We start from the raw sequence: 143,637 nt of genomic DNA, 5'->3' as shown, positions 1-143,637 counted from the left end.
GAAAGGTATGAGTACCAAGGTGGCAGAAAATGATGCTCCATGGGTTTTTTTTCAGTCGGGGAAAGGCAGAATCAGCTCTTCATCTCCCTTGTACTTGGGTCCAGACAGTTAAGCTGCTGTTATGATGGTGATGTGCTTTCAGAAGTGTTCATTAGGAAGTAGCAGGATGCTGATTTTACTCTACTTTCCTTTGTTATCAGGATTTTCACTTTAGGGATACAAAATCATGCTGAACCAGCTGTTTGATGAGGTCGTCATATTAGTGAGACAATTGTCTTCTGACATCCCTCTGACCAGAAAGTTGAACAAAGGGATTTAGAAGACTCAACTGCAATGCAGGGAGCAACTCGGCACTGGATCTTAAACCCATTTAGACTGAAGCTGCTGCAGGGGACAGTAGCTCATTTATAAACAATGCAGGAAGGCTAGCTGTAAGAATCAGATACTTCAGTCTTCTGTGAATTAGACTGTCTCCACTGAACATTCTTTTTGCGTTGTGGATTCCACAGAAAACTGGTTTAGCTATAACCTAATTCAAGAAGCATTGTTGACATGGAAGACTTTGCTGCTAGAACTTGACCAGATGTCAACTTATTGTTGTGAGATTTCACTGGATGAACTTCCGTTTAAAAACTAGTTCTAGCTGTCTGTGGGGTATTCAGATCTGTACAGCTGTCACACATGATGACAAGACAATCTAATGTGTAACTTGTTCCAGGGCCTATCCTGAAAGTAAAGCACATTAATTGAGAATCAGCTAAACTGGAACAGTAGCACTTAGTAAATCATAGAATCATTTAGGTTGGAAGACCTTTAGGATCGTTGAGTCCAACCATTAACCCGGGGCTGTCAAGTCCACCACTAAACACTAAGTGTCACATCTACACGTCTTATAAATACCTCCAGGGATGGTAGCTCATCCACTTCCCTGGACAGCCTGTTCCAGTGCTTGATAACCCTTTCAGTGAAGAAATTTTTCCTAATATCCAGTCTAAACCTCCTCTGGCACAGCTTGAGGCTGTTTCCTCTTGTTCTATCACTTGTATGTAGGAGAAGAGACTGACATCCACCTCACTACACCCTCCTTTCAGGTAGCGATAGAGAGCAATAAGGTCTCCCCTGAGGCTCCTTTTCTCCAGACTAAACACCCCCAGTTCCCTCAGCCACTTCTCATAAGACTTGTGCTCTAGACCCTTCACTGGCCTCCTTGGTCTTCTTTGGACACACTCCAGCACCTCAGTGTCTTACTTGTAGTGAGGGGCTTCATGGAGAATTGAGGACAATATAAAATAATTAGCCACCTTTTACTGTGTTTTTGCAACTTTTTTTGATAATGTCAGCTTTGTAGAACAGCTTTGTAGTCCATAGTTACGAACATTAATATACAGTCATGTTTTGGCATGTGAATTTATATCTCAATACATAGACTATCTTAATTTCCAGAAATTGGGAACTTTACTTAAAATAACTACAAATTTTACTATTTTATTGGTGCTTGAAACAGAGATTTGAGATTTATGACAAAAAGCCCCAAAAGGTGGCACAGGTTTGGTTTTTTTTTTGCGTATCTCATTACAGCTTCTCAGTGAACTCACATGGAGGAACAGTTCCATCATAGAATAAGTTATAATAGTTATTTTCTGTCACATTCAGCAAAAGAAGGATGTTACAGCTGGCCTTGTCCAGATACTCAAATAATTGCTGACCAGCTAATCAGAGACTTTGTTGGAAAGCCAAAGAAAGGAATTTGTTAGTTCTGAAATTTTAGTATTGCAATGACTTACCAGAGTTGAAAGTTTTAAATTAAGAAAAATTTTGCCAAGTCTTACTGCCATTGCTTTTTGAGTGCAGTAGTAGACTATCTCTTGACTGTGCATACAGCTTCCCCCATAGCATTTGGTATGGGGCAGAATTCCTGCTGTGGATGTGCATGATGGATTAAGTGTGTCCAGTTCTTCTCAGTCCAGTCCTTACCTTGTAATTGCCAAGATTTGTTCCTGTCCCTCTGGAATTATTGTTGAATCAGTACAAGGAGAATCTTAGACAGAAAATTACATTTAGCTTTGAATTAGAAAAACTATTCTTTTAGATTATGTAACAGTATGCAAAATAACTGCTTGTGTCTCTTTATGCTAGAGCTGAGCGCTTTTTTTGTTCAGACTAGTGATCTTGTTTTACAAATCGTGTTAAAACAGTAAAGAGATGCATGTTTAGAGCTCTAATAAATATTCTAGACAAGGTGTATAGTATTTCCATTTGTGGTGATGGAATAAGGCTGTTGCTTTTATAAATCTCACTATTCAGGAGTACATATGAATAATTCAGTCAGGAGGCTAAGATCTTCGTATATTGCCACCTGCTCATTATTCAGAAATTCTTGTTACAGTCTGCTGTTGCCCTAGCAACATTCTGAAAATTAGTGTTGGATCTATGAAAAAGCTTTTGTTTATCTAGGAAAGCCCACTATCCAATCTGTATTATTGCAGGATGCATCTCAAGTGGCGACTCCAGGTCCCAGCCCTAGTTATTTAAAACATAATAATCTCCTTTTATACAGCATTAATTAAAAATAATTATTTTTCCTTTTTCTTTTTCTTTTTTTTTTTAACGAGTCACAGATATTAAATATGCTGATTTTTCCTTAAAGTTCCTTTACGGTCTGGTAATGTCATTATACTATCTGAGATGAGATGCTTGACTGTACAGATATGTGAGAAAGTAAAAATCTCATGTTGACTCCTGGTGTTCTTAGGGTGCCTCTCTGACTCTCCTACTCATCTCTCTCCTCTCTTCTTTCTCCTTCCCCCTGTTGACTTAGACATGAGAAGTCAGTCCTGTTTAACCTTAAACACTCTGGGATTTAAAAAGATCTGTCTTTGTGCTTATGAAGTTGACATTAGCCAAATTTGGGGTGGGAGTAGGTGTAGTGTTAACAAAGTCCTTGAAACCGTGAATGCCACAGCTAACAAAAGTCTCTCACAACTTCAGCTCTCGCTGTTTTAAGTTGAACATATTTATCTCACAAGATATACCGACACCACTTATTTTTAGAACAAAATCAAGGGGTAAAGCTGATAGTCTGGATGACTTTTTTTTTTTCCAGAGAGAAAAATAAATTGAAAAACAACGTTAAAAATATCCAACTTCCCAAATCCTCTCCATTGTCATGAAGCAAGAGAAAAGCCGCAACCCTTTCCCTAGCCCCTCTTCTATAAGCTGTTCAGATCCTCCTTCCATGTTGTGTTGTCATTTGTTTGGTTCAACCCTACGGTTACCTTCCGCTTATACAGAAGGGAATAAGAGTAACACATACCTGCTCTGAGGAAACATATCACTCTTGTCTTACTTGACCTGTTGATTTTCTGATTCTGCGTTCTGGAGAGTGATAAAGACTTTTACTAGATTAGCAAGCTCTAGTGAAACTTCACTCCAGAAAAATACTGACTTGTCCAGACTCTTATGTCTCCCTTGGTTTAAACTAATGAATTCCTTAGTCTTTTGCCACTGAAGTACTTGAGGACTGGAACTGATGAGATGAGAGGTTTTGTGATTTCTTAGGGGTTTGCTTTGTGCTTGTTTCACAATGTGGAAACATGCTGGCAGCCATTGCTACCACTTTGTGATGTTTTAAGAGTATATGGAACTATAGAGAGAACACAGAATGAAAGGATTCCTGATAAAACACAGCATTTCCAGAAGGCTGGAGTAATACTGTTATTTTCAAGAACTGTCTGGTTTTGGCTTATAGTGATCTTAAGGGTGTTTAGGCACCTGATAACTAGTGACATAGAGAATGTTAAGTTGTGGGGAAGGACAAGGATCAACTGGTGAGAAATGGGGGATTACAACTGAATACTGCTCATAATGATTCCAGCTGAAGCCTCCCCATTTTCTGTCTTGCTTTTAGGCACCTGGGCTGAAGCCCTGTTCCCATGTTCAGAGTTGTTTAGAATTCTTTGGGAACATAACACAGTTTGTTGTGCTACCCAAACATGGAATTTTACAAACATGAGAGAAAGCTTATGGTCTGGGATTTTGTTATTTCAGGGGTAGATGTTATTATTTGGGAACTTCTATTTCAACTGTCCTTTTGCAGAAAATAACTCTGCTTCAGCAAAAATAATTTCTTACAGTTCTCTATTCTCATTTATGTGTTCACGAAGCTGCTGGTCATGTGACTTTTTTCTGGATTATACAAAAGCAGCTTTACTAGTTGCTCAATAGTGTCCTTACCAAAAAAAAAAAAAGTTGATTTCATACCCCCTAAACATTCCTCTTCCCTACCTAGTGTGACAGGTCTGTATGAATTGCTTGTGGGTTTTGGACAGCATGACTTCAAAATTTTAAAGAATTTTTATTTGCATATCCCCTACCTTGTGGAGACCAGGTTTTGTTGTGAAAGAAAAAAAATAATTGGGAGAAAAATATATCCAGTGAGACAACACAAGTTTGTTCTTAGTGTTGGTACTTAAAGCAAATACTGTGATTTTAAAAATTTTCTGTTCAGTATCTGGGATCTGCATATGCCTGGCCTACTATGTCAGTCCACTTACTGGGTTGCTTATGGGGAAGCCCAGAGGCAATTTATCAGAGATTTTATTTTTTGTTTGGACTGTTGCTTTTTCATTAAAAAAAGACAAACACAGCAAGCCTCATGCGGCTGAAAGGATATTACAGTTTTTGCTTTCAGGCAGTTAGGATGACCTTATACTCCAAGCTGCGAGTAGCTTAATTTTCTGCTTAGCTAATGGCATTTGGATGAGACTGTATGAAAGCGGAATGTCTAGAACAGTCTGAATTTAAACTACATTCAGGAAAAAGTTAATGTCAAGGCATGAATGCAAAACTAGACATAATGTGTTCGTTAGGTTTGCATGAATTTATCATCTTGAGACTAAATTTACAACTCCTTTAATTTTTTCCTTTAATTTTATTGACAGTGAAGTAGGTTAGCTAGGTCATTTGTGGAGAAAATTTGAAGATCTTGAAAGGGTTATAGACTTGTTTTTTAGAAGTAACAGTGAATGAGAGTGTTCAGTAATAGGAACATCTGAGGGTGGTAGGACAGATTACAGTGATAAAACATGTATCTGACAAAGCTAACTGATATCTGGCTTTGTGATATATTCACTCCTTTGTTTAGCATGAGGCATTTCTCAGTTGTTTGCTTAAACTGCAGAAGCCATACTTTGTTTAGTTTATTAAGCAGCAATATTTTCTCTAGATCTCAAAAATCAACGTGTGGTTGAATGTAATCCTAGAAGTTCTTAATTCAGATTATGGAGATAGACTAGAGCTGCTGCTGGTAGTCTGTCTTTTCTGCTTCTTGTGTAATACAGTTACCTAGCTGTCAGAAAATTAGAAATACGACCTCTTAAAATGTTTCCTGATGTGAAAAGAAAAAGGTTTGGGGTGTTTTTGAGGGTTCTTTTGCATCGCTAAGCATGACTTTAAGGACCATAATTAATGAAGTGAATGACTACCTCAGTAACTGTAGGATCATCTTCTACTAGAATTTGCTTTCTGTTAAGTCTTCCTCACTCCTTGAAATAAGCAAGTTGCCTGATTCAAGAGGGGAAGAATTGGGTGGAATATGTATTTTTTTCAGCTGCTTCTTTACCTGGTCCCCAAAACATCCTTCCACATTCTTAGTAATACCTTTTATTAACTTTGAGAGATGCCAGGTTTTGATTGGGTTTTTTTCTTTGAAAAGTCTAGTCATGTAAATGGTACTTTTATTTAATTATTTTGAATTTCTGTACGTTGCATAACTCCAAAAGTTTACTTATACCCATATATATTTTTGATATTTTTCTAGTAGATTGTTATAGTGAGTACTTAGAAAGAGATTTTTAGTCTTGAATTCTGTGAATGCTAGAAATATATTTTCAGCTTGGTTTTGATACTGTTGCTCTAGACTTTTTAATTTAGTCTTTCATCAGCAATCAATCCTACAGATGGACCCACCAGACAGATAACTTGCTCATTTGGTATCCATTGTCCAGAAGGCATTTGAAACATAATCGCTTTTAGCCTTTAAGTCTATCTTTGCATAATCAGTGATTTGGTATTGTTTAAATTTCAGTCTTTAACTTAAAGTCTGCTGTATTTAGACCTGGACAACAGTTTGACATTATCTAGCAACCATAGCTAATTGGTGACTAGTTTCTAAACTGCAGTAAATTTGTTTCATTTATGCTAGTAAGAATGAGAATGTATTTCACTTCTTGGAACAAATTGAAGCCACCAGAGAAAGATGTTTATTTTAGCTTCATCACTATGCTGTCTAAACTGTGCTTATGGTGCAAAGGAATTAAATTGTAATGCTTGAGGGTTTCTTGGCGGTGAGGGGTTTTTATAGGGAGAGTATATGAACTAAATACAGAATAGGCTTTCATGACGATTCTGAAATGATGTAATTTCTCTAAGGGTAGAGATAAAGATATTTCTGTTATCACATGTTTAAGACTTATTAGCAGTTCAGAAGAGACAAACTCAAAATCAGTCAAGTGGATGGATCTGTGTGATCGGAAGATGGCTTCATGTGGTACTTCTGTTAAGTTCATGTAGATAAGCCAAACATTACTTAACACTGTTAAGTGTCTCCCTTGCTCATGTATCTGAGAAAGTGCTTCATTTCCTTTAGGTTTTTAGATAAACTTCACTTTGGAGTTGTGGTAAGTAGTTTACTTAACAAAGTATCCCATTCTAGTCTTTTTTTAAGCTTTTTGTTTCTCAAGCTTTTTCTTAAATGTCTTTCCGTTGGTCCAAGCTTGCTTTTTAGTTTGTTCTTTATGAGTCTTCAAATCACTAAATTCCTTTCTCTTCCTTTATTCTTTCTTCTAAAAGGAAAGGCTGTTGTTAGTTAAAACATTTCAGTCTGTTAGCTGTGTGGTCCAGGAGTTTGTGTCCTGCCTTTTCTGCCCTGAAAATGCACAGTCCTGTGAATCTTACTGTGAGTTGTTTTGGGGAAATGTAGGGCCGTTGTGCCTCAAGTGGTTGGATGTTGCAGAGTCAGTAACACCTGCTTCCCAAGTATATCCTGTATAACAGAGAATGCTACTTTTCTGCATTTTAAATCAGTTTGGGTTTCTGTCTATGTCAATATTCTTGTTCAGGTTGTAAAGAAAATTTCATTCAGGGCAGTCCAGTCTGCTCTATTCTGTGAGTCAGAGGCTGGTTTGGAGGCACTTCAGTGGTGCACTTTGACCACTTACTCAGTTGTGTCATTTTGTTAGGAGTTGAAAAAAAAAAAAAAGTGAAGATATTGATTTCCACAATCACTACTTCTTATTGAGGTTTTCAGTACGACTATCATAGAGGGTATTGTTTTGTCAGGAAAATGGTTTTGAAGTGGCTGTGGCTGTGTTGCATATCTTCACTTTTTTTTTTTCGCAAGCCTAGAGAATCTTTCCTCTGAGCATCTGATTGCTTTTTAGACTGTTTTTATGTATCTCTTGAATATCTGTCTTGTATGCTTGATATGTGGTATTGGCTTGAAATTTAAATTTAATTGAAACTTTATATTTGCGTATCTGTTTCTGAGCTTATAATGCCCATTCTATTAGATAGCATTTTGGCAAATGTAATTGTGTGTGTTTGATAACGGAGGTACGATTTATGCATGTTCCGAGTTGAAGTTCAACTAAGGGTTGCTGATAAAATTGTAAACTAGCCCTGAGTGCTCCAACTTGTTTCCAGGATATATGTTTTTACTTATCTTAAGCACATTAATTGTGTCTTTTCTCATTTAAGAGCAACGTTAAGGCATTATTTTTACGATATTCAATTCAAATTATTTTCCTATTTCACATACATTAGTGTGTTACTTGTTTGTTCGTTTGCACAGTTGCATTTGGCATGATCTCTGTATAAAGGCGTTTATAGAGCTGTAGACACAACATCAAATGAGCATTTTTACAGTACATTTCCAAGGCATGAATATTTCAGGTAATACTTTCCTGTCAAAATCCTCTTTTCCTTTTTCATGTTAAGCACAGAAGCCCTGAAGACTATCTTAATATTAAGCTAAAAAATACTTCTCAACTCTTAAGGAAAACTTTTGTTGTTGTAGGCAGTGGTGGTTTTCTTGGGGTTTCAGTTTAGTGGCTGTGAAGAAAGCTTCCATGTGAAGGGATTGAAAGATTTGTCTAATGGTAATTATGTAGAAACTAGACCCACATTTTTGTATCCTCCACCTTAGATTTCCTCTTTTCTTCTTTTCCTTCCCCTCATTTTATCAGTCTTTTCCCTTTTCCCATTTAGTGAAATCCACCATGAGAACCCCCACCTTCCTGCACCAGTCTATATGGAACAGCACAACTGAAAGGAAGTTAACAACCTGATGGGAAGACTGTGCAGACTTCAGTAGAAAGAATTCAAATCCTCTCTTGCTACAACTATGGAGTAGAAAAAATCCTAAATCTTTGTAGCTTGCACTTAATTAATGTGGGTGTTAACACCTCCCTACACCCATTTCAAAACAAGAGGAAAAAAAATGTGGTTTTTATCTCCCCTTTTGTATTAGTTTGCATTCATAACATAATATGCAGGAGGCACCTTTTAGTGGAGTGCAGCTTGTGAAAGCTTAGTGCAGAAAGTTTCATTGAAGACGGTACTGTCAAATTTTACTAATAGTTTCATAGTATGCCTTAAAGTTGACATTTTCATTTCTGTTTAAAATTCTGCAGTTTTAAAGATGCAGACAATTTTATTACGTTGATTCCTCATATAAATTTTTTCACTTGACCATATGTCTTACCTATCTATGCTTTTACTCAAAAGAGCATCTGGTAATGATGGTAGTTAACAGACTTAATTGGCCATGGGTACAAAATGCACATATCTGTGGGTTGGTGGTTTGGCTGTTTTTTAAAGAATATTTTTATTAAATATTCTTCTCATTAAATATTCTTCTCATGAAGATTACAATTTATAGAATCTGTGAAGTGTTAAGATGAAGTTTATTCCATAGTTCTGACACACATTTGAAGTTACGAGAGGAGCCTGTAGTGCTAGTGCATATAGAGTATGACAGTATATACCAGCCTGCTTTGTTCTTAGCTTACAACTTCGCCTCTTTCCATATATATATATATTTTTAATAGCATTTTCCTCTGATCTCTAATTAGATATGTGGTCTGTTCTTTTCCAGGAGGGAAAGGTATTAGAGATTCTCTTCTACTGGAAATAGTGAGAAACAGTGAACTCCTGGAAAAAATGAATGCTATGTAATAGAACCTAGACATCTAGAAGGTGGGGATCATGGGGAAGTGCCTAATGGAATTCATTGGAGACTTCTTTAAGCTTCTGCTGAAGGATAATTTTCTAGCTGGGGAGGGGGGGGACATGACAGGACATAATGACTGCTATTCCCATTTTTAATCCATCAGTTAGAGCTGACGGATAAATTTGTGTAGGGGAGGAAAAAAGGTTATGCTTTGCTTATGAGAAAGTAAATGCAGACCAATCTATCCTCTCCTGTAGGATGCCTGTCTCCAGGATATGAGCTACAGAGGCTAATAAAAGCCGAAAAGGAAGTATTTGATATGTTCATGACGGTTTATAATGTGTGGGTGGTGTTAATTTTCCTAAAACTCTGAAAATTTTCTGAGGGGCAGTGCAGAGTATAACAGTAGTTCATTACCCAGTTCTTTTTTTCACTTGGGTGCTGTTTTATGTTTGGGGTTCACTGCACCTTGATGCTGATCTTACTGATTAAAAAAATACTCTTGAGTTTGTCTGCTGTGATGTGAATACCAAATCTGACTGTAACTGCAGTTAGATACACGCATGCACACAGACGTGTTTTCCTAGTGTTGTGTAAGGGGATTATTTAAAATATTATTATGACATTAATGTAATCTGTATATTGTGTCCAAAAATTAAAGACTGTTCTCTTTGGCAGCATTTAAGTACAGACCCTGCAATGAATGGCTTGTGCACATAGTTGTTCACCTATATGGAATTCATGACATGATTTAAAAAAACAAAACAAAACCAAAAAAAAACAAAAAAAAAACCCCACAACACCCAAATTATCTTCTATAACATCCTGCCAAAGAAGCCTTCACCATGATGAATAATGCTCCCATTGCAGGCCAGATGAGAGAGAAAAGGTGAAACCTCTGAAAATATCCAGGGCCTCCCAGAACTATGCCTTTTGTATGTATTTTCTTAGAGTTGTTATGGACTTGTCTGTTGGGACCTAATTGGGCATGTTGATGGGGCAACACCTGTGAGATGGTGCAGCGTTATCTAGATCAAAAGAATTGTTGTCTGCATACCTGAAGCCTTAGCCTGGAGTAGAACAGCAGAGATAGCTGGCTTGTGATCTAAGGAGGTAACTGTTGAGTAGAGAAAAGGGGTAGCCAGCAGTTACATTGAACCCGCCATGCACAAGAAAAATATAGGTATTCCAAGAGCTGCTATCTTCAGCTAAAGGAAAAAGGCTTCCTTTTTTTTTCTCTTTCTCATATGATCTTACCTGGTCAGGGATGGCAGCTGAGATGCATGGAGTGTGTGCCACTGCCATTTGCAGCCAGTAGGAGTGGAGACTTCAAAAATGCAGCACAGAGGTAGCAGAAAAGGGGAATAATGGGCATAGAGAGATTTAGACCTGTCACAGACTGCATCAGTCTCAATACCAAAAGATATTTTAATATATTTTTTGTTTATAAAAATGTCTTTTGGTATTGAGACTGTTGCAGTCTGTGACAGGTCTAATCTTCCTATGGTTGGCTTTTGTTATTTATTGTTTTCTATGCTTGTTACATTACAGAAATGTCTGTTTGTGTATGTATATATGTGTGTTTATATAGATACTTAACCTTGTCACTTAAAAATATAGGGTCATGATCTCCTGTTAGTCAGGAATTATAGCCTCCCAAGATTGCACCTCCCCTCTCTGGAGCCCCCACATTAAAAATACTGCTCCATTTGCCTTCCAGCCTTACTTGGTATGCAGGATCCTTCAGAGTGGTGGCTAGAGAAGCACAGAAGGGGGATTATCATTCTGCAGTAGTACTACTGAGCACTGGGGTAATGCTACAGATGGGGTAGTGATAGCAGTTTCTCATAGGCAGGAAAATTATAGGCCCCTGGTCTGGATACTGATTTTGGAAGTATGATAATTCACATGTCATAACTGCCTTTTTTTTTCTACCACTCTGTTCAGAAAATATTTTTCTTCCTTATTTGGGTTCTCATAGCGGTTATATGCCAGTCCAGAAAATTATCATGGCATTTATGCTGCCGATGACAACTGCGTTTATCTGCTGGCACTGTGAACTAACTTGCTGGTATTTTTTTAAGTTATGTTCACAAGGCCAGACTGAAGAAATAAAAATGTTTAGAAAGAAAATTAATATCTTTACAGTACAAGTGGATTTTGTCCTACTTCTGTGTCACATCGAAATTTCTTTGAGTATGGTATAAACTTGAATTTTGAGAGTAGTCTGACTGTTAATGGGGAAGTGATTAAAATCTGTACAGCCATTTTATAGAACATTCACAGCCTCAGAAGGCTTTTGCATCAGTTCTTGTGAATTGAGGAGCTCAGCGTAGGCTCTGCGCATTGTGGTGACTGGCTGGGTGTCACTGACAGCATGGTGCCCAGCTGTTGATTTTCTGTCGTCTCAGAGGCTTCAGCAAGTGCCTCAACAGACCGTTTCAGTGCGGACCTACGGACGCCAAGCGATCAGTTAAGCGTGTCTGTGCAGTCCGCTCTCTAAAGCAGAGCCTTGTATGAGATATTATGGAAAGCACGTCTTCAGTAACTGCATAATGAAGCAAAATGCCAATATGACACAGGTATGTGAGTTCTGAAATAAGGTATTTAAACAGTGTCTGAAAGGAGAAGAATAAAATGTCTGTAGACAAATTGCGTTTGCATTCGGTTTTCTTTTTTTTTTCCACAAAAGCCTTTTTATAGGCCTAATTGATTAACGGAGAACATCAGCATCCCTAAATCTCTCCTTTCTTTAAACATGGACTTTAAAAAGACTTTTTCTTGTATCATCTCATTTAATAATGGCATGCTTGCTAGTTCTTATTTACTGGATATTCTACCTGTGCTAGGATTGGAGAACCGTTATAAATATCTTCACTAAAGGAAGGTGGCAAAAGTGGGAGAGATTTTTTTTTTAGAGTGTTCCTGTTACCTCCATTCTAATGAGGAACTATAATTAAGATCAGATTTTTTTTCTGAAGATAAGTTTTGAACTGAAAAACAGACTTCAAATCAATATAGAAGACTGTTTACAGCAGGCTACATAAACAATGGTTTTTTCCTATGCAGGATATTGATGACTCTTTTCTATTGTGGACCAGTTCTCCTTTTCTTGAGATAACAGGTATTTTTGGGTGGCTATTAGAAGTCATGACACTTAAATGATGACTGATCATCACAGAATTAAATTTTTTTTTTTTCAGGCTTCTGCACTATCAAAGCAGACATCAAAACTGCTGTGGCTTTGTTATCAAACTGAGGAAGCATACACTCTCCTAAAGGATTAATGTTTGTTAGGTAGACAGTTTTAAAGTTCTGATTTGTTGTTACATGATTTTTATAATCAACAAATTTTTAAGCCACCAAATGATGTATGTATTTATCATGTTGATGTGATGTAGTATTTTGTGAAGCTATGGAAACAATTTTTAGGTGAGAGTATTGATAGTGCCCCATGGAAAGTTTTGTAACATTTCTCGTTTGGTGTGTTTTATCTTTATTTTACTTTATGCAGGGAGATACCATAATGGTATGGCAATTCACAATTAGTGATTCTTTTTATAAGGGGGAAAGAAGGTCCCAGTTGTATTTTAAGCTTTTGCTTCATAACTTTTTTTTTTTTAAACCAAGCCTCTTTCATAATTTTGAGTATCTAGGGCCCTAAACAGAATCTTTAATCTGGTCTGATAACTCTAGCAGTCTGTTTCTGCCATCCACAGTTGAAATCTCTGTGTCTGTCTTAGAGACCCTTTTTTTTCTGTTGCTGCTGTTGGAAATACAGAAAGAAAAATGTAAACTTTTGTATATATTCTAAGAATACAACCTGATTTCTGTATAAAAAACTGTTAGTTGCAGTGTGCAGTTCTGGATGCTGTTTTCTAAATGAAGTGAAGATTTGTATCCTTTAAGAAAGCTGCTATTTGGAGCACATCCACTGAAAATAGCCACAAGCAATGCTTTAGTTCATTTACTTAAAATAACTGGGGGGAAAAAAATCAAACTTTGACTATTTCGATGTTTTAATTTGCTACTGTATCTTCTGAGGGCATGTACATGGCATGTACTTTATTCAATGTTATGTGTTCTCTGCATGTACTTTTATTTGCTAAGTGTTTTCTGTTGAGTGTTTTGAGTAGCAAGATTTTTTTTACTGCATCTGAACTGCAAATATTTATGTACTCTTCTATCTTGTTTCTAATATACTAATATAACTGCTGAGCTGAAGAGACTCTTGAAGATGCCTTTGGTTAGTTTACAGTTTGGTAATCCAGAACAAGTTATTAATTTTAAAAAATTAAAAAATTTAAAGCAACCTTAAATAGCTCAGGCTATACTTCATTGTGCTATAAAATTTCTAGGACATTTAGTAAGCATTGATAACAGCATGAAGGGAAAACAAGAGGTTTTTTTCACAAGCTAATAATTTCCAACACAGAGAGGAAAAGCATGTTGTGACCTTTTCTATTCCATTTTAAGGCCTTAAAGCTAGAAATCTAGCTTCAGGGAATGATCTAATAACAGGCGATTCTTTATCAGGTTTTAGGAGTGGTTTTTAGTAAGACAATGGACTATTTCTATTTGATAGTTTAAAACAGGGTAGATGCTTTGGTTTTGGGTCCTTGATCTGAATGACTTTATGACCTAAAGGTATTAAATAGATACACAACAGTATTATATGGTGATGCAGAGTTTTGTGCTATGTGGTGTCACAGTGTCTTTCATGAAATGTTGGAGTCTTTCTAAATATGAGTGAAAATTTTATGGAATATTATGCAAGATAACGAAAAGAGTTGATAAAGGCTGATGGATGAGCGTGCATTATAAACAAAATAAGGATAGAATGGAAAGAGTTGGGTATTGCTTGAAAGGTGGAATAGCTTGAAGTTGGGGGAGGGTGCTGGTGGGGGGACACGAACACAGCACTGTACAGACACCTACCATAGAGCTCCCAGAGTAGAAATGGCTTAGGAGACAGGAGGAGTTTTTCTGCTGTCCATTAGGTTTCTCTGAATGATGTAAGCTAAGCCAACAAAATCTTCTGTCAGCATAGTTGTTTCTACAGAGCTTTTGCTGGTACAGCAATGTCATGTGAGAAGGGCATTCATTTTTCGCCTCCCAAGCCAACAGAACTATGCTAGCAAAAACTAAAGACACTAAAAACTAAAAACACAAAAACTAAAGTCATATTGTATTTCATAACCGTTTCTAAATAGTTCTTTCCTTATGCCTTTAGACAAAACATGGTTTTTGGAGGAGGAGGGACTTAGCCATTCAACATATATATTTTCCACTAACCTAATGCTTTGCTATTTCTGAGGTATATCATTTTTGAAAGGTTACTGCTATAATAGTGTTCAGGCTGAAATGGCTTTTGTCTTCCAATGTTTGTTACCCGGTGCAGATGCTTGCCAGTGAGACAATGATATAAAAAATAGCTTTGTTAACTGTTGTGAAGTCTCTTTCAAAAATTATTTTCTTTCCCTCTCTCTCTCTTCAGCACCCCCCCCCCCCCCCCCCCCCCCCGAGAACAGATCCTTATGGAGCTACAACTTTAAATAGCATATAAACCATTTAAGATTAATTTAGTTACCCTAATGAGAGTGGACTAGCCATAGAGTTGTGTTTTATAACAATATGCATATGCTAGCCAAATTGGTTGCCATCCAACAGATTGTTCAGTGCTAGAACTGTAATTTCACTGGAAACCCTGCATCTGTTGATACATGGGGATTGGGCATTCCTGGTCTATCAGGAGGACTTGCATTGTTCTTCATGTTGTGTAGTTCTCCTAGTCAAAAAAAGGATTCTAGTGGGGTGTTTTCCTTAAGTAGTATCCTAGTATACCAGTCCTTCCCTTTTCCTAAAATGGTTAAATTATCTGCATTTTTTTTCTTTTTAATTAAAAGTGCATATTTTGGCACCGAAGAAAAATACCTGAGGCCTGCTATGTTTAATAGTAAGCTGGAAGTACCTTAGCAGAACCCTTTTTCATGTTACGTTGCAGCAGGGGCTACATCTGGAGGACTGTTTCAACTGCCATGAGGAAACCAAAGTTGTTTGCTTTCTTTGATGTACTTTGCTCTGATTGTTCATATCCTAAAAGTCCAAAGTGAAGTCCAAGAAGAGAACTAATAAGAGAGTGACAGTGCTCTATGGAGTGGCTGACCCTCCTGAGGAGCCTGTGCTCCAGGTTACTCTGAAGAAGCCTGTTACAGTGCCAGTGTTTTGTCAACCTCTCAGTGTACGTTTAAAGTTTTCTAGGACAGAGTTTTTGAGTTTATGGCTAACAAATGCCAACAACAAAACTCCTGCTGATCTCCATAATACTGTATATAATTTATATAAATATATTAAAAATACTTTCATACTGTGTTTTTTTATCAATATGTAAAGATTGTTCTAGGCTTGCTGGTTGTTAAATTTCTTATTCGTATGTATGCAACTATATCCTGAAGGAGTTATCTTGTTCTTTGTCGCTGTTGGCTGAGCATTTCTATTGCATTCAGTAGTGGACTCGCAGAAGGCGAGGCAGGGTTTAAAGAGCCTTAGATTATTGCTCAGAAATTGAAATATAAAAAAGGGAGAGGAGTAGTTAAAAATAATACATTTTGGCTTCTCACATGCCTGTTACTGTGAAGGGTGTCCTCTTTAAAAGCCTGTCTGCTCCTTTTGAGCAATAGTAATGTCCTAGCTATTGTTTTAAATTCTTTGAGAGATTGTAGTACGAAAAACTTCTCTGTAAAGAAGAGGGAGATCTTTAAGCATAGTGGGCTACAAGACTAAGGGCAAATTTCAGTTTTTTAATTTTTATTTCTGATACACAGCATTAGTCTTGTGCAAATAATACAGTGCTTGTAACCTGTACCTATCTGAAGTGCATATAGGTTTGAAGTAGATGTTTGACAGATACGTTCTGGTGAATCTGGCTGCTGCGCTTTAAGGTAACATCTCCTTTTGTCTTCCCTTTCTCTCTCAAGGCTATTGACTTTGCACCGGAGTCAGTGGATGGGAAGGTGGTATGATGGTTCCTTGGTCACAAAAGTGCAAAGCCCCATGTCTTGGTGTGTGCAGTCAGTGAAGGTCTGTGTGAGCTTAGATGCCAGGCCCAGCTGCAGTGGTTGAGCTGTAAACAGCGTTCTCTTCTGCCAACTTCTGTTGTAGTAGTAGTACCTCTGATAGAGGGACAGGACAGATAAATAAGAGAACAGATTACTTTGTGTAAACAGTGCAGGAAGATGAACTAAAGCATAGCTATGAGAGTCTTTTATTGGGTTCACAATTGTGGGATTTTTCTTCTGTCTTCTGAATTTCCTTTAGAGGGAGTTTTTTAAACAAAGTCTGCAAATGTCTTCTGGTAAATTTGGTGCTATTTCTGTCCAGTTAATTTTATAATGATGTCTATACTCAGTAGTAGGACATAATTTTCGTAGACACTGGGACATGTTCAGTCCTTAATTTTGGAAGAGGTAGAGTAACTGCACATCATGCTTTTGTATTCCGATTTATCATCATACTGTTCCTTTGAAAAATCTGATTACTAAATAGCTTTGTAAATTGAATCAAATAAAAAGTATCTTCTAATGCTAATGAAGTAAATAGATTAATTTAATAACAACCGAATGCTATAACTTCAAAACCTGTGTAGATAGTATCATTGGGAAAAGTCTAAATCTTTTAAGTATATTTAAGGCAATGCAGTGTGGATTTATTTGTGCAGCATTTTCTAGTACATAAATATAAACAAGGTTAGGGATTTTTTTTATTATGCTTCAAAAATAGACAAATTTCTCATTTAAATGCTATGTTATTATTAAAATCAGACCCTCACAATATCATTGTCTAGTAGGGAGGCCGGGATTCTTTGTGCCTTAGTTGTTTAATGGGTTTAACTTCAGATGTAAGATAACATGCAGAAATTTCACATGTGCACAAAGCTATGTATGTGTTGGCTTTTTTGCAAAAAAAGGAACAGCTGCCTCTTCCTAATTCCAGTTTCTATCTCTCATAATTGTACAGAGCTGCTTTGAATTCTCTGTTAAATGAATGGTAATCTTAAGATCAGCTGCTACATTTTTATAGAAGCTGCATGGTAGATTTTGAAAGTCTTTGAATCCCTGGGAGAGTGAAACTTTCATTGCAGACCCTGACCTACAGCTATCAGAGCATCTGTGAGCATGGCTTGGTCTGTTCATCAGCAGAATTGTTCCCTCTGGGAATCCTCCCTTGCTCTCCAAGTCAGGATTTTTAAGGTTGTGTGGAGTTCTTGTTTTTACTTTTCCTTCTTCCTTCCTGTCCTTTATCACCTGAGGTAGTTTTCACCAGTCCTTTTCCTGCCTCTCTCCTAAAGAAAGTTTCCCAGAAGGGATTAATCTGTTCCAAATATAGGTGCCTAGCAGGTTGTCCCATCTTTTGTTTCAGGATTCATCTGCAAGCTCTCAGTTAATAGATGCTTATTTTTTTCCTAAAAAAAAACCCTATTAATCTGCACCTGCACATAGCTTTATTTTAATTAGGCTGGTGCTATTGAAGAGTGTCCTTAATTGACTGATGGGGCAGAGATGATATAAAAGTCACCACTGCGAAAAAGTGGGAGGTACAGCTATGTTTCTATCCCTCTTGTTGCTCACTTCATGCTGGCTGGCGCTCATAGAAACTTGCTGTGCACCACCATAGCTCAGCAGCCCAGCAAAATCTACCCTAGTAAAAGAGCTTTATGGTTCTTAGTCACTTTTTGTTGCATCCAACCATGAAAAGTTCGGCAAGCACCAGAGCTGATGTGAAGGTGGAGGTGGGACCATGCTTCAAGAGCATGGGACAGAGGCTACAGGGAGAAGGAGGAAGAAGCAAGACCTCCCTTTTCTGATGGAAGTGTGTTCTCTGTTGATTTAGTTGTCTGAGGCATTGCTCTAACTTGCTGAAATGAATTGTTTCTGAGAACTGTGTGTAGATGGTGGTCCTCAAGATGTAAGCAGTAGCTGGATGCAGTAATTCTTCTTTAGTTATACCAATACTTTTTGTTAACATAAGAATGAGATAATTTTGACTAATTTAAGGCATAAACATTTTCCCCTTTCATCCTAACAAAGAAACAATGTAAATTTTTGTCAGTGCTTTTGGTTGCTTGGGAGGGTTGGTGTTTATTCTAATCACAGGAACCCTGAGGTATGATGCTAATATAAATATGTTTATATTGTGTTTAAATATTTCCTAAGATAATTGAGGTGGGAAATAGCTGGAAAAGCTCTTGTTGTGGCCAGTCTTTTATTATAAGAGTCTTCAAAGATCTCTTTTCCTTTTTTTTTTCCCCTAGGGAAGGTCCTGACCTTTCTAAAAAAATAAAAAAAAGAAAAAAATTAGTGCTTCCACATCCAAGGAAGACTCGTATCGCCAGTATGCTAGGGGTGAGGCAAGACTCTGTTTCCAGAGACTTTGCTGTACGTATCAATCAGTTCTTCCACTTAAGCTGTTGAGGGAGTTGTTTTGCAAAGCTGCTTTGTAAGTTATGATAAGAGGCCAGTGTTTGTTGGTTTCAGATTTTTCCTCATGAAGCTACTTCTGTAACAGAATCTGAAATAAGATGAATCTTATACAAAGCTTAGGTCTCTCGGAGGGAAAACGGGTGAATTTGTAGATTCCCCTTAAATAGGCAGTAACAGCTTCTGATGAGGACAATCCTAGTCTAGCCTCTTTGTAGTAAAGGTAATTGTTGTTTAGTGCAGAACATCTTTTATGCATTTTTTCCCTTCCTGATACTTCTTCTCTAGGGAAGATTATCCTTATAATCCTGCTTCAAACAGAATATAAGTAATTAAACCCAACATTGATTCTTCTCAGTTTAATGGAATACAGCATAAATAGTACAGAAAATAATGTACCACTGTGATTCCTCTGGGCATGTGTACATGCATAAAGGAGTGTTTCTTCGAAACAGAGTGTCAGCTCTCTGACTCCAAGCTAGGAGAATTAAGAAATAAGATGTAGCGAAAGCAAAGCAACAGCAAAAATGTGTAATTGTAGATATCTTTTATTAGATCAATATAGTTTCTTCTCAACTCTGTCCCCACTGTTTTGAGCACATTCCCAGCCTCTTCACTTAATTTGATTGTGAAGACAGTTCTTGTAGTTGTGACTGGAGGATTCCTGATTGCTGGTCAGAAATCTTCTGTATTACATCCTGTGTTGATCTTCTCCTGGACTGCTTTTCTGAAAGTACATGGCAGACTTTGGAAGTCTGAAGTGCTTTAAGAAATGCTTGCAGAAAATCTAGAGGTACCAGAGAGAATCAGTTTCTGTCTATATCTATTCACACATTTAGCATATGGAAACTATGTAACAAATGTAACAACTAGACAATTTTTTCCCATGTATGTAAAAAGCTGGAGCATATACAAGACTTTGTTACTGCCTGTCACTGTGCCTTAATGTTTATTTCCCTCTACCTCCAGCTGCTCCTTGGTCCTGCATCTCACCTGTGTTACCTGTGGTTGCTGGCCTTCCGGTACTGGGATAAACAGTTCAACTACTGCTGCTTCCTGCTTTAAATTTTAACACATTGATTGGTTTTGCTTTCTTTTCTTTTAAGTCTAACATAGACATACAGTACCGCAAGTACGACTTTCTCTGTACTGTTTCACATAAACTTGGTCTCGTTTCAGGGAGAGTACAGACAGATAATTAAGTTCCAGCCTTTAGTGCTGAGATAATAAAACAACTTCTGAAGAGAAGTACAGCTTTTCATGTAACTAGAACAAATGTTGAGTATGGAGACAAGGCACTGAGACAGTCTGGAGATTTCTGAATGATTTGTGACAAGCCTCACTGGGAATTTATAGCACTGACTGATTTTGACTGTCAGGTTAGGGGGTGAACTACTTACAATTGTGATAAAAATGAGGTAGGTGGATATTGTCCACAACAAGGAATACTCTTTAGATATGTGAAAGAATTCTGTTGAAATATCTGAAGAGAAGCCCACTTAAGAATTTTCCTTTTACCTTTCCACTGACAGTGTGTCCTCTTTGCATGTTGAGTGTAGATTTTTTTTTCATCCCCACCCTCTAATCCAGTTTTCTGCTGTGAATTTGTTTGATACCAATTATTTTGACAGCTGTTCCTGGGGTCCTTCTGGCAACAATGATATCAATAATAGCTTTAACAAAGGAATTTTAACCAAAAAAATCACCTTCTGTCTTTTACTTAATTTTTTTTTTTTTTTATAAAAAGAATCCATTTCTTCTGTCACGGGCAGAGCAAAGCTTCCCATCTCCATCTACAAGGAGGAGATGGGAGTCTTGATGCCTGTTAGAGAAATTGGATTAAGTTGAGTAGATCCTGTTCCCAGAAATATCCTCACTCATTACAAGTCAGTTTAGCGGGTTTGCATATGATTATTTTCAAGTCAGAACCTGAAACAAAGGACCCAGTGGTTTTCCATGTATGATTCAGGAGGCTTCTGTCATAAAACTAAGCAATGGCTTTGCTTGATGTCTTCTCTCTTATCACTTGTCCTCTGGGCTGTGTGAAAGAAATCAATGAGAGCACAGCATTGACAGTTTTTATGATCTTCTGACTGAAAAGCATATGCCTACATAGTACTAGATATCCATTTCACAGCAGATAATAAAACAATTTTTCCCTCTGAAAAGGAGCTCACTCAGAATATGTGCCTAGACAAAGTGGTTGCCACTTTTCAGAAAGAGAACTAATAGAATTTAGGATGAATGGTAGTGGCATAGTGTTACCAATATGAAGGGGAAGAGCATATATTTGAACAGTAAGTATTTAGATGGGGACAGCAATCCTGAAGGTTAAAGAAGATAAATATGGCATGTTATCCACCACTCTTACATACAAACCCTTGTACTTCCTGCCTATTAAGGTAGGTTCCTATCGCCACCTATAAAAGACACTAAAATTGGAAGGCTTTTTTCATGAGACCTGTTGCTAGCCGTTTGAATTTTGAAGTGCAAAACCAGGTAATGTTCTACCCTAATATTCGGTCCTTTCAACGGTTTAGACCATTTTAAGACAGATATCATGTCCCTCTTAAAATCTGTTAACCTAAATTGGTCTATATGGTCATGCAGTCTATGGCCAATGTTGGATTTTGGTGTAAATTAACTTAATCAGTTTGGGGAACTGAAAGAAGTGGGATACATAAGAATGGATTGTCATCTGTTCTCCTACCTCAATCTGAAGCACTTAAAATTCCTTATATCTCTTTTAATCCAGTCCATGCAAGTTTAGGAACCATAACCAAATTATCTTAGCTATGAAAATTGTCTGAGTTAGAGGAAATTTCAGGATGGAATGTTTTCCAAGTACTAGAAACTCACTATTGTGGGTCACAAACACAAGGCTGCATTACCAATTTCAATTAATCTATGGCTGTTATTACTTAAATTTTTTTTTTTTTCAGGTAAGGAAAGATTCATCTTCCTATTGTACATGTTTTGCTGTTAATCTGAAGCACAGGGTTTGTCGTTTACATGTGGGTGTGCATATAGTGTGATTCCAGTTGACTCAAATGAGCTATATTGTATAAAACCAAAAAGTAGGTATTATTTCATGTGAAGTGAAACTACATGGCTTATCCTTGATTCTGTCCCTTCTACTGTAGGTTACATAACACAATCTGCAGGTTTTTTAATCTGTCTTCAGGTGAAAAATCTGTTCATAACAAGTTATAGTTGTGCAAATATTTTATGCTTTTTTCATCTGCATCAGTTTTCTGGATTGACATAGGCAAGAAAATGTCTCCGGCATGGGTTTTGTTAAGTGAATATGCTGATAGCCTTTTTATTTTTTTAATGGTGTTGCAAAGGGACAGAAGCTCGTAGTGAATTTGATAGAAATAGAGAAAAAAAAAACCCACGTTGATTACAGTTACTACATTTGTGACTTGTAGAGAGTAGTGATTAAATTATACTTAATTTTCAAGATTTGCAACTGGACATATATGGGTTTTTTCCTGTCTTCAGCCTGTAATCTTTTTTAACATTTCTGTGAATATAATACAAATCATATGTCAGTCGACAAACAGCATCTCTGTTTACAGTAAAGGTTGTTAATCTGAGCTGCTTCATAAATCTTAAATCGCCGTGTGGATTGTCTGGAAAAACTAACTGAACAACCAAACAGTAATGCATATCCTTTGTTACATTTCTGCAGCTTTTTATTTCCAATTTGTTCTTTAATCTGTAATCCTTTTCCCTCCATTAGATTCAGTGAATAGAGTCTTTTACAGGCCTGAATCACAGCCCATCTTTTATCTATATTTTCCATACTTCTTTACAGCAAGATTTATTAAGTCAGAATGTCTATAGTATCTCCTATCTCTTATCTAACTGTATGTTTCTTCAGATCTAGAGAGGTAATTGTAGCCAGGCTTTAATCTCACCTGCAAGAAAACCTGCAAGTCTGTGGCCATTGTGCTGCTGTTTCATACCATCGCAGTCTTCTCAGTTGTACCAATGGAGTAGTTTGGCATGGTGAGGTGTTCTCCTCAGAGCTGTAACTACATATGATGAATTGAGATATCATAGCACTTAAGGAAGAGGTGTTGAATGCTACAGACTGTTTAAATTATCTAAAATTCTTATTACCCAAATCCCTTTTGCAGGATTTGTTTGGCAGCAAGGGAGAAGTACATTATTCTTCATTCCTTGAGCGTATGTATCTTCTGAAGTGTTGCTTTCTGCTGCTTTCACAGTTGTTTTTCAGGAAGGAATTGAGATTGCAGTATCTTTATGTGTATGCAGAACGATTTGGATGCAAGCTGGTGATACTGTTGTGGAATGTAGAAAATACAAAGTATTTTGTTTTGTTGTAAATCCTGCTTCCCATCTTTGGTTCTGCAGGGTTTTTTTCAAGCAGGATATGTCTTTTCTTTCATGTAAAGTCAGTCTTCTGTTTAGCTAGTTTTCTGTTATGTTATTTTATATTGAGCTCTTGCTTATGACAGAACATTAAAACTGATAAAAGCCTGGGCGCTCTCACAACCTGACCTTGTAATTTAGATATTAATTGCTTTCTAGTGACCTCATACTGTAGAATGCTTAAATATTTTCAAATTCATCTAAAATGCAACTTATTGGAGACATTAAGATCTTGCATAACTCGTCTTTCCATCCTTTCTTCCTGCCTGTAGTATAACTCTTCATTTTGAAAGAGAAGTTTAGTGCAGGTTCTTCACCTACATTGATTAAAATCGTGTTTGTAACCATGGTGTAAAGTCTCATTTGTTTCTTAATTTCACTTTAAACAATTCTAATGTTTTTCACTTGTTGGTTTTCCTGAAATCATTCTAATTATCATGTTACGTGGAAATTAAGTAGCTCAGCTGAGGTGTTCTTGATGTTTATTATAATTTGTACTGGTTTTAATAAGGCCATGACTAGTCATGAGAGAAGTGTTTGGGGAATGCAATACAGAGATCATTTTCAGCTGTTCTATTTCAGTGTATCTTTCACAGGTTTGAAAGATAGTTATTTCTGTTCTTTCCTTTAGGATATTCTTGCTGTGTTCATAGGTTACATTTTGTTTGCTATTAGATGTCTGTTGTTGCCTACCACTTCAAATGCATGCCTCCTTGTGGGTGGTGATATTACTTATTTCTCAGAAAAGCAAACCTGAGAGGGAAGATGGAACGTTTGTAAATTTTGTGGGAATTTGTAAATCCTCATTCAAGGGCAGTTACTTTCTTGAATAAAATGAAATTGTCTTCTGTAATTCAGGTTCCTTAAAATACGGATTATGTATTGTGCTTGTAGATTATTAACTGTGACAAAGAGAAAAATACTGTTGTACTAAGAGGCATTTGAGTTTTTATGGCATATTCCTCCTCCACACCTGCTGGGCTGCTTATTTCAAACTGTCTTTTCAGACTCTTCTGAAAGATACCTACTTGTTTATAGAAACAGTCTCACTAGGAATCCCAACAAAATGTTTATTACTTGTTAACTCTGTAATACAGAAATATCATGGAAGTCTAAGGAAAAATATTATTACTGCTAGATAAAGTGAGTAGAGTGAATATATATGACAAATGCCAATCTCTTCAGTGCCTTTTTTCCTTGAAATTACTAAGTTTTGGGGTGCAATGTTCCCTTTCTCCTCTCACCCCAAATAAATGTATCATGTATTTCCTTTGATTTTTTAGGCATTCAAAAGGGATGTTCTTGCTGATTCAAGAAAACATAGTTCTGTCCAGGACTCTACACTGGGGATAAGGACATGGGACGACTCCTGCCGGATTCCAGATGGTTCATTACAACTGACATCTTGGTTGACAACTGTGAAAAGGAACTTTGGATTATTTTATTTTACTTTTGTGGGAGACCACAATCCCCAAACTGTAGGATATATCAGGTATTAAGTCACAAATACTTACTTAGACTTTTCCATAATGTTATTTGATTGTTATTTGTTTTCTATTAAGGACTTTAAGCATTCAGATCTTATTCTTCATTTCTTTTAAGAAATTGAAAATTTTTGTTTTCACGTCTTGCACTGTAGCTGAGTAATGACAAGAAGTTGTATTTCATATTTCTTAAGGAAAATCAGGGTGAATCTGTTATAGCTTTAATCATTAGAGTTATCTTTATGTAGGATTTTAAACTACTATAAATTATTATAAATTGTAATTACTGATAATGGTGGTTATTATGCTAATTACCAAAGGTTTATCTTTCTTTCTTATTTTATTGTTTTTGAGATAGTGCTTAATTTTATTAAGACTCCTTTCACTACATTTATTGTAGAATCATAGAACGGTTTGAGTTGGAAGGGACCTTAAACACCATCTAGTTCCAAATGCCCCTGCCATGGTCAGGGCCACCTTCCACTAGCCCAGGTTGCCCAAAGCCCCGTCCAACCTGGCCTTGGACACTGCCAGGGAGGGGGCAGCCACAGCTGCTCTGGGAAACCTGTGCCAGGGCCTCACCACCCTCACGGTGAAGAATCTCTTCCTTAAAGAGATTAGATGTCAGTTTAAAACAGTTACTCCTTGTCGTATCCCTACACCCCCTGATACAGAGTCCCTCCCCAGCTTTCCTGTAGCCCCTTTAAGTACTGGGAGGCTGCTGTTAAGGTCTCCCCAGAGCCTTCTCTTCTCCAGGCTGAACACCCCCAACTCTCTCAGCCTGTCCTCACAGGGGAGGTGCTCCAGCCCCCTCAGCATCTTTGTGGCCTCCTCGGGACCGGCTTGAGCAGGTCCTCCCTTCTTCTGTTGGGGGCCCCAGAGCTGAACGCAGTAGGTAACTGTGCTTTAACTACACTTAGTAGGTAAGACAGTTCCTGCATTCAGAACTTGTTTAGTTGTTACCTGACAATTAGGAAGCTTAAAAGCTTTAATGAAATTTATGAATGTTTGCACACTTAGTGCATTATTATTCATGTATTTACTTTCAACCCTTTTAAAATAAAACTATATGTAATTCTCCCTTTTAATAAGAAAACCTTCCCTTACTTCTGTTGGAGGCTAGTTTGATTTGGAGTATGAATGCTCAGGTGTTTTTTTTAAAATACAGAAGGGATAATCTGCAGGCATCTTATACTGTAGCTTAGTTCTCATTTCTGTAGATGTCTGTTATTATAAGCCTCTTGATAGAAGTGTTTAAAAAGAAAATGATCACTCTCTCTCCCTCTGATACAAGGTAGGAAAAAATGTCATAATAGGAGGGGGAGTCCTTTTTGCAGCAGTCATGTTTATTTTTGGTGGCTGTTTAGGTATGTAATCTTTAAAAATTAATATTACTCAGTGATCCACTTTTTCTTTGTCCTAAAGGTTCCATATTTCTTGTAGAATTTTAAAATAACCTTTTCTAATGAGGATGTCTGATATTCTTACTGTAAAAGATGAAACTGATGCAATGAAGGGTTCAGAAGCTGAATTTAAAGATACAGACCCAGTTGAAAACCTTATAAAATCAGGAAGTCAGGAGCAGATTCATGCGGAAAAGGATGAAAATTGTCCTGATAGCAAAAACAATATGCCGGTAAGAAGCTTTTAATTTTATTTTTCACTAGTATATCATGTTAAATACGTCTGTGTCTTGTTCTTCTCCCCTTCTCATGATCCTTTTATGTGTTTCTTTGGTGCACGTCAGGAAAACTTGGCCAGTGTTAGGGAAGCAAGTAGCATGATTATTGCTTCCTCTCTCCTCCTTTGCCTCACTTCTGTTTATATTCTTGTAACTACTAGAGTTGGTAATTTTTAACTGTTTGAAGTAGATAAGCAGTTTTCATGGGGACCAGACAGTTTGTCCATATTTGTGCTTTTCTGAGTGCACGTGTGAAGTTGTGTCTTTTCATTGTAGCAGAACAAGGAAAAACTTGGCACTCACCTGTCTCTTGCTGTTGCCGAATCCTGAATGAGTTTCAGAGACTGGGCTGTGTTAAGAAGATGCTATGCAGTAATAGTGTGGTTTGATCAAAACACTAAAATGTTGAGCACTGCTTGTATGAACAACACTACAGCACAGCTCAGCATGTCTGCCCTGGGTAGGGGTGACCAGTCTAGGCTTTTGAGCTGTGTGCAGCTTACAGGTGGCTCAGGTGTAACGTTTACAGCAGAACTGTAGAGCATAAGGCTACAGTAATCAGATGTAGGTAACCCAAATCCCCAGGTGTCAGAGGAATCAAGTCAGAAGAGCTCCTGAGGCCAGTAGGTCTGCATCCTGCTCTAGTCATCAGCAGAAGGTCCAGCCTCTTTCTCCCTACATCAGTGTTGGAGTGAGCTATCATCCCATCTTGGCTGCTAGTTGGTAGTCCCTGTACCTTCTCTTCTCTTCTGTTCTTCACTGCTTGACAATTTTGGTATGCGATTTATTAGGTAGGAAAGCTTGGGCAGTCCTCATGCGTATGCTGAAGAGCTGATGCCTATGAATGAAGTCTTTGCAAGGTGGGAGGGGTACCTATGAAGAAATTGTGACATCAAATTTCAAGTGAGAAGGAAGTGGGCAAAATAGTATGAAAATGTCTTGTCTTAAAGGAGAACACACCAATAAGGATGAGTTAAGAATTTATGGAATGGATTTAATACCTCTGAGATTTAGTTGTGCACTTACTGTTTATGCTCCAGAGTCCTGAACGGTAGGTCTCTTTCACATGGGACAAGCTAGATAGCTCCTAGCTGAGGCTGCTCACTTGGCCACTGAAGACTGGAAGTGTCTTAGATGAGGTGAGGAGTTAAGGAAAGCACCTGGAATTTTCTGGCATAAGCTAGAAAACAGGGCAAATTTCTGAGAGAAAACACAGAAGCTTGTGTTTGACAAAAGCTAGTTTTCTGTAGGAATTTTGTGTCTTTGGATTAATAATAAACAATTTTCTGATAAAAATCCTGACTGGGGTATGGGGTATGTTGATATTCTCTTGGGGGCTGCAAAAAAAGGACAGCAGCTTATTAGATTCTTGTTATTGAGAATTGAGTAAAAGGTTCTTTAGGGAGTAGTTTTGTTCCAGACTAACAATTCAGTATTCCACTGAGTGAACTAAGCTCTATCTGCTATGTTAAATTGTTCCCAAATAAATCTTGTAGACCACTGTAATAACAATACAGTCTTACACTCTAATATCTGCTGGCTTTATAAAGGCTGGCATCAGTGTAAATAGGTAATTTTATGGAAAAAATTAATCTTTAAAATGAAATATTTCTCCTGTAACATGAGAAATAACTGCTACTGAAGAGCTGGTAGATGTAATAGCTGAGCTGGTATTTTCTTTAATCAATTAATATCGTAGTAGTGAGCCTTAAAAATTAATTTACAGTTTGTTTATTACAGTTCAGTAACTTGGAAAAATTTCATTCACATTTTCTCATTCAACAAATATCATTCAGCAAATTTTAGTGTGGAAACTTCTATGAGACTCAAGTGGCAAATCTGCTTTCCTGCAAACAAATGTTGGTCTATAGTCAGACCTAGTCTAGAGAAATGAATCTTTGGTGCTGTCAGTGGCTGTAGGGGTTTTGGTGAGGGGGTTGTGCGTGGTTTTGTTCTTGTAGAGGCATAATAGCTGGTGGCTGAAATAATTATCTAGCATATGTGAGATGAACTGAACAACTGTGTAATGAAAGCTGTTTGATGGAGACAGCTTTACTGTCATCTTCATTTAGTGCGGATGTGAGTGCTGTGTCCAGGAGTCTCCCTCAAAATCACAACATTGCTGTTACACAAGTAGTGTGATTAAAAACTTGAGTTTGTAGGCTGAGGATCTTGATTTTCAGAGTGCTAGCAAGACGGTCAATTACCAACGGGAACCTTGCTAACTAACATAAGCCTTTTGCAACAATTGAAGTCAACGAAAATTAATATCACTTGTATTATGGTAGCTGTTAGTGCAAATATATATGATATATATTTGAGGCTTTTTCATTGAAAGCATGTTTTATGCTAAAATACAAAAAAATTTTGGCCTGTCCATAGTAAACAAAACTTCTGGGAACAGTAGAGTCGTCAGCAAGTTTTTGACTAGTGGATGATTAAATAGTTTGATTAGTGAAATTTCACTGGATGTACTACTTTTCATTAAGTTCAGGTTACATGTTACCATAGTGGTAGGGAAAAGAGCAAAGGATTTGCTGAGAAACGTTAGAGAAAATTATCAGAAGCTTATCTGAATTTGTGTACTAATTGAGTATAGCAGAAGATGGGTGGGGGGGTGGGAGTTTCATGGGGTTGAGTTTTGGCTTTCCTATCTAGTTAAGTGCTTAATAGGTTTTATACTTTTTGGCAAACTACAATAATATTCCCGAGTACAGTTATCACTCTGTTTCTAACTTCTTCACAGCCAAATAAGAAGCAGGTGATGAAATTTCCTTTGTCTAAACCTATCATGGTTTGAGTTCAGGTACTTTTCGGGATCTTCACAGTTCCATAAACTGGTGATTATATTTTGAAAAGTAACTCTGGCTCTAAATTCCAGATTATTTTGAGGTGTTATGCATCAGTAACCTATTTGTGTACACTGTCGGAGGTACAATGTGAATGAGAAAAATATCTTGCTAGAGTACATGGCTAGCATTCCCAAATTCTTTAAGCAGTGCTAGAGTAGTATAATTGATATAGAGATTATTAGGGAAGATCTTTTGAATTGTCAGATTTTGAAGTGACCATCAAGTAACATTTAAATGGGACTGGAAATAAGAGGCACTCATACAAAAAGTACTTTTACAGAAGTCATGTGCAGAATGCCATCACTAGTTTTTGTGATCAAAAAGGGTTTGCTTCACTAGTCACTGTTGTCTCCCATCTATTAATCTCATCCAGGTCAGGTGACAACGTACTAACTCTGAATTAGCTAGACTACAGGATCTGAAGCTTGTGGGTGGTGGGACAGGCCACACTTCATCCACTGTAAGGACTGCTGTTATAAAGTTAATGGGTCAGCCAGTATTGACAAAAAATTAAACAAACAGTCTGGATTTATTTCACAGGATTGTTCCTTTAATTGACTATTAGGAAGACTTTTTAGAGAAAAAAAAAAAAAGAAACCACAAAACCAAAAAAACCCCAAACCAACAAAACAAAATATATTTTATATCTCCATAACAATTCACATTGGTTTATGTATAATCCAGAAAAGGAGGTTTGTTATTATTCTATAATCCATGCATTATGGGGATTGGGGAAAGAAGAATATTAGTCTTAAATACTGTCATCTCTGCACTAAAAAATAATCGTTAATAAGTAGATACAAGATCCTTGATGGGGTGATGATTGCCAAGACAGTAAAAGACTGAGAGAAAGAAAGCTACATCACTCACTATGTATCAGGAAAAGCATTTGCAAGCTGTGGAGAGTAAAACTAAAATACCACCAACAAAAAAAGCCTCATGGAAGGATGGAGGCTGGTGCATGAGTACAGGAGTTGTACGCATTCAGCATGTGATATGGTCAAAGCAAATGTTGTAGTCACTGAGTATAATTCTGGTTTGGATTTATGCTAATTAAGCAGATATCCTTGTCCTTTAGAGGAATTACTTTTTTTTTTTTTTCCTTAACAACTAGACATCTCCCTTTCTACAAGTTTCTTCCTTCCATACTATCACAAACCTTTCTTTTCTATCTCTGTTCTACAGCCTGAGTTCTTTGAAGCCTTTCCTTGCCTCTCCTCCCCAGCTGTTTTGGTCTTTTCAGGATTTACCTGTCTTTGTCTCCAAAATACGTGATTTCATACTTCTTTAATAGATAAAAGATTGGGCAGATTCTGTTTAGTTACTTTTAAACTGTTGAAAATGCCTTTGTGTCCAATGGTGAAACTATTTTTCCATCAGTCATCCTCTACTGTGTCATGGAAAATTGCTGTCAGTACTCACTAATACAAGACAGCAAGTAACCATAGACCATGCTGTTCTTTGCTTCAGTATCACAAAGCTATCTGTGGTTCTTAGGATGGTAGGTAGCTCTTAACTGGATTTAAAATTGAGACCTAATTTAGAAGAAACATGAAAAACTGAATGCCCTTAGAACACTCTTTGTTCAGGTCTGTCATGTCATGCCTGTCCTCTGAAATGTCCAAACGGTACTTCAGAAATAGATATAGTACTTTCTCGCAAAACCTTTCACGCTTCTAAATTTGCCATCTTGTGCCTGACCTGTTTTTATCCAACTTGTTTAGACAGCATAGTGATGATAGAGGAAGGCATGTAACACCTCTGGGTCTTTGTATTTAATATATGTAATCTGTGGAGCTAATGAGGGAAAAATAAAATAGGCAAATGCTCCTACTGAAAGCCTGGATATATATGATTATATTTTTTTGGTAAAATCTACCTTAATTCCCTTTTTATTTTGTGATTGGAAATGAAGCATAGTAGTTGATCTTAAAATTGTTGGGGGTTTTTTTAAAGACAAAAACCTAATTGTTATTTTCATTATGCAGTTGTTTGGAATACTTGCTTTAAACACTGTCTTGAAATCATGCCCATAATGACTTTAAACGAGGCATAAATTTGTTTTTAATCTCGCTTTCATTAACACAGTGTTTTCTCCAGTCAGTACAAGTCTGAGAGCTGCAAATACAAAGAAATTGCTTAATTTGCACTCACTAAAGATTATATATTCTAAAGTAGCTATAAATTCTTTTTCACAAATGGGGAACATAAAGATGCTCTGTGGGAGCGAAACCTGGTAAATGCAAAGAAATTGGGACAGAACTAAAATTTGCAGACCTGAAAAGAGAGAAAATGTGTGTTAACAGCTACAACATACATTGATTACCTGCTGTCCTGGAATTGCAGTCAGAGTGTAGTTACCCTCAGTTGGTGTGGTTTTGCCCAAGAAAGAAACTGTGCCCAATAATCCTCAAGTTTTGTGAGTGCAGTTACTGTTGATATCATGGGACTCTGAGTTTTGTAATTCCAGGTGCAGACCTCACATCATAAGCCTTTTCTCACATCACCTGTCTCTGCAGTCCAGTAATCCCAGATTTATTCCAGTGGTTCTTGTCAAGTGTGTGGTGCTTATTCCTCACAGTTACAGCTGGATGTGGGGGCTTGTATTTCAGGTTTTAACATCCTTAAAGTTGTGGTGGAAAGCAAGGAATCCATGCCTATCAAAGGATTGGTTTACAAGGCAGTTGTTTCTAGATAACAATCCTTAGTATGATGGGTGAAACTTAAATGTATAACTTTGAGGTCTGAGTCATTCAGTCAAGGGAGAATCTCCCTTCTGTAGTGGCTCCCCAGTTCTCCCCAGTGTTATTGGTGTTCGGTTGGACCCTAAGAATTGTCAGGTGCTCATGAAATTGAGCACCATGGTATTCAAATACTTTAGTTTACTACCCTGAATATCCTATATTGCTTTGATTAACTTATTCCCCATAGGTTGCAAACACCCATCTTTATAAGAATCTTTAAGTGTCAGTTGGGTTGGCTTTCTAACCTGGAACCAGAACTGTAATTCTGCAATCAGACTGGAAGATGAGATACAACACACAAAAAACATTTAAAGGAATATACCATCAAACTTGTTTTATTGTAATTGAAATATAAAATCCACCCTGATTTTAAACATTCTTATAAAGAACTCAGATTTGATACTAGATCGTTTCAATTTCAGTATCTCAAACTTTGAAACATTTGTTTCACTTTTGACATGAACAAACATACTTAAGTTTTGGTTGCAGTGGATTTGTGAGACTTATCTAAGGTAAGGTGAGGAGGAGATATGTGCTTTGTACAGATCTATATCAAATCTAACCGTGATATGGTTCCTGCTTCCCAGCAACAATCTCTTCTCTCTCTTTTTTTTTTTTTTAATCGCTCTTAAGAATAACTGAAATATGTATGTCTTAACTAATTAGTGAGCAGTCACTTGTCTGTAAAGGTTTGGTTAACAGTATTAAAAATTCCATTTGGCTAGTTTAAAATGTCTTGTCCTGTATAACTAAGTTGATTTTTCTCTTTTTTTACCCCCTCTTCCTGCTCCCCTACATGATGAATCTGGGGTGTTTGATTCCCTATACTCTTTTCAGTTAGATACTGTCTTCAAAGCTTCCAAAATTTTGCAAAAGATAAACAGTTGCCAAAGTGTAGATTCTTTTGCCTGTTGCTTTGACAGGAAACTGAGGACCCCATTGGCAATGCTGATAGATTTTTAAGTTCACACTACTTGATTTGAACCCGCCTAAGATAATTGATACTGGAGTAATTGATACAAGGCTGGGAAATCATCCAGTTCCTGAAAGTCTAGAAGCTTGGTATTACAGAAACTTTGCCAGGGATATGCAGAGTGCCAGCTTTCAATATGCGATATATGCTTTCAGTATAGCTGATTGAAAGAAAAAAATATTTTGCAGGTAACAGCAAAATTCAAAGTCTCTGTATTGTTCCAGTTATGAGAACATTTGAACTGTCTTTGCTGCTCAAAATCTCAGCAAGTTTCCTTTAAAAAACTGATGATGAGTTCAGTTAGTTTTTAGTGCTGCTATTTAAAATCCTGTTATATAGTGAAATGAGCTCCCCTTCTGCTGCTCTTCAGCTAAGCTGGTGCAACATCCAAAAAAGACATTTGGGACTTGGGGAAAATGAGAGAAAGAGATTCTTCTGCCTTTACATGGTAGAACCATTTACTGTAGCTTAGTGTTCTTTTTAGCAACACGTATGTCCTGCTAAGAAATTAAGGCACTTGATAGACCTCTGCTCCTATGAGCCTAGGGCGAGGAAGGCTCCCTTCATGTAGTTTTCAAATGGAGTTTTTATTTAATTTCTTTCGGAAAGGATATCCCTTCCATAAAGGGGGAAATATTGTCTGTTAAACAATATTTTAAATTATATCACCAATATTCTTTTTCCTTACAAATATTAGGCCTGTGCTCAGTAAAAACAGTTCTGTTAAAGGCTTGTCTATTCATCAGTTTTAGTTGTAAAGTGGAACCAATACTTTTATGTTGTACCACTGTAAGTGCTTCTGTTCCTGTGTAACTGTTACAGAGGGTTGAGACAGTTTTAACCATGCAGTTAAGAAATTGTTATATACTTTTGTTGATTCAAATGTACCTTTCAGTCATGCATACTGTAGTAAAATTCTGGTAATGCTTTTTTTGTTTTGCTTTGAAAAAAGAAACAATAGTAATAGAAGAAGGGATCAGGGAGGGGTAAAGAGCCTGTTAATGCATAGTAAATTACTGAGTTAAAGAACAAGAAATTGGGAAAAAAATTAGCCCATTTTCAAGTCCTCTTTCATAGGTCCTAAGATGAAAAAAACCCCCACGTGTGTTAACCTGCTTATGATAGGGCCTCATCCGTTCCCCTTACAGAGGCAATGCTGTGAGGTTTTTTTCCCCCTTTTTGAGTTGGTTTTTTTTTTAATATCTTTTTTTTTTCCAGGTAGTTTTCACGAATAGGAAGAAAATTTATAAAACCCATGTCATGTTGCCAGGGAAATTAGGGCATGACAATTTAAAATGCAGGAGCTGGCTGAGAGAGTAGACTGCTTGGATTTTACTGAACAAGAGTAATGCTTGCTTCCTGTTAAATTCCTGTAATAGCTATTGTTGATACATGAAGAAAAGAAATCAAGAACAAGCATATATTGGGAGAGCATATAATCCTTCAGCCAAAAGCACCTGCTGTTCCTTTCACAGATTTGACCATGTCAGTAATAACTGTTAAAGCTTTCTGTTATACAGACTTTTGCGTTAATAAAATTGTACTGTTAAGTTTAATATAAACCTTTTCTGTTGTGCCTATCATTTAGCGGCCAGTGCAGTCTTTTGGACAGACAGCAAAAAGGTCGAAGGTACAGTAGACTTGTGTGCTGGCATGCTAAGGAAGCCCTTCATGCTTGATGAAGCTTTGTTACTTTGTGAAAAGTGCCTTTAGTTTTATTTTTTGGCATTGAAGCTTTGTTTTATTATGTTGGATTTTTGTCTTGCCTAGTTGTCTGCTTTTGTGGTTTGCCTTTATATTTTTGGTGGCTTTTTATTGTTATGGAGAGAAACACTTTCCCAAAGATTTTATTTACTTCTCATTAGATGTGCTCTATTGTGCTGACAGTGTCTTCAAAAGCTGCAATTGCTTGGGTATTTTCATCATAAAGGAAATTATTTGTTCTACTGAAAATATTAAAAATGCAGTTTTCAACCATTTTGTTTTACATAAAATGAATGGAAAAATAACGGCTTATGGTATATTTATATAATTTTTTTATAAGCCAGAGTTTTTAATTTTACATACTTTCCTTTAGTCAAACACAAAGTTAAAGTTAGTTCGGAGCCTTGCTGTATGTGAAGAATATCCACCACCTCCCACAGCTGAAATATCACGGGACCTCCAGGTAAAAATCACATTACTGAAGTTTCTGAAACAATTTGAGGTAACTTACTGTTCAAAAGAAAATCTTCTGGGTACTCTCTAAATATACAGACACCATATGATTTTAAATTTTTTTAAAAAATATGGCTTTAATAAAGGTGGTAATATCAGTCAAAGAATTTGCTGCTTTGTTTTTCTGAACTATAATGGTTGATGTCTGGGGAACAGGAAGAGAGGTTCTGTTAGTTCTTTTAACTTTCAAGTGTTCCAGTGCACTTGAGGCAGTCTTAAACTGCTGAAGTGCTGTCAGCCATCAGTAAGACAGAAAAATGATTATTAATATGCAGTATAATTTATCAGCTTTTTATATTTAGAAAGTTTAAACCGTTGTAAGTTCTGGTGTTTTAACTGAATTCCTGCATATTAGTCATAATTGCTGGTAGTTCTATTGACATATGGCTGAGGTATGTCTGAAGACTAATCTATTAAGATGATACAACACACTTAAAGAAGTTCCTAAATGCTGAACAAAATATGTAAAAAACTTCAGAGAATTTGAACCAAAATCTAGCCTTCCTGATTTGACCTTCATACCAGTCTGTGTTTTTAGAGCAAAATACTGTTACTGGGTTTAGCGCTGTGTATGAATGAGGGGCATCAAAATGCTTCTCTTATTTCACTCTTGACAAAACTGAAATTATCCTTAGTGGCTTACTCATAAAGCATGTTGACTTATTTTGCTGTTATTTGAAAAACTTCTGAACTGTCTTTTTGTGAGAAGTCTCCCTTTTCATAACAAGCAGAAGGAACCAGTAGAACAACAGGGTTGGGGTTTTGCTGGGGGAGTGGTAATTATGTTTTGGGGAAGGAGTTTGAACTCATGTAGAAATTTGTCAAGCTAATTAAAATTTCCTAAGATTGAACCGTAACGTATCTAGGTTTGTGGGTTTTTTTCTTGCAAAAACTGAGAAAAGTATTTTTTGTAGTCTCTCTTTAACATACCAGTATGTGAAGAGTTGGCTGGAGAACTTTTGAAACTGGGCCTGCTAACTTGATTAAAATCTAAGTCTTAGAGTGGTATGGGCTCCAGATCAAACGACAGCAGAAAAGCTAATGCTATTTACATGATGTTTTGTATAAGGTTAACAGAATTGACTGAGAGATGTAGTTCATGCTTAGTTGTTTACTCTGAAGTTCTGGTTTAACTTTTTCAGTCACCGTATCTAATTACAGGACAAGAGAAGCCTAATTTGATGAGCTGTTCATCCAGAGTATATTTCAAACATAAGAGAAGTTAGGATTTTTAAATCCTCCAGCACTATACAACACCATGTCAGACGCTTATAATAAGCACTCTCTACAGATGGCATTTGTTACTGTGTTCTCTGAGAATCTATCCTTCTATGTACTGCAAGGGTCGTCTTGAAATTAATTATTGCAGTAGTAGAAGAGATGTAAAGGCCAGTTCTACAGCATGAATTGAATTGTGCAATAATGTAAGTTTGTATGAAGGGAATACCATAAAGCAGGTTTTATATTAAGAAACAAAATTAGATCTACCTGTGAATTTTCTTTAGAAACAGTAATCTAGAAAAAATGGCTTATGAGTCCCAATAACTGTGCAAGTGATTGAGAGAACAAATTTAATTCTTCCCTGCGGAGTAGAGAAATGGATGTTGAAGAGAAGAGTTAGAAGTAGGAATTTGTTGCAATTCTGATGCTGGAGTGCATGTCCTGTGGGGCGCAGGTCTTCCATGATCCTCTGTAACAACTCCTACAGGCATTTTCTTCACCCATTTTGCTTTCTTCCCAAAGAATCTTTGGGAATGGCATGGAAGAGTTCCTCTATAAGAACCAATTGGCTGCTGGCTGCCTTAAGCCCCCACACTTTGAAGCAAGTTGTGCAGGCATTAATTGTGCTTGGGATGTGTGAGAGGTCCAGTGGCTCGGTGAAGTGAGAGACTGTCTCCCACAGCCCTGTGATTGCTTCCCCTTCCTGGAAAAGTCACTGCTCTGTTGTATCAGTGATTGCAACTGAAAAATGGCTTCCAGTTTTGTGTTCTTACTTAAAATGGATTTTAAGAGTTAAGAATAAAATTCAGGAGAAAGTTGCTGATAATACTTGAAGAATCCCAGTTTTTGATGGTTAGAATGTGTTACGCTTGATAAGATGAAAAACAGACTTACTCAGCTAGGAACTGGTGTGAGTTTTGGGAGAAACTCTGTAGTCTTGCCTGTGACTGTTTAACAGTCACACCTGCCAGACTAGTGTGTACAGCAGCTCCTAGCAAGGTGAAACTCCCAGGTGCATGCAGGTGTACGAGTCACTTAGCAGGTCACTGCCCACTGCTTCTCTTCAGAAGGCTATAATGAAAGAGGTTGACAGACCAGAAAAATTGTCTTGAGCAGATCAATTTATTTTCTGATGTACTTGTTTATTTTTTCTTGAGCTTTTGCTCAATTGAAAAAAAGATACTGTTCCTTACTGAGAAATCTAGGTAAGAGCTCCAAAATTTTTAAGCCTTAACTGTTAAAAAGCACTGGCAGCCCTTTACTAAAAGGTTCTGTGAAAGTATAAGCTTATCAGTTTATTGCAGGAGGAAGAACATAACTGATTTATTTGATCTTTTATCTTTGTAAATACACTACCTTTTTATTCTTTTGCTGTCTTTTGTCTAAATGTTAGGTACTGGGATTGTTCTGATTCTGTATGCTCTAATATAAAGTCTGAACACTAGCAAAGGGTGATCCAGTTCAGCTCTTCTTAAGGAAAAATGTTCATATGAAGGACAGTTACTGTTATGAGTAACAAGTAACTAAACCTCCAAAAGATTGAACTTTATCTTCTTTGACAAAATAAAACAATCCAAAGAAGGTGGGAGAGGGAAGAAGCCGAGGATTTATAATGTCAGTTTATACTGACTTGTGTAAATTCAGATGGTTATTGGTTTTAGAGATTGCTGGTAAAAAGCCCAAGACCCCAGGACATAGGGCCTTTAAGTAATATTCTGTAATGTTTCCTGACTCAACTTTTTCTCAAAGGTTTCAGGTTTGGGGGCTTTTGCTTTTTGTTTGGCTTGCTCTTGTTTGATCAGGATTTGTTGACAATTTCTTTTGCTACAATGAGAGAGCTTAAGGTAGGTGGTCTGAGTTACAGTGAGAAGTCTATTAAATCAGTATGGCAGAAGAGACTCCCTATAAACAGGGTGGGATTAAAAGAATTTAGGGAATAGGAGTTGAGAGATTTTTCAGCAGCTTTCTAGTCAAGTTGGTCATATTTAATTAGATGCTACAGTTTTTATAGCACAAAATAGCAAGAAAGTGCTCTTTGGTACGCAGTTCTGTTGTATCACACTTTGAAGTAGAATTGGTGGTAGTAGAACAGCTGGCTGTTCAGATGGCTATTCCTTTTTTAGCTCTCGTGGGAAAAGAAATATGAAAATGGTTACTTGCTGAAATCCTTTGACTAAACTACTGCTGTATGCTTTTACTTTGGATGAGTTTAGAATACGTAGTCAATCAATTTTCTAGTGAAGGAAGATCAGACTAGGAAAATTTCCTTTATCTACTGATAGTTTTGTAGAGTATTATTGTAAAATGGAGAATAACATATTGGTGGATCCAAGACAAAAATAATTTCTTAAGACATGTTTCTTCTTCAAATAACTTATGAACAGTAGGTGTAATGCACTTTGTAGTGACAAATAAATTGCTCATTTGAATTATATTCAGGTTTATGAGGTGAGGAATGCAAAGACTTGGTTTGGACTCTAATGTTTGTAGCCAAGTGAATTCTCAAGACTAGGAAAGAATTATACAGAAGGGTTCATTACTAGTGGTTTGTAATGGTTTTTGTTAGACCTGCTTATAGATGATCTCAAAAGCTGAGAAGTCTTCACATTTGTAATGCTGTTTTGCAGGGTGTTCATTAAGTAGTAAGTTTAATTAGAACATTTAATGTGGGGGGAAAATAATAATGAAAGGGAGAGTTGATAAAACTATCAGCAAAATTTTTTTCATATTTGAAAAAGCTGTTACTCCAAAAAAGCATATTGAATCTAGTATAGAATCTCATTAGTACAGGGTTCCATTGCCCAGTTCTGAAGGGACCAAGGTCGAGAGAGCAATTGTTTGTGCCAGGGCAGGGAAGAGCATTACTGCGGGTTGTGCAAGGATGTGTTTGCGTGTGAAACAGTCTTTAGCCTTGGAGAATCCTGACTATTTTTAACTCTGGCCAGCTTATATGAGTGAGATCCAGTCTGGGGAATGACATGGGAGGAGAAGCTTAGAGCAGGTGCCAGAATATGGGTAAGAATGGGTCTGAAGGAAGCGTGAAGACTCGCATGGGAAAGGATTAGGTGCAGGACCGAAGTCTGATAGGCAAGACTGATGGATCAGGGGCAGGTTATTTGTGCTGGGAAGGATCAGATGTTCTTGGGTGGGTTGGGTGACAACATCAACTCACAAAATTGACATTAGAGGGAGTTTGAGATAAAAGGTAATGGGGGAGTCTCATGCTTACAGGACTTTGCCACTCATCCTCTTGGACTCATTCAGACACATGGTGTCTCTGTTTCCCCCTACCTCCTCTGTTTTTGCTGTCTGAAATATGTTAGTTCTTCACTGACAATCTTGTTAAAGAATAGAAGCATGAAAAACAAATTACAATTTTCCACTATTTAAAGGAGCGTTATGTCACTAATTTCAAAGGGAATCTCTCTTTTGCTGTAGTTGGGAAACATGTTTTATGATAGATTTGTATAAAAACCTGGATTTTGAGATGATTACACACAAAGATACTCTGTCAAAATATATGGGAAGTTAAGAATCTAAGCCTGTATGACAGTAAGGCTTGCAAATTTTGCCTTGATATATTGTACTGTAAATAATATTTCCTTTTTGTGGGTCTGGGAATGCTGGTCTGTGAGATGAAACAAATGTTTCAATTTTTTTCCTTCTTGGTATAAACCAAATTGAAACAAGCTTTTATAGTCAAGAACTGTGAAGAATGGGGGGAAAAAAAAGCATTGTGGATGATGCATTACTTAAATTTAGAAGCTGTATAAAATTTATACATCTGTAAAACTGGAATACTTTCATATGTGTTTAATATAATTTGAATTCACTTTGAAATAGCATTCAGGGCCTGGAAGTGTGTGTAAATTCTAAAATGTATATGGCACTTTCTATGTCCTCTCTGTTGTTTTTGATTTACTGAAAAATAATTTCATTTTGTGGCCACATAGTACATGTGGGATCAGAAAGAATAGAAAGGCAATTATATTCCTTGTTATTTCTTCATTTTGCAGGTAACGTATTACTAAACAGTTTTCCTGCAGGTATTGTTTGAAATAATTTCTGTGATGACTAATTTTTACTTTTGACAGGAGAAAATTCAGATCCAGTTGTCACAGTCTTTTGAAAAAGAAGAAAAGCCTGCGAAAGATGAAACAGAAAAGGAAAAATCCAGTGAAAAATTGTCCAGAAAAATGTTATCAAGAGGTTTGCTATCTGTCATTGTGCGTTTAAATGTACTGTGTAGATAGGGAATGTTAGAGAAAATACAGTTTGCTTCTGGGTCATCATTGCATAAACATTGGGGGTTTTAGCAAATGAAGCAAATAGATCAGGCATCCTTGAGCTGGAGAAAGAATTTCTCCCCAGAAGATACAGTGCTTTCAAGGCTTCATCCAACACATGTACTCCAGCAAATACTTTTCTTGCCAGTCTAGCTATGCACACCAGCATAAAAGCAATTGGGTTTCCTCAGTTTTTCGGTAAACTGACTTTACTAGTCAATAGAAGATATTATCTTATTCCTAGACTTTGTTGTCACAAGATTTGTGAAACTTTAGTGAAAATGACAGCCGTTTTCTACCTTTGTATTTTTTCTGTTCTTTCTTCAACAGAAGTCAAACGTTCTTGTTTGTTTATTTATGTTACTTTTGATAGTATCTAGAATTTTTTTTATAAAGTTTTGGAGCAAGAGTGGAACCACATAAATGAAAATTACAAGTATAGTGTGTTCAATATTCCTGCATTCTGGATTGAAGGACTATCTGCTGAGAATCTTTGATTTTTAACCTGAAAAAGAACTTCAAAATTAATGACATAAACCTGTCTCTGTCCATGTAACATAATGCCTCTTGAAGCTAGAAGACTTTATGCTTTTAAGTTGGAAAATCATTGTACAGCTCTTGCTTTAAGTAAAGGATCCAGAATGTTTATCTAAGTATTAGACCAACCATTGTGTAGGAAATATCTAGAATTCTTTTCGAAACAGGTAGCACTTGTCCATCTTGTGTCCCTCAGTTCCATAAGACCTTCCTCATGTGGCATTTCAGTGCATCAGCTGGCAGCTGGGTATTTGTGAAATAAAAAGTACTGGGGTGGAGAACTTAACTGCATTTATAAATCTCAGTCTTTGAAATGATGCCTTAAAGTAGGGTGTTCTTTCAGAGCTGACTTCTTCAACCTTTAAAGTACATGCCCACCTTCCAAAATCAAGGAGAGGAAAACAAAACAACCCCCCAAAACCTCCAACTGCACCCTACCCTCATCCCCCCCCGTAAGAAAAATTTTTAAAAAATATATACTCAAGATGGTTAGGTAATGATGAGGAGTTGAGAACAAAGTGACAAAATACTTAAGGTAGAGGTAGCTGTTCTGACTTCACCTATTATCTCCTCTGGAGGTTAATGACTTGCCAAGTTAGGATGTGCCAAAATAGAAAATGGAGTTTAAGCTTCAGTCTTCTAGTAATTATTACTCACAAATTAAGAAAATAAAGATTGCATAATTATTTACTTTGACGTTACTTTACCAGGCATAGGCAGGATTCCCCTCCTCAGAATCAAGTGATCCCAAACCATAAATGCTCAGAGTTGCTTGGTTTCACTGATAATATATGGCTCTGCAGATAAAGGAGCCCACGATCATTCTTCTTTAGGGAAATAGAGATTCCCTGTCCTCAGGTGGACTTGGATTTTCTCCAGGAAAAATTTAGATCTCACTTTTGAAAATTGGACACTCTGGTCACCCAGTTTCTCACTATGCCAAGAGGCTGCTCTGCTGGCACTGTTGCTTCTGATGAAAAAGCCTGCATAGATTCTGTCTCCACCAAATTCTACCCTTTTGTGTACAGTAGTCCCCTCACTGCTAATAGATGCTAATTCGCAATGACTGCTCTCTGTACTGACACAAAACCACCTGAACAGCTAGGACCTAGGCATGAGTTTCAGCTGTACCTAACTTTAGACTAGGTTAATGAGTAAGTAGTTCCTGGAAGAAATCTAGGACAAAAAGATTATTAAAACTTCTACAGCTTTGAGTTCTGAGACCTGGGACTCTAGCAGATGTTCATGTAAGGGAAGATTTGGTGTTAAATAATTTCTTCCAGTGACAGATTTTAGAGAGCAAGATGTAACTTTGAATACTTTGTTTCACTGAAGCAGAAAGGAGGCAGAAGGTTGTGAGACCTCTTTTTGAAAACTTCTGAGCATTCTTTTGCTAAAACAAAGCCAACAGAACAAGGACTTTTAATAATACAAAATAACATTTATGAAGGTTAAACCGTTACATTCTGAATTATAGTATTTCTTCAGGCATCATCCAGTAATTCTGTAGATCAGTTGCTGGCCCACAGCAGTGTATACAAGAGTGTAGTGTTGGAGACTGAGTGACTGAAGGTGATCTACTGCTTCAAAATACATAGCAATTTGTTAATAAATTGGCAGCTTTTGCTTCAGTATTACACTTGAATTAGGGGATTAGGAGTGATGTTGCGTTATCTGTTTTGTTTTTTATTTGTGAGCCTTTTCCCTGTAAACTGGAAGTGTTTAATTTTGGGAATAACATGCCTAATAGTTACATAGTATTGATCCATGAACAATATGTTTAGCAATAATTGGGAAAAAAAAATAGTGCTTTTTCAAAGTGTAATTTTTCTCTCTTCCCCCTCACCTTTAGATTCCAGCCAAGAATATACGGATTCCACTGGTATAGATCTTCATGAATTTTTAGTAAATACATTAAAAAACAATCCCAGGTAAGCATCACTAACAACTTTTTGTTTTGCTGCTTGTTGCTTGAGGTGTCGCACCACCTCTTTTTTTGTGGTGGCGTTTTTTCCCCTCTTAAATGTTTAACACTATATGTTATTTAGGATGCGATTTTGCTGCACGAGCTATCTGAAACACCAATCCACTGTAATTTGTCTGTTATATGAACAGAGGTTCAGCACACTGAAATGATTTAAATGCTTTTAATGTTTAATTGGCAAATAATGAGTTCTGTCTGTGTGCATTTCACTCCCTGAAGGGATTCTAATGCTGTATTTCTAAAACTTGTACTCTCTTTGTGTCTGCTTGTTGGAAACCAAACTGCCTTTTCTTACTTTAATCTGCCTTGCACTGAATTTATAGACAAAGGAATTAATTTTTTTTAAGCTGTACCATATAACTATAGTTAGAGATATACATCTACACTCTGCACATCAGAAACCAAATCTGACCTCATTCAAGTCCATGTCTATCTTGTTTGTTCTTTTCCTCAATGGGGTTTCATACTAAGTCTATGGCTGCATATACAAAGCAAGAAATTAACTTGGTGGAATTGTGCTGCTGTTGCAAAAGCTATTCCATGGGCTCTTTGTTATTAATTCATATTATAGTTATGATTTCCAGTGTGATAACTTTTTGGGATTCCACTTTATTGGTAAAAAATGTGAAATGAGCTGTAAGAAGGTGCCAACACCATTTTGTCCTATAGATTCGAATTAGCAAGCACGGACCTCTGCTAGACTCTTATGTTCCTATTTGAAGTCATAAGGCATCCCAATGAAAATAAGAAGTTGTAGGTGAAGGTCTGCTTCGGATTTACACAAGCAATAACTGGGAAGCTTAGTCATCTGATGGGCACAAATTATGGACTGTGCGACAGTTAATTTCATTATATGTTAACGATTTATTGGAACTGCTGTGAGCATTTTTAAGACTCGTGTTTGTTTCTATCACCTTGAGGTTTAGCTTTTTCATATTCTTTTAATATCTCCTCACATTGCAGCGTGTGCCAGCTTTTAGCTACTTGTGGGTATGTAGTAGTACTGCCTGCCGTTATCAGTCCTCTGTCACTCTGTTTCAATGATCTGATGACGTGCTGCTCAATCCAAGGGTCAGTTCAGGCCTCTGCAAATCTTACTACTCATGCTAACTAATAAGAAACAACCTAGTCACTGCTTTTCCTTCTTCGTGAGACTGTCTTCTCAATGACTGTACTTTCTGTTGAGCTTGTACTCTGATTTCTTAGGTGAGAACAGAATGTTTCAGTAGCCAGGTCCAATATAAGATAGCTTAGTGAAAAACAAGTACTTTGTCCTAAAAATACTGCATTTGACACCTGGTGGTCTTACTTACAGTCTGTCATCATCCCTTCATCACAGATCTTATCTGTGTATTCTTAAGATGAATACAACTGCAGTTATTGGAGTGTCTCATATATGAGTTGCTGTGTTTTTATTTTCAGGGACAGAATGATGCTGCTGAAATTAGAACAGGAAATTTTAGATTTCATTGGTAATAATGAGTAAGTACTGTACTCTAATAGGAGAAAAGAATTCAAGAGTGTTCCTGTTTGTTTAATAAAGCTACTATTCCTTTCTTCCAGAGTTCCAAGAAAAAAGTTTCCCCCAATGACATCTTACCATAGAATGCTGTTGCACAGGGTAGCTGCTTACTTTGGATTAGAGCACAACGTGGACCAGAGTGGGAAGTCAGTCATAGTAAATAAAACTAGCAATACAAGAATGTAAGTGAAAAAGTCTTGAAAAAACTTTTTGATGCATAGATTAAACACCCAGGATATATTATGCAATGGTGCTGCATCCATAGCAGCAGGGGTCGGTCTACTTGTTGGGAACCATGCATCAAGGAGAGGTAGTTGCAAGATCTTTATTGTTCGTTCTCCAGTGCTGTGTAATAATGTGATCTGTTTCATGTTTAAACTTTTTTGGGGAAAAAATGATGGTTATCTGTAACCTATTAATTTCTGTTGCTTTCCTTGCAGAGATGCATTGATAACATTGTTTTCATGAAATATGAATTTCTATCAACTATTTATCTGTTTCAAGTTTTACACCAGTAAAATGTACAAAGTACATTCTTTGTTTCTTTTGGAAAGCAGAACCAGTCCTTAACTTAGAACAGGGGTCATTTCTGATTTGGTGAAGGGAGGGGACAAGACTTGCACAGCTATGGCTTTTGTACTGTAAAAATCTACTGGGACAATTCAGGCATTGAAGTGTTTTATTGGAATGACGTTGCTTACAGGTCTCACATGGCCTTACAAAATTAAACATAGCAGGGAAGACAGACGTCTCATCAGTGGAAGTGTCAACCAGGTTAACAAGTCATGGCAAGCTACTTTACTATGAGGGCTGGGAAGTTTTTGGAGAAAACACTAGGCAAATCTGTATCACAAAAAAAGTAGCATTGAGGCCACAGCAACTCCAGAATCCACGCATAGCTGAGCTTTTCATTCAAAGGAGCCAGCTGTTCTCTCTGTCCTCTGCACTTGCTCTGTCTCCTCATTCTCTCTCAAAAAGACAAAGGACTAATGTGTTGGTATATTTGTGCCACCTAGTTTCTAGATTTAACTTAAAGCATTTGCCTGACACGGTTCTTTTTTGTTGGGTTTTTAAGCGCTCTATGATTTGAACATGGAAATAGGATTTTGCAGTGCCTGCATCCTAATCGTTGTCACTATGTACACTCTCTGTAGCTTTGGGAGAAAAAAAATCTAATTGTCCACCCCAATTTTAGATTTAGTAGAACTGAAATAATACGCCACACTGAAATTTCACTCAAGTGAACAGTTTCGTCCTTAGAAGTTTCTAGGAAAATCTGTAGACCCTAAATATATGTTAAGTAACATGTATTCATGTATGTGTTTTTGCTTTGGCTATAGATTCTTTATCTAAATTGATGTATAAAGCTATACATTTAAAATCTACTGCCTTTGTATCTACCAGCATCTCTAGACTGAAGCTTCAGCCTAGCACTTCAAATGTGGAACACGCACTATTAAAAGATGATTTCTTCTTTTTTATCCATTTCTTTTTTCTAGACTGTTTAAATAGCTTATGGCCTCTGGAAGCCCCCTATAGGTGTAGTTATTAATTAGCAGGCATTTCATCTAACCTGCAGACATTAAGATTCTTAATGTTTTCAGTATTCTTATTTTAAATCACTTTGGATATAAAATAAGAATTTAGAAAGAAAACCTTGGAGATCTGCTCCATGTTGAATAAAACCAAACTTACCTTTTCCTCATAGGCAGATTCCCGGCTCCATCGCTGATCAGTGATGTTACTGACATCAACAACCCAGTGCATACTGGGACGTCTCAGTGGAGTGGGAAGTTGGTGATTGCAGGGCAGTAAATTCAGGGACCTTTAAAAGAAAGAGGTAAGACAGTCTAAAGGTTCTCTGAAATGCCTGCTAATTATGTTTGGGCATCCAGTAACTAATAGTTAGGCTTGGCTGTTGTGTAGAAGAAGGTCTCCTGACTCTATATAGATGTTCTGGGTAATGAATAAAGAAACAGAAATAGAGAAGAGTATACCTATGTTTTGTCTTTTATTAGACAAATATTTCCTGACTGTCTGAGAACTTCTCTTATGGTAGTAGTAGTTTTATTGTCTAGGTACTTGGTATCTATTTTTAATAACAGGAGTTTGCAAAGTATCTCATTTTTCTTTCACAAAGTAGATAAAATGCCAAAACAATATATATAATCTGTTGCTTCATCCTCTCACTGTGATCTTATGAAGCTCTTGCTTGCCTGCATTGTACTGTTCTTCTTTTGCTTATTTCTACCTAATTTTGATTTAGAAGTTTGTAAGTTTCAATGCTTTCTCCCCTATCTTTTTATCTTCTGTTTTCCCTTGAAATGAATTCTGAGGTATTACAGCTCTAGCAGAAAGCACCTATCTTCACTTCCATGCATGCCCAATATCCATTGCATGGCACCAGTCTGGATTCAAGAGCACTTCTGATTCCCCAAGGGCATGTGGTTTGCTTGCCACCTTAAGTGGAAATTGAAGCAAAAGCTTTGAAGGAGGAAGAGATTTTAAAAGCAGGTTTGTTACGCCTCAGAAACAGGACTTGTCAGGGGTACACACCATCTTTTGGTTTTGGTACCTTTTCCATTGCCTGGAGAACCAAAATCTATCACTTCAGTTAGACTATTAAGTATATTTAACATTAATCTTGAGTATATTTCAGTTTGTTCCACTGTGTGTAGTATATGTTTACAAAACCATACATCTTTTCTGTCTAACGATTTTTCACAGACCTGACCAAAAGTTTTGTGAGCATATAAAGGATGAGAAGAGTGATGATTTCCAGAAGCGGTACATCCTTAAAAGAGATAACTCTAGTTTAGACAAAGATGACAACCAGGTAAATACATATGGATTATTTCCTTCCACTTGCTGTATTTGACTGTGTATTTATACTATTTTCCTGTAGAAGTTGACACTGTATCACTTAATTTAGATGAGAATACGATTAAAAGATGACAGAAGAAGTAAATCCATAGAAGAACGTGAAGAAGAATATCAGAGAGCTAGAGAAAGAATATTTGCACAAGATGTATGTATCAAAGCAAACCTTCTGGTGTTTTGTATGAATGCTTCACACATATATGTGCACATGTGGTTTTTGTTAAAAGATACTTCTTTCCAGGAAATTTTCTGTTTCTGAAAGGGACTGAGCGGATCAGAATCATTAGTGTGGCCTGAGTGATGGCCTAAATGATACTGAGGTTACTGAGAAATTTTCTGTTTTCTGTAATCACAGCTGTATGGAACTGAAGCAACCTTCAGTAATTACTTTGGTGTGTTATCTAGCATTACCTATTTCAATACATTATTTTGCCCCTTACTGAAATTTGAGTTACGGAGTTTTGGTACTGCCGTCATTTCAGTTGTTGCTCGGAGCAATAATTATTTAAAAAAGGAAAACAAAACATAATACAAAACCAAAATGGTTTTTCTCACTTGTGTCTATATCAAACACGTGACTGGTAACAGTAAAATGATTTCAATCCCCACATGCAAAACTTCAGTCAGAAATCTAGAAGTCCAGTTTCTCTTTACAGGAGTTATCAAGCAGGATGACACTGTAAACTATAATTCAGGCACTAGTAGTGATTTATATTTGAGTGAAACAGAACAGTTTTATGTCTAAAAAATATATACGTTACTTCTAATAATCCACTTTTTGGACATTAATCTATAGCTCTTACAGATCCAAAACCAGACTCTTGTTCTGGACAAACAGTAATGAGCTCTGAGAGGCGAATTTGCCATATTCAAATATTTTCCAAAAACCTTTTTTTTGTTCACCTTAGTTACAAAAAAAAGAACGAACTTTTGGATATAAAAATTACCTTTTCCTTTTGTGTACTTATTTATCATGTATTGTACCCTTAGAAGCTTTGTACCGAATCTTAGAAGTCAAAGGGACAACGTAATTGGAGTTACTAATAGCCTTTTGATTGTATATTCTGTCTGCTTTTTAGCATATGTGTACTTGTACCCAAAGAATTCAGTGCAGTTACTGCAGTAGCCAGCATAATCTTCTACTTCACACTTTCAAGCAGAAGACGAGGCAACTCAGGTGGTGGTAACAGACTTATGAAATCTCACATCAGCTGGAAATTACATAAGGCAGCGAAGGCCCAATGGAAGAATTGTAACCTCAGAAAAATACTGATGTAAACAAAATGATCAGCATTGTAACTATTCAAATGTTAACTTTTATTTCCTGCAGTTGGATCTTTTTATGTTGTCTTTTTTTTCCCATAACGTGGAAATTATCAACCAAAGAGGTTAAGTTTTCAGGCAGCTTAATATAAAGAGCTCTGAAAGTCTATGTGTAATACAAAAGACTCCAAATTGCAGCATGTTTTGTTACTGCACTGTAGTAGGGGTTCTGGATGCCTTTCATATTAATTTCTACACTTCTTTGCCCCTCAGTCCCTGTGTTCCCAAGAGAATTATTTCACTGATAAAAGGTAAGAAAATTTGCAGTTTAATTCTGTTTCATTTTCCTATTTTCTTCATAAATATTAAGCTATCTTATTAAAATGTCAACAGAATCCAGGAGGAAGAAACTAATAGTACACAACAAAGACGACAGATACTTAGGTATTTGATGCTTTCTTTAAAAAAACCAAAATCCCAAAGTATTATGCATGCATTTCACCTTTTCTTTCTTTTTTGTCTTTCTTTTTCTTTTCCCTTATTTTGCAATTGATGCTTGTGCTAAAAGTTTAGTTTGTAACTTACAGAATCAATAAGGAAACATCAGGGAGATCAGCCAACAGCCATCAGAGCAGTACTGAGAATGAGCTGAAGTATTGTGAACCCCGTCCCTGGAGCAGCACCGACTCTGATAGCTCCATCCGCAATCTGAAGCCAGCTGTAACGAAAGCCAGCAGCTTCAGTGGGATATCAGTTCTGACAAGAGGAGATAGCTCTGGAAGCAGCAAAAGCACAGGCAGGCTGTCTAAGACAGGTATAATAAAATCTGTACAAATGCATAGTTACGTAGTGGTGACGTACCTGGTGGTTTGATACTTGATGTGTGCATATGTAGAGGCCTCAGTCTGGCGGGTGCTCTGTGCATACAGCTCCCTCTGGGTGCGGTGGGTGCTGCCTACACAGAACGACTGAAGACCTAGCCCTGTAGTGCAGAACTGCCTTGGAGAGCTGGTTGAATGGAGACTTCTGACTTGGGAAGTAGAATTTTAAAGTGCGTTATAGCTGGCTTTAAGCTAAATGCATTTCTTCTCATATGAAGGTTTTGAAAACATTTATCAACAGAAGTACTTCATACAAAACAAAAATTTAGATTTCAAGTCTTTAGTTTCAGTGTGGCAAAGCTGCATCGTGCAGTCTTAGGAAACTGTGCGCTGCTATCCTACTACCTAGGAGAAAAACAGCATTAAAGCCTATGAATTGTATTTATTATGTTATCTTTCAGTGCCATTGTTAAATGAATACGGCTAAAAAGCTTGTTTAATTCTGAAAAATCATTCCACTGATCTGAAGTGAACTGTTTAAGATTCAGAAATGTTGGGGAAGATTACAAGAGTCTGGGTTTCAAACGTCTGTTAACTTGTAGTCAATGTCAAAACAAAATCTCAGAAAAGATGGATATAGAACTTCTGTGGGTCAAAAATGAAATTTAGTAAATATTTGTATTCCAAATGCCAAAGTAGTTTTGATCCAATAGATAATCTTGGTTGTGGACATTTTTGAGGCTTGTAATATATGGGTGGGTTACGGATGCACTACTTCAGAATTTGGAGTAGAACTGTAAAAAAGCAGAATATTATTGCTTGCCTGTATTATGCTTGGCTTTGATCTTATTTATAAAACTCGTTTCTAATGAGGATCTGTTTAATTTTTTTGCTTTCCCTTAAACCACCACTACCTTATAGGTATTCTATATCTTCTATACCTTAATGTAGTAAAACGGTTCCAAATTCTGTTTGTCCGTTGTATGCTTGTATAAAAAAAATACATTCCAAGGTACTTCTGCATATGCTGTAAAATTGTGCCATCATATTGAGTTATTTCATTTAGCAGTGTAGTAGTCCTATCTGGCACAGCTTGAAAACCTGACCACAGTGTATATATAAAATACATTCTTAGAAATCTTTGTTTTCTAAATTGCAAGAACATAAATGGAGTCTTAAAATTTTGCTGGAAAGTTTATTTTGGCATTCCGAGAGTTAACATTCAAAGTTCAGAATGCCTATCCTGATGGTTGTTGCTTCACTGCAGTTAACAGGTGGTGGTGATTTTGCATGTGTTGGGTTTGGTTTTGTTTATTCATTTTGATTAAGGATGTAATTGCCTTTAATTATGATGGCTTCAGCCTGATTTCTCTATGTAATCTAGAAGTGGATACACTTGTAAAGAAATGTAATCAAAGCAACTCTGCTTAGGTGAAGATCACTTTACAGAGCTGGGATATGCTGTTTTGCCCAGTTTACAATTAATAGTGTGTTTCAATTAATCTAGCAATAGGAAAAGTTAATAGCATCAGCAAATGCTTCAAGCTATACTATCTTCTCATACACACAAGTAAAAGGGTTACAATTAGCAATTTTTATGAAGGACTGCAAAGTCACTTCAAACAGTAGATGAATTTCCTCACAGCCATTTTTGAGTCTGCTTTCTCTTCTAGATTGTATAGAGGCTGATAATGAAGAGTTCTTAAATTTAAGCAGCTATATCCTGTTATTTCCAAGTACTGCAAGTATCATAGCAAAGACTTAATAAAAAGTATGATAAACTGTATACCTAGAGATCTAGGTATAGAGTGATCTAGCAACAGTGCAGTTCTACAGATCTCTCTATATTGGACTTTCGGAATATTGCTTTTAGCTGCATGCATTGGCTTTCAGAAAGCTCAGGGTCTGGTTCTCCACTGCCTTGCAATGTTTATAGTCATTCATATCTGTAACATGATTATTGCTTTCAATCAGCTATTTTATACTCCTTTTGAACTTTGAATTGTTGCATAAAACTAGGCTAAAGCTGCCCTATTACCATCATTTTTTCCAGCTGTATTCTTGATTTCAGTCTGAAAATTGTCAGAGAAGGAAAAAAGTAGTTTTGGGCTTGTTAGTATTCCACAGTTTGTCCAACGAGTGAGTCAGAGAAGATCTCTGACATCTAGTAGTAAAGCAAAAATGGTTGTTGCTTGCATGCAGAGCATGGGAATGTAGCCAGCGTATCTGAAGGGACATTGGGCCCTCTGCACCCACGGTACCCCACGGCCTGCAGGGATAGTCGCAGGCTCCGAGTCCATCGCTTTGGTGTACCCAACTGATACACGTGCATGCATCGTTTTGGAGTGAGTGACCAAGCACTTAAATGAATTGTGGATGAACTGAACACTAGCACATGCACAGGCATGTATTTTCTGTGCAGAAAATCAGAGCTAGATATGAAAGCCTCACTTTACAGTGCAAAGCAGTGCTGAATTGACCCTTGGTTCACAGCGGGAATCTTGTAATGCTATTGCGGGGGAGATGAAGGGGGAGTTATTGAAAAGGCCACTGTTTAATAATGTATTAACTGAGCTTTAAGGGTAAGCTTTTACAAATATATTTTAAGTGAGCATGATGTTTCTGTCTCTAGGTAAAAACAATTTCTCGTTACTCCTTTCCTAGGTTCAGAGTCTTCTAGTAGTGTAGGGTCATCCACGGGTTCTCTTTCTCACACCCAGCAGCCTCTTCCAGTGCCAGCTCTAAGCCAGCCTTCTCATGGCACACCTGCCGTCTATCCAACTGTCAGCACTAGTAACTCTCTTTCCTTTGATGGTGGCATAAGCGGGCAAGTGGCACCTACTAGCACTAGCTTCTTTTTGCTTCCCTTGGAAGCGGCAGGCATACCGCCTGGCAGTATTCTGATCAACCCTCAAACAGGTTGGTACATGCTTGTGGATGTGTTTGTTACAATTGAGAGCTTGGAGAAGAATGCACGAGTGTTTACATAAGACTGAATGTCAGTACTGTCCTTTATTTTTTTCTTTTTTTTCTGTGGTTGTGTTTGTTCACTGCACTTAATTTAAAATGAAAGCATGACTGTAGGATCAAAGGCATAAGTAAACTCACTTTATTTTTCTCTAGTAGAGTTTTAACATATGTAAAATTTTGAGTGACTTGCACAAAATATGAAGATCCCATGATTTATTATCCAGAATGCAGAGGAAAAAGTCTTTCCCAGTTATACTATAAAACAGTTTCAGTGAGGTGAGAGAGCCTGAAGTATTCATACTGACTTGAAAGAATTTGTTTTATTCTGTTTGTTGGGGCATATTCTTGTGTCTGTGCTCATGACACTGACTTAAAACAAGTTAAAGAAATAAGCATGAGATCATATGCTATTTCTAAACTTATGTTTGTCAGTTTAAAACAGGATTAAGTCAAATACTGATATTTTCAGTAAGAAATTGATACTTCGTAATGTAGGTGCAAGGAGATGTGTAACTACTTGTCTGGATTAATTGATTCATTAGCATTCCCTGGGCAAACTTTTACTTTATTGTAGAGGTTAATAAATCCTGAAAATTTTAGTTTAAAGTTTTATTTTCCTTGTAGAAAAGAAAATACTTCAGGGTATATTTCTCATCAATCTGTAGATGACCTTTATTGCATTTGAATATAACTCCATGTGATGTTTTAAACTAAATTTTTCTCATTGGGGTTGTTAAAATGACAGTTATTAAATTATTTCACTTCTGTAACTAAAAGGTTTAACACTGAAATAGATAAAATTGTTTTTCTTTAATATAAATCAATTGCAGTTATATAAAAAAAATTTATATTTTTTAAATTGATTTTGCATAGTGATATGCTGCCTGAGGTTTCACTTAAATGATTTACTGTGTAAAGGAACAGTTTAAGCTAACCCTGGTAAAAAATTGGTTACAATTGACTAGCTGTAGCATCTAACTTTCAGAGATAGTTATTGGATTTGAAAGGGGATGTATTTGCTGTCTTAGGTCTAGGTTGGACAACAGCACTATTGACTTAGTTTTCCTAGTGCTAACGTGACAGTTGTACATCTTATACATTGATTTTGCCTTGTGTTGAGCATCTGAAGACAAATATAATTATTAGTGAACAAATTTTGCTGGCAAAATAAGTGGGTTTGGTGTTTGTATAGAGTACTTCATAGTCTACATTAAATATGGAAAATGTTGGCTGTCATTTCTCATATTCTGAGTTTGTAGCATGACCACGCTAAAATCTTTAGAGTTACTATACAGCAAAACAGCTATTGCAGGCACTGAAACGATACCATCAGCTTGAAAGTGCTTTCATGTAAAACATGATACAGTTTTGTCATTTAAAAAATAACAGCTTTTGAGTCATTGTCATTTCAGTTACGTGCTTGTCAATATTTTGTGTGTGATTGGTTTCACTTTCTTCCTCCTGTACTGTTGGTCATTTTCCCTGTTACATTGATGGGACTTCCACATAGCAACAGGGAAGGGCAGAGAAACAAATGTGATTGTGAGAGTTTTTCATCTGAAAGCATCTTTAATTGCACCCCCCTCAGGAAAAGGCAGACTTGATTCTCATTAAAATTAGCATGATTTTCAAAATTGTGATTCTTCCTACATTTTATCCACCTTTAATGTATTTAAACCACTCATCAGTAGCCTTCCATAACAGAAGTTTATGTTGATGTCTAATGAGTGTCTAACAGAAGATAAAGTACACTTGCAGAACAAGGAATATCTAGGTCCAGATAAACTTTTGACTTAGTGTACTCAAATCATATTCTGTAACTGTTCAATAACTGGCTTTATTGTTCCAAATGACAGTCAGAGTTCAAAAAACCACAGATTAGTTTCTCAGCATTTCTGACAGAGCATCTTGTGACCTTAGGCCTAGAGAGTCATTCTCAGTAGTTGCAGATGGTAATTAGGAGAAGGCAGTTTTTATTCAGTCATGACCAGAAACAAGTTAAGCTCCCATGATTACCAGGAAGTGGTACGAGCAAATAAGAAAATCGGACTCTATTTATGTGACTGTTCCCAATTCTTGAGCATTAAAGAGAAATCCATTAAGCTAAATTGAATATGTCTTGATCACCTGCATATGTAGTTTATTTTTGCAAGTCAGTTCATGCTTCCTGTCTATCTCTTGCATCAATTGCCCCAGTCCTCTCCAGTCACTTTTACAGTTTTATGTTGGCCAGTTGCATTTAAGTATGATGGGCTGAAGAAGTCTGAAGGAGCATTAGTGTACTTTGACAGGACCCTGGCGAGTGTGCAAAGGCTTTAGTCTCAGTTTATACCTTTCTGGAAAGAATCTCAGACAAGAAAATATTTGTATCAGAGGAGTGAAAAATTTAAGTCAGTATTGGGACCTTAAGCATCAAAATAAGTCAGTGCAAGAGGTGTTACTAAGCAGCTAGACACAGGTCCTTGCTAGCTAATTTGTTGTTCCATTGGTTTTAGGTTTTCCTAAGCATAATTCACTATTTGTTTATGATTTGCTTTTAAGTAGTTTATTTTTAAATTCTTTTTCACTAGTCCACTGCTGTAATATTGAAGTTGCAAACAAATAGGAGAATAATACTACATTATTGTATTTGAAAGCTGAAGGCCAATTCATTTATAAATAGGGGAGGAGAGTCCTTTAACAGCAATCTCATTAGCAGTTATGGGAATACCATTGCAGCTAATGCTTTATATATACTTTTAAAACATTTGCCTTTAAGCTGTCCTGTGTTCTCATTAGTGTTCAAACTGATTAGAGGAGATTAGTTTAATTGCCTTTTAAAAGGTCCTTAAAGTAGTATTTTTAAAAGTTGGGTTTTCCTTTATTACTCCCATCCTTTCCAATCCACTTAATTAAAAATGAATTTTCAAGACAAGCAGGATACAACAAATATTTATTTGTGTTCACTAAGTAAAGACTGTGGTGTCTTTGTTTATCTTGAATGTTTTGGTTTTTTAACTGCATGTAGTTTGTCAAATGAGGCTTCCTTAGTTATTTGTATCATAGTTGTGGGGATTTGGCATAAATGTGTCATATAAACCAGTATGAATTCACTTACTTTCAAATTTTATTATTCACTTTGCCTACTGTAAATACATTTGTCTTTATTTTCTCCAAACTTGGATGATGCAGCTGGCAGTCATTTGCTTGTGTTTGTTCTATTTCAACTTCCCAGGTCAGCCATTCCTTAATCCAGATGGCACTCCAGTTGTGTACAATCCTCCTATGCCTCAGCAACCTGTTAGGACCCAAGTGCCTGGACCTCCGCAACAGCCACCTCTTCCCACACCACCTCAGCAACAGCCAGCAGCTAATCACATCCTCTCACAGGTGCACATGTCAAACACATGACGCTCGTGTTGATGATTGATACTGTCACATTGTCGTCTGATAACAGGGGATCAGTAGGTTTGCTCTGTTGAAGCATACGTTAAGAAGTAATAGCTACACAGGTATGGGTAACTGGACTCTTTCCGCTCCAGACTTCAGAAGTATCAGTTCTGCTCATAACTGAACATGGTAGGCAGCTTTTCTTAAAAATACAGATGTTTTGGTATGAAAATATTATGGTATCAAAAACATACCAAGCCTAGATTGCTCTGGAAAAGTGGCTCTGCCTTTGTCCTTAGGCGTACTGTATGGTACTCCTGGCATTAGTCAGCAATCTGGGAAGAGAGTTAATCCAACTGAAATCTATCTCCTTGTCTTAGGGTTATTTTTCAGCTGGATGAATTCTTGGGCTGGACTGCCCAAGCAGTACTAATGGCACAAAAGAGGTGGCTTAGGACTGTAGAGCATGAATGCCTCCTTAGTAGCAGTTTGGCTTACTCTGCTCACAGAACTGCACACTGAAGTACAGGATGTATTTTATCCTCATCTTGTAAAGAGGAATTTTGTATAACAGGCCAGATGAAAGATGACCTCAGCCCTTGAAGAAGAAGAGCAAAGCAAAGAGTGTGTATGGGCAGCAGAAGGCAGGGTTCTACCTCTTCTCACAGTAGCTATTTCAGGCAGCAAGCTACTGGCTGTAGTCTCCTGTGGTGTTTTCAAATTGTTCTCAGATTTTATCAAAAAGTTATTTATAGACCTTTGTCTAAACCTTTATCTTTGTTCATTTTCCCTATTCACGTTTTCTGCTCAGATACCTGCGAATGCCACAGTAGAGATGGTCTGTTTTGAAAAAAGGTTTATTTGTACTCTTTCTCACTATCTTGTTTCTGGAAGTGTGTACGTGGTATTTCGGTTTTCTTCACAAATTCTTTATTGCTTCTGTGATTGCCTTCTTGTGGATACTCGATTTGAACCTGCCCAAAATATTGCCAGCAATTATACCTCTCTGATGTTCAAATAACCACGATATAGAGAAAATACTTGGTATTGTTGAATAAGTGAAAGTAATATGGTTTAATCTGTGGTTAGTAGTAGATTCTGTCTTTAGATGCTTTGAAACAGCTTGTACTTAGAATGCACATGTGGTTTTTATTTTAGAATTTTGAAAATCTGTGAAAGAACCAGTAAATGTCAAATAAAAGCTCTTTGCTGACTCATAGCTAATATAATGTATAACTAATAAAGCAAACTTATTTCTGCTGAGAGACAGAGATAAAACCACCTCTGTTTTCATTCTGTGCAGTCTTGAACTTAAAAAAAGTATCCATTCCCTTTCTGGCAATGGACCATAGTTGCTTTTTTCTATTACAAAAGACTTTGACTTTGTTTTCACTTCTCTTGCTCTGATGTTAACCGTGTTTATAAACCTGTTATTTCTTCAGCCTATGCGGCCTCTGCAGCCTTCTTCCCAGCCTGTTCAGTACTCTGCAGTCTCTTATCCACCCCCGCTCCTGCCAGTCTCCTCTACACAGCAATATTCTGTGGTACTATATCAACTGTTCATCTCCTCTCTGCACGGGTTAATCTTTAGTGGATGCTGACCTTTGGTTGGTTGTTTGAAGATGGTGTGTGATACCAGTGTAATGACTGGCTAGCTTTTTAGTCACAGTAAAATACTGCCTGAGTTGGGGGGAAATAATTCCTGAGATTTTAAAGTCTTTATTTCTAGTTCAGCAGAAACGTATACAATTAGGGCTATGTCTATATATCTCTAGATATATACTATTTCCCTTTGAAAAGGAACAGCTTTTCAATTCTATTGTTTTGTTGGCCAGTCAGTACCTTTTTATGTCTCTGGATTAACCTCTTTCCATCCTTTCTTATTGTTTCTTATATTGCTTGCTCTTCTGCTGCACATTAACACATTTTGAGGGATCATTGTTCTGGTTTTTGAGGTTATCTTTTTCTAACCTCTTTGCCAGAACTCTTAATGCTCCTGCTTCACTAGCATCCTTTGTTTAATAAATAGAAGCTGGGAATGAATTATAGTAGTCTTTTGTGTTTCAAAAAAAAAAAAAAAACCAAAACAGATAAAAAAGAACCTGGCACAAATTGAAACTGAAACCTTGTAAAGGAGAAGAGTTATCCAAGGCAAAATCTGAACTAGAGCCCAGGTCAAAAATTTGAGGCTTCCCAACTCCCCACACTGCTCTGACACTCTAATGAATGCATGTTTGGGTTGTGTTTATGTGGCAGGGTTTTGGTAGCAGGGGTGGTTCTGCAAGGATTGACCAGGAGCTGCTGCCCTGTGTCAGACAGAGCCAATTTCAGGCAGCTCCAGGACTGACCCCGCACTGCCCAAAACTGAGTCAGTCATCGACACTGGTGGCATCTCTGTGATAATGTATTTGAGGGAGAAAAAAGCACTGTGAGGGAGCAAGAAACAACTCTGCAGACACCAAGGTCAGAGGGAGAAAAGGGAAGAGGCGCTCTAGCTGCTGGAGCAGAGATGCCCCTGCAGCCTGGGGAGAAGGTGGCTGTGAAGCAGGTTCTCCCCCTGCAGCCTGGGGAGGATCCCACAGCAGAGTGGGTTGGGGTGCCCTGAGGGAACCTGCAGCCCGTGGAGGGCAGGAGCAGGCTCCTGGCAGGAGCTCTGGCCCCGCAGAGGGAGGAGGCCACGCTGGAGCAGGTTTGCTGGCAGCACTTGTGACCCCATGGGGGACCCATGCTGGAGAAGGGGAAGAGGGTGAGGAGTCCTCCCCCTGCGGAGGAAGGAGCACCAGAGACCAAGTGATATTAACCAGTCATAGCCCCCATTCCCTGTCCCTGTGACACACAGGGGGAGAAGGTAGAAGAGTTAGGAGTGAAGTTGAGCCTGGGAAGAACCAGGGGGGTTGGGGAAGCTGATTTTAATTTTGTTTTCATTTTTCACTATCCTACTTGCTCACTGATCGGCAATAAATGAATCTTCCCCAAGTCAGGTCTGTGTAGCCTGTGATGGTAATGGGTGAGTGATCTCCCTGTCCTTTTCTTGACCCATGAGCTTTTCATCTTCTTCCCTCCCCCTGTGTTGCTAAGGATGGGGGAGTGATAGAGCAGCTTGGTGGGCACCTAGGAGCCAGCCAGGGCAAACCCACCAGAGTGTTACACAATAGCTGTTTTAGTATGTATTCAGAGTTTTTGTTTTGTTAATATTTTCAACATTAATTAGAAGTATCTTGTAATAATAGATACAGATTTATCTGAATTCTATAGCATGCTTCATAATTAAGACTATCGGAACTGTTATGTGTACTTTAGGTATACGATTCTAAAAAGGATTTGCACTTCAGGGAGGGTGTTTTGTTGTTATCCATGTTGCTTCTCATGTTATTTTAGAGTTTGCATACCTGTGGACTTCAGTTAGTGTAACTTACCTCCTTCGTAATGACATGAGAATGGTTAATTAACCAGTGTGAGCTTCCTATGTAAGATTAGCCTATGACTAAATAGCTGTTAGTAGCAGCTAGTTCAGGGGTCTCTGTGCTGTGACTCACAACCATACGGTTGTTAAAGCAGAGAATGAAACTCCGTCCACGTTTATAATAACTTCAAAGCATTTCATATTCAGGAAATGGGTTTAAATCCTAAGTGTGCTGGCAGTTTCAAAAATTTATTCCTGCTGATGGTAACTTAAGTAACCTAGTGAGAAGGATATGATGGTCTTGGTTCATAATCTAAATGCAACATGTGTAGTCAGTACCAGGAAAGTTTGCTTTACCCATTATTGGTAATACCATGTTTCAGTAGTTAATCGTGCTTGCACTGTACATAACACTGTAGGACAAACTGACCAGATCAGAATTTACTCATATTGGTGGTGTAACAGAAATAAATTGGCATTGCTTGGGTTTATCCTTTGGACATTTTTAGAGATAATATTAACTCATAATTAAATATCAGTATCTCTAAACTAGGTATTATGAAAAGCAGAATGTAAAATCCAACGGAGAAAAGCATTATAGTTGCATTAATATGCATCATTAAAGAATGAAATGCCCAAGCCAAAGTTAGATTGTTAATCTAATGGAAATATGGCTTTTTAGGCTGTAAAGATATTGTAAATAAAGTTTTTGGTGCAAAATCATTTTTCCAGTAGTAATTAAGAATATCTTTAGCCTCGGAAGGATAAAATTTCATCATAAAATGGAACACAGCTAATCAGTAAAAGACAGAGCTTGCACTTACTCTTTCTTGATTAACTGCTATCTTCTTCAGGATGATCTAAGAGAAGATCAAGTAGTCTTAAAATATTTCTAATGTTTCTCCATGTTTGGAGAGTCCACTTTTGATGAACCAAATCTTCCTGTTTAGCAGACAAATACAATACTAGTGATCACTTCTAATTTCCAGCATATTGATAATTTGATGCTGAATTGCTTGCAAAGAAAAGGAGCTTGGGGTTACAGTAATAGATGTTTCAAATTTCCCAGAGCTCCTGCAGTGCTCAGTGCAATCAGTATCATCATTCCAGATGTTAATAAAATACAGATAGTAAGTAACCACTTGAACACATTTCTTGCAGATGTTACTTGATTTCAGGCTAAAAAAATTAATCCTTGCATGTAGTATAATACCAAGTTAGTGTGCCTTGTTACTCAGGATTAGAGTCTCATTAACTTAAGCTCTTAAAACCAAAAGTTACTTTAGCAATACTAATGCCTTCTGCTATTTTAACTGGGGATAGATGTTTTCACTCAAGCTTTGGAGTCCAGACAGAAAATGTTAGTGACACAAATTCTGACTTTTTGACAGTTGAATTCTTACAATAAGTAGAGGCAGATGTAATCCAGAAATGGAATATTTGCAGTGAAATGAGTGAAGTCTCTGTATGTGGATGTTCTCCTGCTGTTAGCTGTGAAGATAATTTACTGCTGTGTTCCATCTTGGTCTTTCCTGTTGTTCTTTGGCTGATGTTGCTATTGCACAGTAATTTGAGACATGCATATCTGAAACTTAATGAGATAATTGGCTATTTTATTCTCTTTTTTTATGGATGTACATTTGTGAATGTAATTTTTCCATTTTTTGAACTATTGCAGCAAGACAACCTAGGATCACAATTTAGCCATATGAGTCTTGCCCGCCAGCCACCTGCTGATCCCGCTGAACCTCATACTGCGATGTTCCAGTCCACGGTAGTCCTCCAGCCCCCACAGCAATCTGGTTATATCATCGCAGCTGCCCCACCTCCACCACCCTCTGGGCAACCAGTTTCTGCTCCAGGCTACTCAACATCTAGCCACCCTGTCAACCAGCAAGTACTCCAGCAGCAGGGATATATGCAGCAACCTGTGCCACAGGTACAAGGGCTCCGTTTCCATCCTCCCACAATCTGTATTTAAAAAATAATTACACTCCCCCATTAACGAGCTTTTTATATGGTGTGAGGCTCCCTGTTAAACTGCAGCTGTGTGCGTTTATTCTAGGGTTGGGGGGGGGTTTCTGGTTTATGTGCTTTGAAGTGAATGACTTCAGTTTACTTGAGGAGCAGTAATCACCCAGGTTTTCCTGTTTAACTGGTGAAACTCATATTCTGCAGAGTTTACTAGTGTCTGGGATGTTTCTTTGTGGAAATTGGGAACTGTTACTTCTGCACTGAAAGTAGAAGAAATTGGCTGTTAAAGAGGGGATTTATGTAGTATTTTTAATTGCTATTTAGATTTAGTTGCACCTTTTAATAAGTTTTGCATCTTTCTTTTATCATGTAATTGTTTTTGTGTTTAGGTGTCTGCCTTCTATAAACTTGCAGGTAGTGAATCTTTTTAATTGTTTGTTTTCAGATGCCAGCTTGTTATTGTACCCCCAACCAGTATCCGCACTCCAGTCAACAATACCGACCTGTTTCTGTCCATTACAACACACAGCAAAACCAACCACTGGCACAGCCTGGGCAGCAGACAGGTTTGTGGAACTCTTTCAGCATTTCGTTACAACACCTCCTGTGCATTTCCTCCTGGTTTTGCTTTTGAAATGTATTTTGCTCTAAATTTTCAAATAAGGAAGTTCAAATATGGGATACAAAGTGTAACTAAGGTGGAAAATATGAGTCAGATCTTCATGAAACTGGAGATTTGAGCCGTTACTATGAGTGGTTCATGGTGTAACTGTAATTATTAGAGGATAATATTTTTTTAAGTTTAGCACTGAGAAGCTTGTAACTTTGTTACTAACTTGTTACTAACTTGCAAAATAAGATGAATTAGTACCTTTAAATGATGTAAGGTTGCAGAGAAGTACCTTAGCTGAAAGTTCTAAACAAAGGATACTAATTTTAGATGCTGTGGCCTCAAAGTAGTGCTGTGCAGAAGACCCTGGTGATACTGTTTTGTCTTTCTGTCCAATGGTTAAAGGTATCTGGGTATTGAACAGAATATGTAATGGGACTTAAGTGGTTCGTATTAGTTTTCTGCTCCTCCTATTTTTAGTAAAGACTTTTCAACTGTTTCTGAGTTACTTTTCTATGAATGGGATCAAGCTGTATTTGTTTCCTTTCCTATTTTCTTTTTTCCTTACAAATTGTAATTGTAGCTACCATTATTCTGATAATCTATACTTAGAAATATTGTTATGACTTCTTCAGTAAGATTTGGATTCCTGAAGCAGAGTTAATTCTGAGTAATATCCTGACCCAGAACTAGTGATGTTTAGTGGCAGAGATCCTTAAAAAATAAGGCTTTTATACCATGTCTTAGTTGAATACATTACACCTAGTGTCCTTTTGAGTTTCCTTCAGGAAGAAGGATTTTTTCATTTCTCACCTCACCCCTATATGTTGCTCTACAGAAATAGGATGAAAGATCAGTTTTTACAAATAATAACTGGATTTCTTTATAACTGTTCTATGAAGTAGCCTGGAAGAGGGCAAGCTCCCTCTTCCTTGTCTAGGAAGTGTTCCAACTGCAGCAACACTTGAAGTTGTTATTCGGGATTCAGTTCACAAATTTACATAGGATTATTTCATTGCAGAATCATCAAGATGTGATGCCTACTTATGGCAGGGTTGGCAGATCATTTTAAAATACTGTTACTACCTGTTTCCTGCAAAATAGATCACCACTTTTCACTCTTCTGAAGTGAAAGTATATTGACATTTTTCAAAGAAAAACTAATTACTTGGTTTTACAACTTGCTTTATCCGCTAGTGTTAAAGATGTGTTTATCCCACTGCATTACACAACCTGCTTTCCTTCCTCAGAATTTTTCATACCTAGGCTACTTAATAGCAAAAAGTGAGGCTCAGCTGGGGTAGCTGCCCATTTACAGGGACACCCTCTGTGAATAGCATACAAACTCTCTAAATCAGAGAGAACCCAGTGTACACATGTAAGGGAGGAAATGGTTGCTATTAGGTAAGTAAGTTTCTTTCTTGTATGTTTTTAGCTCTTTAAGGTTTAACTGAATTTTTCTGCCTGTAATGAGGACAGGGTGAAAAGCATCAGCACCTGAAATCACCCTCTGTGTCCTAGAAGAAATAAGAAAGCTGTGCAGAGAGCTACTTTACTGCTTTGATAATGTACCTGTAACCCTGACACCAAGGGATTGTATTTAAGTAGCAAAGGGGTGGTCCAGCCAATAATTCCATTCAGTCTTGTTTGATTCCCTGGTGTTTACTAGCACTGATGGTAGAGGAAGTATTTTACTAGCAACTGTATAATAGTGTTTAACTCAAAATCTCCAAATTGCTACCTAGCCTTTGCAGGGTCTCATTGACTGCTTTAGAGGCAAATTAGAATCAGCATTCTAGAGATGGAAGGTTCTGTGTCATGTTTTCTATTCTGTGAACCGCTCATGAGATGGTGTATTTTGAAATTATCTCTTGTAGATTTTTTTTTTTTTAAAGCAGAAATATTTGTATTAAGTTGACACAGTTACATCCGAAATGGTTGATGTGTATTAGTGACAGCTGTTTTTGAGACAAAAGGCACCATGTTACTTGGCTGACACAGCAATGTGTCTGGTCAAAAATGAGAATTTACAAATCTTATATTACATAAAAGCTATGGGATTTATTCATGTTATATAAAGTAGTTACTAACAATGAAATAACTTTGCAAACACAAATTTAGATAAAAGATGGCAGCTTCTGAGAGCGTGGCAACTGAAGCCACTTTTAGTTTAACATCATGCAGTGGCCTGACTTTATTTATGAGCTGTTGGATTCGGGGCCGTAACACTGTCTGAGAGGTTTACATTTCTCACAGTGAACCGGTCTCTTTTTCAGCTGCTTCCTGGCTTCCATTGTAAAGGAGTTTCAAGTGAAACATTTGGGGGATTCACTTTTATTAAAAATGCTTTGGTTGCCCAAAAGATGTTGGGAGAAGAAAACTCTCTACAAAAAAGGCATTTCTGATTGCCATGATAATGAGGGCTCAGTTACCATGGGACCTAACTACAGGCTGATTAAAAATCTTATCTGAACTACAATTACCGTAGGAACATCAGCTGAAGTTCAACTAGCTTCTGCTTCAGAATGGCCTGTGATAAAACTATTACAGTTGTAATAATAGCTGTAGCTGTAGTAGTTGTAATCAAGCTGTGCTCATAGCCTGGTAACCAAGCGATTGTACTTGCTTTTCTGTTCCTGAATAAAGGCTGTTTCTCACTCTTAATGTGTTATTCTGAAAATGTATTTCTGTATCCTGTAAGTTAACTTTTCTTCTATTAACAGTGACTTCTTTTTCAGTATAAATATTAAGAAGAATGCTTTTTTATCTGCTGTTTCAGAGTATTTCTGTGTAATGAGACAGTCTGCTATGGCACGTGTGGGTTTTGTGCTGAGTGCTGCATTTCTGCCAGACCACTCACTATGCAGAGGTGAAACTGTGAAGCTAAAAATAGAGCATTCTTCAACGCTGTGGGGAACCGTCTTGGCAGTCAATTTATATTGTTCCAGTTCTCTCTGCTTGCCAAAATGATCATGTCTGTCTCTGGAAGTGCCAGAAAAAGCTGAAAAATATTCACAGCTACGTTGCAATTTCTGGGAAATGAGGGGTTTAGGTTGCAGATGTATTGATTGGATCTGTCATATACCGCAACTTCATATTCTGCTGCTTTTTAGGTGCTGTAGATAATTTTGTAACAAAGTACCTTTAAGCATTTTGTTTATTACAGATTGATTTTTGTGCACCGTTCAAACTTAAGAGTTATTAAAATTTCTAATTACTAATCCTAATTCAAGCATGCATTGTTCTGAAGTTTTGTGTAATACTCTGAAAACATTTCTAGTGTTGTGTGTTTCTAATGAATAGCTCTCTTGGTTTTAACAAACCGAACCTTCTTCCCTTCCAATTTTCTGAAGCAATATGGGATTGTATTAAGTTTTTTAGTCTTCAATGTTTCAATTTCTTCAGAGACAGCCAGCTGAGACTGTTAATTCACAGTGTTCATTGTACCTTCTATGTATGTAATCAATGAACATTGGATTTTGTTTACAAAAAAAGTGGTTTGGGGTAACTGATTTCTTTTCAAAATAGACCATGCAATTTTTTAAACATAGTTTAAAAAAAAAAAAAATGCAGTGAGTGGTTGCAGCTATATTTGCTTTTATTATAGTCCCGTGCCCAGGTAGGGAGCATGGGCAATGTCAAGGTCAGTAGAATGTGGATGTGTCCAAGTTCAATACAGACTCTTCTTGCCATCAGTGCATCTTGACAAGCCCAGTTTTGTTATTCTGGAGCAGTAACTGGCTTTGTCTCAGAAACACTGATAGTTATGTTTTTTGCTGATGTGGTAAGTAGCACATACCTGTATAATAGAATACGACAAAAATAACTTTACTTGTGTTCTGCATGTGTTTTGATCATGGTAGCAGTTACCTACTATATGCTTTTAAAAAAATAGGGGGCGTTAAAGTTGGACCTAATAAATGCTCAGATTTCCTGTTTGGCACTCATGCTTGGTATCTTATGGTTTTTCAGGGGTTTTTCAGGCCATTTTTGAAAGATAGCAGAGGATACCAGTTTAATAATAAATTGTTGTAGAGGCACTATAGAGGTGTGAATATAAAAATCTTTCATTTTTTTTCCTTAAGATAGTTTTGAATATAAAATGTCTGCCACTGTATATGAACTGGCAACTTTTCCCAGTTGTTTTTAGCATTACAGATTTAAGTAGAAATTGTCCTTTTTCAGAAGATTTGCCCATGTGCCTTACACACATTTCCTTGAAATGGGATACATTCTTGAATCATAGCCAAGATGCTCTCATTCCTAGGGCACCAGCGGTACCAGCAGAATTTAGCATAAGTAGAATTTCAAAACCAGAGTACCTAGAATGGCCTTGTTCATAAGAAAAGACAATCAGTTGGCTTTGATATTATCTAGCATGCTTTGTTCAAATGCTTTCAGCTTTCACCTACCAATTCAAGGTGTTAATGCATGTAACTCACTTAAAGTGTAAATAAGTATTGCAAGCAGGGGAGCAGCACTGCAAATAGTATGTATAATATTTCATGCTGGATCCAAATGAATAAATCTGTTAATTGTAATGTTGGCTTCTTTTACTATGCATGATTAAGTTCAACTGCTATGAAGCTGTCAGATCTAAAAAGTCATTGGAAAATGCTATACATACGTTTTCACATGGGCAGTTGTGTGTAAACTGTGTTCATTATTTCAAAATAAGATTTAAATGTGTAATTTCAGGTTACCAGGTTTTGCCTAACCAGCAGCAAAACTACCAGGGTTTAGTTGGAGTTCATCAGTCTCAGAATCAAAATCTAGTCAGTGGCCAACACAACAACGTTGGGAATCAAATTCAAGGTGTGATTGTTCCATATCCGTCAGTGCCATCTTATCAGGTGGGTAATGTATTCAGAACTTTCTGATTGCTCTTCTCTGTGTTTGCCTTTTTTTTGCCTTTTTTTTTTTTTTTTTTTTTTTTTTAGTACATTGCTTTGTAAATGGTAGAAAGCTGCAAGCAGGTGTCAAGGGTGAGTCTGGGGACAGAAATTAAATAACAAACAAAAAATCCCACAGCTGAAGTGAAAAGAAAATCTGTCACAAGTGCACAAGTTGTAGTCATGATGAAAGCCAAGTGCTGTGTTAATTGCAACTCAAAGGATGAAGAAAAAGCTCATAAGATTTCCCTCCCCACCTCCCTGCTTTCTGTTGTAGAGAGAATCTCTTTTATTAATGGATGGAGTCCCTTGGACCCACCATCTCCATTGGGGGGGGGGGGATAAAAAGATTTTTTTAATACAGCACTATTACTTCAACTACTGTTATCACTAGTCTTCTGGATTTAGAGGACTCCAAATCTTTCCGTTTCTGTTTTTTTGATTTTTTTTTTTAATTCTTACACAAACTAGGTGACGGTAAAGAAACAGAAACCTTGTCTGCAGAAGAAAATCTTAATGTGTTCTCAATTTTAGGTTTCGGTGCCTCAAGGTTCCCAAGCAGTGCCCCAGCAGACATATCAACAGCCTGTTATAATTCCCGGCCAGTCAAATCAAGGGTTGCCCACAACAGGGATGCCAGTTTACTACAGTGTCATTCCATCAGGTCAACAGAATAACTTAAGGTGAGTTGAACTCAGTTATTTGATTTCTCAGCAACTAGGCTTAATTGGACTGTAATAACTGACAGGATCTGCTATAGTATTGCATATATTAAAATAGATTTTAAAGGCAGAGTTACAGACACTTTATTTTTGCTCTTATGCAGTGAACTGAAGCAACCAGTACTGCTTTAATGGAGACATACTTGTTAGACTGGATTCCATATCACTTTGAGCAATACTTTACCACAGTTTCACATCTTAAGCTTTCTGCGTTCCTTTTCTTGTACATGAAACACCAGTGTGTTCTGTAGCAGTGCCTTTTTGCTGCAGTGTTTAAGATGACCGTCCATATTCGCTGGTTTTGTCAAAGATACTACTTTAATAAGGTGTAGAGAAAAGAGAATTTGAATCTCAGACTTTGTTCCTTGGTTTTGGAGCTGTGTCTGGAAGGAGCTTGGTTTACTTTGTTGTTGCTAACGAGGCCTGCTGGCACAAAGCTGTCTATGAAACAAGTATAGGAATTTCTTCTATGCTCGGCTTTCAATAAATAACTTCTATTTTGCCTACCTTGATAACAGCAAATTGGTCTGCATGTACAGACCACCCTGTGTATACATATGTGTCCCCAACACAGTCTGAGTATTTTTGAGAGAAGGGATAGACAGATACCTAAAAGAATTTGTTAGGATTAATCCTTGATACAAATTTTTCTTTCTCTAGTTTTCTGAACTTACAAATGTGCATCATTTAAAAATACCTTGCTTGCAGCTTTTAAACAAGCAGCAACAGTATGAAGCTTGCTTCATCCTTTTGTAAGTGTGGAGACTTAAATAGTATTTGTGTCATCACTCCGTGGCTTCGTCTACTTAAATCTGAATTCTTGTTCTTTGTATCTGAAGGTTCTTTTTATCCCTCTGTAGTTATATTTGAGGTTCAATGAAGTCACAGGTAGACATAATCCCAGACTTTTTTTGAAGTAAGTTTTGTCACTTGATCTTTTGCATCATTTAGAATGTGTCTCTCTTTTGAACAGGGAAACATTTGTTAGGAATTCAGAGCAGGCTAGCAAGTAATGACAGCATCTTGCTTTAATCAAAATAGTTATGTTGCAGCACTTTGACAAGGAAAGCAGGATACTCTTCTGCAGGAACTGAATAGTGTCAAACCTACAGGTCACTATTGAAAACTGTAATCAGTAGAGAGTTGAGGAGCTGTGTGAGAGCACACATCCCATGCAGATAGAAAACCATCTGGTTTAGTTTTCACTGAGTTTTGTTGGCTTTAATGGAAGGAAATCTTTAAATTAGAGCTATATAACTGAACTGTGGGACAAAGGATGGAACAAACTTCTTGTGATGAAATTGCAAGTTCAGCAGGTTTACACCTACTTTTTTTCCACAGTTTGAAGTAATAATTTTTTTTTCTCATTCCCTCAGAATATTTGCTTTATCAGATAGTACAGAAATGAAGTACAGGATTTTATAAGCACCATTCTGATTGTGGTCAACCAGCCTGATGTCCTGGCTCTGGCTGTATGGTCAGTTAGTGGTATGATAGAATTCACCGGTGTCTGTTACTTACCTGTTTTTTCCCTGAATGCCCTGAGAAATACCTGGAATAAATAAACTTTTAAAGTTCCTACATATTGCAAACAAATGAAAGGTCACTTATCTCCTTGAGTCATCTTTCTTCTCCCACACCTGCTTTGGAAAAGCCATGGGAAGGCAATTGTCTCTTTAAGCTGGGTTACTTCACCCTGAAGCAGAGGTGTGCTCCCCTGGTGTGCTTACTAAGCTGGCTCGGCTGCACAGGGCCAGCTTCCACCTGAGGGACTGCACCTGAAATCCTCATGGCCGGTTCTGTGGGGATCATTTAACTGAGAGTTAATTCTGGTTAATTGGGCAAGACAACAAATTATCTTTTTATTATTATTCTACATGTCTTTATACTGATACAGCACTATCGACACAAAAACAGCATATCAAGAGGTGAACTAATATAGCTTCTTAATGTATGCAGGGTAGGTTCTTGCCAAGGAAAAGGTGAAACTTCAGTCTTCTAAAGAATGAGTAGATTCAGGTGTAGTGGGAATATTACCGATTTTAAAATTAATAAAATCTCAGTCATTTGCACTACATGTAGACAGCAAACGCAGCAGTCATGATTAAATGTGTAGCATAAATGCCTGTTAGTGATGTTCTTTTTATTATTATTATTGCAGTTCATCAGTAGGATATTTGCAGCCTCCTGGATCAGAGCAAATACAGTTTCCTAGAACATCATCACCATGCAACTCTCAGCAGCTTCAAGGACAGCAGTGTGCAGGTTGGGGGAATACAGTTTTTACTGAAAGACTTCAAAAATGTCTCGCTATTATTATGCTGGGTGATTGGATATTTGCTATTAAGGGTTTGATTTAGAGTTAACTACTGTATTATATTTCCTTCTGTGTTCCATTTTTTGAAGTTATGTTGGAGGGAGATTACCTTGACATCTCAAGTTGTTTATCATTGAAAGCTCTCACATTACTTCCTTAGAATTCAATAATGAACATCATAATGCTTTACACATCTGCTGGTGAGTAGAGACAGACAGAGGAACTATATGTTGTCAGCAGAATGACTTCCAGCTTTTCCTGAACAGCCGCATGGGTGTGAAAATTGTGAGATTTGGGTTTACATTTGATAGGATGAGCAAGGTACATTTTGGAAGCAGTATACTTGGCTCTTCTACTCAAGAAGCACTGTAGATTTCACTTAATGGAGTAGGAGGACCAATTTTCTTAAGAGTTCCTGAGGGTGAAAACTAAACATTCTGGGTTTGAACAGAGAGGAGAGGTAGCTCTTTGACCTGCTGAAAAGCTAAATGAAATACTCCAAAGCTGTATGGGGTGTTTTGGTTTTGTTTTTATGGTAGCCTTATTTACTGCTTTTACTTCCATAGTTTATAGCAACCATTCGAGTCAGAAGCCATCACCTCCTACATTATTGCCACCTTCATCAAAGTCAAAGCCGCAACAGGCTGCTTCCATTGTGCACTACAGCATAGTGTCTCCACCCTCATCATGTAAAAGTTCGCCCACTGGTCTTTCCATCATGCAGCCAATAAAAGGTATATTTTATTGGGATTTTCATCTAAGCCATTCTGTCTGGAAATCTGTTGTAAATTATCAGATTGATTTCATGGCTAACTGCCAGAACAACTGCAACCTGAGTGCCTTCTCTGTAAATACTTTTTTTTGGTATTTCTTCATCTGAATTGCTATTATTCTAACTTTTTTCATGACAACTCTGAACTTAAGTGAAAAATAGCCAGCTTCATGGGGGCAGCCTGGTGGCAGCCTTCAGCAGATAACTGTTACTTAGCAGAAGCACTTAAATAAGGTCTGGAATGTTTTGATCTACAAAGTATTTGGGTAATTTTCAGGAGGTGTATAAATGGCAGTGTTGATGGCATGTGAAAACAGTAGTGACATAGAGCTTGTCATGTTCATGGAATGTTTATAAATGTTAAGAACCAAACACTTAAAACCTCTGAATTTCCAACCATAAAACTGATGGACTGATGGGGAAATTAAGAGCACTAGGGTTAGCCTCCAGACAAGAGAGAACGATCCTGTGAGCGCAGCAGTACTGTCTTTATTTCCCCTAATAGGGAACTGGGTAGATGAGAGGTTTGGCTGGCCAAAAAGGGGCCATCTCAGATTCTGCTGTCTCAGTATTTCACAAGCAACAGATTAAACAACCCAAGGTCAATGACCTAGATTCCACTAGAGATGTGGTGTTTCTTATAAACATTTATCTTCTAATATATTTTTAGAGCCTGTTTATTATTAAATAGATAACATGCAGTAAAGTGGCAAGATAGCCAGGTTAGCCGTGTATTACAGTTCATGGGCAGGTTTGGTTTTGGTTCCATTTTGATTCAAGTTTGTCTGGCTTTAATTCTGGAAGACTGTTGTTTCAGGATGTCTGAAATCACTCTCACACTAGTTTGTTCTACCTTCCTAATCTATCCTGGAAGTACTGGTTTCATACAGTTTTGAATGCCTGGTTCAAACCTGTTAAACTGCGACTTAAGTTTGGGCAAGGGGGAACCCCTTTATGACATAGGGAGAACAAATCTTGAGAGAATAAAGAAAAGCATGCTTTTCAGTAAGTGATGAGAGGATGAATCAGGGCCACTGAGGTAAGGACAATGAGGACGCACACAGCCAAGCAGCAGAGTTGTGTTTCTTTTCATTTGAAAAAGTTACAGAGGATCACACTGCAAATCTGGGAAGCCTTTCAAAGATTTCTTCTGGGCTTCCCTTCTCATGGGTTTTGACAGGTGATAAAGTGTCTGCAAACTGACTCACGCGTTCTATGACACTTCATTTTGCAGGATGCTTGTTTAGGAAAATAATTCCATTTATTTTCATTTCCCGAAATGCTATGGAACTAGAAGTAGTGCAAAGAACAAATGTTTCCGGATGTACAGAGTTTTCTTTTGCAGTTTAAACAGCATTTTCAGATTGCGATACTTTTAGAAATGGTGCTGTAGATCGTTTCAAAAGACAAGCATGGTTTTGTTGGGTGTTCTGTTTTCACAGAACAGAGATAATTCAAAAGAGTATGCTAGAGTGCTGCAGAATGAAATACTAATATAAAACAGTAATATATAAGTGCATTTATAGTATCTATAAAGATATGCATAAAATATTAAACTGAAATCAGTTTTCTTGTGTAAAATGTGGTGTGTGTATGTAGACGTTTGTTATATCTCAGGTTTACATTTAGGGTTTACAACTTTACACTTGGAAACTGTTATGTTATTCTGACTATATAGTAGATTTGTGGTAGTTTTATATTTTATTTTGCTGTGCAACAAAGTAGAAATATTCACAATGTGGCTTTTATAGGGACAGAGCAGGGACTCTTGAATTTATATCCTCTGCTAAAGTTAGCCAGATATCTGATGCTTCCATTCAAATCTAACACATGGGTAAAACTTTTTGCCATTAAACAGAAAGTATAGATGTGAAAACTTTGTTAATATTACTTCATTTATTTCTATAAATATCAATATAGTAAATATTTCAGCATGCAATTTAAAAAAGCTAACACCATTTTAATATAAGGAGGTCATTATATTCTACATTGTTTGGTTTGCTTTTCGAAGGAGTCTTTTTGTGAAGCCCAGGGATAGTTAAAACAATAGCCCGTTTTAAAAAATGCAACGTGAATGCATTTTATAATTTGTATCTGACTGCTCCTAACTGATGCTGTGATGTAGGTGGTAAATTGAGAAGATTGTAGAGTTCTCCTTTAAAGGTAGATGGTTAAATGATGTTTAAACCATGTGTATTAACTGTGGTCTCTGAGAAATGCCAAAAAGAGTGGGTAGAGCAGAGAAGGAAATTGCTTCTAAATGGTTGGTTGCAAACAGGACATTCTAGAAGTTACCTGGGCCAGCGCCAGGTCAAAGGGGTAGGACCACAGCTGCTCTTGCAGGCAGCCTCTTGTCACAGCTCCTCATGAGAAACCCCATGGAACAGCGCTGGCTCTGGAGCTCCTCTCCCCTGGCTTTGGCCTTCCTGTAGCACTGCAGTAGCCAGGTGGTGTGGTGTGTGGGGATCAGTGTGGAGACTCTGCCCAGAAACATACCTATATAGGACTTATAAATGAGGGCGATTATGCCTCAGACTAAAGATTGATTCCAGGCCTTGCTGTATGTCATGTAAAACTAACTAGGCAATTTCTATTTTTAAAATAAAGCATATTTTTGCTTACTATCACATGTTCTTCAACACAGTGCTCTGACAGTAACTATGGTGAACAGTGAATAGTTTCAACTACTATTAAATAGAATGATTTATTTTTAAAATATTCTCATTAATGAGTTTAAGTGGTTCCAGTATCTTTCCTAGTTCTGGGAAGCCCTCTCTAAGTTAACTATCACACATCTATCTGATAGTGGAAATTTTACAGAAGATACTGTTCTAGTTTTCTAGAATTCAGCAGCTTCTTTAGGAAAACGTTATGTTACTTCCCTTTTCTTTTTTTGAAAATTCATGTCTGTTTGGATAAAATGAAAATTGAAATGCATGATGAACTAACTGTATCCTACTGCTTTCTTGTCTTGTAGCGGTAGCACCACCACCAGGTGGAGGAGTAGTAATGATGCAGCTCAATATCCCTAACAACCCTCAGCCTCGCAACCATTCACCTCCACAGTGGAAACAGAATAAATATTACTGTGATCATCAAAGGGGGCAGAAGTCTGCAGAACTTAGCACTTTAGACAGTGCTGCGCAGGTAGGAGGGTTTTGGTTTGTTCTTGTAAGGACAACTTACAATTTGCATGAACTGCATCTTTGCATGTTTTTTCAAAAGTTCTTTTTGCAGAATAAAAATCTGCCCTGAGAATACTTAATGTAGCTATTTTAACTTTACTTCAGTCTTTGAATGGTGTAGGTGGTGGTTAGCTTGTCCAACTAGGTACTTTTTAAAGCACTAACTTGTTTGTTCTAGTTGCAGCACAGTCCTCAACTAGGTAGTCCTGTCACCTCACCGGCCCAATCACCAGCACCAGCTCAGCTATCAAACATGAAGAACATCCGTCCCACACTGACACCTCTTTCTATTGTGCCCCAGTTTTCTAGACCTTTTGTCCCTGGACAAGGTATATTTTTAGTTAACTAAAACGTGTGTATGTTTTCTATTTGAATGTTTTAAAATACAAGTTATATGAGGATTTTCTGATGAACTGTGACTCGCTTCAGTAGTATTGCTGTTGAAGCAGGATCATCAAAATAATCCACTCAAGCATCATGTAAAATTTCACCTTATTTCCCTGTACTCTCAAAAGCTTTTGATCATCTTGTTATTGTAAGAGCTTTTATAACCCACTAGCTTTCTCACAGGTGAAACTCTCCATTTCAGCACTGAAAATATTAATGTTTGATACAATTTAGCTTCAAGCTTTAATCAAGAACTTGACACACACTGTCACAAAGCATATAACTTTAGAGCTACAAAGATAAAATAAATAACGTGGGACTAGCTGACCATAATACATTAGGTGAGCATATTATCTTTTGGGGTAAAGGATACAGAAATGCGATGGTGAGACAAATGTTCTGTCAGACTCGCTTATTATTTGATGATGCACTGAATCAAACCAGTGCCTAAACAGGAATTTTTCATTCCTTTGTAGAAAAACTATCATGATGGGATTAGAGCCTCTAGCCAATGCTTTTGCTACTTCAATTAGTATTTCAGATAGTACCCACCCAAAGACAGAAAAAATTCCTTGTAGAAGAATTTCAATCCTCTGCTGCCATGTTAACAGAAAAACAGAAAATAGGGAATTTTCAGAGATGTGACAGTTGATGTTTAACAACCAAATAATAAGAAACCCCTGTTAGTGAGCAAAGACAAACTCAAAATTAGTGGATCTGTTTTACAGAAAGATTTACTGTAAAGCAGAACTTACAGAAAATTCTGTATGCCTTCCTTATTGATAAAGAAAACCTTAATTTCTTGTCTGTCTTATCTGCTGCATAATCTTTTAGTTATTTATATTGCTTTGTATTCTGATGTTGTAAAAATTCCAGGTTGCCTGTTGTGAAGTATACCACTCAATTTTATTAATCTTCTGTGATTACTAGAAACTTCTATTCCATTGTCTTTGTGGATCCTTGGAGCAAACAGGAATGTGAAGATGTACCTGGCTCTAATCAGGGATATAACCATGGAAAGGATTAAATTAGTTCACTGAGAGGAGCTTTAGCCTTATTAAGCTCATTTTGAAATGAGAGGATTTAGATAAGACTGCAGTGAAGAAAAACTTTTAGTGTGTGTTTCAGTGTAATCCTTAAATGCAAGAAAGCTTGTACCTTTTCACTTTGTGATCGGTACATGACTGACGGACTGACATTTATTTGATCATGCCAAATGTTATTTTGTTAGCCTAGCCAAATGCAGTACTCAGTGCACAGTTATTCTGCTCTCTCTTCTGTGTACGACATACATCGTAAGAGGAACCTGGAGGAAGATTTCATATAACAAAACCCCTTGTAATTACCTTTCTCTTCAAGGAGACGCCAGATACCCATTGCTTGGCCAACCCCTGCAATACAATCCGCCATCTTTGTTACGTGGACAAGTAACAAGCCAACAGGTATTGAGAACAATCTCCTGGCAACACTGGAAAAAAAAATGGTTCAGGACTACCTTTATAACCACCACGAACAGGGGAATATGCTATTACATGAGGAAAGGAAATGAGTGGAAGGTGCTTGCTTTCCAGTAACAGTTTATTCATTTGTCAGCACTTCCAAAAATCAGAGAGAATATTTGCTAAAAGGATTTTCTTTTATATGAATAACTAAAAAAACCCACAACACAACCCCCTGCCCAAAAAACCAACAACAAAAAACCTCCACAAAAAAACCAAACACCTAACCAACCACCCACAAACAAACAAAAAACCCATGTGGGTATTTCTAAATAAATGGGGTTTGCTTCTTATTAAAAAAAACCCAAACCCTAAGCCCAAAATATTAGTGTTAGCAAACTAGAAAGTTCTGCCATTTAATTTTGGGGACAAGCACACGGACCCCCTATCTCTACCTTGTTCAGTTCTACCTGGGATCAGCCAGAAAATGTGATGGATGGTGGGGGTGGGGGGCTGTTTTTCCAAGATTTGAGGTGACTTTTTTTCATCATTTTCTCCCTTTGTTCTGAAGCCAAGGATTGAATGTGCCTGACTGCAGGATTGATAATCTCCCAAGACTAAAATTGGATGTGAAAATCTTTTCTGTACCATTGTAGCACAGGTCATTTTCCAGACAGTCCTCTGCGTTGTCTTTCACTGAGCTAACCTAGAAATTTTAAGATATTGGTGCATTGTCATTCAAGTACATCATTTCTGTCAATCTTTCCAGTGTCAACCTGGAAACAGACATGGAAACAGGGGAAAGAAACCAGCAAAGAAGGCTGCTTCAGCAGATCTTGGTGCAGGAGAACCAGGTATAAAATTGCTGATTGACACAGTCCTCCAGAAAAATGAATTATGGTGATGGGCTGGGAATGTAAGCAGAAAAGCACAGGGGAGAAAAGGGCCAGAATGAAGAGTAATTGGATGGAAATGGACGTGGTAAACACTGGAGATGTAAGGATGGACAGGAGTACTTGATTTGGAGAGAGGGGAGGCGGGATGTTAAATGAGAAAAGGGTAGTTTTGAAGGCTGCAGAAAAGACAAGATCAGGACTGGACGGTACTAAAAAGGAAAAACAAGTTTGTCACTTTACTGGACATAAGTTCTGTTATATTGTTACATTAAATATACATACCCCTGCTTCCTTCTACTTTCAGGAAAAGTAAAATCAAACATAAACCACAAATTAGTTCGTGCTTTTTTTTTCTCCCAGATGGGTTTCGGGGGACATACTAGGACAGCTACAGATTAGCTGCTTGGAGTAAGGGAAGGTGTCATCCAAATAAAACCTGACATCTACATATCTTTACTGGAAATAATTTTTGTTGTGTTACCTGCTATCAACTCCTTGCAGAAAGTTACAGATACATCAGCTTTTTCTAAGAGTTTACTGGAGAGGATTTTCTAAGAGAAGAGAGACTAGTTTCTTAGCACAGTGGTGTGTGAAGAGTTAACAGGCAAAGCCAGTGAGATATGCTATAGTGAGCTCTCAGACCTGCTGCAAAATTAGCTGTTATTTTTTCCCTCTCTCTTTTGAGGGCTCTCTGTATTCTCAGCTTTTATTTGTACACTTGTAAGCTGTAGGCAGTGCTAAATGTGAAAGCAAAAGGCTCTAGAACATCAAAAATGGAATGCCTGTGTATTTTTTATCAGCCAAGTGGAGATACAATTATGAAATAACTCTTTCAGTTCTGTTTGTTGTATCATTAAGTAAAATGACCAATTTTGATTCACTGTGGGTTTGTTTGTTTCAGTTGTGGGAAAAGTTCTAGAAATTACTGAGCTGCCAGAAGGCATAACTCGTATGGAAGCGGAAAAACTATTTGGAGAACTTTTAAAAGTTGGTGCCAAGATCCGGTGGCTAAGGGATTCACAGTGTCTACAAACACAGCAGCAGCAGCAGCACCATCGTCGTTACTGTGGCAGTGGAGACAGTGGCGTGAACACTGAGCCATCCAAACCTAGTGACTTGGCTTCCACTTACACGGTTCTAGCTACGTTCCCTACAATGTCAGCTGCTCAGAATGCGTTGAAGAAACAAAGTAGTACCTCAGTGAACAAGTTCAGGCTGAGAACAAGCAAGAAGCACTACGACTTTCATGTTCTGGAAAGGGCTAGTTCTCAGTAGCAGTTACGTCAGTGGACACTCAGCCTTTACTACTTCCATGTCCTCCGCTCCTTGATTGGCTTGATGTTTTGGGGTTGCTGGTCTCTTCGCAGAGACTCCGGGGATGTTTTGTCATATGACATTAGCCATTGAAGAATAAATAACCCAGTGATCCAGCAAGATGAAGAAGAAAAATACAGAGTTAATCCCAGACAATAGCAAGGAATCATCTTTAAGACATGCAGCTTTCTACAAGGAATGCTGTTGGAATGCCCCCTACTTTTATAGTAGTTTTGTTTTATATTTTTGAATTCTTGTATCAGATCCAAAGTTCTATTGTACAGCAAACGTTCATAAAAATCCATATTCAGATTTGTATTTTATAAGCCCTTTTCACAGCCAGCACACAGCTGTCCATTCCAAGGCAGGAACCTGAGGATTGGTAGAGGGGAAAAGAGAACCATTTTCAAGAAATTACACTCATTTTCTAGCAAACTACCCCAAATCTTCAAGTTAACCTGTTCTTTGTCCCTTGTGGTTTTCTCTTTTTTTTTTTTTCCTTTGGTAAGAAAAAAAAAATATATATAATTTTAGTAACTAACTCCTTAGATGGTCATTTTCTTTTGAGATTCATTCAAGCAATGTCAAAAGAAATTACAAGTAGGTTGTACCCTTGAAGGATTCACTTCTGATCCAGCAAGTTTAGTAATTATTTAAAGGGGAATATGAATAAGTTTCAAAGAATGTTCACTGAATCACGTTTTAATATTTCTTCTTTTTAGCGAAAATGTGAAGAAACTAAAATATATCTTCACAGGTGACAAAATGTTTGCACTTTAATTGTGTTCCCACCAGTATGGATCTCTTTCTCTTCCTTTTCACGCTAAGATAATTGTGTTTAAGTGCTGGAAACCTTTTTAATGGTTTAAGTTTTCATCATTTGCAGATGCTCACTGGACGTTAAAGATTCATTGCACATAAATGAAACAAACTTTTTTCAATTTGTGTAATTTGCAAGGCTGTACAATGTGTGCTGATGCAAGCCTTTTTCAGTTCAAGAAAATAAATGTTTACAAACACAAACTTTTTCAGTGCCCTTGTTTAAACTTCTAGGAGTCTTCTGAAACCTGGATGAACACACATTAATGGTTTGGATCCCTTCAAATATGAGAAGAACTTTAAAATAACACAAATACTAGAAGTTCTCAAAGAACCACTACTGCTCTTCCTCTTGAAGCATTTATTTATGTTATCCTGCCCTTCATCATTTTAAAATGTTTCCCTATGTAAGTAAAAAGAGAGAGAAATTGATCAGACACCATAAGGGACTGCTTCTGTTTTTTTATTTTTAGGCCAAGCATTGATTTGCTGTGCAGAAGAGCAACTACTTGTTCCCTTCTTAAGGCTATCACTTTGTAAAAGATGCATTTCTAACTTCTGTAAGCAGGAACTCAAGGTAAAAGTTATGTTTAAAAACATTTTACAGAGAAGTAAAGCGTGGATTTCAATCTGGTATACAAAAATTCCTAGCCCTGAACAACCACACATAAACACATGAAGTGGCAAGAACAGTCCTATGTATGTTCAGTTCTTAAATCCTTTGTGTGATGAATCGAAGTACTGGGAAGAAAACTGACCTGTCTGGGAATAACGTAGCCTAATAAATTAGGTCTGTGGGATTTGATTCTGCAAAATGCTGTAGCAACAGGCATGTATGTGACTAACGGTAAACTTAACACGCGTATTCCCCTCAAAGAGGGGGAAATGTTCAGCTTTGAGCCCCTAGCTGAAAGCTGAACTGACTTATCCCTGTCTGTTTTTCTAAAAGGATGGTATTTCTGAGCATTTGAGTTCTTAGGCTACTGCTTGACTGAATATACTACTTGAATGAGGGGGATATGTGTCTTCCTCCTTGGGTTGGATTGCTGTAGTTCACTGCCCCCAAAACCAAAGATAAAGAGCCCTAGCTTAGGCAGATGATAAAATTCTCCTCCTCTGAATAGCCCCAAGAGAATATGAGTAACACACAGGTTCCATCACGGCCTCTTGCTCATTTCCATTTAAGATTATGGTTTTAATCCTGTAAAAGTAGTTAACAGATTAAAGGTCTGTAATGACAGGTGTCACAGCCTAGCGAGGCAGCGGCCTCCTGTGGCTAACGCATTCCAGGACAAGGTTTTCCATGGATGTGGAAGAGTAGTCAAGAGCTGAGAGCTTCCATCTATTCTGAATGACCTAAGAACTAAATCTAAGATCAAACCATTTCCAAAGAATGCTGCATGACTTCATTTCATAACTTTTCCCATAATAACCACAGAGAAGCAAATGTAATGAGGTAAGCATGGAGAACACAAGCAATCAAAACAAAGGGAGGGGAAGAATACACTGATGAGGAACAAGGCCCAGCAAATATTTAATTCAAAGAATCATAGAACAAGCCAGGTTGGAAAGGACCTCAAAAGATCATCTGGTCCAACCTTACACAGGAAAGACAGCCTAGGTAAGATAATTCTTATCGAGTAAGTTGTAAACTTGCCCTGGAAGAAAGAATTAAAAGATTCAAATCCTGAATGTGATACTTACCTACAGTTACTGCAGGCAGATCCCCCTTCCTGCGTACATTTCCCCCTGTAAAATGGGCAGTTATATTTTTTTTTTGATCTGTACATGCTGATATGAGCCACACAGAAATAATTAACTTTGGAAGTGTCAAAGGCCTCTGATGTCTACAGGGGGCACAGAAATTAAATATTTCTGCTTTACAGTATTGTTCATTCACAATTTTGTGGTATTTCATACTCTCTCTAGTAAGTGAATGGGGTGTAAGCTCTAACCAAGCCCATTTGTACCTTCCTGGCTTTCACACTTCTGCCCCTTTTTTTTTACTTAAAACACCCAAGCCTCAGGACTGTATACAAAACCCATGGCACTAGATTTGTTCCAGAGATTTGGATTATGTTCGAGAAAGCAAATAAATGCACTTTATGACATGAAATAGACATTGTCTGTGAAAGTAGCATTCTCAACAAATTTTCTAGTCCTCTAGTGTATTTGAGCTTCCTGTCATTTACCATTAAAGCCATTTTTAAAGCAAACAGTGGCAAAAGGGATTAAGTGGGGGCTTAAATGATATTGCAGTAGTTTAATACATTTCATTTGATTGGGAACACATCTTACAACTTTTACAGCTGAGGAAAAAGCACTGGAAGAACAACCAGAAAAGCCAAACAAACCTGGCTATTACCCACTCCACCAAAGGCTACTGTGTCTTGATTTTAATTTTTAATTAATACGGTTAGATTACTGTGTGAAATGCATCCCCAAGCTGTGATCAGATTCAGCGTTATTTGTGATATTACAGTGAAAATGATAATACAGTATTAGGAAAACAAATTTAAGCTCCATACTCTGGGAACACTAACCCCCCAGCTGTGTGGTTGGATTCGGGTGGATGGTAATAGCACACCTGTGAATCTGCTCACAGCCTCCACATGGCTGCCGAGCTGCAGTCTCATGTGCCTCATGTTTCAGTCAGACTGGACTGGTGTGAAGTGAAATGTTGGCAATGGGCATCTTGCATCTTACCTGAGACTCCCTGAGCAAATTTAACCTATTATAATCTGAAATCCTTTTCTTTCATTCACACACTTAGAAAATTATCTAAGAGAAACAGGGGAGCATCTACAAAGAAAGAAATGTGGCAGGGTGGTGTACTGAAGACCGTAGGGCTTAAGTCTTTCTACCTGTTACCACCCCTAGTCCTACTGGCCTGTGGTTGTTTCAAGACCCAGGTGGTACAGGACAGCGGTGTGTAGGTGGGAGTTCAGTTTTGTCAAATCACAAGAATTGTTTAGCTTGATGAATCCAATAAGGTACTTTGATATGCAACATGCCTCTCATCTTTTTTTTTCCTTGCACTATTCAAATAACTATATACTTTCCCTATGTGGTAACGCAAGCCTCTTCCCTCTCAAGGTGGCATAAATAGCTACATTCTCATGCTATGACACTCATCTGTGCCTTAAAACTTCACATTTGACATGTTTGTTGTTTTGAGTTAATCTTGTACCAACTTGTTTGGATGTCTGAAAGGGAGTCATAATTAAAATTGCAACTAACTTCTTTTATAAATATCTATTTTAGCTCCACGACATATTTTTTTCCCTAGAAAACTGGTATGGGTTGTCATTTCCTGTATTTAACCCTAAGGCAAAGAATGTTTATATCAAGTTTTGGAGAAAATTGATCACCTTTATGTTTCAGGTCACAAAAAATTACTGTAGCTGAAATTTTTATGTTTCTAGCTGAGAAAGGACTTAATTCAAACCCTTCAATGTTTCTACAGCTCAGTCTTCAAGAAAGTTGATGTGCTGCCTCTATTCGATATGCTGCTCCTACTCACATTTAAAATGGTTTGGGGATTTTTGGCTATTGATGTCTGCAAGTATAAAGTTAAACCGCACACTGTCAATGTGACTTCATTTTGGAAGCCTTATTTCTTGGATGGAGACCAGAAGCCTTAAAAGGGCCTAATTTCCAAAACATTCTGAAAATTAAGTCCCTTTAAGTTCTCGTATTCTGGAACCTGAGAGGAAAGTCACTATTCACATCTGAAAACTTCAAATGCAAGGTCCAGTCTAAATGAAGTTGCCTCTTGGCTCACTTGACACTGTATGCAATCACGTTCTTACTACAACACATATGAGCCTCCTTTTAGTTCAACGTCTGCCTTGTGTGTTTAGGCTTGTAGGGCTGGAGTTTGGACCTGACTTTGTTTGGCAGCCCTTTATTAGCCCTTTATTTTACCCCGCTTGTAACTACTTGATGTTTTGCGATGTTTGCCGTTTGTCAAAATTTCTCAGGTCGAAAGTGGATCTTGCTTAAGAGATAATTAAGTGTTAAAATTTGGTCCGGGGCACAAACACTTTAATGTTTGCTGCTTTTTTTCATTTTTCAGTCTTACTGGTAAAGCACACAAGCCTAGTCATTATATGGGATGCATGCAACTGTAATAAACTGTTTCTGCACTTCTGAAGAGAAACTTGAATGTCAGATAAGACTAGTGCTGTAAACCAAAGAGCTATATAGGAAAAAAATGTATGTTGCTGACAGATGTACACGTTTAAAACTGGTATAAATTATAAAAATAAACTGTGCTGCTGTGGATAATGCTTAACAGTGAGGTTTATTCTTAATTCAGTTCCCATGCCCTAGTTAAGTGAGAATCTGAATTAGACTTGGGATACACCGTGCTGAGAGTAGGAAGATTTTTCAGACTCAGGTGCCATGGAGGTGGAAGGCGTGCTAGAAGCTGGCTGCAGCATGGACTAGCATCAACCCTAAGTGATCAGTTATATTTGAGTTCCTAAAATTTCTTGTCAGCTAACATTAAAAAAAAAAAAAAAAAGCAGCAGTATTATACATCATACTTGAATTACAGAGGACTTCAGTTTGAACTTGAGAGGGGAGACACTGGCATTCTGCTTCTTTCTGTATCTTAACTTTTGCACTGGTTGAAGGGTTAATTAGGGAGGTGGTATACAGTACAGCCTTGCCCTTCTGATAGTCTCCAAATTAGCTACTCTAAGAAACAGCATTAAGTCTGCTATGATAGTCTATCACACTGATTTATACAGACTAGGAAATACACCAGAGTTTGTCTCCTTCTTCAGTCAAATTTGTTGCCTATTTACTTGGCTTAAAGTGATACTTTGATTTGTTAATGAACCATTGATCGGTTGAAGCAACAATGCAATTTAAAAAAAGAATTGACTAATAAAAATATTTTCCTTTTTCATCCAAGTAGATCTGTGCTGGTTGGGGGGGGGGGGGGGGGAATAAACCTCTTAAAATGTGACTGTCTTGCATTGTTTCCCATACTGATTAGCTTTATCTGTTCATTTTCACAAACTAGCTGACATTTCCACAAGGGTAATAGAGGTACTACACACACCATGATTTGCCTAAGGCAGGCAGATACTTGGCAGCACACCAAGGAACTGAATCCCAGGTAATGCTTCAGTTATCAAATTATTTTTTCTATTTCTCGAGAGAACTTTCTACTCACTAGTTACCACTCCCTTTTCCTAGGCCTACAGATTGGAGACCTTTGCTGTTTCCCAGGAACACCCGCTCTAGGGGCTCTCAGATTAATTATAGCAGTAGAGGCACGTGCAACAGCAGCAACTCAGTGACCCGACAGTTAGAGAATTCTACTTTAAAAATTATTTGAGAATGTAATATAAATCATTCCTGATGATGTGGAAAACTGTATACCCTCACAAAAGTTATCTCTTCAGTCATTAGTAAGCCCTTCCACTTTTATGTTTAAACAAAATTTCTTCCTTGCTTGAAGTGGTGTAGAAATTTTTGAAAATCATATTTGCAAAATAATTTCCAAAAAATAACAGTGTTCCACACTTCACTCACCCTTCTCGTGCGGCTCAACTTCCAATGTAGGGATTCAAATGAGATGCAATAAATGCAAAATACATTTATTGGAAATGCCAAGGGAATTAGTGCAACACATCCAAATTCTTCATAGATACTAATACACATTACACCTAACCTCTCCCTCTACATGCACATGTATAACAGACATGTCTTTTTGTTCATCTCCCCCAAAAAAGTTTAGTTTAATACCATGCAAACTTTGGCATTGTTCTTAAATGCTTTGTACCACGAAGAGAGAAAAAGACCAAAAAAAATACCATCTAAGCAGAACAGCTTTAGTGTTCTGCCAGTTACTTCTCTAAGAAATGTGCAGAAGCTCTGTATGTGTATGCAAAGCTTACACAGTGAGCAGGATAACTGTGACATGTTTCCCACATGCTGTATCTTGAGAGAGGTAAAACAATCTTTGTATATTGTTACCATTGGTTTGACTCTTTCCACGATAACTTTGTAGGTATTTTACTTGCCATTATTCAGTGTATTTTCTAATTAAAATTCCAGGTTACAGAAAATACAACAGTGAAAACCTTTTGAGGCCAAGCGACTTGTGTATTTTTCAGCCTTCCAGTGTTTGACAGTATCTGCCTCAGCAGTTGTTACCCAGAATACACAGCCACAGTCCTAACTGTGTTTCAGAAAAACTTAAGTATAGCATTTTTTCTGAGATGTTATAAACAGAGCACTTGAAAGAAATTGTCCTGTCCTTGTTACTGTGAAATGTCCATCAAAAAGACCATCTGCCTTTGCTGGCTGCGCCCCCGCTATGGCTGCGCTATAAATGCTGTGCCATCACCATCCCTCACACAAACTGGCTCACCAGTGAGCATGGAGGATGCCCTGGCCTCACCTCCTGCTGCTCACAGAGGATCTGCGCGTGCCACGCTTTCTGCTTTTAACATACTTAGCATGGATTTCTGTCAAACAGGTACCTCCTCCGTCACTCTTCCCCTCTGTCGCAGCCTTGGCTTTCCCAGATGGATGCTGGGGCCAGGGTTAACCATGGCCGCCCTGTCCGCACCGGGTGCACGAGGCACACCCTGTATACGCGGGCCCCTGTCTCCCCGCAGCTGCCCGTGCGGCCTACCTCAGCCACTCCGCGGGTCAGGGGGTGAGGCCCTGCCACGGCGGGGCGCGGAAACACGCGGGGCGCAGAAACACGCGAGGCGCGAAGGCGTCAAAATGGCGCCGGGCTGAGGCGAATCTGCCACCGCCCCGCGCGCGGCCGGGGGCGGGGGCGCGCGGCGCGCAGGCGCCAATCAGAAGGCGAGGCCGGGCGGCGGCCGCTGGCGCACGCGCGGGACGGGCCGCTGGTGCAGTGGCGGCGGCGCATGCGCGTGGCGGCGGCTGGAGGCGCTCCGGGCCGGCGGCACCATGATGTGGTTCGGCGGGTCCATCCCGGCCGCCATCGCCGCCGCCAAGCAGCGGAGCTCGGTCTTCGTCGTGTTCGTGTCAGGTACGGCCCGGCTCGGCCGGGGAGAGAGGGGAGGCCGCGCTGACACGGCGCCTGCGGCCGCGTCGCCACTGGGGCCGGAGAGGGGCCGGGGGCAGCCGTCGCTCGGGCAGGCCTCGGGGCTGCGGTGCCGTCCCTTGACGTCGGCCGGGACGGCCCCGGGCTCCGGCGGCGCCCGAGTCGAGCGCGGTTCCCGGCCCGCCCGCTGCACCCCCTCAGGGTGCCGCTGCCCGCAGCCTTGCCCGCTGGTGGGCTCAGCCGGCCCGTGGCCCTGTCAGCCGGCGCTGCTCGTTCGCTCGCCCCCGGGCGGAGCTTGCCGGAGGATCCGCGGCGCCTTCGCCAGCTGTTGCTTCGCCGCCTCCCCCTCCCGCCGTGCCGTGATTTCTGCTGTGTCAGGACGAGTCCCTGCTGCCCGGCCCGGCGGTGCCGGGCCTGCTGTGCCCCAGCCCCCGGCCTTGCCCTTGTTGTGGCGTGTCGTGGCTTTACGCGCTGCTCGAGGGCGGTGAAATCAGTTGTTTCCATGTTTTCCTTTTCCCTTCATTATATCCTTGCATAAGTCTGCATTCAGTTCTTGCTGCTGTAACTTTCTTAGCTGTTTGTCTACGGTGTCAGTTTTCTTTCCAGTTTCTTACACTGTTTGTGACTGAATCGTAATTGACGAAATCTATAGAAACTCTCATTGTCTTTGTGTATGTTGCCTTTCTGTCTAGAAAAATGAGAATGCTTAAAGGGAAGGGGGATATTAATTAGATGGACTCTGACTTTTTTCTTGTGCTTTTATATGTGTTTATGTTGGTTTCTTTTGTACTATAGCCTTAAGTGCTTGTGGCTTGAAGTTTTCGAACTGTGGGATTTGCTTAGCTTCAGGAAGTTCACTCCCAAAGGGGATGTGAACAGAAAAGTGCAGTTAGGTTCCTTTGTCGACACAACTCTGCTTATGCTTGGAGAACAGCATTTTCTACTGGCTATTCAACATACTGCACAAAATCAAGATCTTCTCAGCCCACAGCATGCTGTGTTGGTGTTGGAGGAAGGGATGGGGTAGCGTATGCAGGCTTTAAGGCAGCATTTTAAAGCCCACAAATCGTGATTGGAGGTAGGTGCTGTGATGTGAAAGACTTTTACCATTGGATTTTTACTTTTTTTTTCAGAAACATTCTTTAGTGTGTTTACCTACAGTGCCTACCTGATAGCTCTCTGCTTTTATAGCCAATAATGAAATGATCATAATGTGTTGTGTATAATGAAATGGAAAGGCAGGTGGTAAACAAGAAGATGCTTCCTGACACAGGTGTTTTGCAGCACTTGGCATCTTCACCTGTGAAAGGTAATGGGCTGTGACTTGTGTAAAGGCTGATCTTCTCCCCAACTCCCTACCCAGGGTTAAAAGTTCTCTACAAAATTTCTTGGATGTTTCAAATGTCTGTATTGGGTTTATGTGCCAAGCTACAAGGGTGGGTTCATGTGGGAAGATGCCAGAAACTTCCCCCATGTCCAGTGGAGCCAAGGCCAGCTGGCTCCAAGAGGGATCTGCTGTTGGCTGAGGCCGAGCCCATCAGCGAAGGTGGCAGTGCCTCTCTGATAACGTATTTAAGGAGGCGGGGCAGCAGCTGGTAAAGAGGAGTGAGAATGTGAGAGAGCAGCAGCTGTGCAGAGCCCAGGGGCGGTGGGGCAGAGGGGCAGGAGGGGCTCCAGGCCCGGAGCAGAGGTTCCCCTGCAGCCCCGGGGGCAGCCCATGGGGAGGCAGCTGTGCCCGCACCCAGGGAGGCCACGGGGGAGCAGAGACCCACCTGCAGCCCGGGGGGACCCCACGCCGGAGCAGGGGGATGTGCCCCAGGAGGCTGTGACCCCGCGGGCAGAGGGTGAGGAGTCCTCCCCTGAGGAGGGAGGAGCGGCAGAGACAGCGGGTGAGGAACTGACCACAGCCCCCATTCCCCGGCCCCTGCGCTGCTGGCGGGAGCGGGGAGAGAAACGGGGAGTGAGGCTGAGCCCGGGACGAAGGGAGGGCTGCGGGGAAGGTGGTTTAAGATTTGGTTTTATTTTTCATTATCCTACTCTGATTTAATTGATAATAAATTATTATTTTTTTCCCCCAAATCAGGTCTGTTTTGCCTGTGATGATAATTGTTGAGTGATCTCCCTGTCCTCTCAACCCACGAGGCTTTTGTTATATTTTCTCTCCCCTGCCCAGCTGAGGAGGGGAGCGATAGAGCAGTGTTGGTGGGCACCTGGCATCCAGCCAAAGTTAACCCACCACAAAGATTTAGTAGTAATTCAGTACCTACGAATATTTTGAACTTGACACATAAGTATCGGGGATTAAGAAGTGCTCTTTGTAACTTATTTTCAGTATTTTTTAAGAAACTAAAATTGTGCACAAAACTGGCCATTTCTTTTAGATGTGGATGTAGGAATATGTAGATATACGGAGTGGAGATAAATTTGTAATTGCAGGGATGTAACTGAGTTTTGACATTGTAGTATACTGTAAGGATTTGATTTGGGGTGTTTTTCTTGTTCTTATGAGCTCTGAAAAAGGGGGAGTGTTACTTAAGGCGGGCACATCTCCAGAATGGGAGTTGGAGAGTTGTGCTGAGTTCTGGTTTGCCCTAGTAGCAGTGGGGTGAGGGCAGCTGACCTGGGACAGAGCTGGGTGGGGAGTAGCGCTGTTGTGCCTGCTGGGAAAAGGAATTGGGAAGCCCAAGAACATACTTTCTCACCCTGTGTGGAAGGAGGTGTGTTTGAAGGATGCTGAGTGCCAAAAGAAGAGTCTGGTTTTATGCTAGCAGTGATTGGGTTTGTTGTTCTGGTGGATCCGTGTTTAGCACTGCACAGCTGGTAGTGGTAGCTTTGAGTAGCTACGTGCCCATAGGCATTGGAGACAAGCATTTGAAAGTAGCTTTCAGAAGTGTTCAGTGTTCCTGTTCTGTACACTTTGTCCAGTAATGTATATGGGGGCAAAAAATTAATAAAGGGGGGAGAAAATAGAGAAACGGAAAAAATAGATTCACTGTAAATTTAGGGTGGCCACTGTGGGGGTTAGTTGTTAAATACAGCCTTGACAAAAACTACTGAATTCTGCTAGGTCCATCTCTGTTTGGTTTCTGCTACCCTCTTTCTGTCCTTCTCCCCGTCTTCACTGCACTTCTCTAAATAAGCACTAGAAAACGAAGAACTGGATTATTCTTTCAGGTTCTAGAATCTTTTCCAGTCAAGCAAGGAATAATGTGGCTGTTTATTTTAACAGTGAGGTGGTGTGTGTGGCTGCAGTTGCATATTGTTCAACCAATTTTTTTATTTTAGCATTTCTGTTTGCAGCTGTAATCCTAACACTTTTTTAGTTCAGCTTTTAAAATCTTCATGGCATATTCTGGTGATGCAGTTGTATAACCGTATTAAAGATTCCATTGCAATCATGGGAAGTTGAAATAAAAGGGTTGCTGCATACTCTCCAAGGAGCATGAGGTGAAGCGTGGCTGCCTTACAGAACTGATTTTAAATGTTAAGGTGGGTTGTTGTTAGAGGCTTCTGTACACACAAAGCAAGGAAGTTGTGTTTGAGGACCAGATGAGTTATTTTGTGGCATCAAGTAATTACTAGTAGGTTCTGCTGCTGCACAGGGAAAAAGTATTGCTGATACTGAAACAGGTATGGTGAATGTCTTTGGTATCTTGTGAGTAGCTGTTCTGTACGTGATCTTCTGCAGAATTAAAAAAAAACCTCCTCTCATTGTTTGAGTTATTAATTTAAAGTTAATTGCTCATTTGATATGAAACTCCCTCAGATACCTCCTGTGTTCTGACTGCAGTGTTTAAGATAATTCTTTCCAAAATAAGTTAGACATGTTCTGATCATGAAATTACGGGGCCACTCATGAAAGTTGTTTTTCAGAATTGAAAAAACAAAGGGGGGGGAAAGAAAAAGCTTCAAGCTAAAATGTTTGTGTTTATTTTTAGTAACATTGGTAGAAAAACTCCTTCCTTTGTTCATAACTTTATTTTTAGGTTATTTTTTTACAAAGCGCTGGTTTGCAGTCAACAAGCTATTTGTCAGTATTTCGTAGCCAAGCTGTATCAAAGCACTTTTCAAGTTAAATATGTGGAATGACGTAAAGGAGGGGGAGGTAAACAGCTTAATGTCCTGGCTTTCTGTCTTTCCAGAATGGGCAGTCGTTACGGAATAGTTATGAAATGTTGGACATTTAGTCAGCTGGGCTTATCTGTGTTCTTCTGAAAGGAAAACACTTTTCCCTGAAGCCTGTGTGCTGATGAGTAGGGAAATTAAGGTCCTTCAACAGCCTGTGATAGATTTGAATGAGTTCATTGTAAATAAATAATTGCAGGAAAAAAATATCTTTCAATTACCTGAATCACTTGAGAAATGGATACATTTTCCCTCTGTAGATATCTAAATTTATCTGAGCAAATTCAAGAGGTGAGCAAGTGTAAGTGCGAATTGTGTACAGGTCTTTTTGCTAAGTGAAATGAAGTGATGCTTTTGTTTGAGAAACATAAGAAATCTGGGAGTCTTGGGAGAACTAGCATTCTGAGTTGTCAGTGATAGCTCAGTGTTTAGCAGAATTATGAATTCTGTAAAGTTCTGTTCAGCTTGACCTCTTGACTTTTCTGATGCTTTTCCTGTGACCTGGCAGTTTTCATTTCAGGATAGAATTACTACTACAAAACTGCAATAAATGAACCTTAACCCCCAAGTGAGAAAGGGTTACCAAAACAATAAGATGTATGAGAATAAGCAACTATTCTGTGGGTAGTCACAATATTAAACTGTGCTTCATGGTGTAGAGCTTTATAAAATGTGAATTACCCGCATTTTCATTCATGGGTCGCATCTCTCAGACTATACTGTGAACAGTCTCTGACCTGTTTGTGTCTTTCAGCATTCTTTTGCTACAGCAGTTGTTTGTATGGAAAAGTTAGTGTTAGGCAAGTATTAGATATTTTTAGTAGCCTAATCGGATGAGTACACGTCGTTTTGAATAAGTGTGTGGTGAAGCAGCTGTCTGCCTCTGAGCATTTGGAAATGGGGGAGGAGGCCGAACTGCTCTTGACAGAGCAGCTGCATCCACTGACCACAGTTGGAAGCACTGCACTTAAAGGAAGAGGAAAGTTTCCTACATAAAATATCCTAAATATTTACTCGCTTAACATAGAATAGCAGTAATAGAGATGAACACTTTCTTACTTGCTCCAGTACTTACAGGAAAAAAATCAATACGTATAGTTGGAAAACAATTTTCCAAAATTGGTGTATTTTCAATATGTGTCTGTGAGAAATGCTCTGGCCAGACAGTCAGGGCCTTAAAGCATCAGTGCTTCACCAGGGGACTCCCAAGTATAACTCCTGATTGTTAACAAGTAAAAAATACTGCCTGAAATGGCAACTGGGATGAAACAAATAAATGGTTTGTTGTTGTCATTGAATAATGAACTGCTATACTTCTGTACTTGTGACTCAAATCCTTCATCAAGAGGACAGTTGATTCCAAGCTGCTAGGAAGTAATGCAGATTGAAGATAAGCAAATGGTTGCAGGCCAGTTTACTGGGTGAAAGATGGCTAATGTTCACTGGAATTTAGTTATTAACCCACATACTTATTAAACTAGTGGTTTGGAAGATAAATGTATGATTGACGTGTTTCATCTGATTAAAATATCACTTCTGAATCTGTGGCCCTAGAGCACCTTTTCTGTTTCCCTTAAGTAGCTCCTCTTCTATTGTTATTCTTGTTCCTCTGTGCTCCTCACTCCTTTTCCTCTCATCCTGCTGTTACTGGTCATGTCAGGAACTGGAATACAAAACTAAATTACGAATAATCCTGCAAATAAATGTTTCTTGGTTCGTGTTTGGTTTTTGGTTTGGGGTTTTTTTAACACCATCAAACTGTGAAACCTTGTCTGCTGGATTACGTATTTACAAGGAGAGGGAAATACAGTTTTACCTATTAGCAGCTGGTGTGCCAATATATACTTAATTTTATAATGAGGGGTGAGCAGTGGATAGTTTTACCGTGTTAGTAGGTCAGGCTTAATGTCAGAGAGAGGTGATGGTTCCCTCTGTGCTGTGAGATCTCCTTGTGTGTTACGAGAGAAGCCTAAGCATACACACTGTAACATGAAAATGAGGTTCTTCGTTAGTTGTGCAGTTCACTGATGTAATCAAGCCAGTCTTAGGATGTGTCATTCCCTCCAGTTCCTCTGTTGCTGTTCCAGCCGTGTGGTCTGGTCCCTTCAGCTCCCTTGGACCAGACCACTGTGCAGCAGAGTGACTGCAAAAGCTACATGCTTGCTGCCTTGGAAGGATTATTGGTGTATAAGGGCTTTGGCATGTTGGACAGCAGATCAGCTGGAGTGAATTGTCTCCAGATTATCCAAAAAAATTATAAACTGACTTGACAATAATCATGAGAACGTCTTTCAATTGCTTCAAGCAATTGAAGCAAAGCTAAAATCAGACCCAAAACAGTAATTTGTGGTGGGTTTAGCTTCATATGTGTGCTCTATCTTGCAGGTGAGGATGAACAATCTACTGAGATGGCTGCAAGGTGGGAAGATGAGAAGGTGACGGAAGCTGCCTCAGATGGTTTTGTTGCTATTAAAATCGACACCAAAAGGTTTGGTCCTATTCTAATTCTGTCTCTTGTATAATCTTTCATTGATGATGATGAGAGTAAGAGGTTTTTGAAGTCCTCACCCTGATTTGGAGGTAGTCTAAATACAAGATTCCAGAGCATAAGTGAATTCAGTACTCCCGAAGCCACTAGATCCTGAGAAAATTCCAAATTTCAAAATTTACTGTTGCGTTCTGCAGAATATTGTATTTCAGTACTAGTAAAAGAATGATTGAGGTTGTCCTTTTTCAGCAGGAAGAGGCACAAAAGTTACATAAAAAAGCTGGAGTCAGAATGCAAGTACTCTTGAGGCATTTCTTGATTTGCCAAGTTACATAATGAATTCAAAAACTTTCATGAATACAGAAAGATCTGTAAAGCCCCAGAGAAAACGGTTTTGTCTCTGTTGTAACACATAGAGAAGCATTGAAGTTCCTGGGTAAATTACTCAGCTATTTTTGTTATGTTTAAGTGTTCCAGTCCATGTGCAGAAAGTGCATTGACATTTCCCAAGTGGTATTATTTTGAAATGCTCTATAGACATTTTATTAGACTTTACTATATTATATGCACTCAGTAGACTAGATGTCGTTTTCCTGAATTGCTTCTTAGCACTGTTTTCCTAAATTTTATATAGTCAACTGTGATAATCAGGGATTGTCACCATGTCAACACTTATGCAAAATGTTAATGAGAAGATGCAATGCAAATTTTCTTTCAGTGTTCTCTCAAGTATTTAAATAGCTTTGTGTGTGGTAGTAGGACAGTTATTTTTATGATGAAAGACTGAATCTGAAGTTGTTGCGAAGTGATTGCTCCTCCTAAATGAATCTTTTCTTTCAAACAGTGAAGCATGCCTGCAGTTTTCTCAAATTTGTATCCTTTGAGATCAGTTTAGATGCTACATTATGATTACAGATAATTGTTCTTTACAAGTGAATGCTGTTCTTAGGACACATATTTACAAGCAACATGATTAAAAATACTTCTTATGGCACAAAAATATGCAATAAACTGTAGTTAAAAGGCACCATCTATGTATTCAACTTACTGTCAGTTCTTGGAGACAATGAACAAGCTGGGGTTTTTAAGGTTAATCCTATGTAATTCTCCAAATACAGAATTATCCAAAGCTTTATGTAAACAAAATAACGCATTGGTAGTACTAATCAGCATTAGAAAACAAACAAGCAATGCTTTAAATGATTAACTGGAGTTCAGAGTTAGAGGAGGAGGAAGTAGTAGTGAACTGGATTCTATCACGTAAGTGTGAAGTTAGGTCAACATCTGCCTACCTTCAGTAGGTCGCTGCATATAGCTCAGGAATTCTGAAAGGGAATTCGGTACCTTAACTTGGATTTTCTTAATGCTGTGAAGAATTCATTATTGTCTCCGTAAGATGTTGTCTCACACTAAAACACAATCTTTCAAGGCAAAGCATAGTTGGTGGTCAGATATGTGTGTGCTGGAGAAAAATATTTTGGTTTAAACCATTTCAAAGAAAAGAAGAAATACTAATCAGTTGTATGTAATGATTTCCAGCACTTTTGTTAGTGCCTTCTTTTTTTTTTTCTTCCTCCCTTGGCCCTGACTACTGGTGACCAGGGGGAGATACTGAGCTAGAAGCTTCTGTAGAAAGGGCTTTGGCATTTACTTTTCAAGTTACTTTATAAACCTGTGTTGTTTGCCCTTAACTGTTGCTGTACAGATCCTGTAGTGTGCGTTCCGTCCAGTTTCTTTATAGGAGACAATGGAATCCCTTTGGAAGTAATCGCTGGCAGCGTTTCTGTTGAAGAACTCGTTAGCAGAATCCATAAAGTTAAACAGGTAACGCTTGCGAACAGACGGGATCTTTCAGAGTGAGTTGGGTATGCTCACATGCTCAAGACAGGAGATGTCCCTGGCTCTTCACGTGTGCCTCGGGGAGTTAGGAATTATCGGTTCTGTATCCTTCCAACATCAACATCTGCAAACTTACATTCAGTACACAAATTGAACGAGTTTGAAAGCACTACACAAAAGTGCTATGTTGGGTTTTTTGTTTCACAGATTGTTATAGATCATCTGTGTAACACCTAGAGTATTGAAGAAGTATGCTAAGAACTCCAAACTGGAATGACATACTGATTACTCTTCCAGATCATACGTGGTTCTGTAATACTGTTTTTTAATGTGGATTTATAAAATTATGCTGTAGAACATAATATAAACGTAGAATGTTTTATCACTTTTGATTTTAAGTGTAGGACTGAAATCAGACAAACTATGAAATGTATGATTGCATCATACTCAACAATATGTGGTAATTCTAGTTTTATATTTTAAATAGGACAGATTCTTCAAAAATAGTTTAGTCTTAACCTGTGAACCTGTGGAAAACATTCAGAAGGTTTCACAGTCTCCTTGTTTTTTTCCCCAATTTCTTAGATGCACACAGTAAAAGGGCAGCCTTTGGAAAATGGAAGTCAGCCATCTGCTCCCTGTCCCTCCTCTCGATCTGATGGTGCTTCAGAAAATACACAATCCAGAGCAGCAGAGTTTTGTGACTCTCCCGAGTCTGTTACACCCGAGACACTAAGAGCTTCTGCTGGTAATGTATTTTTATGCAAATGCTAGCTAATTTGCTTTTGAAATAGGTTTCCTTAAGTTGTTATATGATGGCACCTAAAAGGCAATATATTGAGTGCACTTGAGGGAAAACTGGCTATCCCAGAATGCTTCTTGCAGGTCTAGAAGGAAGAAGAACTTCTCATTGTGCTCAGTTTTAATGAGTGAGAAATCTGTGGTTGTATAACACAACAAAAGTTTTTTTGAAGTAGGATTCAATTAAAAAAAGTTTCTCCAGGTTAGAAACCTGAAACCAAATTGGTGGTGGTACAGGGGAAGTCTAAACAGCAAAACCTTGTATCTCCTTAAGATATCCTAGTTACTTTTAATTATGACTAACAATCAGCATATTTTTTAATGATAAAAATACACCTCTTATTTTTGTCTTATGCATTACTTTCTTGTAAATCACTTAAAGATGGAGCAAATTCAGGTCAAGTAAGCCAGGAAGCAACTAATTCTTTAGGCGAACAAGTGACTGATGCTCAGCCTACGAATGATCTTACACTCAAAGTAGAAAGGTAAGTCATCTTTTGCAGACTTTCTAATGTATGGTATTTTTTTTCTCAGGAGGCAGTTTTGTTGGGGGTGGGTTTTTTTGAACAGTCTTAATTACAGGATTTTGGTGCTCATTGTTATCTGGCAAGCATTTATGTCGTCTTGTTTTTGCTTAGATGCCTGTGACAACACTAGGGTTGATACAAAAACAGCTTTTAATTTTCATTTTTACATACTCTGAAAGAAAGGGGTAATTTGGAAAACTATCAATGTTCACCTCTCATATAACCTAAATACAGACAATCTGTTAGCTGCAAATTTTTGAATGAGTTAAAACATTGAACTGAAAGTACTTGAAATAGGTTTTGTACAGAGCTTTTTATTTTTCTTGTCTATTTGATGACTGTTTGTAGTCCAGGCATACTGAAAAAGCCAGAGGAATCCTGTTCTGAGACTCGTGTTTTGATCAGTGGACAGTAATGAGGTCTGAGGAGCAATGCTAGTTCTAGTATTTTAAAGTACGGTGACCACAGCATCTGATTCAGCACATGGTTCATTCATTAAATTGATTGTTTTAAGTACGAGATTGGTGTATAAAATTGTTCTTTAGCATCTGTAAGACTGATGCTATTTGTAATACCCTATCTAAAACCAGTGACACATACTTAGTGAATAGGATTACTTATACTGCTAAAATGAATTTTTTAACTTTTTCACCTTTAATTTGTTTTCTTTGAAATGTTGGACAGTAAGTGTAGTTTTTACTTACTACTGATAAGAAATGCAGGCAGTATTTTACTATAAGTACCAAAGTTGTTTTTTAAAATATGCATTAATCTTAAATTATACCATAATTGCATATATCTACAGCACACTTTCAGTGCAAAACCAAGGCAGATCTCTGTGGTAATTACCATTTTCCTCTTTAAAAAGCAAAACAGCTACCACACAAACAACATTTTTTTGATTATCTGACTTCTCAAGTTGTTTGGTCTTGCCTGCCCTTTCCCCAAGCTTAAAATATGTTGTAAATAAAAGTCAATTCTTATTCTAAGGTACCTTTCTGGATAGATGAGACAGATGCATGTGCATCTGTGTCAGTGCTATATATTATTTGCTTTCCATCTTAGGAAGTGATGTGCAGAAGAAACCAGATGGCTTAAATAGCTAAGAAGAAATTGAGATTTAGTGTTTCTGTTACCACAGATCATAAATAGTATTTGCTTATTTTATGTCTTACAAGTTGGTTCAACAGTAAGATGAAAGATTCTTCATTTACTGAGCAGAAAAGGACAGAAGGAATATGTTAGAACTCTATTAATAATAAAGTTGGGAACTTGGTGGTGAATCACCAGCTTTTATGGGTGGTACACCCGCATGTAAATGAGTCATTGCTGTTACACTAGGTTATCAGTGCTGTGTTCCAGTTCGTGTTCATTTTCATGTGTTCCGTTCTTCTGCAAGTGTTTGCAAATGCTTCATTAAAATTTAAAAATGTTACTCACAGATACTGCAATTTTAAGACTTTTCACTTTACTCTTAAATTCAGAATAACAAAAAAGCTTGAAGAAAGACGAGAAGAGAAAAGGAAAGAAGAAGAACAGGTAACACAAAAATGTAAAACCGCTTGTGATTTTTTTTTTTATACCCTTAGTTGAATAAATGCTTAATTCCTTTCTAAACAAATGTATACTTCAATCTTTGTCTTATTCTTGTCCAAGGCAATTTCATGGTCTAATTTTTGCGTCTGTTGTTTATTCAGAAAGAAATTAAGAAAGAAATTGAACGGAGAAAAACTGGTAAAGAAATGTTGGAGTACAAAAGACGACAGGAAGAAGAGTTGACAAAACGTATGTTAGAGGAAAGGAACAGAGAAAAGGCAGAAGAGAAGGCTGCTAGAGAGCGTATAAGACAACAGATTGCAATGGTAAATTTTTCATTGTGGAGGGTAGCTTGCTGCTTCTCTCTCTCACAAGAGCTACCCGTGTACTGAAATGATGTATTTTCTCATTCAGTGAAACTTCAAAAGATTGTCCAGGTCTCTTTGGAATTCTGTGGCCTTGTAGTGTAATAATTTGTGTTTGGGGTTTATGTAGCATTTCCTGTGTATAATATGAAGCTTCTGTTTTCATATTCATATTTCCTATCTGGATGAACATATCAACTTTTCTGTCATGTTGCTTGAGCCCAGTGGAGAATTATCATTTAAACATAAAAATAATTGCAATTTAAGCATAGTTCTGGGACAGAAGCATAGGGAATATTTAAATGTGGAACATGCAGAAGAACATTGATCTCAAAGTGGTGGTGAGGATTATTTTCTAAGTCTGTATATATGGATATAAACAGTTTATAAGAATTGAAATCCCTCCTCATTATTAGGTTTTGGCCTAGAACACTTAGAACTGTAATCGTGTAACTTGTCATAAGATTTCTCCCTTTATCTTTGCTGGAGTGTTAAACTTGCCTGGGAAGATCATCTATTCACAACTGTTTGCTTTGAAGAGTGTGTTGTCTGGGCTAATGACATGAGCCTGTGAAGTTTGGCAGTGAATAATTCTTTGCAGCAGTACTGCTTTTATTCCATATGGCCTGCTTATATCTGTGTAGTTGAGTGCCAAGTACAGATCGTAGCTCTCTTGTTTAATGAATATTAAGCTCCAATTTATGGTAAAAATTGAGATTTCTGTTTTTTCCTTTCACAGGATCGTGCTGAGAGAGCAGCTCGCTTTGCAAAATCAAAGGAAGAAGCAGAAGCTGCAAAAGCTGCAGCTCTTCAGGCTAAACAGGCTGAAATAGAGGCCAGAAAAGAAGCATCTCAAAAGGAGCGAAGGTGAGTTGCTGTAGAGGAAGCAGTGTATATTTTTGGGGAGAGAGGTAAAGAAACATTCAAGAGATTTAATATATACCCTAATCTATTAATTGATGCTGTGTTGAACTACTTAAATAGTGACATAAAAAGCTGGTGCTCTTTTGTAATATTTATTTGTAGCTATTTACATGGATATTATGTTCTCTGATCACTTTCCTCCTTTTGACATTCCTGATTATGAAGCACTAACCACCTTTCCTTGTGTGTTGTTTAGTTAGATAAGAGGTTTCTTCTGTCTGATCTTTGATTTAAATACCATGTATAACGGGGCTAGGTAGGGGTCTAGGTAAGGTGAGAATGTGGTAGATAACGACTAGACAACATCAGAACTACACTGGGCAGCCTGGTGCTGGCCCAGCTGTTGGCTTGGGCTCAGGCTTTACTGGGATCATTAGTTGTCCATGTCAGAGCTGTCTCCTGCTTTGCCCAGCACTACTGTTTTAGAAAATATTTTAACCTGTAGAGACTTTACATGGAGTTATGGAGCCCCTGTGCATCTAGTACTGCCCCTGTGGGCAAGCACAGGAGTAACAGCCTGTGTGGTGTTGAAACTCAAACAGTAATGCTGGGCCATAGCTAGTTGAGTATAGCTTACCAGGCCATCTTAAATGTCTGTGTCCCTGTAGTACAACTTCTTGGAAAAACTGAACAGAAATAATACAGGCTACACAAAAGGAATATGGTTTATATTTAGTTCACTTATTTTTTGCATATTAGGCAAATATCTTGTTTGAATGTTGATGGGTCTTGGACTCTGATAAAAACCAGAGGAGATGCATTGTGAGATAGAAGCAGGTGGTTATCAACTGTGGATCCAAATGTGGATCCAAATGTATCGCCCATCTGCACTGCCATAAGTAGGATGCCTGTTCCTCTCTTCCGCATGTCAGTACTACCAAGCTAAAGCCTGGGAGCATTTGTCTGTAAGTGTTCATGTGCTGACTGACCCGATACGTGTCCTGCAGTGCAATAGCCAGGATTCAGTTCCGCCTCCCAGATGGATCTTCCTTTACTAACCAGTTCCCATCTGAAGCACGCCTGGAGGAAGCAAGGCAGTTTGCTGCACAGGTAAATTGGTGTTTTGTCTTCTCAGTTATGTGCTGATTACAGCCCAGTGTAGCATCAGCTAGTTGTTGATTGTGGTGGAATTGTCATCAACTGCTTTTCTTTTTGTTTACTTAAAGGGGTTTATGCTTGCAGCCTTTTCCAGTGCCACCAACTGCCTTTATTTTACTGCAGCATATCATTTAAGAGATAGGAGGATATGAAAAATCCTTCCTTTATCTATATGAAGATGATTGATAGTTAGATATGAAACTCTTGGGTCGGTATGGCAAGGCATACTCAACTGGCAAATTTGCATTGTTTGGAAGTGAACAGTTATAAAATGTTTTCTTTACATTTTCACAGATGGTTGGTAATGCTTATGGCAATTTTTCATTGGCAACAATGTTCCCCAGAAGGGAATTTACCAAAGAAGATTATGGAAAGAAGTTACTGGAACTAGAGTTAGCACCCAGTGCTTCAGTAGTGTTGCTGCCGGTAGGTGTTGGCTTTTGGTTTGTTTGCTTTTAAGTTTCTTGCAAAGAGCAGTACTGTAGATGTGTATTTGCTGTTAGTCAGCTGTGATAATATTTGGCCTGAATTTTGGTCTTTCCTGTGTCTAAGACAGATTGCAAAATTGTTGTTAGGACTGGTTTGGAGGAGGACTTTTTCTGAAGCAGATAAGTGGTAGCACAGATATTTCTTTAATGTGTAACCAAAGAAGTTGTCTTGTGTCTGCAGAGCTGCTTCTATATTATGGATGAAATACTCCATCTACAAGTGCACAACTTGAATATCTGACAAGTTGCTTTATGTGTTCATGACCAGGCGGGAAGACCTGCTACGTCTGTGGTTCAGGCTTCAGGCAGTGATCTGTGGAAGTTCTTGGGCACAATACTTTACCCCCTCTTAGCGGTCTGGAGATTTATTAGCAACTTCTTGTTTACGAGTCCACCCCCCTCACAGTCTGCTGTGAGATCAGCTCATCAGCAAGACCATTCAAACCCTTCAGCATCCAGCAACATTGAGCAAAGCAGGTAAAGAAAACCATTTAAGACATCTGTTTCTCAAACTGCTTGTTGGAATTGTTTTCATCTCATAGTGGGGGACTGAACTGTGTCTCTTAACTGCTGCCCTCAAGAGTTTCTGGCCACCATCCTTCCATCTGGTTAAAAGGGTTAACCTGGCTGGTAAACTGCATGGCAGCTCTGACTGTGACTTCTTGATTTTTACACGGATACTTAAGCAAGCTCCTTATTGTTTGCTTCAGTTTCCAGAATACAAAAACCACTGTCTTGCAGTCATTGATGAACAGGGACTTCAGCTGATAATTATTACCAGGGAAACTGTCAAACCTCACTGTCGTTTGTACCCTAGGCAAGCAGTCAGGAAACGAGTAGTGGAAAAGCGGGGGGAAGACTTCAAAAAAGAAGGCAAAATCTATAGACTGAGGACGCAAGACGATGGAGAAGATGAAAACAATACTTGGAATGGAAATTCTACACAACAAATGTAGTTTTGAGTAACTGCAGTAATCATTGGCGCTTTTTTTTTCCCCCTCTTATTTGATCTAAGTCACTTAAAGCTTCTGGACAAGCGGGGCTTATCTTACACTGACTGAATTACTTAATTCTTATTCCTGCAGTGGAGTATGGAATAAAGTCAGCTAACTCAGAAAAATCGAGTGGGTATAGCTGAGGCCTAGAAGCAAAGAGTTAAGACAATGGAAAATCTCCATCAGCTTTCATAATCATTACCCTACTGCCATAGAAAGGCACTTTTTAATCTATAAATACTCTGCTACATAAATTTAAGGGCCAGATATTAATATAAAGGTCATGGTAGGCAATGATTAAAATGAGGGTTTCAGAAGCACTATAAGTAGCAAATGAGGTAACTAATTTATGTTTAACTTTTTTCTTGCTTTTGCAACTGCAAGCACAACCTTGTAGTTTTTAATTCCCCAAGCACTCAATAAACTATTTTCCAGAAAATGTAACTGTCTTCAGTTTTTCTGAAGCACTTGTGTCACAAGGAACAAAGCAGTTAGGATCATACACTGAAATTTAAAATACAGCAGACAAAGTTTTTGTTCTAGTTTAAACGACTGTTTATATTAAAATCTGGTAAAACACATCTGAATGTGTTTTGGGTCCAGACTGTGGTACAGGAAGGAAAAAGGTGGGTCTTTATTACAGAAAATGGAGATGTTACTAGCAGGGGGCTGCAGTACAAGAGCATGGAAGCTTTTATTTTGGAGGAAGGGTATCAGCCTTCCCTTCCTCCCCCAAGTCCTGGGTGCCTCATTGTTAGAGACCTAAATCTCAGGGGTGTTCTGTGCTGCTTCAGATTCCTGCGTAAAGAAGATTTAATAAAGTATTGCACTTGGTTTGTTAAAATCTGAATGCATAGTACAGGGCCACTTCCATTTTATTAATAATTTGATAGATAATTCAAAAAGTATATGAAATAAAGGAAGGGGGGGAAACAATATGTGCAGTAGCTGCACTAGAACAGTATATACTCATAGATTGTTTTTCACCAGTCTAGACACTGACTTGTCTTAAAACTGGTAAGAAGCAGTAGAGCAGCTCAGGGCCCATGAAGAGACCTGCATCAGCCCAAGGGAGGTGAGGAAGCAAGGACAGATGCAAGCTGAAGTTCAGAATTCTTCTGCAGATGTGAACAAGCAATTTTACTTTTGTATTTGAGAAAGCAAAACAGTAATGCCTGGGGAGAAGAGATACACTTAAGATCGAAAAAAATTTTTCCTTTGCCTTTTGAAGTTGGTAAGCAAACAGCAAAATGATGGAGCCATCTCTAAGACAGGAGACAGAACTGCAGTCGTACAAGCACTAGGTTTCTTTTCCTGGTACTGTAGACTTCAATAAAAAAACAAAAATACTTCAGCAAGTGGAAACTTTACAGTTTACTAAGTTTCATGTCTGATTGTTTATGGGATCTTTTGGATAATCTTCCATACTGAAAAGCAAAAAGAGCCAAGGCCAGTGCGCCAACTGCAGAAAGAGCAAAAAGCACATACAATGCTGTTTCTGCACTTTGTGATGTTAAATCCAATCCCAAAAAGTGCACATTGTCAGCCAGTCCTCCTGGTGTGATGTCTGTTGGTGTCACTGTCCACGGGAAAACAATAAGAAAGTATTAGTACACAGCCTGGGTGAAGTCTTCTGTGCATGTGTGTGCAGTGTCATAATTCTGTGGGAGCAGGGATTGACACAGTTCTGTTCCTGAGTAAAGGCACAACTGAGGCTGGTACTGCAATTCCTGAGATTTGAGGAGAGGTGAGTATTCTCTGGCAGCGTGCTCATCCCCAAACCCCACACTAACTGGCTGCTGTTTGGTGTACTATTGTTCAGAAAATGTAAATGTTTAGAATATTTGGTTTACCCAAAACACTGATTCATATAAAGGATTCAGAATTGTTTAGAAAAAATGTTACAGCATACTGAATTAATATGTATGGTTTGGAAAACATCTGTTAATTGGAGAAAAGTAAAAAGAAATAATGGTTTTGCTGCATTTGAGAACAGGTATGTATCAAGGTGCTATTGCACTAAATTTAGTTGTTCTGGTTTTGCATACAGAAACAACATCATTCTACATTAATGTCTTCAGCCATAACAAAGACAATTAGTCAGTGCAGTACTAGAGCCCTTAAAAAATAATATTGCAGAAAGTGGTGGTGTCTTTATGGAAATCTTTTGGGATTATAGTTTTTAATCTAGAGTCAGACACAGACAAGCAGGATTTCTGCTGCCTGGCTTACCTTCAGGCTCCAGTTCCAGACAGGGGTGTGGGCCTGTCGCTGGATCCGGAAACCCGTTGCAGTTTATGATCTGTGCGTAATACCTGGCAGAGGCCTTGGGGTGCCGCCGCAGCTCGGGGTCTGTGAAATTCACGTGGTAGAACCCAAACTTTTCATCAAAGCCCACTGCCCACTCAAAGTTGTCCATCAGCGTCCATGCAGTGTAGCCTCTTAAGTCGACGTGGTCGAGCACAACAGCTGTGAGCCAGACCAGAGAGAGCAGTTAGCTGTGCAGCCAGGTGACAGGTGTCACCACCAGGCCTGCAGTGGCACAAAGATGCTCCAGGACACTGCCCAGCAGCAGCAGGGTGCTCAGGGCAGGGAGGTTATTGCCACATCAGCCTTGGTCACACTGCCACTGCATTCCTGCCTCTCTCATGTCTTGCCTTAGCTCAGTTGCTTTGAGGTACTTCAGCTGCCAAGTTACACCTAAGGAGCAACCAGGGTTGCTCAGTCAGCCTGCTGGTACTGGAGACTGCTTTCCTCTGCTCCAAAAAATCGGAGTTTTGTTCCAGAAGCAAAGATTCAGGAACAGAAGAAAAGCCATCAACATGCAACTGTTGCTTAAACAAGTGCTTGTGGGGCCTTGCTGTGAAAAGACAGTGAACAAACACTCCCTGAAGTTCTGCCTGGCAGCTCTGAGTACATCAGAAACAAACTGAAAAAGCCCTTCCCCCGTGTTGCTTGACCACTGCTGTAATTGAAACCAGTTTGGGAGCATGGTTTGCTTTCTGATTTTTAAAAAGATGCTGTTTTTAGACACAGCAGTAGTCAAACTAGAAGTCAAAATAGGTATTCATCAAGTAGTAGTACCTTCCCTTGCCAGATGCAGCTACAAGGAAGCTGCAGTTACCAGTTAACCCCCAGGGTTTGTTCTTCCTTTAGATCATCTTTCCCTGCAAAGTCATGGCTTGCCATGGCCAGTTTCTGCTAAACCCAAAGGCTCTCAGAAACAGAGAAACCCATGTGAATGTGTAAATTGGAAGTGTGATGGCAGTGGTCTTTCAGCTCTTCACAGCTTGATTTATACACGACCAGTCTTGTGACAGACACTGCTGCTCTAGTCTAGAGATTTGGATGATCAGGTGTAAGGGATCATTCCTACCTTTCAGTGCCTCATTAACGTAGCTCCGATAGTAATGCATTCGCCAAGTGTCATTGAAGTCCAAGTCTCCCCTTTCTGAGACCCCATTTTCAGTCACGTAAATGGGAGGGTTGTTGTACTCCTCCTTTATCCACTTCAGAAGCTTTCGGAAACCGAAGGGTGTCACCTTTAGCCAGACGGAGCCAGAGTTGAGCCAGCTGCGGTCGGTTACTGAAGCTACACCCCTGTGGGGGAGGACACACTGATGAGGGAGCCATCCCCAGCGCCTGCTGCCATGCCTGGCACCTCGCTGCTGAGAAATACAGGGGGCGAGCTCTGCAGAAAACTGAACCAGAGGTGATAGTGTGACACGCCAGTGAAAGCACAGTGGGCTGAGGTGGTGCTGGTGCTCACAAGCTCCCAGAAAACACGTCTCATACTTTGTTTTACAAGCATACTCTGCTTAAATCCGCTATGGCAGAGGATGGGATGTGAGCTCCAAATCTTTGTACTTTGACATTTCTACTGTTCAACATATGATGCGGTGCTTGAGCACACAAAATTGCCTTTTGCACCTATGTACAGCAATACAGGACTGAGACCAGTGTCCTTCTGTGGAGCTAGACCCCAGGGGCTGGGATAGAGCAGCAAATGGAAGTTGCAATAATTTCATATATTCTCTGTGGAAACATTTCTGAAAACAACCAATGTTCACCCCCTTGCATGGTTCTCTGACCTTAATTCTCATCAGAAAAAGTAGTAAGCTTCTATTGTTTACTTGTTAAAGCTGGGGAAACAAATTACTATCTAAAAAAAAACTTTACATGTATACTTAACCGTGAAGTAATTTAGCTATTCAGACTTTGAATTTATATTTATTCAATGTGGTGATGGAGCATACAACTGTTTAACAGCAAATGGAGCAGTATCCCTAAACCAGGATAATCTAGCAATTCTACCTGCAGGCTGGGGGCAGAAAATATGATAAATACTGTTTACAGCTGATCTCAAACCATGGGGAGACTCACAAGTGCAGATTCCTTCCTTTAGTAGATCCTCTAATTTTCTTTGTTCTGTTTTAAACATTCAGGTTTATCAGCGGGTTTGTGAAAAAAAAAAAAAAGGGCTGTTGCTAGACTTTTGCGACAATAACAGCACCACAGGTATTGTTTGGGGATATTTTCCCTGGTATGGGCTATAACAGCTTAAAATACATGTCTCACGGCTTCATTTGCTATCAGTTTACATTGCTTAGTTGGCCCAGGCTCCACATGGGCATATTTTACTTGACCAATAATTTACTTTCACCTCTTACCTATCAGAGTCATATGACATAACACCAGCAGGATAGTTTATCTTGTATGTTAAAACTGTAGTATAATGATTTAGACCAAAGTAGTCATATGTGCCTTTAATTCTTTGCTTTTCACTTTCGGTAAATTCTGGAAGTCTGCAATAGAAAACAGAAAAAAGCATAAACTCCTCAAAATCTAGGTCTTCTCAGGATTTTCCCTTCTTCTGCTTCTACCCCTCCACAGTTACGTTGTGTAAACTAAGCTTTTGCTAGAATATGCCATTCCTGCTGGCTGCTCTAACCTTCTCCAAGAGAGGAACAGACCTTTCACTGACCAGAAAAGAGACACCCGATGGCTAGAGGTGCTGCTCACAGTCAAACTTCTTGTTTGACCATCATCCTGCTTTATAAGACAAGAAATGGTGTTTGCCCAGTCAGGAATGCACTGGGAGGAACTGGTGATGATCATTCTGGTTGTCATATGCTCACCACAGCCCTACGGAGACCCAGAGCCACAGTGTTTGTGAGTGACCTGTCTCAGCCCACCATCCTGCAAGAGCATGACTGTCTCTGAGAGAGGGAGGCATGAAGTGGTGCCTGCCAGCAGCCAGTGACATCCAGGAGGTCCTGTCCCTGCGTAGGAGAGCTGTCACGAGCCCCCTCAAAACCTGCTTGCATGCACTGAAGGTGCACGCAGCCATCAGATGTGCTTCATGACAGCAGCAGAAAAACAGGCATCTGCTCTTCTGTGTGTCATGGCAGAGGCTGATACAGCACTGTCTCAAACTCTGGCTTCTACATGGGAAACAATAAAAACTTCTGAGCACTCTCCCCGACATCCCCACTCCATGTGGAATGCTGGTACCAGCACCACAAGCACGATGGGAGGTACCATGATCCTTCTAGAGGAACACAGTAAAACCTGGGAGAAGCTAGGAACTAGGCTCTTCTCATGGACTCCGCCATTTAATCCCAAAGCACTTGGTCCCCTTCAAAAGGGTGGCCTCCTTAGAGAAAAACATCCCCCTTTGGGATATGCAGCCCTATACAGTCTCCACAGAGTAAGAAATTGAGTCAGGGACATCCCTGCAACAAGGAGTGAGGTTTCAGCTCTCTTTTAGCCAGAAGAGGGAGAAAATTCTCCTGGGAATTAGGTCCCTAGGCAATCCTCGCTGAAAATGCAGCCAGTGCTCCAGAGATGCTTGAGAGTTTGCAGTCTTAGATTGAGGACAGGACTTCTTCCCCAGATTGAGATGCTTGGGCACGTTATCTCATGAAGCAACACACATGACTTTGCTCTCTTATTAATGGCAGCAACCACCAGAGAAGAAATAACATGTCAAAAAAAGTGGCTAAGAACGCAAGTGTTTTAGGCACAAACAAAAGCATAATTTGAATCTCGAAGAGGCCTGCTTTTGCTGCAGAGCACACACTGACTCTTCCACCATTGCCCTCATTTCAAAACAAGTGGTCTTTCATATTTACAGAGAGGAGTGAGCAGAAATAGCCCCAGATCTGATACACCCCATTAAATTGCTATTAAAGAGCAAAAAGCATATTCCTTATATGCGCCTAGAAAAGGAGAGAGAAGGAAAGCCATTCATAATGGAGCACTGCTACCACAACAACCTTAAGCTTAATTAATGGGAATGGAAAATAAGAAACATAATTCAAAGGGGCCAGTATGTTCTCAGTGCTCGAGTTCAGTATGTAGTCTTAAGAAAAGTCAGAACACATTTACCATGGTGAGCAGATAAAGCACTGGGTCTAATGCAGAACATTGTATCACTCTGAGCTGCCAACTTACTACACCAAAGATATATTAGTACATTTAGTTTGCAAGAGAGGTAAAGATGGAATAGACAAAACGGATACTAGAATTTTTCTGTAGGGATACAGCAAGATCTTTACAGTAACATTATAATAGAATTTTAGCACTTCTGTCAGAAAAGCATGTTTCAGCACATCAAGTAAAACAAAAGCAGGTATGTGCCTGGGCCCTTACCGGGACTGACTCAGACCCTGAGCCAGACTGCGGTCCCGAATCCTTGTTTTCATCACTTCGTTATAATCACCATTTTTGTAAATGGGATGAGCAAACCAACCTAGAAGAAACTAAGCCAGGAAATAAGGAAGAAGCATAAATTATGTATCAAAACAAAGGATTTAACCATTTCTGCTCCATATGCTGCTTTAGAATTAATTTACAATTTACATTAGGCACATGGAGATACCCAGGGATGCCCACATAATGGCAGTAAATTTAATAAGCTTTTCTCACTGCAACCATATTTTGTCTCAATTCTGTTGTATACTTGATCAGTCACCAGAAGAGGGTGATACATTTCCTTGCAGTGATGCTTCTGGCTCATCCTTTTCTTTCAGTGAGATGCTGACCTGGGTTCTAGGCATCTCCAGCACCCAGAGAGAGGGTGCCACCATGAACAAACCCAGGAGCAACAGGGAGAGCTGTGACCACGTGTCTCTGTACCTGCACATACTGTCTGGCAGCATCAATGTCCTCCTGGTTGTATGGGTTCCTTGGCTCTGCCCAGTCAGAGTTAATGGTGATAGAGATTAATCCTCCTTGTTTTGCCCGGTAGGTCTCATTGTAGAGGTGCCAGGCCTCCGCATGGGCCTTGATTATGTTGTGCCCCACCACATAGGGGGCTCGCCCTGGCCGAATGGAGATGCCTGCAGAGACAGCACAGGCAGTGGAGCAGCAATTCCCAGCTTTCTCAGAGGCTGCTTCCCAGGTAAACACAACACCCAGAACCACCTGCTAGTAAATGAATAAATGTGCAGCACCTGGTGCCCTCGGGACCAGCCCTGGGCTGGAATTGCCGCTTGGGCAGAGATGAGGCGCAGCTGCAGTGAGCAGGCTCTGCAGGGCCCCGCGTTGCCCCTTCCTTACCCTGCGGTAGGACATGGGCTGCTTCAGCTCTCTAGCAAGAATAATGTGGAGGAGGGGTGGATTGGAGGAGTGGCAGAAGGAGATGGCTCTTGGTGGGGACAGGCAAAGTGAAAGGAGGACCTGTCCACCGCACCACAGCAGTCCAAACCCCATTTATCCCCACCACACCATCTTCCTTGCGCTACCTTTGCGAGCCCCTAGCATCTCCTCTGTGGCAGCGTAAACCAGTCGTGCCCACAGTGCTGTGGAGGTTCTGAGGTTCTGCCCAGCCACCTTACCTGGAGCAGCTGTGCCAACGCCATAGCCACAATATGCAGTGTTGTAGGGTTCATTGAAGGTTATCCAAAATTTCACTTTATCTCCCAGTCTCTGGAAAAGGAGCTCAGCATACTCCTTAAACCTCTGAACTATAGTATCGTTCTCCCACCCACCGATGTTCTGCAGTGCCAGTGGGAGGTCCCAGTGATAGAGAGTTACCTGTGGGTAAAAAGAGCAAAAGAAAGGACTCAACCAGTCACTCTTATTTCCAGAAATAAGCACAGCAATCCAGCCTCACTTATGAGCATAAAAAAACCTATGCTTTGATCTGCAGCTACCTGTTCTTAATGATGTTTTCAGTTTGTAGCAATCACTTGTGCACTCAAATGAGGTACCTTTTTGCCAGTGTTTCAGTTTCTTTAGGACATGGGGCAATGACTCGAACTCTAGGGACTGCCTGAAGGTGAAGATGAAGCTTTTGCCAAAAGACACCGAAACTTTGTGATAGCAAGAGCTTGTCAGTGAAGAACTGCTGTACTCACACTGACTCTCAGGTGAAATACGGTCCCACAGAACACCTGCTTGGGCTGGCACATCTGTTGGACCAGTCTAGAGCAACACCGTAGAACCACGAGGTGATGCTTGTGTGGATGTTGCTGGCTTGCCCCGTGCACGGTGTGCATACACAGGCATGCAGTGTTTGGTGCAGCCAGGTGCACTCATGTACCAGCATGGTTTGGGGAGGACAGGGACAGGCAGCAGTGGGGAGGTGACTGGTAGAAGCACAAAAATGCTACATGTGTCTAAGTCTATGGAGACAGGTCAGATTCACTCAAAAGTGCTGAAGGAGCTGATTGATGCAGTGGTGAGGTCACTGTCTGTTATATGTGACAAACCATGCTGATCTGTGGAGCTCCCTGACTCCTGGGAGAAGAACAGTGTTACACTCATCTCCAAGAAAGGCAAGAAGGAGGATCCTGGGAACTACAGGTTGGTTGGTCCAACCTCAGTCTCTGGAGCACAAGTGAAAAGAATGTAATTGGAAACAGCCAACAATAAGGTTACTGTGATCTCCCTGGGTAGCAATTTTTAACAAATATATCACTATATTCCCAGTTCATTTGCTTATGCAAAAACCATGTTTCCTTGCAGAACACAATGAAAAACAATTTCTCTGTGAAGGAGGGCATGGATGGAAAAACACAAATGTGCTCTGAGTACACTTGACTTGGGTTCTGCTATTTTTTAGTTACCTGAAAGTCACTGGTTTTAGTTACCTGAGGCATAATATTAGCTGCCAGAAGAGCATCGATAAGCCGTTCATAGTAGTTCAGTCCCATCTCATTGATGTATCTGGTGGTCCCATCTGGGAGAATGCGGGACCAGGAGATTGAAAAGCGATAGTGAGACACCTTGAGGCTTTTCAGCATTTCCACATCTGCCTCAATCTTGTGGTAGCTGTCACAAGCTACATCTCCAGTGTCATCATTGCTGATTTTCAAGGGAGTGTGAGAAAACTGGTCCCAAATGCTAAGTCCTTTTCCATCTGCTCTCCATCCTCCCTCAATCTGTAATTGAAGATGGGGGAGAATTGTTAGTAAATTTAAATTTAGGTCTTGGCCTAGCAAAGAATTTAGCCTGTTAGTCTTTGTGGCACCACACAATATTTTGATTTATCAACTTAAGTCTTGAAATAGCAATGTTTCTGCTGTATCAAACTAGTAAGACCTCTTGGGCCTCAAGGCAAGACATATAAGAAAAGAACAATGTCACAGAAGAGGCATTGTTTCACCCACAGCTCCATGTTGGCTGGCTCTTGTGAAGCTCATGCTGCTTCCTCAATTCCTGTGGTATAACTATGCCCTTAAACATCTCCAAGTTCCTCCCTTTCACAGCAGTTGTTACACTAACCCTCAATTACGGTAAAACCTAATGTTACAAAAGCCATAGGTGTCTCACCCAAAATTAATTAACTGTCCACATATACTTTAAGACTCTGTCTCAGTTTCCTAACCTGATATGCTGCAGTTGCTACACTCCACCAAAAGTTCTTTGGAAACTCTCCATATAGAAATTTATCTTCTTTTGGCAATGGGATACCATTATTGCGGATGATTTCTGCGTAGTACACAGCAGAGCGCTTTGGGGTTCTTGGCCTGTTGGGATTGTCAAAATCAACCTGGTGCAATCCAAATCTGGGATCATAACCATTCAACCATTCAAAGCTATCCATAAAAGACCAAGCGTTGTATCCTCTGAGATTAACACCATCCAACTTGTAAGCTGAAAGACCAGAAACAAATGGAAGAGCATCAGTGGTATAGTCACACATTAATCACACATAAATTCACATGCAACCACGCACATGCTTCTGGCTTCATACAGCTGCCACTGGTCAACTAAGATCATTAAGAGACTCTACATAGTTGGAAGATACAATGTAGAAACGATCACGCAAAGGAGATCTTATAAAGAAACACTTATGTTTATACTGGGTTCAGAATATTTAAAGACTGATATTGATCACTTTTAAGAACCACTTTTCAGAGGAATAAAGTAATCAGAAATCTAGACAGAAGACACAAACCACCAACAGAACAAAAGCAAATGTTGGTACCTTTTAAAGCTTCATCAATATATGTTTTGTAGTAAAATATCCTGGTATTGTCATCAACATCCGATTTGGTCTTTATCCCCACCCCATTCTCTATTATGTATATTGGAGGATTTCCATATTCTTCTTTGATCCAGTTCAGTAGCCTCCTCAGTCCCCAGGCCACAGCCCGATGGCCAGTAATAGCTGAGGAAGGCCAGGAGCTGTCAACCTTTGTTAAAACTTCCTGGTCATACTCATACGAGATGGGCCTCAACCGGGTTGTTGAATGGGTTACAATTTTGGAGGTGTAGCTGTTGAAGCAGAAAACATCTGCTGTACCCCTGATGTAGTCACGCTCCTCTGCTGTAAAAACCGGTAGGCGAGATGATGGCAGGTTCTGGAGCTCACTCCTGTTCCCAACTTTCCACTTCATGACCTCGGGGTAGTCCCCGTTTTTGAAAATCGGGTGTGTAAACCACCCCACCAAAAACTGAAGGTACCTGTCTGCAGCCTCTATGTCCCTGGGGTCACTTGGTGTCTTCGGCTCAACCCAGTCAATGTTGGGACACAGAGCAATGACCCCTCCCTGACTTGCTCTGTATTTGTCATCGTAGGTGTGGTAGACCCTAGCGTGAGCTTTGAGTAAGATGTGGGCAACCCTGTAGGGAGCACTGCCAGGGTCATTGACGTTGGGTGGAAGTGTCCCAGCACCATAGCCAGCCCAGGCAATGACTTGGGGTTCATTGAACGTAATCCAGAACTTCACCCTGTCCCCAAAGGTCTGGAAACAGAAATCCGCAAAACTATCAAACAGGTCAATCAGCGTGCTGCTCTCCCAACCACCGATGTCCTGGAGAGCCTGTGGCAGGTCCCAGTGGTAGAGAGTGACGATTGGAGTGATGTTGTTTGCAACCAATCCATTGATGAGCCGGTTATAGTAGTCAACTCCATGGCTGTTTATTGAGTTGTTCCTTCCGCTGGGGAAAATTCGAGACCAGGACAGGGAGAAACGATAGTTCTTTACTCCTAAGGCTCTCAGCAGGTAAATATCTTCCTCCACCTTGTTGTAGCTATCACAAGCTATATCTCCAGTATCACCATTCTTTATATTCCCTGGGACATGGCTGAAATTATCCCAAATGCTGGGTCCTTTGCCATCAGCATCCCAACCTCCCTCTATCTGGTAGGCAGAAGATGACACACCCCATGTAAAGTTCTCTGGGAATGTCCCATAAAAGTACATGTCCCTTTCAAAGTTTGTTTGAGATGAAAACTTCTCCCAGACAACTTTTGCCTTGGAGGGAACTTCTGATGCTGGTAAATTTGGCAACTTTGATGGCACGGGTAAGTCAGACACCACTGGGCTGGAAAACCTATCCAGGACTTTGGATGGGAAACCATTTTTTTCGATAACACTGGAATAGAAATAAGCAGATGCCTTGGGAGTCCTTGGTCTGTTGCTATCTTCAAAATTCACATGATGCAGCCCAAATTTTAGGCTGTAACCCACTGGGCCTTCAAAGCCATCAACCAGGGATCGAACAACATATGCCCGAACATCAACTGCATCTAGTTTTACCGCTGTCACAGAAACAATACAAGACATTGTTATTCATAAGAACATTTTATGAACACAGCACAACATAAGCACCACCATTGAGGATAACAGTGTGATAACGCCAAACACCTACGAATGGTCTTTTAGGAAAAAAAAAACCACAAAACAACAAAACAATTAAGAGTATCCATCAAGAAAAGCAGTCAGCATTGTTAATAGGAGCTAGTCAAATGCTTGGTGATAAAAATTTAGGAGAAAAGAAATATTAGTCAAGAGATATTTGAGTACAGGATACTTGTGCCACTGGCATCCCTTTCTCTGTGTTATTGCGTTCAAGCACAATTCATCAATTTAGGTATATGGTGCACTTTTAGATTTAACACTATAGTTAAACAGAAACATTGCGTGTATTTAGTGCTTGCCTATCTTCCTTGAGCACAAGAGCTTCTTTTAGCAGAACAGTGTATCCAATACCAGCAGAGGGAAGTCCAGCATCCTTCCTCACATTGCTTACAAAAAAGCACTAAATCTCTCTCATTCCAGAAAAGTTCATTTCCCACAAGCAGTCCATCTTCTTTACTTCTGCTGAGGCATAACAGCAATGCTAAATGGTGTTTTCGGTAGCTCTTCTAACACTTCTATCAGTATATTGAGAACTTGTCAAGAAGAGCAAATGCTGTACACACTGATCACCAACCTATTTAATACAGTATATTTAATAAAGTTTTCCTGACCACATTGATTTGTGACTCTCAAGAGATTATCAGTTAAATCTCTATTTGAAATTTCAAACCTCTGTACCTGACCAGAACTTCAGTCACTAATATTATTTTTACCTCAGTTGATACACAGTTTGCAAAGATACAAGCATACCTTGAACACTGCCTCAAAATGATTGAGGTATAAATATCTCTCTAAAAATTCTAACCTGAAATGGTACAGGATGCTGTCAGTTAGATCTGCTTAATCAGTAAAGACATCGTTCCGTCCTGATCTAGGAGATCTCTCTAGGCAAGAGCTTGCCTGGAGGCAAATCATCTTCAGGGAGGCTGAAGTGTATAAACACTGTTCTCACAGAGGGACTGACGTTAGGGCTCAGGCTACATTTATCCCTATATATGAAAAACCTGTTCCAATATCTAAACAAAATGGAGAGTTCCATATCTGGACACCAAATAGGCTGAAGTATATGAGGTCGCACTACATACACAACAGGCAGCTGACATCATACCACTACGCAAGTGGTGATGTTTTCACCATGGAAGTGATAGAATAACGAGTTGTCATTATTTAAAAAAAAAAAAAAAATATCCATACCTTTTAGAACCTCATTGATGTACTGGCGGAAATAATCCACTCGCAGAGTGTCATTGATAAGATCCCCTGTGTCTTCTGTTGGCATACCATTTCCCGCTATGTAAATTGGGATCTTTGTCCCCGTATATTCCTGGGACACAAACTTCAGCAGCCTTCTTAACCCCCAAGGCACCACATGGATCCAAGAAGAGGCAGTCTGTGGCCAAGAAGGATCTACATGCGAGGAGAAGTTCCCGATGCTCTCGTAGCCTGGTGTGCAGGTCCCATTAGTCACAGCACTGACCAGGCGGGAAGTGTAATGAGAAAGGCCAAAAAAATCTGCAGTCCCTTTCACCCAGGACTTCTCCTCCTCTGTAAACAGAGGCAGCTGTGCAACTGTTGTGGAGCACTGCTGGTTTACTTCCTGAACTTGAGCCTTCAGGAGCTCTGGGTAATCACCATTAACAAATATGGGGTGAGCAAACCAGCCAAGCATGAACTGCAGGTACCTCTCAGATGCCCTCACGTCCTCAGAGTTGGCTGGAGTCTTGGGTTCAGCCCAATCCGAGTTCAGCACCAACCCCACCTTTCCCAGCTGCTGAGAGCGGTATTTGTCATTGTACAGGTGCCAGACCTTGGCATGAGCCTTGAGAATTGTGTGAGCCACCTGGGGGCAGAAAGCAGAGGAATGTGTGTCACACTGCTTTGCACAAGAACTCTTAAGCATTGAGATTACTGACATGTGAGAATGTCATCTCCATCCAAAAGAAGAAAACTTGACAAAACAAATAATCATAGCCAGAGTGCAGCAGGTTTTGGATTAAGCAGAAGAATCTGGCTATCCATCAACACCAGCTTTCAGAATAGAAAAATAAAATAAAGACATCTAGCATCCATTAGGTACCCCATTTTTTTGCAAGTATCAAAAATCCAACAAGAAAATAGTTGCCTCAGAGGCCACATTAGGCTTGAACATCGTTAAAGTACAGAACCATCAGAGGAAAACAACACAACAATGGCAGGTGCAGGATCCCAGTTGTTGCTGTGTCCCTACCTTGAAAGATGCTACTCCTGGGTCAGTGATTCCTGGTGGATGCTCTCCGGTGCCATAGCCAGCGTAACTGATAACCCAAGGCTCATGGAAAGTAACCCAGATCTTGACCCGATCCCCAAAATTGGCAAAGCAGAAGTCCGCATAGTTTACAAAAGCATCTATGATACTGTCATTCTGCCAGCCACCAAGAACCTGAAGAGCTTGTGGGAGGTCCCAGTGGAACAGAGTCACCATGGGCTCAATGTTAGAGTCTATCAACCGGTTAATTAATTGGTTGTAATATTCAACACCCTTGAAGTTGATGGTCTTGTTGGTGCCAGCAGGGAAAATTCTAGGCCAGGATACAGAAAATTTGTACAGTTGGGGATGAAGACCCCGAAGTAGGTAAATGTCATAGCTGGTTTTATAGTAGCTGTCACATGCCACGTCTGCTGTTTGGTTCATGTAGACATGACCTGCATGCCCAAACTGATCCCAGATGCTCTCTCCTTTCCCATCCTCTGCCCACGCTCCCTCAGTGTTAAAGGCACCTGTGGATGTGCCCCAGAGGAAACCACTTGGGAAAACATCCTGCAGAAAAGAATCTCTCTCCAATTCAGACTGTTTAGAAAACATTTCCCAAACTTTTTGATAGGAGGAGCGAGGGGCAAGAGCAGCATCTGGGTTCTCCTGTAGAGTATTTGTTTTGCTGGAAATAGAACAAAAATAAGTTAAAATCTCCAGGGTGGATGCCAGTGCCACAGAACTTGCGAACACAGAGGACAGAAGAATCATTTCCTTCCCTTCCAGCTGACTAAGCCCCTTAGGGCTGATCAGTCCAACCCACAGCCATCCAACTAGCAGGTGAAGGTGGAGTGCAGTGAGCTAACTGCAGAGCAGCTCAAGAGTTACATGTCTAATGCAATTTTTGCAGGTAGATACTAATAATTTGTTACAGCTAGGTCAAAGGTGCAAACAAAATCCTTGCAGCATGTAGCATTTTCATGTGCTACAACTGCTCTCATGAGTTTCTATAGGATAAGCTAAAATTAATCAATCCTGCTTCTGCAATCCTTAGCATCTCCCTGCACAACAACATCTACATTTCTGTAGGCACAATTGGCTTCTGTCCTAGCAAAGTCTTTATTTTATTTTAGTTTAATTTAATTTTCTTTTATTTATTTATTTTTAACAGTTTTGCTCTTGAAAAGAACAGAAGCCTTGGAAAATGTAGTTGTTACTATTGGCTTGAAAGTGCAATCTGGGTAACCAAGGATGAGAGAGTGGAAGAGGATTACGTTGCCTGTAATAGTAGGACAGAGGATTGCCTGTAATAGCAAGAGACTGGGCTCAGCAGAAGGGCATTCCTTTCCAGTCCTTTCAGCAACTAACAGAGACTTTACCACTAAAACTGTCTTGTGTCTGCCTGCTCACAGGTTTCTAGAGGACACCATTTTATTACAGTATCTGATATAAGGGACAAAAACTGTACCTTAAAACATGAGATGATGATAAGTCCAAGAATTCATTAACATCATACCCAATCGTACGTGCCTCTTCTTTATTAATAGCTGAAAATGAACAAATGGTAAGTGATGAACTCAGTCACAACTTAGATACCATGGACTGCATGACTAGTTATACATACACCTTTAGAAACTAGGTGCTTTCTATAGCTAATAGTTATATTTCTCAGATCAAGTATGTTGGGTTTTTATTTTTTTTTACAATTTCATGTTAAAAAATGATCACAGAATCATAGAATCATACAGGTTGGAAAAGACCTTTAAGACCATCGAGTCCAACCATTAACCCAGCACTGCCAAGTCCACCACTAAACCATGCCCTAAGTGCCATGTCTACACATCTTTTAAATATCTCCAGGGATGGTGACTCCACCACTTCCCTGGGCAGGCTGTTCCAGTGCTTGACAATCCTTTCAGTGAATAAATTTTTCTTAATATCCAATCTAAAGCTCCCCAGCACAACTTGAGGCTGATGAAAATGATGGAAAAACTTTGGGGAAGATTTCCTGCTTGCCATCCCTCAACACTCACCATCTGCCCTTAATTTTCCAAGAAGGCTATGGAAGAAACCATGAAGTTGTTTCATCTAATAGCAATGGTCTAGACTGGGCAAATTTGAATTTCCTCTATAATTTGTCATGCAGAGCTTAGCTAAAAAACTCTCCTCCTTCTTGCATCATGTCACTCACCTGTGACAATGGCAGCTACTGGTATGAAAGGATTCTCTCCCACGGAACCACAACCAAGGAACTTTAGACTAAAAATCAAGATCTCTGTGTCCTTCCAGACACTCTGCAAAATCAGAAGTCAGAGATTTGTAGGAAAAGAAGCATCAGCCAGCTACTAAAACTATGCTCTTGGCATTTACTGCTTTTAGCACAGAATAGGAAATACCTAGAAGACTGAGAATCAGTGATAATTCTTCAAAGTTAAACTAATAAATCAACAGAGTAAGCATTAAATACCACCCACTATTTTCCTCTGATCCAAAAAAAGCCCAATGTAAACCAAAGCATAAACCCCAGAAACTTTCAGTGTTCGACCTCTCATTGAAAAGGCACAAGGAACTATGTCCTTTTTTTAAAGTTTACTTGGTAAGAATTTGTTGCCATAAATGTTTGACTCGCTTCAGATTTTTAGGGTAACTACAGCATGCTGGGACCCTAAAAAGAATGAGTCACATGGGTAGCTCCTTATTCCGCTACTCAGTTGCTGAATTATTCTCACCTTATATTTTAAGAATGCAATTCACTACCAAAGGTTTAATATCAGGTACTAGCCTATAGCATCACTGACATTGTTGTAGCCACGTGATCTAATGCTTTCACAAACTCATCCTCATTAACATTTCTAGCACTGCCTCTACTTATGAGGAGTTGCGAAGTTTGGTAGTACCATTGCAGAACCCATGCTAGAATAAAATACTGTATTTTTGTGTAAAGGTATTAGTCTAAAAACTTGTCAAAGACTTAAGATGTGAAAGAGAAGTTTTCAGTCCTGGTCAAAAGAATTAGGCCATTCCAGCTGATGAGCACTGAGCAAGATGATCCTTTCCAGCACTTTCGAACACCTGTTTTTAAGTCATAGTAACAACAGAGAAGTAAGTAAGCACTATGCAGCTGTTTCCTACTGTAGCTGTTGTCTGAACTCTCACAGCAAATCAGAACTGTTTAGACATGCATCAAGAAACTCGAAATTCCCCTTCTATTTATGGTCTGTTGTTTGCTGCTATAATTTTAGCACTGTGCATAATGTTACCTGGAATTCACTCAATTTCTCGTAGAAATCTGTTTCATTTCCACAGCAATACTGAAGGCTGAGAGACAGAAAGTCCACTGAATCCTGGAAACAAGAAAAGGAAAATAATCATCCTGGAGTAAAATGTATTTTTTGCAGGCATTACATTAAAAATATATAAAACTGTGAAATATCTGATAAAGATGCATTGCTGGAGTAAGAAGTCATAGAGCTATGTGGGACCCCTGGACAATATGAGTACAAACTGGGTACTCTTTGGGAAAGTGCATTTTGTATCTCTCCTTCTAAACAAAGAAAAATTTAAACAGCTAAATGAAATTCTAGGAGTATTTTATGAATTTAATATTAATGATTTACAGTTGATTTTCTTAATTAGTAAGACTGTCTATGATTAATCAGTCAGAGAAACCTTTGCAACTATGTGGCTCAGGTAAGCCTTATCAATATTCCTTTGGGGAAAGTCCACTTCAGAAATCTTTGATAATTCCAAACTACAAGCATTATCCCACTAGAAGTAATCGAGTTCAAGGGAATAGATTGTATTCTTTTAGTAAACCAGCTGATGAAGTTGGAAAAAAACTGATAAGCTTTCAGTTTATTTTTCAGTCCAAGGTTTTCTGGTTTAGTCAGCTCACCTAATACAACATCTCTCTTCTCCCTACAACCACACCTTGCTTATAGCCTTGAAATGTCATGCCTACAGCATTGCTTACCCTGTCACTAAATTCTGAAGGATTGTGAATACAAGCAAAACACCTGCACTGTCGTTTCTTCCCTGTATCCTACATCAACATCCTCCAGGTGAAGATAACTACTAACAAAGAGTTTGGTCTTTACAGAAAGAATGTCATTGTCTTTGCAGAGATTATGTTCTCCTTATGTTGTGCCATGCCTGTGCAACTAGACCACTTTTAGCACAGCTCCATCTGTGTTTTAACATAAAGCAGATTTTTTAAATAGCAGCTCTTTAAAATAAAGTATCTATTTCTTTGGAGGTGCATTGAGTAGACTTGCAAAGAAATGACAGGGGTACACTTTTTGCAGACCCCGTGTCATTTAAGCATGTATATTGATAAAATTGCTAATTATGAGAGCAAATACGTCTCCATATATCTTAATCACTACTTACTAGCCAAGAAAGGATACTGAAGTAATTTTTAAAATCAGTGAGCTTCACATGATCAGACTAATCAAATAAATAGTTTAACAAATTGGTCAGTTGGTCAACTTGATAAAATTTTATTTAACTTGCAACAAGTCACTGGATCCCATACATAAAAATAAAGTTAAATTGAATCAATTATATATAAATTTGAAAATAATTTCCATTAAGGTGTTACCTGAAGAGAAACTGAAAGCCATTCTGATGAAGCGCTATCCAAGGCATCACCCATTCCTAAAGCAATGGACAGCTTTCCACCTTGGGAAAAAAAAAGAGGCAGTAATATGTTAAGGACAAATAAAAAATTTCAGCTCACTCCAGTTATTTTAAAATCAGTTGGAAATTTTTGAAGACGTGGAACATCAGACCGTGCTCTAGGTAGCTGATTTCAGAATACCCACTATAATTTCAATGGAGAGTTGAAGGAATTCAGAATTCAAAGGCAGAGTTCAAGGATCAATAAATCTCATCCTATCATGACCGCTCATAAATATTTTAGCACTGTTGTTTGTAAGAAGGTGGATCTGAATACAGCTGTCCAGTGGGTAGCCTTCCACTCCATGAATTATTATAAGTAATATCTTTAATTTTCATGCCTTTCTGGTGGTTCTATGTTGGTTACTCTTTTAAATCCATTCTGTGCTGGATGCTGCTGAGATGCTGAGATGTCAGAGGGAAGCTGGGCAACTTTGTACTACAAAGTATTCCTGACAAATGTAAGAATTAAAAATAAATATATTCATTAAAAATCTGAAAAAAATTATGACTCAGCCAGCTCTACCTGGGACAGAAAAACTCCAAGCCCAAAAAAGGCAGATCCGAGAGGACAGCTGCTTAGAAAATCCCAGGTACCCACCATGGAAGAGGTGAAATCCTCTTGCTCTGTGTAACACAGGTAGAGTTAAGATTTAATTACTTTAAAACCCCAGTGTCTGCCATGAGGAAAGTGAAACAAAGGACAATGCAGACCTCCTCACACTATTATTATCTCACGGGAGACATCTTATGCCTTGTTTCTTCATGGTTTGAGGTACATTTGAGAAAGTTTTTAGTCTTTGTGAGTCAGGAAGAGGTACACAAAAATACATTATTATCTATGAAATAGCTTTGTCATTGTATGCAGAAAAAATAGAACAAGACTGGATTTGAGTAATTTTAAAGTAATCTGGAACTGATAGACAATTAACTTTCATTTTACACTAAAAAGTTAATATTTTGTTTCATGTTGCTTTATTTAACTGTTTTAATCAACTTTTTAAAGATAAATAAAATAATTTCCCTTTGATTAAATGAAATGTCATTTTAAACCATGATCAGCTTTGTTTGAGTGGATTTTGTCAATACATTTACAAAGATTTCCACCTTTTGGGTGGAAGGCTGATAATTGGATTTGGTCTGATTCTTCAGCTAGATGTGGACCTCAAAAGGTGTATTCCTTGGGAACACATCATGCTTTGAAATGAAAATGCCCGCACTGATCTTATGTAAGAGATTATAGCACAGCCACTGACTGATGGCACAATCTTCCTCCCTTAGCTGAAACGGTAGCAATTGGAATCCCATTTTCCAATGACACTGAAATAAGTAATAGGCTTTAAAAATGAGATGACTAGGCAGGAATCACAGTATCATACATTGGGTTGGAAGGAACCTTGAAGATCACCCAATCCCCCTGCCATGGGCAGGGACACCTTCCACTAGCCCAGGTTGCCCAAAGCCCCGTCCAACCTGGCCTTGGACACTGCCAGGGAGGGGGCAGCCACAGCTGCTCTGGGAAACCTGTGCCAGGGCCTCACCACCCTCACAGGAAAGAATTTCTTCCTTATCTCTAATCTAAATCTACCCTCTGTCAGTTTAAACCCCTTAACCCTCATCCTATCCCTACAATCCCTGATAAAGAGTCCCTCCTCCCCTTTCCTGTAGCCCCCTTTAAGTACTGGAAGGCCACTCTAAGGTCTCCCCAGAGCCTTCTCTTCTCCAGGCTGAACCCCCTCAACTCTCTCAGCCTGTCCTCACAGGGGGGTGCTCCAGCCCCCTGAGCATCTTCATGGCTCCTCTCAACCCACTCGAGCAGGTCCATGTTCTTCTGTTGGGGGCCCCAGAGCTGGACACAGCACTGCAGGGGGTGTCTCATGAGAGCAGAGTAGAGGGGGAGAATCCCCTGCATCGACCTGCTGGCCACACTGCTCTTGGTACAGCCCAGGACACGGTTGGCTTTCTGGACTGCAAGATCCTTCCTAAGTCTCAGTCCCACTTTCATTATACAACACATTTAAGGTTTGGTATATGAACAGTATGAGACTACAATTCATCAGGGACATCTGCTGGTCTTTAAATTAAGAGTACATGAACACCAGTCCTTAGAGAAAAAGCATATAAAAGTATTATTTTGTTTTGAAGTACTACTTTCTGCTGCTCAAATTAACTGGACACTATTTAATACTTCCCTGATGCTTTAAAGATTAAATTTAAATATGCACACATACATGTATATATTATCCCCAGCTATTTTGGCTATCCTTTCAAGTTAAATGCAATTACCAGTAAATTATAAAACAATTATCAAAATAAGGGATTTGAAGGAACCCGTTACTCGAGGATTTCTATGTAATCCTGAGAGCACTGATAGCATATTCACACAGACATTGCATGTAGCAGTTGCCATTTAATCCCATCACAAAATATTTGAGAAAAATTAATATAAAAAAATCCCTCTCACCCTTCTCCTTACCCGCTGGCGAGTATTTCTCATGGTAGATGGTGTAAGCTCTTTCATGAGCAGCAGCCAGGGCCTGGGCTTGGTACTGGGGTTCATCGTAAGGCAGGCTTATAAGGACCTCTGGCAGGTCACTGAAGGTGACCCACACGTCGACCAGGTCCCAGAAAACACGGAAGCTGAACTCTGCGTATTCCACAAAAAGCTCAGCAAACGTTTTGGCTTTCTGACCCATGGCCCGCGCAGCCACAGCGCCAGGGACATGCTGGTGCTGCAGAACTACCACCGGCCTGAGGTCTGCAGCAACCAGAGTCTCGAGCAGCTCCTGGTAGCACTGCACTTGAGCTTCATCTGGGTTCCTGGCATCCGCCTTTGGAAGAATGCGTGTCCATGGCAGGAAGACTTTGTAATGCGTCACCCCGATCTCACGCAGGTGGGAGAAGTACTGGAGCAGCTCGGGAGCCACAAGATCTTGCTGGCACAGGTAATCATGGCCTTCAGCCACAGCAGGACCCTCATCTTCCTTGGGTAGGACTTGGTTCTGCAGGTGCAACCTATATACTAACTGACTGGGTAGAGGTCCAGCAATGGCGATAAAATTCTGAGCAACTTCCCCATCTATCCCAAGGCTGGGAGAGACTAACAGAAAGAAGACAACGGTCTTACAAAACAGCTCCATTTCTGGACCTGCCTCAGAAACAGTTATTCCACACTACTTATACTACAGTAGAAGTAATATTTAACTGAAATTATCTATTACACAGATAAATGTTCCCAGAACTAGCTGACACTGGAATGATAACCTATCAGGACTTTCAATCACTAAATGAACAAACAAATTGGGTGAATACAAAAATCACTGTCAATTAGTTGGGGAAAGGTCATGTAGAAACATTTTCGGAGATGCTCAGGTTCCCCTTTATGCTTAAACATCAGTTGACATTTGTGGATACTGCCTCCATTTCAGAGGAAGATAAAGTAAGTAGAAAATGCTTTTCATCTCCTCTTGGCCTTTTCTGGCTTAAGAGGAATCCCAGCACAACTCTGGATGCAGAAAATAACAAGATCACTTGCCTGCATTGCTGGGACTGGGTGCCACCATGACTCAGGGTGGGCAGGCCAGCAAGAGGCACGTTTGTGCTGTAATTCTTGGGTGCATAAAGGAAATGTAAGATGTGGAATCCTCCCCCCTTGGAAAAGCGGTTGTTATGTGAATTCAGGCAGCAGCAACAATGCGTGTCCTCACACCCGATAACATCGAGGAATTTGAACAACATCATTTTATTGCTTTCCAAAGTACTCCAGCCTTGAGAGCACATGCTCTTTCAGCAGGGTGGACACACAGATCACCTACCTGAACTGCTGCAGGGAAGAGATAGCTCAACTTTTTCTATGTTCAAACAGAGCAAAACTGAAAAGCTGAGAGCATTTACTTGAAACTGCTGTCTGTGCTGCCTAAATACAGAAGGTTTAAATCAGCTAAACACAAAATTCTACTTAAGTATATTGAAAAGTCAATTCCACCTCCCAGTATATTTCTTTTAATAAGCAACTTTTTGTCTAAAGCACACCTGGAATCATCTGGACAACTTCCTGCTCTATCAAGCAATATTTAAGTTACAATAGAAAACATCTCTCAACATTTGCTGTCACTCAAATAGCCAATTTTATAGTTTATACAGGGATTGTAACTTGTGTACTTTGGCCCTATTTGATTCCTAGGTGAGTATTTTTTTTCAGGAAGCCTTGAAAAGCTTGCTGAAACATTATGCCTGCAGTTCTGAACAACTAAGCACTCTGTTGGTTTTTATTTTATAATATTCAGGTATTTTTAATTCTTAATAGATTATTTTATTAATTCCGTAGCATACAGCAAATAACAGAGAACAGAAATTTAAGTAAAATTTTTGTATAGAAAAATCTACAAACAAGTTTACAAATATAGTCTTAAAAAAACCCTCACAAATGATGGCAGTTTTCAATTCACTTACAAGTCAAGACATTCATCAAGATGGGGGTTTCTGACCTCCTGACTTAAAGCCTTGCTTTGGGCTTGGCTATTTTCAATTTTCTACTTTACATATGCAACAGGAGCATACACATCTTTAGTCCATCTAAAAAGAAAGAGAAGCAACCAGAGTTTCTCATTATCCATTGCTGGAAGTTAAAAAAACTTCTTTAAAAATATAATCTGTCATCTAGGAAATTTAATCTTTCTCAAGACATTAAAACATTTAGATCACTACTTTTTCAGCCTCAAAGCACAGGCATAGAAAACAGCAATCCTGCATACAAATAACAAGAAATCCACCCCCAGACACCTTCAGACATTTAATAGTATTTTATTTATGTTAATAAGAAAACCAGTAAAAACCTATAGCCTAAAAAGTCTACTAAAGACAATAGGAGAACAATGCAAAATTCCTCTTGTTTAAAACAGAAGCATCTACATAGTTTGATGCTGGAAAGAGTTATTGAATGAATCTTCCCTGCATCTGGATGATGTCAGTGAAATCCAGAATTAATAATGAAACTAGTACGTGTGTCATTTCTTTAAAAACTTTCTGAGTATGCTCAGTGCAAATGAGCAATCATATATTACTAACCCCACACTGGCGCTTTTTCCACAGTAAAGCATTCATAGGAAGTTAAGATGTCAGCTATACAGCAACCATTGCAAGAACGCAGAAAAGAATGCATTTGCCAACATGTAACTCATCAGCTCTACGATCTAGTTCTCAGTCCTTAGTCTTCCAAAAGATAGTTTGGGTTGACAACCAGGTATGGATCTTCATCAAAAGTCTCCTCTTCTCCGGATCCTCTCAGTCCTGACTGTGACAGTTCTATCAAAATGTGGTCCTGCAACAGACAAATATTTGTTTTCAAACAAGAACAGAAAGGATTGCTTGTACTGTTTCTAGGTGATCTCCTTTTTATACTGGTAGCACCTCTTATTGATGAATTATTTAACCCTTTTAATTGTGAATTCCCTCTTTGACATGTTCCTAATCTTAAGAATTACCTTCAGTGGAAAGCTCTTATATGTAGTATGCTTTTGGAGAATACTTCCTTCTAGCAGTTTTGCACCTTTAAAAATGATAAGTATTTTATATTTTCATACTTCTTCCTCCAAACTGCCCTAGTGCCCCCCTGACTCAAAGCTATCCACTGAATAAAGTGTTGCTTTTATTTCTGTATCCTAATGCATAACTAATACCAGAGAAATAGAGACAATACCACTTGCATTTCTATAGGGACATAATATGGTGATGTTTTTTTGATCTTTTACTCATACACACCTCTAATTTATTTCAGCATTTTTTCTATAACTATTTTTAACAAATATTAAACAAAGAAGGCATTTATACTGCATCAGTCAATAACACAGAATCACAAAATACATTTCCCAAGTTATTAATGTATTCCATTACACATTGCACTACATAAGTTAAAATCTTTTTTCACTATCCACCCATCTCTATACATACATAATGTGTAAGTCGGTGAATGACTCTCTCTATGATCTTCTTTTTATTTATTAGTTCTTCTTCAGATTCTATTTCAGATTCAATTTCCTTTAGATACCAATTAATAAGTTCACTCTTCTTTAATGATGAATCATCCTCTTCTGTAAAGAAAATAATTTGCACAAACACAGCAGCAGTAAGATACTATTCAAACCATTAAAATGAGGATTTATATGTTAACATTTACAATGCTGAAGAGAGAAACATGCTTTTTAATATGTTTAAGAAACATCAGACGTTCTGTTTCTTATATCATCGTGTTTTGTACAGGAGACTGTTGTATCATGGTTTAATTGGAGATATTTAGATTGAGAATTGAAGCTTTCAGTTCTATGCATCCAAGTGGCTTACAAATTATATAATCAGCCTAGCAATCACATCAGCCTTCAGTGTTGAGAAAAAGCAGTCATAAGGACTCATACAACTTTCCCCTAAGTAAGGGCGAAAGAAAATCACTGACATACAAAGCTGAAGCTGTCATCCTACCACATATACCCAGCACTTTCAACAGATATTATAGTCTCCATACTCTTGCAAAAACTTAGTAGCACTGGTATATGCTATGAGACTACTGCTGCATTTCATTACCGGAGTAGTGTCATTGCAGATGAAATATTTTATCTCCCCAAGAAACAATGCAGTCATTTGGTAGATACTGGTTAAATAATATACTTTAGGCTCTGGTTGCTGGCATACATTCAAGCTCTTGCCACAGTTTTCAGTGCTGCTGACTTTTCTAGCTGGGTTAAACCAGCATATGCTACAAATCCTTTTCTGGATCTGCTCTGTTGACATGCTCCTGAACTTACTGGGTTTTGATAGATGACAAGATACCAGAGCTAGAAAGTCCAAGAAATCATATTTGTATCATCAGATGTAGTATAGCCACTTGGGTACGGGGTCACACCTGACCTAACTAGTTTGGTGTCTCAGCAGGAGTGAAAATCCAAAGTACAACAGCATGAGATGTAGTAACAGTTGCTCTATGAACTCAGGGTCTGCCATCTTTTACTAAACAAAACCTTACCTTCCTCTGCTTTCCTGAGGTGCAGCACCAGGAGATTAGAAATTCGTCGATACTCAGAGAAACCCAGTCTAAGAGAAGCTTTGGGTGCGGCATCCTTGTTCACGTCCTCAGAATGGCCATTGATCCCATTCACAGGACCGTTGACCCCAGCTGGAGCTTCTGCCTCACCTGTTTGGACACACACCCAGGTTTAAATCTGTAACATCTTTTAACTGCTTAATACTCTGAGCTACTGAAAAGTGTTGCACTGACTAGCCAGCTGAGTGGCTGACCCAAAAAGGAGGCTGAATAAGAGTCAAGATTTCTAGATCTTGTTAGATGAGAAATAGGTGAGAAACTGAAGAGAGACGTATACTCAAACAAGGTAAGCTGTAAAGGCTGAAGGACTTTCCCTATTGAGAAAATTCTCTACAAGTAATTTACCATTAACTCTATCTTGGTCCTCTTGATCCTCCATTTGCTGTTCATCATCTTGGTCTAAATTGATGTCGGGAGTCTCAACTCTAATGATAGACTTATTTAAAAGCCTGAAAGCTTCCTTCACATGTTTTGGGTGAACCTGGGGAAGAGTTGAAAAAAGATGTATTAAATAGGCACTGTGGCTCTTCCAGTGTTGAATTCTGTTCAACTCTTCTAGTTTTTTTCCCCAATAACTCAAAAAACTCACCCCTGACTTTGACAAAGGGTCTTTCTACCCATCTCACCTGAGTAATCCTAAGCAGTAAAGACTCTCCAAGTCAAATTACATCTCGCTACAAGTACTCTGAGTTCACACAAGGTTTTGGAGGGAATAAGCAGCCTGATAAATCTTTTAGGCTTTAGTGATCATGTGGAGGTGATAAGATTTTTACTTAGGCCAAGAACAGTTTGAAGAAAGATCAGTGGAGCAAGAAACACAAAAGAAATGGGTCTGAACAGAAACAATATGAAAAAAAGAAAAAAATGTAATTAATTAGGGTCTCCTCTGGAATTGGAAAGCAAAAACTGGAAAAATCATCTCTAGCTGAGCCATACACTAAAAGCTGTTTCTTTATAAGCTGAATTTAATTAAAAAGAACGCAATGGGTGTCCTCACAGTACCAGTGAGCAAATTTCTATCACTGCATATGTCACATAACCCCTAATTAGCATTTCAAAATGCCTGCTGAGTTTTAAAGCAGGGACTAGATGGATAATAGTCATAGTACTGTTAATAGCCATAACACAATGTACATTTCAACCCTGGCTGACATGAGGAGGAGCTCAGATCACAAACGCAGGTACTCTTTGGGAGGTTCAGATACTTTGATGACCTTTGGCTTTTTAGACTGCATATGGAATAGAGCTGTGAGAGATTACAAACTATGCAAGATTAGGAAAGACACTGCCAACAGCCCTGTCTGATATTGATAGATGATTGTCCTTCCTATTTGTCATGATCTGACAAGGTAACAGGCTGAAAGTGCTGATAAAACTGTAATGCAAAAACATGCATGATCTCTGCTTGGACCAGCTGATCTCAGTTTTACAAGACATACCTTAAACCCAGTATTTCTGGTGTACAAATTCAGACCGAGTATGACCACATCCCAAGTGAAAACATGATCTAAACTCTGCTGCTCACCCACAGGATTTAAATACGTACACCACCATGGACAAATAGCAAAGCCAGAACTCCTACAACATTTATGCACACTTTCATCAAAACCCTGATACCTCATCACAGCAGTGCATACGGGCCATAGCTTCAGACAGCCGAATCATGCTTTCCAGCTGTCGCACTGTGATTCTCCAGGATGACCTGGCCACTCCAGAGCCATCACGCTGCCGTAGTCGTTTATACTGCTCCACTATAAAGTCCTCAGACTCCTTAGATATCTTTGTGACATAAGACAGTATGACAGTTAGCCATGTTAAAAGCACTAAAGTTTATGCTTATTGCATGAGATTGGCAGTTTCAAGACTTTTCTCTACTAGCTACTGCTTTTCTCCGAAATATACTATCACACATACTATATATAAATATAATGGCAATCATATAATTACACTGTAATAATTACAGTAACAGTGGTATTACAGTAAGAGTAAGTACACTGACACATAATTATTTTACAGCAATTTTTGATAATTTCTATTTTTCTGTTCTACCAACTTGCTTCCAGGCAAAATTCATGTGTGTCTCTACTAGATTGTTCTACATTTATTCACCTTTCATTCTGCATGCAAACACACACACAAGCATATGCTCCACTTACTAACACTGACTACAGCTTTGGGTGCGTGCTTTTTAACTTGAGTCTATCTACACACACAGAGATCCAGCTGGAAAACAAACCCCCCACCACATGGAAATTAAATGAGTTCTCAAAACTCTGTAAGGGAGGGTGTCCCCTCCTTCCAGTTGAGAACTCCATTAGAATAACTTCTGAAAAATCTAACGCGTAGTCCAGCCAAGCTGCTACTTGGATAGATCACAAAAATTTGTAGTTAGATCAGCTTCCCATGTTCTGTATTTTATCACAAAGAAAGCAGAGAAATATTGAGAAACAATGCCCTTTTAAAATTAAGACCAAAAAAATGCTTAAGTAATAAGTCAATAAAATACAAAAATCTCTGCAGCAGCCATGTTGAATAAGCCATGCTCTTGAGATAAAACTATGAAATGACCCCTCAGTCGTTCTAGACAGAGGTTAAGAGCTGCCACCAAAGCAGTTACGACTACTGATTATAATACAGTCTCAGCTGGGCTGGGTGAGTTCCTGGAATTCAACAAAAACAGTACATGGCTCCGAAATATGCTGTGTTTCTAGATAATATCTGAGTTTATGACTCCTTTCTTGAGAGAACACTAACAAGTGCTGCATTATCTGGAAAAAAGCATGATGCCGAGTGACTACTCCTTTGGAACTCCTCATACAGAATAACTTATACAAGAATGTAGAATTACCTTTGGTTTAAACTGTCTTGCAAACAGCAGATACCTTCTGATATCGTCTAATGAATAGACACGATCAACAGATTCTTCTACTCTGGAATGCAGATCCACTATGCGTCTGGCAATGGCGTAATCAGTAACCTGGGATATTATTGCTGTCAGATCACTTTCACAACATCAGCCAAATGTCAAAACAACAGCTATATTCTTCTTTCCCATTCCCCTCCCTCGTTCGCACTCCTCATGGCAGAGCTAGTCCTTCCAGAAGCCAGACTCTCTGCCAGAAAGTCCAGGAGAATGCCCTGGAGGTTTTTAATACAAGGAAACACAGCGGAGAAGGGATAAAAGGCAGTTTTAGGATTTATAACCTCTTGGAACTCTCCTGGGTTACGAGTTAGCCATATAAGAGGCAGAAAACAGCACTTTGCAGCGTGGGAACTGCTTTTTCCTTTTTCAGCCTACTCTGGCTCTTTCATCAGTCCCTTCTCAATTAGACAATCACTGTGAGTAAAACAGTGGAGAGAATAGCACCAAACCAACATTAATCTCTGTATCTCATGCGTTCCCAAGGCAAATGCCACATAGACAGGTGGTAGCAGTCTTAGCCTTAGTGACCAGCCATTTGTAAAAATGACTAATGGTGTTAAGTTTGCAGGTCAAATCACTACAAGATGAAAAGGCAGTATCCTTGTATTCAGCAGACCGTGTTCAAATTTGTACTGCCAGCTTCTAACTTTGCAGACAAAAGAAAAGCAGCAGCAAGATGCTCTCATGAGATCAGCTTCACCTAAGATTTCAGAGGGCCACCAAAATGGTGAGAGGGCAGAAGCACACGATCTATGAGGAAAAGCTGAAAGAGCTGGGCCTATTCAGCTTGGAAAGAAAGCAACTGCCTCATTGGGCAAGTATAGATATGATGGAGCCAGATTGTTCGTAGAGGTACAGATTGACAAGAGGCAACCGACAAAAACTGAACCATGAGAAATTCTGATTAGATACAGAAATTATTATTTTTTTTACACACACAAGAGTTGTCAAACATTGCAGTTGGGGGCCTAGGGAGGCTGCAGAATCTCCATCCTTGGAGAGAGTCAAAACTCTCCAGATCAAGGTCCTGGCAACCTGTTCTCAGTGATCTGCTTTGAGCGTGAGCTTAGACTAGAGACCTCCAGAGGTCTTTTCTGACTTAAATTATTCTACAATTCCTTAAAATTACCTCATTACATTCATCCACAAGGATGAAGAAGAGATCAAATCGAGACATGATGGGAGCTGACAGGTTTATATTCTGTTTCAGTGACTTGGATCTGTCATAGCGCCCACCAACTGGGTTTGCTGCAGCCAAAATGGAGGTTCTGGCATTCAGGGTAGCCTGAAAATGAAAAAAAAACAAAAAAAAACAAAAAAAACAAAAAAAAAACAAAAACAAAAAAAAAAAACAACCCTGTGACCACTTGCTAAACAAAGTCATCGTAATTTGAATAAGTTAGCATAATATCTTTTAGAAGGAGTTTCAATGGAAGTATTACAACAATCACTTCTCAGAAGAGCCCAAATGCTTCTGATCAATCCTTGCTAGCCAGGTCTCTGCCCCAAGACACAGTTTGATGAATCAATATTTTAACATTGTCACATTCTTGCCAACAATACTGAAACAAGCCCTTAAGACTGCTTTTCACAACACCCAGTTTTTAACAGTGCAAATACTCACTTTACTTCTACAAACACACACAAGTCTACGTCCTCTTCTGGGATTACTTCAAGGTTAGGATTTTCCCCTTTTCTGTTGCCTGTCCACTACTATCTCTTTTTACCTTTCAGTAACATTTCTGATCTTTTTTGAGTATGCAGCCCAAAAACTTTGCAGGCAAGTGATCTCTGTCCTGCCAGTGAGGCAGCTGCAGAGCTGACACAAAAATCTGACAGATGATGCTAGGTCAGTACATGTAATAAACAATTAGGCAATCGTACAGATTCCATAGCCAGAGGAATAGCACAAGCTACCTTTACTCCTGCTTTAGTAATGGATATAGTCTGCTGCTCCATTGCTTCATGAATGGCCACTTGATCCCGCATGTCCATTTTGTCAAATTCATCAATGCAACAAACCCCCTGCAGCAGAAGAATAAAAAATAAGTTACCCAAACTCAATCACTTCTGGGAAAAAAGCATCATTAAAGCAATTTGGGGCTTTTGGTCATTAATCAAAACCAGTCCAGGGAGGCAGGAACCTCTGTAGTTCCTGGACTCACATTATCTGCCAGCATCAGTGCTCCAGCTTCAATGACAAATTCATGAGACTCTTCATCTTTTACAACAGCTGCTGTTAGACCAGCAGCACTGGAGGCTTTTCCACTGGTGTATACAGCACGAGGACTGAACTCATCCACATGCCTATGGAGAGAAATTACAGTGAGGAATCGTGTTTCAGAAAATTAAAAGGCCAGATTAAAACCTGCAGAAACAAGATAACGGTAATGCAGTGCTGCTTTCAACCTATCAGGCCAGGACTTGTTCCTTCCTTCAAGAAGAAATTAATATTTAGGTAGGCCCTCCCACACCTAATGATCTTTGAACAAGCCTTGGAAACTAATCTTTATCTAACTGCAGTCTATCACAGCTCTGTTACTCACCCGTAACAGAAAAAACAAGCCGGACCTCCTCCCACAAGTTTTCTGCTGACTTCACAAGCTAACAGAGCTCCTTACAGGTCAGGTAAATGTCAGCCCAAGGGAACAAATGGCTTCATAGCAGGAAGCAGCGAGACTGACCACAGGCAGCCTAAGGCAGCTTCTGCGTTGCTTCTGAGTTGCAGTGTATGCTGCAAGGACCTCAGCTTCATGGAGAATGATGCAGAGGTAAACAAGCACCATAATAAAATAAAACCGTATTAAATAGAATTTTAAATAAAAAATAATTATAGCATAAGGTGTAGCATAAAACCTAATTATTTCATAATTATTTTTCAGGGTTAACAGCTGTCCATTCGTCCAAAGTGTTAGGACCTACCAATTTAGACTAATCTAAAAAGAGAAAATAATTATTTCATCTATATTTGATATTTTAAGATACACAATTCAATGTCTTTTGAATATATTTGGAAATCCATACTTTTGTAACTACCTGAACAACAAAAAAAATCTTAACTCATTCTTTGTTATTACCACAGGGGCTTGTTGAGTTTGTTTCAGCCCTGTTTAAATAATTCAACCACATCCAAATAATTCCCGGAAAATATTCTCAAATATTTTATTTCCCTTTCCTCAGTTTAACACAGAAAAGGCATAGTACACATTTATAGCTCTAGTCACACTGGACAATATTTAAATACTGAGTTTTAATGAGATGCTTACTTTAGAAATTGACTCTTGGCTGTACTTGGATCACCAACAACACAAACATTAATGTCCCCACGCAAGGAAGTGCCTTCTGAAGTGGTCTTAGGAACCCCTCCAAAAAGCATCAGCAGGACCCCACGTTTCACTTCATCATTACCTGCCACAGAAAAACCACTCAACTGAAAATCCAAAGAAAACATCACATTTTTCCTATTCAGAAAAAACTCCAGCCCACTAGAATTTTAGAGCATTTGGGCACATCCACGCAGAAATTACTTATTTGCTAAACATCCACTAAAACTGCATTTATGTGCTCAATACAGTTTCAGGGAAGAATGACTCAGAAAGCAGCTGAATTCCTTTGTGCTACAGTGGCTCAGAATATGGACAAAATCCACCTGATCCAACTTTTCAGACGTAACCAACGTAAGTCCTCAAACTAGTTCTGAGCCAAAACCAATTGCACACACACATGTGCACAACAGCATAAAAATGTTTGGAATCCTCAAATTTTTTGAAGGAAGCCCATATAAAACAAAGCCTATATCCAACTGTAGAGTTTAGTAGTAGATCACCAAACAGCAAACCCAACTATTTTGAATAGTCTTGCAGGCCTTAATGATTAAACAGAGCAAGTACTCAGGAAATAAATTCTTCTTTTCTAGTAAAGTGAGTGCTGAAGGGGAGAGTTTGTGGTAGTTACCACAGGACTTTAAAGCTTTCCCAAAATGGCACTACATGGACAGCAAAAAGAACATTTTCACAAGTGAAATCTTCCCTCTTCGAGGCAAAAACTGGACTCTTACCATGGATAGTGGGGAAGAGGCTGGTGCACAGGTTATGGTAAAGGTTCTTATCTTGGCTCATTTCAAAAACCTTTTCCCACTCCTTCACAGACATTTGGTTTTTAATGCTTTCTGCAGTCTGTTCTTCATCTCGGAGCTCTTTTCCACCAAACTAAACAAAGGAAAAAAAAAATTAACATGATCACTACTGAATGTGAGTACTGCAGACAGGAGGTTACAAAAACTTGCTCCATGAACTAAATGGAATATATCCAGAAAAGCTGACCTTAGGTTAAGGAAGCTCATCACCTAAAAAACCAACAGAGTTTTCTAGGGGGCAAAATCAATGGAGTATAACTTCAGTTAGTGAGAAAAACCCAGGAGAGATGCTTGTCCAGAGATCAGAGAGTAAACCAGTGTGGCTTCCTTTGGCTAAAATTTGCCTTTGTAAGCATTCTTCATTAACTGGAATTTACAAGATCTTTCATTACTCTGAAATGAGGCAGGAAACTTCCACACCCAGAAAATAACAGATGCTATTTTTATCATATGTGACAGTGAAGCTGCTAGCAGAATTGCAGATTAAAATATCATACCATGCTAAAACCCAGCCACAGTCAGGATTACTTATTATGTTGTAGTAACATCCCAAGATGTTACATGATAAACCAGAGAGAACAAGAAGGATCACTGTTTTCCCTCTGAGAAAATGAAACAGTAGGATTTCCTAGAGGAAAAGGAAATGCTGCAGAAATGGATGAAAACTGAACAGAAATAAATGGACCGGTTAGCTCTTTAGAATAAACTGATAATATTAGCAAATAATCAAATATCTGTGAAAACTGCTAGGAACAATAAAGACAAAAAAACTTGCTATATAAATCCAATCAGAATATAAAGACAGTCAAATACACAGGAAGGTGGAACACATACATATTTAAAGCCCTACCCATTCTCGCTCCCTAATTTGAGGTAAAACCATACAGAGCAGAAATCATCAAGAGCTTTAAAACTATTTTCTTTCTAGACTCACCCGTGGATTTGTTGGAGCAACGTAACAAGCTAGAAAGACCAGTTTATAAGACAGTTCTCTGACTCCAAGGGCACGAAGTCCTCGGATGCCTTCGGTTTCATAGCCCTCTGTCCCGCTCACCCGGGAGCCGGTTTCTGCGCGCACCCCTGCCATGAGAGCGGGAGTCAGAACAGCAGTTCCCAGAACAAACAGGAGGGATGTGTCATCCAGATCACGAGTGGTAGCAACAAACCTGGTGTTGAGAGCTGGGACACATCAGGCACGACAATCAGTGATCCTGTGAAGTCACATTTGTCACCTGCCTGAGCAGACTCCACTGCTTCTGCACGCAAGATCACTTCCACGCTGCGAGGGATGCTGCCACGCGGCAGCTCGGCCTGCGTCTCCTGAATGCGAACCTGGGGAGGGAGAGAATATCAAGCATTTAGCAGGTGTCACCAGTTTGAAACTGCTTAAAAGCGAAGCTGCTAGTAAATATCCTAAGTACCACTTGATTGCTGCCATCCATGTCAGTCATGAAATTCCTCATGCAATAAGACAACCACCAAAAATCCCTTCACTCATCAGTATCTAAGGAGTCTTGGAGAAACTTAAGAGGATATACAGGGGCCACAATGACAATTCTGAGGGCTGGGAAAAGCAACATGAAGAGTCCAGTTAATATGACTGACACAAAATATTATTGCAGGATATGTAGTGCTGAGGATTTGGCAGAGTAAATCAACCTGGAAGAGCAAAACACTGCAGACACTAAAACACACCTCTTTCCATACTCGTGTAAAACAACTACACGTGATATACCTGTAACATGAGACTAACAATGGCTCAAATATATGGGTTTTCAGTGCCTTACTTAGACAATAAATATCATGCAACAAAACTGCTTTGATACTACTCATGATTTCCCATGCTTACACATAAGCCTTCCATAGCCAGAAAGAAACTATTTGCAGAAATTCCGGTGCCTTTTCTTGAGGGCTTTTCTTGATGTTGACAGAACCAAAATTAACTGTCTTCAATGGGCAGCAGTACAAACACCTTAACTACCACAAGTACATCATCTTGTTTGTTGTCGTTCCCCAACGTCCCACTGTACCTTTTGAAAATCAACAAATCTTGATTTGTTTGTGTCCAGCAGGAATCTCCTTCTATTGGCACAGACTGGGTTTCTGCAGATGTTTGGCTGTGTATATTTAAATTGCTGTTCCACATCTTTAATCACTGTCTGGCAGTCAAGGCACAGGAAGGTTCCACTTACAAGCTCAGGATGGACCGGGTGGGTACGTACCACCTGTCCACTGATACGCATCAGTGAGCCGATTTTTGCTGATGTCAGTTCTCGAATTCTGTTTAAAACAGAAATTCATAAGGATTAAATTCGTAAGATGACAGTTCAGTGCTGTTTAATCTCTTCATAAGTGATCTGGATGATGGCATCACATGTACCCTGATGAAGTTTGCTGATGATACCAAACTGAGTGGGGAGGTGGACGCTGCGGAAGGGAGAGGCACCCTGCAGGGACACCTGGATAGGCTGGAAGAGGGGGATAACAAGAACCTCATGAAGTTCACAAGGAGAAGTGTAAAGTCTTGCACCTGGGGAAACATAATCCAGGAACGCAGCACAGGCTGGGATCTACCCGGCTGGGGAGCAGCTCTGTGAAAGGACCTGGGGGTCCTGGTGGACAAGCAGCTCAGTATGAGAACAGTGCTGCTGCTGCTGCTGCAGCAAAGAAAGCCAACGGGGTGCTGGGCTGCATCAGCAAGGGCATCCCCAGCAGAGAGAAAGTCATTGTCCCGCTCTACTCAGCCCTTGTCAGGCCCCACCACAGGAATCCTGTGTTCAGTTTTGGTCAAGCTATACAAAAAAGATGTGGATGGGCTGGAGAGGGCCCAGAGAAGGGCCACAAAGATGATCAAGGGACTGGGCAGCCGTGGGAGGAAAGGCTGAGAGACCTGGGTTTGTTCAGCCTTGAGAGGAGACGGCTTGGGGAGACCTTATCACCGTGTTCCAGTATTTAAAGGGCGGGTACAAAGAAGATGGAGACTCCCTTTGTACAGGGAGTCACATGGAAAAGATGAGGGGTAATGGGCACAGGTTACTCCTGGGGAGATTCTGACTGGACACAAGAGGGAAATCTTCCACAATGAGAATGATCAGCCACTGGGATAATCTCCCCAGGGAAGTGGTGGATTCCCCAACACTGGACACTTTTCAGATTCAGCTGGAAGGGTGCTGGGCCACCTTGTCTAGGCTGTGCTTTTGCCAAGGAAGGTTGGACCAGATGATCCTTGAGATCCCCTCCAACCTCATATTCTATGACTCCATGACTTTTAGGCCCAGGATACTAAAAGGCAACATAGATTCATTCAGTCTGTGACTAAAGAACAGTTGCAATGGAAAAAAGAAACAAAGCTACTAGAATACAGTCTCAATTTTTGATTTTACATAAACTTTTAGATTAATACTAAAGGTCAAACCAATGCAAAAGTTACTTCACTAGTACTTCAAAAGCAACATACTTTTTTAATTAGATAAGTTACTTTTTTTGTGCAATATGATGAATATAAGTATCTGAGTACAACTCAGAAATGAAAAACTTTCAAAAAATATCCTGCACAAGATCAGTAAACTTCTTCACAATTGTACTGGTCAACTGTACATTTCACTCTATATAACAGAAACATTTTCAGTATCCTTTGACACTTTTTTCCAGTAGTAAAAATGCACAAGCTTCTGCAATTAATCTTACTTGTGTCTGGTAGGCAGATCTTGGAATGCAACATAGAAGTCCTTGTTTGAAGGAACATTTCCATGATCTCTGGCAAAAGTCTTTACTGCTCGGCAGAGATAAGGGTAAACCCTGAAATACAGAAAATAAATTCAAATTTTATAGAAGCTATCAAAATGCATTCTTTGTTTTAGACTACATCAAAGGCAGGTATCATACATTACTAGGTTATGGTCTTTACTGCCACATTATGCAAGAACACACAAAAGCTAGTTTAAATATGCTAAATAAGAGACCACGGCATAATAACGTCATTTGCTTTACTGTCTGAAAAGACTTTTTAAAGTCTCATTTTATGACACTTTTATCCTTCTGTTAAGAAGTAGATCCTCAAAATAAGACACTGGTTTAATAAAATATTTTCAGAGCAAGTAGTTCTAGAGTTTATTCTGTATTTCTGTACTGACCATCTACTTCTTTAATGCAATTTCCCAGTGAACTAATGGTTTCTAGAGAGGAATCCATTAAGAAGTAAGTTTTGATCCAGTAAAAAAAAAAAAATCGTAAATGTGTTTTCAGGATACAGAAAGCAGATAAACCTTTTTTTTTTACATAATATATATGATGTTACAGGCCTGAGACCACCGCACTGATCGACTCTCAGGTAATCTCAACACTTTACCTGTAAAATTCTTCCTGAATAGTGGTAGAGAGCTGCTGATTGAACTGTTCCAAATCTGCAAAGCTTACGATCAACGTGTTCCGCTCTGGCCGAATCAGTTCTTCTGCATCACGCAAGTATTTGACCTCCCCATCGCTGTTCTGGAACCTGATTCAGGAAAACATTTCAGTTAAATATCAGGCTGCAACTGAATAGTTCTGAATTCAGGAAAGAGAAGGATTGCATACATTAAGAAGTGTGCAAGAGAACAACAGCACCCCACAGTCCCTTGCAAACATCTTTTCCAATATTTCTCCTTCCACCCCCCTTGCTACATCCGTTCTCTGAACATCCCAGCACAGACACACTGGATCTGCATTTCATATAGGTGGTTTGACACACAGAATTTTATTTATGGCTTAACAATGACTCTGCACCAGCAAAACGGGGTTTTTTTTGTGTTCCTCAAGGTGATGTTAACTGTTCCCTTGTTTGCTGCTGAAAGGTCCCTCGGAAGACAAAACACAGGAAGTCGGACGTATTACGGTGTCACAAACAGGCCGCAAAAGGGATTTTCAACCTGGCTGTCACAAAACTTCGTTAAAAGGGGACTGATGCACCTAACAAAGTCCCACTGAAAGCTGCTTGGGATGGATTTTGCCAACCAAGGGTGCATTCCTGCGCCCCTCGCGAGGCAGACACCTCACGCCTGAGCAGGGCCTCAGCGGCGGGCTCAGACGATGGCAGAGCTTTTCTGACTGAAACACGAGAGATGGGAGCGACGGGCCCTAACACGATCTCACCCTCGCCAAATGGCGGCCCACTCCGTGAGGCGCCTGCGGCCCGCCGCCTCCTGCCGCCCTGCCCGCCCGCCGCCCGGCCCGGCCCCTCTCACTCACTCCTCTAAGAAGTCCTGGAACAACTTCTGGCACTTCTCGGCCACCTCATCACGGAGCTGCTGGTGCTGCTGCGCCGCGCCCGCGTTCCCCGCCGCCACCGCCAGGTCCATCCCGGCCGCACCAGCCGCCAACCCAGCGCCACAGCGGTTCGCGCCACAGCGCACCCCACGTGAGCTGCCGCGCCGGCCAATCGGCGGCCGCCGTCCCGCCGAGCCCCGCCCCACCGACCAATCGGCGGCCGCCGTCCCGCCGAGCCCGCCCCGGTTCCCTCTCCCCTCACGGGCGTTTTGGCGCCAAAGGCGAAGGGCGCGTCGGGGCTGAGGGCGGGGCGGTGGCGGGGGGCGGGTTCCTGCCCCGGGGAGGGTGAATTCCGGCGGAGGCAGGGCTCTGTGAGGGGAGTGGTTTGTCTGCCTTTGCAAATTGGTTGGTGTGGGTTTGCCAGTAAACTTGTCAATGCTGTGGAGATGCTTAAACCTTTTGTGGAGAAATGCGTCCCATAAGTATGTATGTATGTCTATGTATGTGGGCAGCTTGAGCACAGTTTTACCTGCAGTTAACTTTCCCGGTTTCCCGGAGAAGCAGGCCAGCTACGTTAACCGGAGTTAAAACCGCACTGGTACACCCAGGTCGCTGCTGAGGGAGCACGGAGCCGTGGAAGCCCCTACACTGTGTCGAGACCCGCTGGGTAGGCTGCACCTCCGGCTTCTGAAGGACTAGCCTGAGGTGAAAAGGGTGTAAATTAAACCAGGTGAGGGTTAGGCTTTAGCTTGGACGCTTGGCTTTGTGTTTGTAACCTTGCATTTGCGGGTAGGATGGTCTAAGGTAACGTTTGCCAAGTGATGCTGTGGCTGACAGCCGTTGCTGAATGGCAGCTGGTGGCACATGTTGCCTGCCAGCAGGAACCGTTCCAGTATCTATAAAAAATTACTTAGGGTAGCTCTGCCACCTGCAAAGTCATTAATCTCTGCCTAAAGTGGGAATCTTGCTGTAATTAAGGCAGCTAAGAGCCAACCCTCTTCCAGTTCTGAAACACTTTTAAAAGTGCTAGTGGCACAAGCTTCCTGCGGCAGCGTTACTTCGTGTCACAGCGCACCTGCCGTGTGGTGAACAGAGTGAACTGCAAAATTGTAAAGGCTGCCTGGCAATTCGGTTTGTTGGGTGTAAGGTTCAATTCTGCATAGGTCACTCCCCTGCAGCGGGGATCAGAGTAGAGGTTCTGGCTGGGTTAGTCTTTTTTTGAAAGTTGATTATTTTAATGGAGGTTGTTGTGCTTTGGTACATAATTACACCTTTTTGAGGGTGGGTTGTTTTTTTTTTTTCATTTTTCATTTTTGAAGATGGTTAAGGGCTGAAGAGGTGGCAAAATGGAAGAAAAACTGCCCAACTATTTACAATTTATCCTCTTTTATATGCTCTTTTAAATCCAAAGAAACTAAGTTGATAACTTTAAAAACTTGCAGTGAATCAATTCTGAATTTTGTGAGATACTAGCAAATAATGTGCACAAGCTGTGAGGCTTCTTTACTTTAAAAGAAATAATAAATCACTCTAGATAATGTCTTCTGGTTTTCCATAATTTCTCTCTACAAAAAAAAAAAAAAAAATCTACCCACAGCCTGCATGCAGACAATGATAATAACCAAACAAGGAATAGTAAATAATTAAAATCTGTTTGGGCAAGTTATGCGCTCTGGAGAAGACTGTCAAGAAAACACTTTTTTCAGGCTCTCTCTTTTTTTGGCACACAGGAACGTGCTCGAAGAGGACCCATTGTGGGCTGCAGAGTGTATGGGGTGGAGGTTAACAGCAGACTCCATGGCCTGAATGAAATCACATCTCCGTACAGGACATGGCAGAGCCCTGCTATGGACTGGTGTCCAGGGCAGCCTAGCAGTGTGCCACAACGGATGTGCCAAGCGTTCTCCTCTGTCCCTTTGGCAGCAGAGTGCAGGCCACGGTTTGCTTTCACCTGGGGGGGTGTCCAATACACTGGGAATTGACTGGCCCAGGGTGGAAGCACAAAGTTTTCCTGCTTTTATTCTTCCTTTCCTCTTCCCCATCAGCTGTATGGTGCTTAGCTGCCCACTGGGCTTAACCCCTCAAGAGGCATGTGCAGCTCTGGGCAACCAGTCCTGCACTTCGGTCCAAAACAACAGCCTGACTCCTCTTTCCTGCTGGGCAGATTCAGAAAGCTCACACAGATGGGTTTTCACAGGAAAATGTAGCTAAACTTCAGAAGCAAACTGAAGCTTTGTGTTTGTTTTGAGCAGATGACTCCTTGGTTATTCCTTACCCGCATCCTTTATAGTTCCTTAATTAACTGTAATTACCATCTGGATATGATGAAAGAAAAAAAAAAACAAAACAGAAAACATTTTAACTGGTGGAGAAGCAGCAGCAATGTGGACTTTCTATAAATGCTGAACTTCTGCAAATTACTGGAAATAAGAGACTATATAAGTTTCACTTTTCCAGAGCTACCAAACCAGAGTCACTTACCTGCACATGAAGTTCTAAAATTACTATTTGCAAGGTTTCAAACTAAGTTCTAACAATGCACAGCTGTCACTAAAGTATCCTGTTAAGATTACACACAGGACAAATGCACTTTGCATTTTGATTTATGATCATAATTATTTTCAGTTAGCTAAGAAAAACTGCATGAAAGGATTCTGCATACAAAGGAATCAGGGTCTCCATCCGAATTCTTGCTCTTGTGCAGCTCCTGTGAATAAATCAAACTACAAGATGAGCTTGAATAACTCTTAACAGAACTGGGATAAGCACAGTTGTTACAGGAATGTATTTGCTGCCAAACCTAGAGCAAGAAACATAGTTCTCAGAATATTTTTTTTTTTGTTGGCATGAAATGTTGCTCCTAACTAAAAGGATGAGCTTCTGAAGTGGAATGCATTACCAGTTCCATATGAACAAAAGGAATTAAATTCATTCCAGTTGGCTGAATGAAACAACTGTTTTGAAACTTGGGATTCATCAGTAGTAAGCTTGTGATGATAAGCTGTGTTTATAATCCACTTAGCTTTGCAAAGTACAACTGGGTACACTGTAAAATTTTAAAGTTAATAATTTGAGGAAGATTCCATGGTAAATTAATTACAACAGACTCATAAGCAAAGCTGCTAAGTATATTATTCCTTGAATTGTTTGACTTCTAAACAAAGTTTAACTTTCACATTTCCAGTACTTTACCTAACTGACCTTTAGTATGATTGTTTTCTAACGGAGAACTCCTGTCACAAAACAATAAAATTAAGTCTTGTTCAATGGCAGCTGCAAAAGATGATTTGCCCTTTTGTGAAATTCTACACAATTTATACACAGCCTCACTGACCTTTTTGTAGCATAACCAGTATGTGACTTCTCTGACATTTAAAAATCAAGGTAGCAACAATACCAGTCTAAACCATACTGAAAGCTTTATCATGTAAAATGTTAAGCAAAAATTAAGTCAGAAATTACAAATATGTATGAATATTGGTGTAACTCTATTGCAGTGCCCGTGTATGGAACTTATTCCTTTGCTCTTTGGCATCCACACTTATAAAAATGTTTTAAATTTGAAAAACAACTATCAGATGCAGCCCATAAAAGGAAGTTTCACATACACTGGTTCCTCTCCAAATGCAGGGCACATCCTTTGGGTTGGGAGGAGGGGGAAGAGAAGTAGCTTTGTGCATCACTGCAGCTTGAGGAGGTTCAAGCAAGTGATTAATTTGAGAAATAGGATGTCTAGAAAGAATTTTAGAAGTACTCTGACTTACAGAAACAATTTCTCTAAATGTACAACAGCTGAGCTGTTCACAGCATTTATAAATGTAAAAAAAGTAATTGCTTGGCTTACATTATTTGTTTTTCTTTCATTGGCAACAGATACATGAAATCCTTGCTGATTTGTTTTGTTTGTTTTCCTAGAGGCTGGGTCAGGCAGGGAAACACATGACCTGCTCTCAAACTTGCTGTCCATTTATTTTTGGAGAATATTACATATCCCTTGTGTATTCCATGAGTATGTGTAACCTTCTACCCATTCTCAAATAGTAACATAAAATGAAGAACAGGCTTGTGGCTTGTATACAACTTTCAAAAAAAAAAAAAAAAAAAAGGAAGAATATAAAAGAAAATAAATTTAAACTTTAAGCAGTTACTGCATAATTAAAAAAAAAACAACTTATTGATTCATTACTATCTTGTGAGGATACAAAGCAAAAAACAGAAAGACATATATTGTATCTAATTTACTTTGAGAGATTTATTGCAATCTATTTTCACAATTTCATATGAAGACTTTTTGTTAATAATGTTCTTCTCACCTACTTCTCTATCTGACGCTCATGTAAATTAACAATTGTCTGGTTTCCTCCTGATT

The 143,637-nt window shown here is 39.2% G+C and overlaps 4 protein-coding genes across 9 annotated transcripts; 2 read left to right on the top strand and 2 right to left on the bottom strand.

Annotated features, from left to right (window-relative positions):
* The first annotated feature begins 24,466 nt into the window (after nt 1-24,466).
* On the top strand, nt 24,467-82,995 carry R3HDM1 (R3H domain containing 1). 3 transcript variants are annotated; one of them, XM_074911445.1, is made up of 27 exons: nt 24,467-24,598; nt 26,016-26,226; nt 34,429-34,470; nt 34,918-35,007; nt 40,373-40,487; nt 42,954-43,032; nt 44,508-44,567; nt 44,649-44,789; nt 47,335-47,443; nt 47,540-47,635; nt 49,024-49,061; nt 49,144-49,194; nt 49,338-49,564; nt 52,236-52,490; nt 55,756-55,910; nt 57,353-57,454; nt 60,992-61,252; nt 61,733-61,853; nt 66,596-66,750; nt 67,324-67,472; nt 69,673-69,776; nt 70,395-70,562; nt 73,578-73,747; nt 73,964-74,114; nt 75,532-75,614; nt 76,381-76,465; nt 77,409-82,995. In XM_074911445.1, exons 2-27 carry the CDS (start codon nt 26,056-26,058, stop codon nt 77,780-77,782), a joined length of 3,552 nt encoding a protein of 1,183 aa, XP_074767546.1. In that variant the 5' UTR covers nt 24,467-24,598; nt 26,016-26,055; the 3' UTR covers nt 77,783-82,995. The 3 variants fall into 3 exon arrangements, with proteins under 3 accessions (XP_074767546.1, XP_074767547.1, XP_074767548.1); XM_074911446.1 differs by lacking the exon at nt 44,508-44,567; XM_074911447.1 differs by lacking the exons at nt 34,429-34,470; nt 34,918-35,007.
* Nucleotides 82,996-85,510: 2,515 nt separating this feature from the next.
* On the top strand, nt 85,511-102,222 carry UBXN4 (UBX domain protein 4). Of its 3 annotated transcripts, none has more exons than XM_074910090.1 (13): nt 85,511-85,667; nt 92,193-92,295; nt 93,140-93,168; nt 94,001-94,119; nt 94,720-94,882; nt 95,318-95,420; nt 96,947-97,001; nt 97,160-97,324; nt 98,103-98,230; nt 99,235-99,337; nt 99,680-99,811; nt 100,142-100,350; nt 100,691-102,222. In XM_074910090.1, exons 1-13 carry the CDS (start codon nt 85,586-85,588, stop codon nt 100,827-100,829), a joined length of 1,530 nt encoding a protein of 509 aa, XP_074766191.1. In that variant the 5' UTR covers nt 85,511-85,585; the 3' UTR covers nt 100,830-102,222. The 3 variants fall into 3 exon arrangements, with proteins under 3 accessions (XP_074766191.1, XP_074766192.1, XP_074766190.1); XM_074910091.1 differs by having other exon boundaries at nt 94,720-94,887; nt 95,317-95,420; XM_074910089.1 differs by lacking the exon at nt 85,511-85,667 and adding an exon at nt 87,320-87,571.
* A 13-nt stretch (nt 102,223-102,235) lies between these two features.
* On the bottom strand, nt 102,236-123,013 carry LCT (lactase). 2 transcript variants are annotated; one of them, XM_074910086.1, is made up of 19 exons: nt 122,350-123,013; nt 119,847-119,876; nt 119,249-119,310; nt 118,457-118,540; nt 117,388-117,490; nt 116,673-116,743; nt 116,208-116,253; nt 115,194-115,876; nt 114,161-114,806; nt 111,307-112,866; nt 110,704-110,972; nt 109,967-110,257; nt 108,710-108,908; nt 108,009-108,211; nt 107,523-107,632; nt 105,539-105,673; nt 104,245-104,468; nt 103,101-103,337; nt 102,236-102,447 (listed from the first exon to the last, which is right to left on the bottom strand). In XM_074910086.1, the coding sequence occupies exons 1-19, from the start codon at nt 123,011-123,013 to the stop codon at nt 102,236-102,238; spliced, it is 5,829 nt and encodes a 1,942-aa protein (XP_074766187.1). The 2 variants fall into 2 exon arrangements, with proteins under 2 accessions (XP_074766187.1, XP_074766189.1); XM_074910088.1 differs by lacking the exons at nt 116,208-116,253; nt 119,249-119,310 and having other exon boundaries at nt 115,194-115,881; nt 116,665-116,743; nt 119,797-119,876.
* A 1,187-nt stretch (nt 123,014-124,200) lies between these two features.
* Nucleotides 124,201-139,376, bottom strand: MCM6 (minichromosome maintenance complex component 6). The gene is made up of 17 exons (XM_074910545.1): nt 139,251-139,376; nt 138,373-138,519; nt 137,712-137,822; nt 136,055-136,304; nt 135,191-135,356; nt 134,959-135,104; nt 133,947-134,097; nt 133,156-133,297; nt 132,055-132,196; nt 131,807-131,914; nt 131,019-131,174; nt 129,815-129,943; nt 128,584-128,745; nt 127,312-127,447; nt 126,889-127,056; nt 125,823-125,962; nt 124,201-125,193 (listed from the first exon to the last, which is right to left on the bottom strand). Exons 1-17 carry the CDS (start codon nt 139,358-139,360, stop codon nt 125,080-125,082), a joined length of 2,478 nt encoding a protein of 825 aa, XP_074766646.1. The 5' UTR covers nt 139,361-139,376; the 3' UTR covers nt 124,201-125,079.
* Between the last annotated feature and the right edge of the window lie 4,261 nt (nt 139,377-143,637).

This window comes from Athene noctua, chromosome 7 (assembly GCF_965140245.1).
Source record: "Athene noctua chromosome 7, bAthNoc1.hap1.1, whole genome shotgun sequence".
Taxonomy (NCBI): Eukaryota; Metazoa; Chordata; class Aves; order Strigiformes; family Strigidae; genus Athene; species Athene noctua.
The sequence above is the reverse complement of the archived record's forward strand: the minus strand, read 5'-3'. Positions and strand labels throughout refer to the sequence as shown.

Excerpts from the sequence above, each read along its gene's own strand:
- R3HDM1 (XM_074911445.1), top strand. The coding sequence starts at position 26,056 with ATGAGGATGTCTGATATTCTTACTGTAAAAGATGAAACTGATGCAATG. Across the intron at positions 49,062-49,143 it reads AATTATTTCACTGATAAAAG|AATCCAGGAGGAAGAAACTA; the intron begins GTAAGAAAATTT and ends AAATGTCAACAG. Across the intron at positions 61,253-61,732 it reads TGCAGCAACCTGTGCCACAG|ATGCCAGCTTGTTATTGTAC; the intron begins GTACAAGGGCTC and ends GTTTGTTTTCAG.
- UBXN4 (XM_074910089.1), top strand. The coding sequence starts at position 87,400 with ATGGGGAGGCAGCTGTGCCCGCACCCAGGGAGGCCACGGGGGAGCAGA. Across the intron at positions 94,120-94,719 it reads GAATCCATAAAGTTAAACAG|ATGCACACAGTAAAAGGGCA; the intron begins GTAACGCTTGCG and ends CCAATTTCTTAG. Across the intron at positions 99,338-99,679 it reads CAAGGCAGTTTGCTGCACAG|ATGGTTGGTAATGCTTATGG; the intron begins GTAAATTGGTGT and ends ACATTTTCACAG.
- LCT (XM_074910086.1), bottom strand. The coding sequence starts at position 123,013 with ATGGAGCTGTTTTGTAAGACCGTTGTCTTCTTTCTGTTAGTCTCTCCC. Across the intron at positions 119,877-122,349 it reads TGAGAAATACTCGCCAGCGG|GTGGAAAGCTGTCCATTGCT; the intron begins GTAAGGAGAAGG and ends TTTTTTCCCAAG. Across the intron at positions 103,338-104,244 it reads CGTTAATGAGGCACTGAAAG|CTGTTGTGCTCGACCACGTC; the intron begins GTAGGAATGATC and ends TCTGGCTCACAG.
- MCM6 (XM_074910545.1), bottom strand. The coding sequence starts at position 139,360 with ATGGACCTGGCGGTGGCGGCGGGGAACGCGGGCGCGGCGCAGCAGCAC. Across the intron at positions 136,305-137,711 it reads GATCTGCCTACCAGACACAA|AATTCGAGAACTGACATCAG; the intron begins GTAAGATTAATT and ends TGTTTTAAACAG. Across the intron at positions 132,197-133,155 it reads GCCAAGAGTCAATTTCTAAA|GCATGTGGATGAGTTCAGTC; the intron begins GTAAGCATCTCA and ends TTCTCTCCATAG.